Source organism: Coregonus clupeaformis, chromosome 26 (assembly GCF_020615455.1).
Source record: "Coregonus clupeaformis isolate EN_2021a chromosome 26, ASM2061545v1, whole genome shotgun sequence".
Taxonomy (NCBI): domain Eukaryota; kingdom Metazoa; phylum Chordata; class Actinopteri; order Salmoniformes; family Salmonidae; genus Coregonus; species Coregonus clupeaformis.
The window spans coordinates 43,197,816-43,322,801 of record NC_059217.1 but is presented as its reverse complement, the minus strand read 5'-3'; the positions used below and the strand labels follow the sequence as shown (position 1 = coordinate 43,322,801).

The 124,986-nt window shown below is 44.9% G+C and overlaps 2 protein-coding genes across 4 annotated transcripts; one reads left to right on the top strand and one right to left on the bottom strand.

Moving 5' to 3' along the window:
- Positions 1-24,113: 24,113 nt before the first annotated feature.
- On the bottom strand, positions 24,114-79,350 carry LOC121540808 (inositol hexakisphosphate and diphosphoinositol-pentakisphosphate kinase 2). 3 transcript variants are annotated; one of them, XM_041849917.2, is made up of 28 exons: positions 79,271-79,350; positions 66,661-67,303; positions 66,171-66,378; positions 65,676-65,766; positions 65,494-65,579; positions 64,873-65,027; positions 62,402-62,503; positions 58,821-58,982; positions 58,467-58,588; positions 56,234-56,335; positions 55,768-55,854; positions 55,043-55,118; positions 54,228-54,337; positions 50,501-50,586; positions 50,279-50,404; positions 42,181-42,302; positions 41,820-42,002; positions 41,012-41,153; positions 39,623-39,846; positions 38,936-39,063; positions 38,634-38,748; positions 38,232-38,339; positions 38,034-38,150; positions 37,810-37,947; positions 35,228-35,327; positions 26,402-26,539; positions 25,791-25,950; positions 24,114-24,561 (listed from the first exon to the last, which is right to left on the bottom strand). In XM_041849917.2, exons 2-28 carry the CDS (start codon positions 66,814-66,816, stop codon positions 24,402-24,404), a joined length of 3,504 nt encoding a protein of 1,167 aa, XP_041705851.2. In that variant the 5' UTR covers positions 66,817-67,303; positions 79,271-79,350; the 3' UTR covers positions 24,114-24,401. The 3 variants fall into 3 exon arrangements, with proteins under 3 accessions (XP_041705851.2, XP_045063810.1, XP_041705848.2); XM_045207875.1 differs by having other exon boundaries at positions 66,183-66,378; XM_041849914.2 differs by having other exon boundaries at positions 24,462-24,565.
- A 17,793-nt stretch (positions 79,351-97,143) lies between these two features.
- LOC121540011 (aggrecan core protein-like) lies at positions 97,144-122,674 on the top strand. Its single transcript, XM_041848660.2, has 19 exons — positions 97,144-97,308; positions 104,251-104,330; positions 104,901-105,284; positions 105,892-106,066; positions 106,319-106,446; positions 110,944-111,237; positions 111,517-111,816; positions 112,324-112,498; positions 112,792-112,919; positions 113,289-113,582; positions 113,886-113,987; positions 114,184-114,436; positions 114,641-115,527; positions 116,524-116,637; positions 116,897-117,055; positions 120,265-120,347; positions 120,589-120,733; positions 121,353-121,535; positions 122,344-122,674. The coding sequence occupies exons 2-19, from the start codon at positions 104,258-104,260 to the stop codon at positions 122,433-122,435; spliced, it is 3,969 nt and encodes a 1,322-aa protein (XP_041704594.2). The 5' UTR covers positions 97,144-97,308; positions 104,251-104,257; the 3' UTR covers positions 122,436-122,674.
- The last annotated feature ends 2,312 nt before the right edge of the window (positions 122,675-124,986 follow it).

Here is a 124,986-nt window from a genome sequence, read left to right as displayed (position 1 = left end):
GTTGAATAATGTGGAGGCAGGCATAGGAAGGTCAGAATAGCTGCTACGCTGAGTGAGAGCACTCAGGGGGGATAGAGATGGAGGATGTTAATCAAATAGCTGGGTACGCACAAGTACATATCCCGGGATAGAGGGCCAACACTAAGCCTATGAAGGTACAAATATATGGCCTTGGATATATTACAATGTAACGAACAAGTGTTTCTAAACTGATCATATCAATCTAAGTCTCTCTACCCCTTTTTGACACTGTACGGCAGGTACAGACCTAGTACTGAGGGGGAAATCTGAACCAGGGTCAAGGTGGGCTGTTTAACGTATACTGTATATGGTATGGGTTTTCTGAATGGGCTGATATGGTGTAAGTCTGACTCAAGCCTGAGTTTGTTTTAAGTTGTGGTGGAGCATCTTGGTGGTTTGATTCCAAATACCCAGCCTTAGGATCAAGCACCCTGGGGCCTTGGCAGATGGCTGTGAAACGCTCAATAAAAAATATATACAAAATATGACTTTGCAGAATGCACTAAACCTGAAATAATCCTATTGGTACTGTACTGAAGGCTGCTGGACAAAAAAATACAAATATATACGAAATATATCGGTGGAGGATAGCCTAAGGAAGCGACAGACTACTGTATTCAGATTGAATTTCTAGAACAACGATTGTAACTCAAAACGGATAGCACAGTTTATTCACATTGCAGTGGCTGTTGTTTCGTTTGCGGTTCTGTCCCAAGAGGAGAAAACTGTGATTTCCGACAACACAAAGACTCGGTGTCCTATACTAACAGAAACACACTTACAATAACACAAACTAACTGCAGCTGAAACTTTTCCTGAATATGACTTGAAAACACATTGGAGACAAAAAAAAACAAATTAATCAAATCAATGATACATGTACATTTATGTACTGTACACAACTATGTATATACACCTTAAGACAAAATCTAAATAGATATGTTATGAAACGTATGATCCTTCTTGTTATTTTAGCAGATTTTAATCAAGTGTATGATCAAAACTCCCAAGCCTTGAACAAAGAAACATAGCCAATGCTAACTAGGTAGCTAAAAAATAAACATCTTTCAGTTTCATTTCCATTCTCCCAACTCTCTCATCATGAAAAGATTAACTCATTTGAACATATCTCATTGTCCCATCTTATCTCTCTGCATGTGAACTATTTGGTTATAATCCTGAATGTAATTGTTTATTAACATGGAAATGAAAACAAAAAATGCTATTTTAAAAACTGTGTATTTGAAACAGCTGATTGTCTAACTGGTTCTGGGATGGCATATACTATTACTGGGCTGTTCTTTAGTGTTTGGCCCTAAGATGTTGTTATAATTAAGAAAAATGTTGTAGTTCTTACGTCTTTGTCGCTGTATTAATCCTAGTTCTGTTACTATCTTCAGTGCAATTGTAGAAAATTGTCTCTCTCTCTTTAAATCTAAAATCCAAACCTAGAACTAGGCCTACTGCAGATGTAAAAGGGAAACCGCCTGGTGACCACCAATAAACATGCATTTATTAAAATCAGACCATGAGCCTCTGTTGTCGTTTTGGGATCTTTCTCTCTCATGTGAGTCAGTGTTGTGTTGTGACTCCTATGTAAATGAGGGGGGGAGGGGCATATGCAGACTAAACTGAACACATCGTGAAAGATTTATTAGCCCGAAGGTAGCCAAAAGGAGAAATGAATGAAATAACTATGGAAAAAAAATGTACTCTGAGGTTGTCCTAATATGGACACCATACACTATATGGACACCAAACAATGGATGAATTCCTTCAGAAATCCATTCAGGTTGAAATGTTTGAGGAAGGGATAGTATATAGAGTATTGATAAGGTAGTATATAATAGTATAGAGAGTATGGTTAGGGAAGTATAGGGTAGTTTAGAGTATTGATAGAATATTATAGAGTATTGATAGGATAGTGTAGGGTATTGATAGGATAGTGTAGAGTATTGATAGGATAGTGTAGAGTATTGATATGATATTATAGAGTATTGATAGGATAGTATAGCATAGTGTATATATAGTATTGATTGGGAAGTATAGAATAGTTTAGAGTATTGATAGGATAGTATAGAGAGTATTGATAGGGAAGTATGTGATATTATAGAGATGATTGATATTATAGTATAGAGAGTATTGATAGGATAGTATAGGATAATATAGAGTATTGATAGGATAGTATAGGATATTAGAGAGCATTGATAGGGTAGTATATGATAATATAGAGTATTGATAGGGTAGTATAGGGTATTGATGTGGTAGTATAGGATATTGATATGGTAGTATAGAGTATTGATAGGGTAGTATAGGATAGTATATAGTATTGATATGGTAGTATAAGATAGTATAAAGTATTGATATGGTAGTATAGGATAGTATAAAGTATTGATATGGTAGTATATGATAGTATAAAGTATTGATATTGTAGTATAGGATAGTATAAAGTATTGATATGGTAGTATAGGATAGTATAGAGTATTGATATGGTAGTATAGGATAGTATAGAGTATTGATATGGTAGTATATGATAGTAAAAATTATTGATATGGTAGTATAGAGTATTGATATGGTAGTGTAGGATAGTATAGAGTATTGATATGGTAATATATGATAGTATATAGTATTGATATGGTAGTATATGATAGTATAGAGTATTGATATGGTAGTATAGAGTACTGATATGGTAGTATATGATAGTATAGAGTATTGATGTGATAGTATAGAGTATTGATGTGGTAGTATAAGATAGTATCTGGTATTGATATGGTCGTACAGTGGGGAAAAAAAGTATTTAGTCAGCCACCAATTGTGCAAGTTATCCCACTTAAAAAGATGAGAGAGGCCTGCAATTTTCATCATATGTACACGTCAACTATGACAGACAAAATGAGGAAAAAAAATCCAGAAAATCACATTGTAGGATTTTTTATGAATGTATTTGCAGATTATGGTGGAAAATAAGTATTTGGTCAATAACAAAAGTTTCTCAATACTTTGTTATATACCCTTTGTTGGCAATGACACAGGTCAAACGTTTTCTGTAAGTCTTCACAAGGTTTTCACACACTGTTGCTGGTATTTTGGCCCATTCCTCCATGCAGATCTCCTCTAGAGCAGTGATGTTTTGGGGCTGTCGCTGGGCAACACGGACTTTCAACTCCCCTCCAAAGATTTTCTATGGGGTTGAGATCTGGAGACTGGCGAGGCCACTCCAGGACCTTGAAATGCTTCTTACGAAGCCACTCCTTCGTTGCCCGGGCGGTGTGTTTGGGATCATTGTCATGCTGAAAGACCCAGCCACGTTTCATCTTCAATGCCCTTGCTGATGGAAGGAGGTTTTCACTCAAAATCTCACGATACATGGCCCCATTAATTATTTCCTTTACACGGATCAGTCGTCCTGGTCCCTTTGTAGAAAAACAGCCCCAAAGCATGATGTTTCCACCCCCATGCTTCACAGTAGGTATGGTGTTCTTTGGATGCAACTCAGCATTCTTTGTCCTCCAAACACGACAAGTTGACTTTCTACCAAAAAGTTCTATTTTGGTTTCATCTGACCATATGACATTCTCCCAATCCTCTTCTGGATCATCCAAATGCACTCTAGCAAACTTCAGACGGGCCTGGACATGTACTGGCTTAAGCAGGGGGACACGTCTGGCACTGCAGTATTTGAGTCCCTGGCGGCGTAGTGTGTTACTGATGGTAGGCTTTGTTACTTTGGTCCCAGCTCTCTGCAGGTCATTCACTAGGTCCCCCCGTGTGGTTCTGGGATTTTTGCTCACCGTTCTTGTGATCATTTTGACCCCACGGGGTGAGATCTTGCGTGGAGCCCCAGATCGAGGGAGATTATCAGTGGTCTTGTATGTCTTCCATTTAATAATAATTGCTCCCACAGTTGATTTCTTCAAACCAAGCTGCTTACCTATTGCAGATTCAGTCTTCCCAGCCTGGTGCAGGTCTACAGTTTTGTTTCTGGTGTCCTTTGACAGCTCTTTGGTCTTGGCCATAGTGGAGTTTGGAGTGTGACTGTTTGAGGTTGTGGACAGGTGTCTTTTATACTGATAACAAGTTCAAACAGGTGTCATTAATACAGGTAACGAGTGGAGGACAGAGGAGCCTCTTAAAGAAGAAGTTACAGGTCTGTGAGAGCCAGAAATCTTGCTTGTTTGTAGGTGACCAAATATTTATTTTCCACCATAATTTGCAAATAAATTCATTAAAAATCCTACAATGTGATTTTCTGGATTTTTTTCTCTCAATTTGTCTGTCATAGTTGACGTGTACCTATGATGAAAATTACAGGCCTCTCTCATCTTTTTAAGTGGGAGAACTTGCACAATTGGTGGCTGACTAAATACTTTTTTCCCCCACTGTATATGATAGTATAGAGTATTGATATGGTAGTATAGAGTATTGATATGGTAGTATAGGATAGTATAGAGTATTGATATGGTAGTATATGATAGTATATAGTATTGATATGGTAGTATATGATAGTATAGAGTATTGATGTGGTAGTATAGGATAGTATAGAGTATTGATATGGTAGTATAGGATAGTATAGAGTATTGGTGTGATAGTATAGAGTATTGATGTGGTAGTATATGATAGTATATAGTATTGATATGGTAGTATATGATAGTATAGAGTATTGGTGTGATAGTATAATATAGTATAGAGTATTGATATGGTAGTATAGGATAGTATATATTATTGATATGGTAGTATATAATAGTAGAGAGTATTGATAGGGAAGTATAGAATAGTTTAGAGTATTGATAAGATAGTATAAATCAAATCAAATGTTTTTTGTCACATACACGTGTTTAGCAGATGTTATAGCGGGTGTAGCGAAATGCTTGTGCTTCTAGCTCCGACAGTGCAGTAATATCTAACAATTTCACAACATATACCCAATACACACAAAAAAGTAAGGAATGGGATTTAAGAATATATACACTGCTCAAAAAAATCAAAAAGTCAATCACACTTCTGTGAAATCAAACTGTCCACTTAGGAAGCAACACTGATTGACAATACATTTCACATGCTGTTGTGCAAATGGAATAGACAACAGGTGGAAATTATAGGCAATTAGCAAGACACCCCCAATAAAGGACTGGTTTTGCAGGTGGTGACCACAGACCACTTCTCAGTTCCTATGCTTCCTGGCTGATGTTTTGGTCACTTTTGAATGCTGGCGGTGCTTTCACTCTAGTGGTAGCATGAGACGGAGTCTACAACCCACACAAGTGGCTCAGGTAGTGCAGCTCATCCAGGATGGCACATCAATGCGAGCTGTGGCAAGAAGGTTTGCTGTGTCTGTCAGCGTAGTGTCCAGAGCATGGAGACGCTACCAGGGAGACAGGCCAGTACATCAGGAGACGTGGAGGAGGCCGTGAGGAGGGCAACAACCCAGCAGCAGGACTGCTACCTCCGCCTTTGTGCAAGGAGGAGCAGGAGGAGCACTGCCAGAGCCCTGCAAAATGACCTCCAGCAGGCCACAGATGTGCATGTGTCTGCTCAAACGGTCAGAAACAGACTCCATGAGGGTGGTATGAGGGCCCGACGTCCACAGGTGGGGGTTGTGCTTACAGCCCAACACCGTGCAGGACGTTTGGCATTTGCCAGAGAACACCAAGATTGGCAAATTCGCCACTGGCGCCCTGTGCTCTTCACAGATGAAAGCAGGTTCACACTGAGCACATGTGACAGACGTGACAGAGTCTGGAGACGCCGTGGAGAACGTTCTGCTTCCTGCAACATCCTCCAGCATGACCGGTTTGGCGGTGGGTCAGTCATGGTGTGGGGTGGCATTTCTTTGGGGGGCCGCACAGCCCTCCATGTGCTCGCCAGAGGTAGCCTGACTGCCATTAGGTACCGAGATGAGCTCCTCAGACCCCTTGTGAGACCATATGCTGGTGCGGTTGGTCCTGGGTTCTTCCTAATGCAAGACAATGCTAGACCTCATGTGGCTGGAGTGTGTCAGCAGTTCCTGCAAGAGGAAGGCATTGATGCTATGGACTGGCCCGCCCGTTCCCCAGACCTGAATCCAATTGAGCACATCTGGGACATCATGTCTCGCTCCATCCACCAACGCCACGTTGCACCACAGACTGTCCAGGAGTTGGCGGATGCTTTAGTCCAGGTCTGGGAGGAGATCCCTCAGGAGACCATCCGCCACCTCATCAGGAGCATGCCCAGGCGTTGAAGGGAGGTCATACAGGCACGTGGAGGCCACACACACTACTGAGCCTCATTTTGACTTGTTTTAAGGACATTACATCAAAGTTGGATCAGCCTGTAGTGTAGTTTTCCACTTTAATTTTGAGTGTGACTCCAAATCCAGACCTCCATGGGTTGATAAATTTGATTTCCATTGATCATGTGTGATTTTGTTGTCAGCACATTCAACTATGTAAAGAAAAAAGTATTTAATAAGATTATTTAATTCATTCAGATCTAGGATGTGTTATTTTAGTGTTCCCTTTATTTTTTTGAGCAGTGTACATGGACAAGCAATGACAGAGCGGCATGGACTAAGATACAGTAGAATATTATAGAATAGAATGCAGTATATACATATGAGATGAGTAGTGCAAGATATGTAAACATTATTAAAGTGACTAGTGTTCCATTTATTAAAGTGGCCAGTGATTTCAATAGGCAGCAGCAGTCTCTAATGTGCTAGTGATGGCTATTTAACAGTCTGATGGCCTTGAGATAGACGCTGTTTTTCATTCTCTCAGTCCCAGCTTTGATGCACCTGTACTGACCTCGCCTTCTGGATGATAGTGGGGTGAACAGGCAGTGGCTCGGGTGGTTGATGTCCTTGATGATCTTTTTGGCCTTCCTGTGACATCGGGTGCTGTATGTGTCTTGGAGGGCGGGTAGTTTGCCCCCGGTAATGCGTTCGGCAGACCGCACCACCCTCTGGAGATCCCTGCTGTTGTGGGCGGTGCAGTTGCCGTACCAGGCGGTGATACAGCCCGACAGGATGCTCTCAATTGTGCATCTGTAAAAGTTTGTGAGGGTTTTAGGTGATAAGCCAAATTTCTTCAGCCTCCTGAGGTTGAAGAGGCTCTGTTGCGCCTTCTTCACCACACTGTCTGCGTGGGTGGACCATTTCAGTTTGTCGGTGATGTGTACGCCAAGGAACTTGAAGCTTTCCACCTTCTCCACTGCGGTCCCGTCGATGTGGATAGGGGGGTGCACCCTCTGCTGTTTCCAGAAGTTTTTTTTAAATGCCCAACAGTTTACCGTGTGTATCAAGAATGATCCACCACCCAAAAGGACATCCAGCCAACTTGACACAACTATGGGAAGCATTGGAGTCAACATGGACCAGCGTCCCCGTGGAACGCTTGACAGAACTGCAACGCTTCCATGCCCCGACAAATAGTCTGTTCTGAAGCTCAATATTAGGAAGTTGTTCTTAATGTTTCGTACACTCAGTGTAGATATCTGGTTTTTACTCTTTCTCTCCTTATACATTTTATCATCTACAGACGTGAAGGATTCTTCATGACTCTCTGTACCCTAGGAGAGACACACACACTTTGCAGATGCAAGGAAGGAAGGAGAGTGAGTAGAGCTCGGCTGGTCCATGTCCAGCTGGCAAACCTCTTTCTCTCTCTGAGGTGACCAGACCCACACAGCCTCTCTGCCACCCTGGATGCCATCCTGCCAAGTAAAACAGCCTCTTGCAGGCGTATCCCTAGGAACGGAACAGGGGTTGCCACGGTGACCCATTTAGCTTTAGAAAGTGTAATTAGATACCGATGGCTGCATGCCTGATGTCCCAGTAAGTCAGTGACCTGTCAGTGGACCATAACGGAGAGAGACAGGCCCCTTCATTAGAGCACACAGCGGGAAATCGTTTTGCAAAGGACATTTCTTATTAAACAAGTCCAGGTATTCCCTCCCTGTTTCTGGTTTGGTGCTTAATGAACACAACCCATTTGAAACCTAATTTGAACAAATAGGTGAATATGAATATCCTTACCTTGCGTAATATGATAAATTTAACTCGCAGTTGAAATCTCATTCTCTCTCTCTCTCTCTCTCTCACACACACACACTAGGACCTAGAAAATCTGTACAAATGTACATGTACATTTACCTATTACATCTATCAAGGCTGATGGCAAGTGGTTCTTTTCACAACCATACAAAGACCTTTACAACTCTAACGATGAGTCATCTCATCTCACAAGGCTATTTGCTGTTTGCATATCAAGTTCTGGTGACAAGGACAAAAAGGCACTGCAAGGACATCTCAGTGCAGAAAGGAACGTTCAGTAAAGGATTTACATGGTCCTTGTGGGGAACAGCCGGAGACCACTGGCATCAGTTCGATTCCCCTCTGGCTGTGAGCTCCTCATAAATCATTGAAAATAGCAATGAGCTGATTGTGCTATGTGTGTGTGCAAGAGAGATGTGTGTGAGAGAGGGAGAGAGAGAGAGGAGAGAGAGGAGAGAGGAGAGCGGTGAGAGGTGAGCGAGAGAGAGGTGTGTGTATGTGTATGGGTGCCATTGCATGTCAGTGTGTGGCTGAGTGGTTGGTATGAATGACATCAGTGTTTGGCATCCGGTGAGAAGGCAGACACAGCTTTCACCCTCTCTCTCCCTGTCGGGTAACACCGCTCTCTCCATTCACCCACCTTCTCCATTCACCCACCCTCTCTCTCCCTGTCGGGTGACACAGCTCTCTGCATTCACCCACCGTCTCTCAGGAGAAGTCAATTACGTGGGGGGTAGCTGAAATGAAGCGGTCTCCATAGCAACGCATTGGCGCTGGAGCCAAGGAATGAGTCATCATTATTGTTCGCTGGTAGGGAGGGAGAGGGGAAGAGAGGGTAGGTGAGAGGAGGAGAGAGATGGATAGGGGAGAGAGGAGAGAGAGAGGGGAGGAGAGGGACACAGAAAGGTGTCCCAGCCCAGAGCAGTGACTCAGCTGTCAGGCTCTTTCTTTATAGATCAACAACACAACCCAGCCTGTCTAGACCTTCTGCCCGATATGGACCATTAACACAACCCAGCCTGTCTAGACCTTCTGCCCGATATGGACCATTAACACAACACAGCCTGTCTAGACCTTAAGCAGAGATACTGAAGAATTCCCTGTCTCAACTTGATGGGACCAGTCTCACGCACACACACAGAGATACACTGAGTGTACAAAACACTAAGAACACCTTCCTAATATTGAGTTGCACCCCCCTTTTGCCCTCAGAACAGACTATTCGTCAGGGCATGGACTCTACAAGGTGTCGAAAGCGTTCCACAGGGATGCTGGCCCATGTTTACTCCAATGCTTCCCACAGTTGTGTCAAGTTGGCTGGATGTCCTTTGGGTGGTGGACCATTATTGATACACACGGGAAACTATTGAGCGTAAGAAACCCAGCAGCATTGCAGTTCTTGACACAAACTGGTGCACCTACTACCATACCCCGTTCGAAGGCACTTAAATATTTTGTCTTGCCCATTCACCCAATGAATTATGTCCTTGAGAGATTTACATGGTTGTCAAAACGTCACGCCAGGGTTAGTCTACACGAAACACACTCCTTATTTTAAGTGTTATGGTGGAAGAACTATTGGAACCATTTCCCTGTTTGACCGCTAGGTGTTATGGGTATTATGACTCATACTGTGGCACTCATATATATATATATATATAAAAAGAAGAGGACTGAGCCTCATGGATGCATCATTTCTGTTTCAGGATGAGAGGTGCTTTAGCTCCGCTGGTGTTGCTGTTCTGTCTGTCTGGGGCATGGGGTCAGGGGCAGAGAGAATGCCATGACTCAACACGGTCACAGGATCGGAGCTACGGAGACCACGCAACCTGACATTAGAGCGCTGAGAGACATGGTGGAGCTGAGGAACACAGAGGCAAGAGCATAGAGAAGGATAGCGGCCTCTAGTGGCCAAAAGGCAATTTTAGCATGGGCAGCGCCATTGAGGGCTTCCACCATGCTTCCGCCATTTTAAAGTAGTCATAGTAGTCAACTGGGTGGGGATTCCTATGGGTTGTAGCCTCAATGGCCCTGCCTATGCTGTCACAGACGCTATAAAGGCACCGATATAAAGATGAGTCCTCTAGAGCCAGATGGACGAGCTGGAGTGACTCTAGAGCTGGAGGTTTTTAATATGTACAGTGGGGAAAAAAAGTATTTAGTCAGCCACCAATTGTGCAAGTTCTCCCACTTAAAAAGATGAGAGAGGCCTGTAATTTTCATCATAGGTACACGTCAACTATGACAGACAAAATGAGAAGAAAAAAAATCCAGGAAATCACATTGTAGGATTTTTTATGAATTTATTTGCAAATTATGGTGGAAAATAAGTATTTGGTCAATAACAAAAGTTTCTCAATACTTTGTTATATACCCTTTGTTGGCAATGACACAGGTCAAACGTTTTCTGTAAGTCTTCACAAGGTTTTCACACACTGTTGCTGGTATTTTGGCCCATTCCTCCATGCAGATCTCCTCTAGAGCAGTGATGTTTTGGGGCTGTCGCTGGGCAACACAGACTTTCAACTCCCTCCAAAGATTTTCTATGGGGTTGAGATCTGGAGACTGGCTAGGCCACTCCAGGACCTTGAAATGCTTCTTACGAAGCCACTCCTTCGTTGCCCGGGCGGTGTGTTTGGGATCATTGTCATGCTGAAAGACCCAGCCACGTTTCATCTTCAATGCCCTTGCTGATGGAAGGAGGTTTTCACTCAAAATCTCACGATACATGGCCCCATTCATTCTTTCCTTTACACGGATCAGTCGTCCTGGTCCCTTTGCAGAAAAACAGCCCCAAAGCATGATGTTTCCACCCCCATGCTTCACAGTAGGTATGGTGTTCTTTGGATGCAACTCAGCATTCTTTGTCCTCCTAACACGACGAGTTGAGTTTTTACCAAAAAGTAATATTTTGGTTTCATCTGACCATATGACATTCTCCCAATCCTCTTCTGGATCATCCAAATGCACTCTAGCAAACTTCAGACAGGCCTGGACATGTACTGGCTTAAGCAGGGGGACACGTCTGGCACTGCAGGATTTGAGTCCCTGGCGGCGTAGTGTGTTACTGATGGTAGGCTTTGTTACTTTGGTCCCAGCTCTCTGCAGGTCATTCACTAGGCCCCCCCGTGTGGTTCTGGGATTTTTGCTCACCGTTCGTGATCATTTTGACCCCACGGGGTGAGATCTTGCGTGGAGCCCCAGATCGAGGGAGATTATCAGTGGTCATCATGTCTTCCATTTCCTAATAATTGCTCCCACAGTTGATTTCTTCAAACCAAGCTGCTTACCTATTGCAGATTCAGTCTTCCCAGCCTGGTGCAGGTCTACAATTTTGTTTGTGGTGTCCTTTGACAGCTCTTTGGTCTTGGCCATAGTGGAGTTTGGAGTGTGACTGTTTGAGGTTGTGGACAGGTGTCTTTTATACTGATAACAAGTTCAAACAGGTGCCGTTAATACAGGTAACGGGTGGAGGACAGAGGAGCCTCTTAAAGAAAAAGTTACAGGTCTGTCAGAGCCAGAATCTTGCTTGTTTGTAGGTGACCAAATACTTATTTTCCACCATAATTTGCAAATAAATTCATAAAAAATCCTACAATGTGATTTTCTGGATTTTTTTCTTCTCAATTTGTCTGTCATAGTTGACGTGTACCTATGATGAAAATTACAGGCCTCTCTCATCTTTTTAAGTGGGAGAACTTGCACAATTGGTGGCTGACTAAATACTTTTTTTCCCCACTGTATACATTGCAGTGACTCTAGAGCTGGAGGAGGATATGTGTCCAACATGGTACTCTATAGGCTTCAGGATCTTTGGTGATCAAGATAAACATAGCAACTTCAGTCCCACTCTTCCCTATGTGAGGAGGGATAACTAATAGATTAAAAGATTGAGGGAGTTTGTCTTTCTCCTGATTCTGTCGCATTAAATCTCTGTATGGACATTCCTGAATTGTACAATAAAGGCTTGGTAGAGGCCCAATGCAGACGTTTTTATATCTATATCAAATCATTTCTGGGTAACAGTTAAGTAGATACTGTAATAGATTTCCATTAAAATTGGCAAAAAAAAATGCTTTTTAGCAAAGCAATAATGAAACTGAAAACTAGCTGTTATTGGCAGAGAGGTTTGGAACTCTTCGTTATTGGTCTATTAACTCATTTACCGCATGTCACCTGGCAGGCCAAGACTCAATCCCACCAAAACAGGCTGAAATTTCAGGCATTTTTTTTTTTTCAAACAGCTCTTACACTAAAGTTTATTTATTTATCTTAAGTTTATTTCTCTCAAATTCTTTGCACAAATTTGTTTACATCTCTGTTAGTTAACATTTCTCCTTTGCCAAGATAATCCATCCACCTGACAGGTGTGACATATCAAGAAGCTGATTAAACAGCATGATCATTACACAGGTGCACCTTGTGGCATGCTGACTGCAGGAATGTCCACCAGAGCTGTTGCCAGAGAATTGAATGTACATTTTTCTACCATAAGCCACCTCCGTCATTTCAGCGAATTTGGCAGTACGTCCAACCTGTACTCTCAACCACAGACCACGTGTAACCACGCCAGCCCAGGACCTCGACATCCAGCCACCTGGACAGCTTATGAAACTGTGGGTTTGCACAACTGAAGAATTTCTGCACAAACTGTCAGAAACCGTCTCAGGGAAGCTCATCTGCGTGCTTGTCATCCTAACCAGGGTCTTGACCTGACTGCAGTTCGACGTTGTAATCGACTTCAATGGGCAAATGCTCACCTTCGATGGCCACTGGCACGCTGGAGAAGTGTGCTCTTCACGGATGAATCCAGGTTTCAACTGTACCGGGCAGATGGCAGACAGCGTGTATGGCATCCTGTGGGCGGGCGGTTTGCTGATGTCAACGTTGTGAACAGAGTGCCCCATGGTGGCGGTGGGGTAATGGTATGGGCACGCATAGACTTCGGACCACGAACACAATTGCATTTTATCAAAAGGCAATTTGAATGCACAGAGATACCGTGATGAGATCCTGAGGCCCATTGTCATGTCATTCATCCACCACCTCATGTTTCAGAATAATAATGCACGGCCCCACGTCGCAAGGATCTGTACACAATTCCTGGAAGCTGAAAATGTCCCAGTTATTCCATGACCTACATACTCACCAGACATTTCACCCATTGAGCATGTTTGGGATGCTCTGGATCGACACGTACAACAGCGTGTTCCAGTTCATGCCAATATCCAGCAACTTCGCACAGCCATTGAAGAGGAGTGGGACAACGTTCCACAGGCCACAATAAACAGCCTGATCAACTCTATGCAAAGGAGATGTGTCACGCTGCATGAGGCAAATGGTGGTCACACCAGATACGGACTGATTTTCTGATCCACACCCCTACTTTCGTTTTGAAGGTATCGGTGACCAACAGATGCATATCTGTATTCCCAGTCATGTGAAATCCATAGATTAGGGCCTAATTAATTTCAATTAACTGATTTCCTTATATGAACTGTAATTCAGTAAAATCCTTGAAATTGTTGCATGTTGCGTTTATATTTTTGTTTAGTGTGTATATATATATATACACACAGTTGAAGCCGGAAGTTTACATACACCTTAGCCAAATACATTTAAACTCAGTTTTTCACAATTCCTGACATTTAATCCTAGTACAAATTCCCTGTCTTAGGTCAGTTAGGATCACCACTTTATTTTAAGAATGTGAAATGTCAGAATAATAGTAGAGGGAATTATTTATTTCAGGTTTTATTTCTTTCATCACATTCCCAGTGGGTCACAAGTTTACATACACTCAATTAGTATTTGGTAGCATTGCCTTTAAAATTGTTTAACTTGAGTCAAACGTTTTGGGTAGCCTTCCACAAGCTTCCCACAATAAGTTGGGTGAATTTTGGCCCATTCCTCCTCAAAGAGCTGGTGTAACTGAGTCAGGTTTGTAGGGCCTCCTTGCTCGCACACGCTTTTTCAGTTCGGCCCACACATTTTCTATAGGATTGAGGTCAGGGCTTTGTGATGGCCACTCCAATACCTTGACTTTGTTGTCCTTAAGCCATTTTGCCACAACATTGGAAGTATGCTTGGGGTCGTTGTCGATTTGGAAGACCCATTTGCGACCAAGCTTTAACTTCCTGAATGATGTCTTGAGATGTTGCTTCAATATATCCACATAATTTTCCTTCCTCATGAAAACAACTATTTTGTGAAGTGCACCAGTCCCTCCTGCAGCAAAGCACCCCCACAGCATGATGCTGCCACCCCGTGCTTCACGGTTGGGATGGTGTTCTTCGGCTTGCAAGTTATCCCCTTTTTCCTCCAAACATAACGATGGTCATTATGGCTAAACAGTTCTATATTTGTTTCATCAGACCAGAGGACATTTCTCAAAAAAGTACGATCTTTGTCCCCATGTGCAGTTGCTTTTTTATGGAGGTTTTGGAGCAGTGGCTTCTTCCTTGCTGAGCGGCCTTTCAGGTTATGTCGATATAGGTCTCGTTTTACTGTGGATATAGATATTTTGTACCTGTTTCCTCCAGCATCTTCACAAGGTCCTTTGCTGTTGTTCTGGGATTGATTTGCACTTTTCGCACCAAAGTACGTTCATCTCTAGGAGACAGAACACGTCTCCTTCCTGAGCGGTATGATGGCTGCGTGGTCCCATGGTGTTTATACTTGCGTACTATTAATTGTACAGATGAATGTTGTACCTTCAGGCGTTTGGAAATTGCTCCCAAGGATGAACCAGACTTGTGGAGGTCTACAAATGTTTTTCTGAGGTCTTGGCTGATTTATTTTGATTTTCCCATGATGTCAAGCAAAGAGGCACTGCGTTTGAAGGTAGGCCTTGAAATACATCCACAGGTACACCTCCAATTGACTCAAATGATGTCAATTAGCCTATCAGAAGCTTCTAAAGCCATGACATCATTTTCTGGAATTTCCCAAGCTGTTTAAAGGCACAGTCAACTTAGTGTATGTAAACTTCTGACCCACTGGAATTGTGATACAGTGAATTATAAGTGAAATAATCTGTCTGTACACAATTGTTGGAAAAATTACTTGTGTCATGCACAAAGTAGATGTCCTAACCAACTTGCCAAAACTATAGTTTGTTAACAAGAAATTTGTGGAGTGGTTGAAAATCGAGTTTTAATGACTCCAACCTAACTTCTGACATCAACTGTATGTATACATACATACATACATACATACATACATACATACACTACCAGTCAAAAGTTTGGACACACCTACTCATTCAAGAGTTTCTTTATTTTTACTATGTTCTACATTGTAGAATAACAGTGAAGACATCAAAACTATGAAATAACACATATGGAATCATGTAGTAACCAAAAAAAGTGTTAAACAAATCAAAATACATTTTAGATTCTTCAAATAGCCACCCTTTGCCTTGATGACAGCTTTGCACACGCTTGGCATTCTCTCAACCATCTTCATGAGGTAGTCACCTGGAATGCATTTCAATTAACAGGTGTTCCTTCTTAAAAGTTAATTTGTGGAATTTATTTCCGTCTTAATGCGTTTGAGCCAATCAGTTGTGTTGTGACAAGGTAGGGGGGGTATACAGAAGATAGCCCTATTTGGTAAAAGACCAAGTCCATATTATGGCAAGAACAGCTCAAATAAGCAAAGAGAAACGACAGTCCATCATTACTTTAAGACATGAAGGTCAGTCAATATGGAACATTTCAAGAACTTTGAAGTGCAGTCGCAAAAACCATCAAGCACTATGATGAAACTGGCTCTCATGAGGACCGCCACAGGAATGGAAGACCCAGAGTTTCCTCTGCTGCAGAGGACAAGTTCATTAGAGTTACCAGCCTCAGAAATTGCAGCCCAAAGAAATGCTTCACAGAGTTCAAGTCTCAGACACATCTCAACATAAACTGTTCAGAGGGGACTGTGTGAATCAGGCCTTCATGGTCGAATTGCTGAAAAGAAACCACTACTAAAGGACACCAATAAGAAGAAGAGACCTGCTTGGACCAAGAAACACCAGCAATGGATATTAGTTCTTTGGCCTGGAGTACAAATTGGAGATCTTTGGTTCCAACCGCCGTGTCTTTGTGAGACGCGGTGTGGGTGAACGGATTCTCTCTGCATGTGTAGTTCCCACCGTAAAGCATGGAGGTGGTGGTGTTATGGTGTGGGGGTGCTTTGCTGGTGACACGGTCTGTGATTTATTTAGAATTCAAGGCACACTTAACCAGCAAGGCTACCACAGCATTCTTCCACGATACGCCATCCCATCTGTTTTGGGCTTAGTGGGACTATCACTTGTTTTTCAACAGGACAATGACCCAACACACCTCCAGGCTGTGGAAGGGCTATTTTACCAAGAAGGAGAGTGATGGAGTGCTGCATCAGATGACCTGGCCTCCACAATAATCCGACCTCAACCCAATTGAGATGGTTTGGGATGAGTCGGATGGCAGAGTGAAGGAAAAGCAGCCAACAAGTGCTCAGCATATGTGGGAACTCCTTCAAGACTGTTGGAAAAGCATTCCAGGTGAAGCTGGTTGAAATAATGCCAAGAGTGTGCAAAGCTGTCAAGGCAAAGGGTGGCTATTTGAAGACTCTCAAATATAAAATATATTTTGATTTGTTTAACACTTATTTGATAACTACATGTGAGTAGTGATCATCCTCTATAACAGGGGTATTCAACTCTTACCCTACGAGGTCCGGAGCCTGCTGGTTTTCTGTTCTACCAGATAATGACTTGCACCCACCTGGTGTCCCAGGTCTAAATCAGTCCCTGATTAGAGGGAACAATGAAATAACGCAGTGGAACTGGCTTCGAGGTCCAGAGTTGTGTTTGAGGGCTCTATAATATGGTAGTGAATCTTGCTGTACCCACAAACACACCCGCATGCCCACACACACACACCCTCGTGCACCCGTCCATACACACACACACACCCGTCCGTCCGTCCATCCACCCACCCACCCACCCACACCCGTCCGTCCACCCACACGTGCCCCGATCAGACGAGTTAAAATTATGACTTTTTTTGCCTGAGCTTAATGGAGAACCACAACCTCCAGAGATAAGATATTTTAATAAAACAACCTTGGTATTCTATTTCCAGACTTTACTAATGAAAGGAGAGGATTCTATACAGCGTCAAAAATCTTTGGCTGACATTATATGTCACATTAAGTAATCACAAATACAGCCCTAATTGCACCTACAAACACCAATCGTTAAATAAATCATTACTATCATGATAAAAACAAAAGAAAAGTCACAGAAAAATAAAGGTTTGTTCTACAGGCTGAGCAGTGCTAGGTCTACATTAGTGCAATTGAGAGCATCCTTGAAATAACACAAACCGACTCCATACAAACTACAAATACACGCATGTTCTCTTTATAATCCATTGAAACGTTCTGTTAACCCTCCCATCTAAAAAATGAATTTTTATCCATAATTACATATTCAATAGAACTTTATTTATCCTCTCAGGTGCAACACATATGACCAAATAATATTTATTACACCATTTGTTACAGAATCATTTATATTAACATTAAAAACATAACTTTGGTAAGACAGCAGATTGCAGACATTTTTTTAATAGTTTGAGGACCCGAACCAGTGCGGACTGAGGTAGCCTAAAGGCACAGTCAGCCATTTCCTCTGGAGTGGTTTACCATTGAAACACTGTAAAAATATATTTACTAACACAGATTCTTGTGTAAGGAGTTGAGGCATTTGTATTGTTTATATGTTTGGTAGGTTGAAGGAGGTATAGGAAATATATTTTACACTAACATAACCAGTATGTGTATAAAATGAGTTATTTTGTGACAAAGTGGTGTCAAAATGTTGTGTAGACAATGCCAGGAAACAGTATTCCCATTGATTTTGGGGAAAGGGTACAATACATATTAAGTACGGCCACCCAAACAGTATACAAAAAGAGGGACAACACCGATAAAGCAGTCCATATTTGATCAACTGGCTCCACTATCTGTGTTCCAATGAACATGTCTGCCATGATTCAAAACGCAGAATATTCTAAACCTGCCTCCCTTTTGAGAAATGACTGAACCTGCCTCCCTTCTGAGAAATGACTGAACCTGCCTGGACAGCACAGTCTGAATTCAGGACAGACGGCAGGACAGCACAGTCTGAATCCAGTCCAGGACAGACTTCAGGACAGCACAGTCTGAATCCAGGACAGACGGAAGGACAGCACAGTCTGAATCCAGGACAGACGGCAGGACAGCACAGTCTGAAAGCAGGACAGACGGCAGGACAGCACAGTCTGAATCCAGGAGAGACGGCAGGACAGCACAGTCTGAATCCAGTCCAGGACGGACTTCAGGAAAGCACAGTCTGAATCCAGGACAGACTTCAGGACAGCACAGTCTGAATCCAGGACAGACGGCAAGACAGCACAGTCTGAAAGCAGGACAGACGGCAGGACAGCACAGTCTGAATCCAGGACAGACGGCAGGACAGCACAGTCTGAAAGCAGGACAGACGGCAGGACAGCACAGTCTGAATCCAGGAGAGACGGCAGGACAGCACAGTCTGAATCCAGTCCAGGACGACTTAGCACAGTCTGAATCCAGGACAGACTTCAGGACAGCACAGTCGAATCCAGGACAGACGGCAAGACAGCACAGTCTGAAAGCAGGACAGACGGCAGGACAGCACAGTCTGAATCCAGGACAGACGGCAGGACAGCACAGTCTGAAAGCAGGACAGACGGCAGGACAGCACAGTGAATCCAGGACAGACGGGAGGACAGCACAGTCTGAATCCAGGACAGACGCAGGACAGCACAGTCTGAATCCAGGACAGCACAGTCTGAATCCAGGACAGACGGAAGGACAGCACAGTCTGAATCCAGGACAGCACAGTCTGAATGCAGGACAGACGGCAGGACAGCACAGTCTGAATCCAGGACAGCACAGTCTGAATCAAGGACAGCACAGTCTGAATCCAGGACAGACGGCAGGACAGCACAGTCTGAATCCAGGACAGCACAGTCTGAATACAGGACAGCACAGTCTGAATCCAGGAGAGACGGCAGGACAGCACAGTCTGAATCAAGGACAGCACAGTCTGAATCCAAGACAGACGGAAGGACAGCACAGTCTGAATCAAGGACAGCACAGTCAATTCAGGACAGACGGAAGGACAGCACAGTCTGAATCCAGGACAGCACAGTCTGAATTCAGGACAGACGGCAGGACAGCACAGTCTGAATCCAGGACAGCACAGTCTGAATCCAGTCCAGGACAGACTTCAGGACAGCACAGTCTGAATCCAGGACAGCACAGTCTGAATCAAGGACAGCACAGTCTGAATCAAGGACAGCACAGTCTGAATCCAAGACAGACGGCAGGACAGCACAGTCTGAATCCAGGACAGACGGCAGGACAGCACAGTCTGAAAGCAGGACAGACGGCAGGACAGCACAGTCTGAATCCAGGACAGACGGCAGGACAGCACAGTCTGAATCCAGGACAGACGGCAGGACAGCACAGTCTGAATCAAGGACAGACGGCAGGACAGCACAGTCTGAATCCAGGACAGCACAGTCTGAATCCAGGACAGCACAGTCTGAATCCAGGACAGACGGCAGGACAGCACAGTCTGAATCAAGGACAGACAGCAGGACAGCACAGTCTGAATCCAGGACAGCACAGTCTGAATCCAGGACAGACGGCAGGACAGCACAGTCTGAATCCAGGACAGCACAATCTGAATCCAGGACAGCACAGTCTGAATCCAGGACAGACGGAAGGACAGCACAGTCTGAATCCAGGACAGACGGCAGGACAGCACAGTCAATCCAGGACAGCACAGTCTGAATCCAGGACAGACGGCAGGACAGCACAGTCTGAATCCAGGACAGACGGCAGGACAGCACAGTCTGAATCCAGGACAGACGGCAGGACAGCACAGTCTGAATCCAGGACAGACAGCAGGACAGCACAGTCTGAATCCAGGACAGACAGCAGGACAGCACAGTCTGAATCCAGGAAAGCAGTCTGAATCCAGGACAGCACAGTCTGAATCCAGGACAGACGGCAGGACAGCACAGTCTGAATCCAGGACAGACAGCAGGGACAGCACAGTCTGTATCCAGGACAGACGGCAGGACAGCACAGTCTGAATCCAGGACAGACGGCAGGACAGCACAGTCTGAATCCAGGCCAGACGGCAAGACAGCACAGTCTGAATCCAGGCCAGACGGCAAGACAGCGCAGTCTGAATCCAGGCCAGACGGCAGGACAGCGCAGTCTGAATCCAGGACAGACGGCAAGACAGCGCAGTCTGAATCCAGGACAGACGGCAAGACAGCGCAGTCTGAATCCAGGACAGACGGCAAGACAGCACAGTCTGAATCCAGGACAGACGGCAGGACAGCACAGTCTGAATCCAGGACAGCACAGTCTGAATCCAGGATAGACGGCAGGACAGCACAGTCTGAATCCAGGACAGCACAGTCTGAATCCAGGAGAGACGGCAGGACAGCACAGTCTGAATAAAGGACAGCACAGTCTGAATCCAAGACAGACGGAAGGACAGCACAGTGTGAATCCAGGACAGCACAGTCAATTCAGGACAGACGGCAGGACAGCACAGTCTGAATCCAGGACAGCACAGTCTGAATTCAGGACAGACGGCAGGACAGCACAGTCTGAATCCAGGACAGCACAGTCTGAATCCAGTCCAGGACAGACTTCAGGACAGCACAGTCTGAATCCAGGACAGACGGCAGGACAGCACAGTCTGAAAGCAGGACAGACGGCAGGACAGCACAGTCTGAATCCAGGACAGCACAGTCTGAATGCAGGACAAACGGCAGGACAGCACAGTGAATCCAGGACAGACGGGAGGACAGCACAGTCTGAATCCAGGACAGACGCAGGACAGCACAGTCTGAATCCAGGACAGCACAGTCTGAATCCAGGACAGACGGAAGGACAGCACAGTCTGAATCCAGGACAGCACAGTCTGAATGCAGGACAGACGGCAGGACAGCACAGTCTGAATCCAGGACAGCACAGTCTGAATCAAGGACAGCACAGTCTGAATCCAGGACAGACGGCAGGACAGCACAGTCTGAATCCAGGACAGCACAGTCTGAATACAGGACAGACGGCAGGACAGCACAGTCTGAATCCAGGACAGCACAGTCTGAATCCAGTCCAGGACAGACTTCAGGACAGCACAGTCTGAATCCAGGACAGCACAGTCTGAATCAAGGACAGCACAGTCTGAATCAAGGACAGCACAGTCTGAATCCAAGACAGACGGCAGGACAGCACAGTCTGAATCCAGGACAGACGGCAGGACAGCACAGTCTGAAAGCAGGACAGACAGCAGGACAGCACAGTCTGAATCCAGGACAGACGGCAGGACAGCACAGTCTGAATCCAGGACAGACGGCAGGACAGCACAGTCTGAATCAAGGACAGACGGCAGGACAGCACAGTCTGAATCCAGGACAGCACAGTCTGAATCCAGGACAGCACAGTCTGAATCCAGGACAGACGGCAGGACAGCACAGTCTGAATCAAGGACAGACGGCAGGACAGCACAGTCTGAATCCAGGACAGCACAGTCTGAATCCAGGACAGACGGCAGGACAGCACAGTCTGAATCCAGGACAGCACAATCTGAATCCAGGACAGCATAGTCTGAATCCAGGACAGACGGAAGGACAGCACAGTCTGAATCCAGGACAGACGGCAGGACAGCACAGTCAATCCAGGACAGCACAGTCTGAATCCAGGACAGACGGCAGGACAGCACAGTCTGAATCCAGGACAGACGGCAGGACAGCACAGTCTGAATCCAGGACAGACGGCAGGACAGCACAGTCTGAATCCAGGACAGACAGCAGGACAGCACAGTCTGAATCCAGGACAGACAGCAGGACAGCACAGTCTGAATCCAGGAAAGCAGTCTGAATCCAGGACAGCACAGTCTGAATCCAGGACAGACGGCAGGACAGCACAGTCTGAATCCAGGACAGACAGCAGGACAGCACAGTCTGTATCCAGGACAGACGGCAGGACAGCACAGTCTGAATCCAGGACAGACGGCAGGACAGCACAGTCTGAATCCAGGCCAGACGGCAAGACAGCACAGTCTGAATCCAGGCCAGACGGCAAGACAGCGCAGTCTGAATCCAGGCCAGACGGCAGGACAGCGCAGTCTGAATCCAGGACAGACGGCAAGACAGCGCAGTCTGAATCCAGGACAGACGGCAAGACAGCGCAGTCTGAATCCAGGACAGACGGCAAGACAGCACAGTCTGAAAGCAGGACAGACGGCAGGACAGCACAGTCTGAATTCAGGACAGACGGCAGGACAGCACAGTCTGAATCCAGGACAGCACAGTCTGAATCCAGTCCAGGACAGACTTCAGGACAGCACAGTCTGAATCCAGGACAGCACAGTCTGAATCAAAGACAGACGGCAGGACAGCACAGTCTGAATCCAGGACAGACGGCAGGACAGCACAGTCTGAAAGCAGGACAGACGGCAGGACAGCACAGTCTGAATCCAGGACAGACGGCAGGACAGCACAGTCTGAATGCAGGACAGACGGCAGGACAGCACAGTCTGAATCCAGGACAGCACAGTCTGAATGCAGGACAAATGGCAGGACAGCACAGTGAATCCAGGACAGACGGCAGGACAGCACAGTCTGAATCCAGGACAGACGGCAGGACAGCACAGTCTGAATCCAGGACAGACGGCAGGACAGCACAGTCTGAATCCAGGACAGCACAGTCTGAAACCAGGACAGCACAATCTGAATCCAGGACAGCACAGTCTGAATCCAGGACAGACGGAAGGACAGCACAGTCTGAATCCAGGACAGACGGCAGGACAGCACAGTCAATCCAGGACAGCACAGTCTGAATCCAGGACAGACGGCAGGACAGCACAGTCTGAATCCAGGACAGACGGCAGGACAGCACAGTCTGAATCCAGGACAGACGGCAGGACAGCACAGTCTGAATCCAGGACAGACAGCAGGACAGCACAGTCTGAATCCAGGACAGACAGCAGGACAGCACAGTCTGAATCCAGGAAAGCACAGTCTGAATCCAGGACAGCACAGTCTGAATCCAGGACAGACGGCAGGACAGCACAGTCTGAATCCAGGACAGACAGGACAGCACAGTCTGTATCCAGGACAGACGGCAGGACAGCACAGTCTGAATCCAGGACAGACGGCAGGACAGCACAGTCTGAATCCAGGCCAGACGGCAAGACAGCACAGTCTGAATCCAGGCCAGACGGCAAGACAGCGCAGTCTGAATCCAGGCCAGACGGCAGGACAGCGCAGTCTGAATCCAGGACAGACGGCAAGACAGCGCAGTCTGAATCCAGGACAGACGGCAAGACAGCACAGTCTGAATCCAGGACAGACGGCAGGACAGCACAGTCTGAATCCAGGCCAGACGACAGGACAGCACAGTCTGAATCCAGGACAGCACAGTCTGAATCCAGGACAGACGGCAGGACAGCACAGTCTGAATCCAGGACAGACGGCAGGACAGCACAGTCTTAATCCAGGACAGACGGCAGGACAGCACAGTCTGAATCCAGGACAGACGGCAGGACAGCACAGTCTGAATCCAGGACAGACGGAAGGTCAGCACAGTCTGAATCCAGGACAGCACAATCTGAATCCAGGACAGACGGCAGGACAGCACAGTCTGAATCCAGGACAGACGGCAGGACAGCACAGTCTGAATCCAGGACAGACGGCAGGACACCACAATCTGAATCCAGGACAGACGGCAGGACAGCACAATCTGAATCCAGGCCAGTCTGAATCCAGGACAGACGACAGGACAGCACAGTCTGAATCCAGGCCAGACGACAGGACAGCACAGTCTGAATCCAGGCCAGACGGCAGGACAGCACAGTCTGAATCCAGGCCAGACGGCAGGACAGCACAGTACGAATCCAGGACAGACAGCAGGGATGCTTCCAGCCTCAGGCCCGTATAAACCCTGCAAAGGATCCTGGGGAAAGGCTCCCCTGGCTGTAGCTCAACTGAGGCAGAGTGTTGGTTGGACATACATCTGCCTGAGGGGAGAAGCCAGTTGGTTTTGGTTGGTTTTTGTCCACAGAATGAGATGGACGGTCCTCAGCGTCCCGCACTGTATGTGACTGTGATTACTAGCAGGCACTCACAGGCAGGTAGAACAGTGTGGACGGATGAATGGATGGGTGGGTGGATGGATGGATGGATGAATGGATGGGTGGGTGGATGGATGGATGAATGGGTGGATGGATGGATGGATGAATGGGTGGATGGATGGATTAATAGGGAGTGGATCCAGGTGTTGTGTTGTCCTCTAGTTCCTCTGTGGGATCCGGTGAAGGGGTTGCGGTGTACTCACTGAAGCTGAAATGTATGGCTGGGTTCACTGAGGTGGGGGAGGAGGGCCCTGAACTGGACACTGTGCTAGACGGGCCACTGCTGTCTTCACACACACACACACAAAAAGAAAGAGAGAGAGAGAGAGAGACCCACACAAACATGAACATAAGCAAGTAATTGAGTTGTGATAGATTTTCTATTTTTACCTCTATTTATACATGTAAGTCAATTAAGAACAAATTATTATTTACAATGTGTCAAACATTAATAAACAACACATCGAGTTTGAAATTGAATATCAGTCACTCTACCACTGGGCACAGTGCTGGGTGAAACTCTACCACTGGGCACAGCGCTGGGTGAAACTCTACCACTGGGCACAGTGCTGGGTGAAACTCTACCACTGGGCACAGTGCTGGGTTGAAACAATCCTAAAAGACTGGTGAAGGGCCAAATTAATCAACACTGGAGTTACGATGAGGCAGAGGTGGGGGGTGGGGCACCGACAACAATGGACTCCAGTGGCAAGGCAGAGATGGCTAGACAAAACTAAGGGGGGTTATTATCCTGAGTCCTATTTTACAGAAGTCTTAATTAATAGCGCCTCTATTCTTGTCAATGAAAGACAAAAAATAAAGGGCTCTCAGTTAGTCTGGCAGTTTTAGGCTTTTTATCATGTCCTACTCTAGGAAAACTGTCTCTCTTGGCCAAGGCAGAGTGTTTGCGGTCTTATTGGTGCTGGTTGGCCTGTTAACCGTGTTCATTAGGCAGTAATAGGCTCCAAACTGAAGAAAACAGACTGTTCAATAAGACACTTGTTTTGTTGTAAAACATTTGCATGCCCCGTTGAACACGACCCTGTTCTAGGACAATGGAAATGTGCATTGCCACTGTAGTGTTGGGTTCTAAAACAAACCCTTTCCCAAGCCCCTACCATCACTTTCACGTTTGCAGATCTGAAGGGACTGAGTGGGTGTAATCTCAACCTAACCTACCCATGGGGTTGGGGGGACGCTTCCGCCATATTGCTCAAACCCATTTAGGCAAGGGCTACGGGTTGTGGTCGGACGGACATGCATTTGAACCTGCGTTGATTGTAAAGGTTTGCGTACGCATCCAACTCACTACAGCAGTGCAAGAAGCAGAGGCGCCAGACTGTCAGTTAGGCCTACTGTAGCAGTACGTTACTCCGTGGTACAAGTATGGTGACGTTTAGTGCTCTGTATTTAGTTTAGCATTTACGTTTAATATTCTCGCATTTAAAAAAAGAGCTTGATATGATTGGTCGGACGGATGGAAGAACATGGACATCGGTACAGTATACTCACGCCATAGCAGACATTCGAGGGGCCGGACAGGAGTTTGAGGACAGGGCTTTCGCTGGGGGGTCGCCTGACAGGGCTTTCGCTGGGGGGCGCCTGACAGGGCTTTCGCTGGGGGGCGCCTGACCGTACCCCTGATTCGACGTGTCGAACAAGGCAGAGAGAGCTGGAGAGAAACGATGAATGGTATTTATACAAGATGTTCGCTACTAAACATCATATTAGTAGATATGTATTATATACACCACTGAGAAAGACAGTGATGACTGACACCAAATGTGTTAATTTGTCAGCCTGGTCCCAGATCTGTTTGTACCGTCTTGCCAACTCTTATGGTCGTTATCAGGCCAATGACCATAGGAGTTGGTACGACAGCATAAACAGATCTTGGATCAGGTCTGTAGCGTACAGGCTAGGTATGTCGCTCCTAGAATTAATGATGTAGTGTCATGTAAATGCTTCATAACACTCATTCTAGACATTCTATTCCCCATGTAATGTTAATGTGGAGCTAACATGGCAGCCATAAAACGTTGTAGTGTCATGTAAATGCATCATAATGCAGAAACCTCAATGGCCCAACTCTCTAAATGCATGGCTCTGGCTATAATGCCTACCTTTCATGGTCTTGGCGTGGGCATCGCTGCTGTGCTCACACACGGCATTGAGGAACTTGTCCACCTGCTTGAGGGACAGCGAGTTGTGCAGCGTCTCCAGCGGGTAGATAGAGGGCACCATGGAGCAACCTTCAAAGCCTGCAGGGGAGAGGAGACACACAAACACACGGTGACACCACCGAAAGATAGATATTGGGCGTCCCTCAGAGCACTGTGCAAGGACCATGCCAAAAAATCCTGCCCAGTCATTCACGCAAAAGTACCAAGCCATAGACCAGCTCGACCAAGGACAGGCTTTGCATCGTGAACGGCGTACAGTACACGCGTCCTGCACGGAGGCCCTGTGGTGTGTGACGACAGCCTGTGCGGCCATTCAATCCTTTGACATTCAGTGCAGCCCAAAATAACACCACAATGGAAGTTACACCACCACACGAAAACAAGGAATGAATGAGGTCAAGCAATGAGTCATCCATCCATCCATTTCTCAGAATGCATGCCGTCAGCCTTCTCCCCGAACTGTCCAACTGTTGTAAACTAAATCCCAACAGCACTTGACGGTCAGCACAAACCTTCCAAGGTCCGCATTTTACAGTCTTCTGACGTAATGTTTCGTACTTAATCTTCCCCAACCAACTGACAGTTTAATTGAGATTAATCAACGTGTTAATGTCACAAATAACAAGTCAACTTGGTCAGGATGGACTTTCACCAACCCCAAAGATTCTGTTGAGTGTTGTGATTGGTGAAGCCTTTACTGGAGCCTTTGAGCTTGCCGAGTTTCAACCAGAAGCAGTTTCAGCTTCATTATTCACCTGGGCAAGACAAGGTCAGAGTAGAACATGAGAGGGTTATTCCTGTCAAAGTCTCTGATGACAACGCTAAAGAATATCGGCCCAGACTTCTGTGGAGAAGGCCTGATCAGATCTCTAGATTTCTTTGCCTTTCCCTTCTCTCTCCGCTTGCCTCGGTCTGTCTCTACCCCTTCTCTCGCTACGTGTTGCAACCATTTCCCCTCCATATGGATATTAAATTCAGCTCACACACCAGATATAGCAGAAGACACTGATGCTACATGGGCTCCCGAGTGGCGCAGCGGTCTAAGGCACCGCATCTCCGTGTTTGAGACGTCACTACAGACCCCCTGGTTCGATTTCAGGCTGTATCACAACCAGCCGTGATTGGGAGTCCCATAGGGCGGCGCACAATTGGCACAGCGTCGTCCGGGTTTGGCCGGTGTAGGCCGTCATTGTGGTCCTCTGTAGCTCAATTGGTAGAGCATTGCGCTTGTAACCCCAGGGTAGTGGGTTCGATCCCCGGGACCACCCATACCTAAAAATATATGCACGCATAACTGTAAGTCGCTTTGGATAAAAGCGTCTGCTAAATGGCATATTATATTATATTATAGTAAATAAGAATTTGTTCTTAACTGACTTGCCTAGTTAAATAAAGGTAAGGGAGGGAGAGAGACACAGCGAATGAAGATATGGAATGAAACAAGGGAGTGGTAGGGAGGAGGGAAATGGAAGAGAGAAAAAACGTCAGGCTTTGACAACTCCAAGTGTGCCCAGTCAATTACCTATGGAAATGTAATATTCTTATCAATCTCTTCCAAGTCTACCAAGGGAATATAAATAAGTTATGAGGTATTTCTCAGTGATTTCCTGTACGGCTACAGAGTTCTGGGCTGATGTCTAGTACGCTCATGTGGGGATGCGTAGGCTTAAAAAGGGGGACCACAGCATCGATTCTTGCTCCAGAAACACCCCTAAAATCTGTAGTTTAAGGACAGACTACAGCTTACTTGGCTAATTAAAAATGAGGGATGACAAGATAACCTAAATATTATTCACAGATCTGAGATCTTAAATCTGGCCAAAATACCAAAACATAATTCATGAGAGCTAAGGGATTCTCAAATGGTAGCCAGTCAGGGCCTCCCAAAGTGCAGTCTCCCCATCACTCCAATCAAGGGTCCATATGTAAAGCAACTAACTTGACAGCCAAAAGTCCCAACTGGACTGTACAAAGGTCAAATAAGTGGGGTGCTTATATTTGTCCTGTTTCACACACATAAAAGTGAGTGGTGTGAAATGGAAATGTGTTTTTTTTGCATATCCCACTCCCCTGCGACACCCTCGGAGAGTGGGGTCACGGCCAGGGATCGGCCAGGGATCAGCCATTATTGACGGCGACCCTGGACCAATTAGGGTCAAGTGCCTTGCTCAAGGGCAGATCGCCATATTATTCACCTAGCCGTGCTCTATCCACTAGGCTACCTGCCGCCCATTTCACATTACAGTAGTTGTGTGTGCCATTTCCCATTCATTCCCACCTCTTCATAGTGTTTGCTGTGTGTTACTCCAACCTAGGGAGTAGCATGCATTGCAAACGCTTCACTCAGCAGCTGAAACCCTTCAAGAAGAAGAGGTTTGTCCATGGTCATTCAGTATTAATGCAGAAGCATTGTACTCCTTGTCGTGCAGTTTCAAGAGCAGGGACTTTTTTTTAAACATTTTTATCGTAAAGATCAAAAGATCTCGAAAATAAATTAAAACTGGCAAAGATCCTTTTGGATGAAAAGCCTCGGCAGAAAAATGAGTAAAGGATATTGATCCATCGATTGGAGAATGAACACTTATAGTTGCCACGACTGCATTCTCTGGCAGGCATGCAGACAGGTTAAGAGAACAACATGAAGGGAAATAGGCCAACAAAGGTCATGTAGACAGTGATACTGAATTAGATATCAAAAAGTCATGGAGGACATAAGGGACAGAGACAAAACAGGAAGAGGGACAGAGACAGAGACAAAACAGGAAGAGAGACAGAGACAAAACAGGAAGAGGGACAGAGACAAAAACAGGAAGAGGGACAGAGAAAGACAACGGGAGAAAAGAGAAGAGAGAGAAAGGAGTAGCCTGCAGCTGCACCACCCCAGCCCCAGCCCCAGCACGAAGGGGTGGAGGGTAGGACAGGACATGAGAGGTCTACAGGGGGCAGGCTGACCGTAGAGGCACTCAGGGAGGTCTTGGCCAGACACTAGACAGTGCCTGAGGCAGCACCGGTGGTAAGGGCACTGTTGCAGGTGGAGGGCCACGGCCCCGTCCAGAGAGGAAAAACACAGGAGGGCCGGGTCAGTGGAGAACCCCTTCACAGGAGGGCCGGGTCAGTGGAGAACCCCTTCAGCAGCTGGGCTACATGATGCTCGTCTAGGGCCTCTGAGATGGAAGAGGCGGAGCGAAGAAGAGATCACGGTGGAGGAGGCGTAGGAGGAGTGAAAGGCTGTAGGTGGACAACCATGTTCACAATAAAGAGGCTGTGACTCTCTCATTCAAAATAAAGAAGGCTGCATGTCCCAGGCTCTCTCATCCACTCAATTGACAGAGTCACCATCTTTGATGTTCATGGGGTAATGCACATTGGAAGCTTTAAAATGCAATGACCGGCATGTCAGTCAAAATGCCTCCTTGCTAGTCATGATCACCAGAGACAGAGAAGGCTTCTCAACATCAAAGAAAGGACAATGCTTTCTATCCAGACATAACACTGAACTGCAACTACAAACGAGGCATCAATGTTTTCATTTAGAATCCAAAGTGTAATCTCAAGGGGAATAGAGTTCATAGAAAGGTCAACCAGAATACCAGACAATGGGAACAGAGACTTCTGAGTAGTACCTAGTACCTTCAGAAATAAACTACTGCACAGACAGAATATCCGCCTCAGATATTAGCACAATGTCAATCTCAAAATATATCTACCTTTGATCTAAAGGCATCTTTCGTTCCAACACAGTATGGTGACACCTTGACTGTGTGATGTCTAACTTCAAAAGTCAAAACACCGTCTGCATAGAGGTCTGAACCCAAAGACAACAGTTGTTAATGGGCAGATGGAGAAGGTTCGCTACACGGATGAGGAGGTCTGTTGGGAACCGTAGGTCGTATGAACAGAAGAGTTACTGTGCCTCAGTAACACACACGGGCGCTAGCAGACACACACACGTACATTGTAATATTGTTGTATGGTGGCATCATACATTTTGTGTTGTGAATATGTGGTGGTCTGACAGTGTTATATGATGTCCTGTTTTATATTTTGTTTTACGTGTGATGTAAGTGTCTTAATGTGTTTGGACCCCAGGAAGAGTAGTAATGGGGATCCCTAATAAAATACAAACTGAGCATATCCCTGTTCTCGCTCGGTTCAGGAACATACTGTACGTTCCATTCTGAGGGTGTCCCGAAAGAGGTGGCGGCACACTATGGAGTGTGGAGACACTACACCATTTGTCCACCCCACTTTTCAGTAAGTACTGCCAGATTACACAGCTTTATTTATGCTTCATACTTGATGCAGGGCCAGACCTTACTGAATCCAACCCACCTCTCGACGTGGGCTGCACAGACCCTAGGCCTAGGGCCACCTCTCGACGTGGGCTGCACAGGGCCTAGTATAAAACCACATTGCAGTGAGTGCCAGTAGAAGTTCGTCCAAATCTGTCAACACAGACGCAGAAACCATGTATCGAATATCGCAATTAGAGGCTGTGTCTGGTCCATCTGCCAGTCTGGTCCTAGTACAGAGGCTGTGTCCAGTCTGGTCCTAGTACAGAGGCTGTGTCCAGTCTGGTCCTAGTACAGAGGCTGTGTCCAGTCTGGTCCTAGTAGCCAGATGACCCAGGCACTTGGATAACATCTAATAGTGCTTTTTTACCCTAATTCAATGCAAGACTCACTCAATCTGTTTAACTGAGTGAAAGCCAGGCCCAGGGTCGGCAGTTTGAATGTGTCCCTCTACCTCTTCATTCTCCAAGCTACAGGAAAATACCATCAGGTGTAATTCACAAAACATTTATTTATATCTCTACAGTATAACACTAAAGCCATTGTGTCGGGCAAAAATGCTGAATTCAACCACTCTTACTTTCATACCACAGCAGCTCAGCTCCTAAACATTGTCTGACATGTCAAAGGATTCATCCATGCATTACAAACTCATCCAACCGCTGCCTGGACATCTATACCGTACCAATATCTTTCATAGCACAGTGCATAGCAACACGACTCGATTCAGACCAGTAAAACAGATGGGGAAAACATTCTTGTGAACACGTTCACATAAAGCAACACGTATACTGCAACATCTCTTCTATAGCGCACGGTGTAACGTGAATACCCTTTCTCTCAGTCAGTCACTAATTGGTTCGGCCACGTTTGAACACCAACCATTCATTAAAATTAATTTGATAGATTCACCGACATGGTTATGAGTGTGAGTGATGGGACCAGGTTTCATGTTAACCCTTTCATCCTTTACCCATCGTATTAAATCAGTAGGTTTAGCATGAACTCATAGTTTTCATTGGGTCAAAATGAATGAGCTCTCATCCAAGAGTTGAACAAGAGATTTGCCAGTTATTTCAGAAAATAAAAAGGTTGTTTTTGAAAGACGATGAATTAGCTTTAAACACGTGGGTTGTGCTTATCAAAAAGTAGACTGGAATGGTGGAGGGGCTAACCATCTCTCCAGAGAATGGGTTTGGATGAACCAAAGGAGCATGTGATGATATGTACACACAGCCACACAAGGCGATGTATTCCATGTACATCCACCCTGCGGGAAAACGGCGGGTCAGAGAGACGTGTATTAACAGGTGAAATCAGTGTCAAGGCAGAACACAGATGGTGTTAAGAGTGAGGGTCCAAACCAAACAGATGGAGACAGGACGTTTTGTGAAGTAGAAACTCAAGAGAAATGGAGATCCTGATATAATGATGTAATTATGCAGCCAATGTCAAACCCAAATAGTTTCCCCTAAAATACATGCAAGATGAAGGGAAACTGAGGAGTGGCGAGGTATACTTGTGGGGGAAAAAAAAAAGCAGACATACCATTAGTCGGATGCCTGGCATACGACACAGAAAATCTCTTTATTGCCGGCGTAGAGAACAGCTCTGAGGAAATAAGAAGGGTGTTACTGTTAACACGCCCGTATCTAGTGTCTGCGTGCATGTGTACGTGTGTGTGTGTGTCTGTGTCTGTTTTCCTGACCCCATGCGTGTCTTCAAACTCTCTAAAGTAGGGCCCCTCTCGAATGCTGCAGCTACATTATGGGTGGGTGTGTGTGTCTCTGTCCGTGGTGACCATACACAGCACGGAAAGGGCTAACGGAGGAATAACAGAGAATGTGGATGGGATCACAAAGTGAACGTACAACTCAGCTGTGGTTGTTCTGAACGGTGTGCAGACAGAGGACTGACATTAGGCACTGGTGAAGTGGGCTTTTGAAGACATCACCGATTGCCTAAAAATGTCCTTTAGCTCAACTTTAATCTTTCTGGAACACTAACTGACTTTTCAGTCTATGACAAAATGATCTGGAATGATCTGGAAATTAAACATACGATGAAGGCAAGTGAAATTGAACACCAATACGCCTATATTGAAATACTGTAATCATCTGGATTTGTGTCTGTAAACACAATCATTATTGCTTATTCGTCTTTGTAACCTACCAGTGAATTGTGAGAAATAGAGGGTTGCAAAATCACACACTTTAAAACACTGGAGACACACCCCATTATACACACACACACACACCACACCAGAGAAAAGCTTTGGTGTTATTCTAAAAAAAAAAACACTTGTCAAACTCTCTAGTCTCATACAAGCAAAAGATGCCGTAACATCTCAAAACATAATATTAAAGCAACCATTTCATGAAGCGTGACATCACCTGTATGGTGGAAACAAAGTACACAGTGACGCCCAGTGGACAAAATGGGAACTTCAGTTCAACCCGCAGTGGGACAACCTATCCTCTCCACATGCATGGGGCAGGTCATACAGTAAGTATGTCCTTTAAGCCAATCCAGTGGGGTGGGAGGATGCGGGCGGGTGGATGGGGACTGAGGGGGGGGGGAATGGGTCGGGGTTATCTTTGTACGCATTTGTTTGATTGTTTTTGTACCAGTCACCCCCCGAAGAAAAAATACAAAACTAAATAAAAAAAGTTTGGCCAAAAGAATTGTGACCAATCTATGCGCTCCAACATTCCCAGTCATACCAGTTATGCCCCGATGAAAACATTGGGATAATCAGAGTTTCATGTTTATGGCTCCAATAATAGTCAACTCACTGTCTCACTCTATAGTGAGTCAGGAAATTGTGGTAAGCAACTGGGAATTATGTAATGCTGGATTAAATCGATCTCAAAACAGATTTGATCCATTTACAATCCAGGGTTTCCCCAAATTAAAGGGTTAACGATTAAAAACAGACATTTCTGTAGACAGCAGTCTGATAGCGAAAATTCCCTGTTGATTAACAAATCCTTTCCCCCCCTAGCTATGACTACCATATGACATGCACACTGACACAGAGCATATCAAAAATATAGACAAGATTTACCTAATCACACACAGGTTATGTCACGTAATCAACGAATGGCCATATTGCTTTGATTAGGAAAAGCGAGATTATTGGTCATGGGTAACGTGTTTGATTGTGTCCAATACCAATCATGCTCAGCATACACTGTGTAGTCAAACAATTCTTAGCATATAATCACGAATGCGGTCTCTGTCATGCTGTTGGGGGGAATCCCTCAAGCAGAGGATTGCTCTAAAGCAGGGGTGTCAAATGACTAAAACCACATTGAAACTGTAGAAATGATAATGGACCTACTAAATTCCTACAGTTTCTTGACCGTGTCCAGCACGCTAATAATTACCTAAATGAAAGCTAGACAGTCAGGGATCATCGAAAAATCCCCCACATTTTTTGGGGCAACTTTTGACGGCAAGGTAACAACCAATTTTCAGTGTGGCCCTCCGGACCTCGTTGAAGACCGAATGCGGCCCCTGGGGCAAAATGTGTTTGACATCCCTGTTCTAGAGACTGAAGAAAGGAGGAGGGAAAGAGGGGGGGAAAGAGGGGGGCCTTAGATCCATTCTCTATTGACCTCTGGCCTCCGCAGACTTAGATCCATTCTCTATTGACCTCTGGCCTCCGCAGACTTAGATCCATTCTCTATTGACCTCTGGCCTCCGCAGACTTAGATCCATTCTCTATTGACCTCTGGCCTCCGCAGACTTAGATCCATTCTCTATTGACCTCTGGCCTCCGCAGACTTAGATCCATTCTCTATTGACCACTGGCCTCCGCAGACTTAGATCCATTCTCTATTGACCTCTGGCCTCCGCAGACTTAGATACATTCTCTATTGACCTCTGGCCTCCACAGCCATAGATGCATTCTCTATTGTCCTCTATAGCCTTAGATACATTCTCTCCACTCTGACTCTCTATTGAACTCTGGCCCCCATAGCCCAGGCTACTCTGACCTCTGGCCTCCATAGCCCAGGCTACTCTGACCTCTGGCCTCCATAGCCCAGGCTACTCTGACCTCTGGCCTCCATAGCCCAGGCTACTCTGACCTCTGGCCTCCATAGCCCAGGCTACTCTGACCTCTGGCCTCCATAGCCCAGGCTACTCTGACCTGGGAGCTTTGGCTGCTGGACCTACCTACTGTATGCAGTGATGTCAGCTATGCAGCCATCAGAAAGGGAGAGAGAGATACAGAAAGAGAGCGAGAGACAGAAAGAGAGAGAGCGCTAGCGAGCGACAGCCACAGACAGAGGGAGAGACAGAAAGACACGCAGACCGACAGAGAGCGTGCGAGAGCGAGAGAACGAACAGATAGTGAGGTCATTCACATGACCCAGAGAGATCAGTAAGATAGTGCTGATGTCAGGGGGGCAGAAATATGACTGTGGCAGCAGTGGTTGGCACAGGGGAGCAGAAACCAGATACCCACCTAGGCCAGTCTGTTTAATCTCGGGGGACTGGCGCGAGCATGAGGGGAAGAGGCGGTAGGAGGCACCCTTGGAGGAGGTGGGCAGGGTCTCAGAGAGGGCCTGGGTGGGGACAGGGAGACATGGTCACAGTGAGACAGACAGCGACAGACAAACAGCTGACTGTCAGACAGGTAGTTAAATAACCAGGCAGACATGCAGTCTGGATTTACTTGTAAAAACACAAACATGACTTGACTAATCATCACTAATAAGGACATAGTACACAGACCACGTAGTCTACTGAGCCCAAGTTTAATAATCAGTGGTGTAAAGCACTTAAAGTAAAAATACTTTAAAGTACTACTTAAGTAGTTTTGATGGGTATCTGTACTTTACTATTTATATTTGACAACTTTCACTTTACTGCATTCCTAAAGAAAATAATGTACTTTTTACATCATACATTTTCCTTGACATCCAAAAGTGCTCGTTACATTTTGAATGCTTAGCAGGACAGGAAAATGGTACAGTTCAAGCACTGATCAAGAGAACATCCCTGGTCATCCCTACTGCCTCTGATCTGGCAGACTCACTACATACACAAGCTTTGTTTGTAAATTATGTCTGAGTGTTGGAATGTGTTTATCCCTAAATATAAACTCAAAAATAGTGACGTCTGGTTTGCGTAATATAAGTAATTTGAAATTATTTATATACTTTTACTTTTGATACTTATGTATATTTTAGCAATTACATTTACTTTTGATACTTAAAAGAAAAATCCACCCAAAACCACTCATTCCTTTAAATTTACAGTGTTAAATAACACTAATATGTGAGAACAATATTTTTTTTTGTCAACAAATCTTTCATTTTGCCGTTAGTCCCCTGTAGCTCAGTTGGTAGAGCATTGCGCTTGCAACGCCAGGGTTGTGGGTTCGTTTCCCACGGGGGGCCAGTATGAAAAATGTATGCACTCACTAACTGTATGTCGCTCTGGATAAGAGCGTCTGCTAAATTACTAAAATGTAATGGATCGTTGTGGAAATCTATTGCATCTCAAATCGACTACAAAATCCACAATGCAATGATCTCTCTATGGGCTGGCTGGCTAGCTAGCAAACATGGCTACACACAATAATACCAAAGACGATATCAGCATGTAACATAGCTAGCTAGCTGTAAAATCACCTAAAATTGCTCTATCAATTTAGGAGTCTACGATATCACCATCTTGAACCTGCAGATCGACGTGCCTCACAGAGTGGAGTCTAACATTCGCAACAGCAGATATACTTTTGAGGAGATGGGAAACGTTGCCCATGCTACGTCAGTGGGCCACGCGGTGCATTCTGGGCGATTCTGGGACAAGGAGAGCTCTCCTTCGAGGAGAGAATGGGAGTCTAATGGGCGCTAGCTCAAAAACCCAACATTAGCACAAATTTCGTCAACAAGAAGTACAACATTACAAATGTTTTCAGAGATTTGAGATAATTAACTTTCTAACTGTAGTATCATATAGCTTTGGAATCGTGACATTGCGTACTTTCGAGGAAAATAGGCACGTTTCTCGACATATACACTGACTTTGAGAAGGGATTGCTTGACGATTAGCTTAGCAGCCGCGTGACGCAGCATGACATCGTGAACGCGATTGGTCGACAGTCTACTGGGTGGGGCGTTATACGTTCCTCCATTCATTGGATTCCTGTCTCCTTTCTATAATATCTCTGGCTACGGCACCATACAATGCACCGCACCCTGGACTAAAGAGGCAGACAGATAGGAAAAATGTGCTAGACCCTCCGTTACATGACACATTTCTCGAGGTAGGAATATCGCAAAAATATGATCAATGGCTCATTCGAGAGAAGACATCCTCCTGAGTTATGACACCTGCCAGTATTGAAATCTGACATGTATGATATATGTTTTCGCACTCTAGTGTAGTGAGAGCGACTTTATCACAGTGCTATGTCATACCAGACATATTTGTTCCTGCTTGAACACCAATAACTCAGATACACATGAAAACATTAAATGACCCTGGGAATCAATAGAACATCACTCAGAGAAAAACAATATAACATTCAAAATGGCTGAACCTTTCCTTTAAGTATATTTAAAACCAAATACTTTTAGACTTTTACTCAAGTAGTATTTTACTTTTACTTGAGTCATTTCGTATTAAGGTATCTTTACTTTTACTCAAGTATGACAATTGGGTACTTTTTCCACCACTGTGAATAATCATCACTAATAGGGACAAAGAACACAGACAATGTAATCTACTGAGCCTTTGATGCAAAGCACACACAAATGCCTGGGTGTTGTTCATCAGGCTACACAACAGAAAACGTTTCAAAACGTTTAGCAACGGAAAACAGACATTTGTCCAGATAGTCACTCTCTGTTTCAAATTATTTTCTTCTATTTGGTACCTATGAACATCAGTCTTAGAAAATCAGGTCTATCCCAGAGACTCAATATCTGAACTGATTCACACTATGCCTGTGATTCAGAGGTGGATTGTACTGAATGTGGGAGAGAGGGCTAGGGTTAGAGAGGGCACACATTAATGGATGTGACCCTGGTCAGGTACCTCCATGGAGCCAGTCTTACGGTTGCGGCTCATGGGGGATCTTTTGATGCTGACTGTCTCAGAGAGAGGCAGGGCCCGGTCAGTCTCGTCCTGTGATAGGTCCTCCAGACTGCCTTGGTTGGTCTGCTTCTCCTGGTTCTGATCAGAGAAAACGATAAGGGGGGGTTGTAGACACACACGGACAACACACACACGGACAACACACACAGACAACACACACGGACCTCAGCGGAGGCTGGCCGGAAGCCAAAGCCCAGAGGGATGTTCTCCTCGTCCTCACAGCCCTTCACCCCGGGACTGAAGTGGAGCTCCACGTGGAAACGCTCCTCTGAGCCAGGGTCCTGATCAACACACACACACAGAAACACAAAACATTAAACATTATGTTAAACTTCAGAGACAGATAGACAGGCCTAACTAACCTTGTTGTTATCCTCATATAGCATGATGACTATCTGGGTCATGTAGTTGAGTTCAGAGACGGCACTGAGGTAATCCATGGCCTGTTTCCACTGCTGGTCCTTCACCTCCTGTCTCACACACACACACACACGCACACACACACACACACACGACATTACAACCAGAGATACCTGGATCCTGCCAGTACTTTGTCTGTATGAGACAACTGCAAAATAAAAAAATAGTATGGGAACCCAAGTCTGCAATATTCATGACCACGTCTAGTATCACAATTGGTACTTTCAGTGAACTATCCCTTTACATTACAACAACAAAACCTGGTCCCAGATCTGTTTGTGCCATCTTGCAAACTCCTTGACCTATGATCATTGTCATGCCAAATCTGGGACCAAGATACTTACGTCCAGCAGTCCCCCGTAGCGGAAGATGCTGAGTAGTGAGTGGACGTGGCTCTCGCTGGTGAAATAGAGGCGGGTCCTGACGTGGCGCCCCGGAGACATGACCCCCCGCGAGTACCTGGAACACCAGAGGGAATGAAAGACAAAGGGTGATCACTCACTGGGGCTCGAGAGACACCTCAAAGGAGGGTTTACTGATCCTAGCTCAGTGGCACTGAGCCTCCAACAGTGGCCACAAGCAGTGGGAGTGTATCAGACTCCAGAATCCAGACCAGCGCATTGCATACAGTGGCACCGCAACTCACAGTGGGTGCAGCTTATTGACAGCCTCGTCCTCATGGGTCCTCTGCATGTCCAGCTGGATCTTCTTCATCAGGGGCAGGCAGTAGGCCTGGGCGATGTCCATCTTCTCTGCCTTATTGATGCCATACTCCTAGAGAGAGAAACAGACAAATGCATGCTCAAAGGTATGTTATAAATACATTATTTTTGCCTTCAAATAAGACTCAGCTCAAGTTTTTACTTCTGTTGATAATTTTCTGAAAAGACAGAACAGTAATCAGGAACCAGGTTTACTGTACTCGATAAGACAGGTTCCTGGAACAGTAATCAGGAGCCAGGATTACTGTCCTCGATAAGACAGGTTCCTGGAACAGTAATCAGGAGCCAGGTTTACTGTACTTGAAGGGGTAGCAAAGTAAGCTTGGTCCGCATTAAGAATTGAAAAAGGAAATGACAAGGGAGGTAGAAAGGAGGTAGATGCAATATTGAGCCATAATCATCCACCGAGACTGAGGGGATGAGAGTTTGAAGTAACAGGCTCGTCTAGAATCCCTCCTCCTCCCTCTGTGCGTGCGGGTTCACATTTCTCCATCCAACCAGAGGCATAGAAACATCCAAGGGTCATGGGTCACCACTTAAGGTCTTCTACACTACAGCTCTCGTCCCGACTTAGTAGGTAAAAGGTGAATGTGTGTGTGTCTTCCCCTCACCTGAGGTATGACGATGTCGGCCAGGGCACGGGACAGCCTGAACAGCTCCAGCGTGTCCTCCAGGCCCAGCGTGGCGTTGTGCTGCGTGTCGTACTTCACACAGTCATAGATGTCCGGGATCTTGCTGATGTCGTAGCGGCCGCTCTTATTCCGGAAGTCCCTTTCCAGCTTGGACCAGCGCTGCAGCATCAGCTCCAGGGTCTCGCTGTGGTACAGCTGCAGGTCTGGGAACAGGAACGGACTTAGCGAACAGGTACTTCTGTGTAGAAAACCATTGCTTTCAGTGTTGTTCTTTTTACCCAAGTCTGAAAACAGAAACCGCTCTGTCACAACAGCATTCAGCAGATATCGTAGGTTACTCAAGTAAAAGTGGTTCTATGACCAGTACATTTCTGAACTAACTTGTCTAGCTAACTGTGGTGAAACAATTCACGTATTTACTGTTAGCTACCGCACCAGTCTTTGGTAGCAAATGTAACAGTGACTCCAAAGCTAGCAAAGTGTCTCCACTACAATCTCCAACCGTGTTCCTGGAGAGCTACCACCCTTTAGGTTTTTTCTCTAACTACAGTTGTGACTAACCTGATTAAGCTTATCAACCAGCCAAATATTAGAATAAGGTGCGCTAGATTAGGGTTGGAGTGAAAACCTAGAGGATGGTAGATCTCCAGGAACAGGGTTGGAGAGAACCTAGAGGACGGTATCTCTCCAGGAACAGGGTTAGAGAGAACCTAGAGGACGGTAGATCTCCAGGAACAGGGTTAGAGAGAACCTAGAGGACGGTATCTCTCCAGGAACAGGGTTGGAGAGAACCTAGAGGACGGTATCTCTCCAGGAACAGGGTTGGAGAGAACCTAGAGGACGGTAGATCTCCAGGAACAGGGTTGGAGAGAACCTAGAGGACGGTATCTCTCCAGGAACAGGGTTAGAGAGAACCTAGAGGACGGTAGATCTCCAGGAACAGGGTTAGAGAGAACCTAGAGGACGGTATCTCTCCAGGAACAGGGTTGGAGAGAACCTAGAGGACGGTATCTCTCCAGGAACAGGGTTGGAGAGAACCTAGAGGACGGTAGCTCTCCAGGAACAGGGTTGGAGAGAACCTAGAGGACGGTAGCTCTCCAGGAACAGGGTTGGAGAGAACCTAGAGGACGGTAGCTCTCCAGGAACAGGGTTGGAGAGAACCTAGAGGACGGTAGCTCTCCAGGAACAGGGTTGGAGAGAGAACCTAGATGATGGTAGCTCTCCAGGAACAGGGTTGGAGAGAACCTAGATGATGGTAGCTCTCCAGGAACAGGGTTGGAGAGAGAACCTAGATGATGGTAGCTCTCCAGGAACAGGGTTGGAGAGCCCTGGTTTACATTGCGACAGGGTGGGGGATAGAGGACAGACCTGCAGATTTGGGGTCCTCCAGCCTCCTGCGGATCTGGGAGGTGAGGCTCTGGATGAGGGCGTAGACCTGGTCACACGTCCTCACTGGGTTCCCTATGATTTTCATAGAGCCGACCAGGGAGGGGCTGCCTGTAGGGGCCAGCTGCAACACATAGTAACAGTCACACGTTATTACACAGTGGTACTAATAGTGAACGTAATAGTAATAATAGTAAACGCTGGTATCCATAACAGCTAGTGATTAAATGCTATGCGAGACTTATCTGGAGATTGACAGAGATGTCATGCTCAGTCGATGGCTGTACGGTAAGGAATGAGTAGGAAACATGGTGGTAGATTGTTTCTAATCTCAAGAACACTGAAAGACTGCTCAAGTTGATGGAATTGTCGATGGAGTGAAACAATATGTAGTGGGTAACCATTTGTCTAATAGTTTACTTAAACCCTGCAGGTACAATACATATGATGCAGTTACTAATAATATATAATAATAATATATAATATTGTATAGTATAACGTATTGTAAAAATTGTAATGGACATGTATGATGTCTTAACATCTCAACGATTCTTAGTTGAATGCCTTATGAGACATTATAAGCACATTCATGCTGATAACATCATAAAGGCATTATACCTACCTACCTGCCTGCAGTAAGTCAAGTGTCGTTAACCATTTCAAAACAGGGCTTTCCTCCTATGCTGTTTCGACCACGATTGACTGGGTACTAGCGGTCTACGGTTTGTAAGTCGCTCTGGATAAGAGCGTCTGCTAAATGATGTAACTGTAAGGGGTCTGCTGACTGTACCTTTTCGTAGTCGGCCTCAGTGAAGTCCTGGTCTTTCTGCATGATTTCATGGAGTCGCACTTTCACCCTCTGCTGGCAGTCGGTCAGAGACTCACTGTCGCTGTCCAGCATGCCGTTCATGTTGGCACTCTTCACCATCTGCACCAGGATGGGCGTCAGCTCTCCCTCCAGAGCCAGCAGGCCCTACACACACAGTTAAGAGATACACATATGTTCACACATACCGTACACAGAAAGGGTTTATATATGCAAAGGTTTGGAGATATGACACTGAACACAAATTAAAGGAACAAGGCTAGTGAGCATACTGTACACACGTATACTGAAATATCTACAGGTGCGCACACACACACACACAGACCTTGGCAAAAGCGGCAGCGGTCATCTGAACACGGCCTTCGTCTGAGGCGTAGATCTTGAGGTCGTGGCGGTAGGTGCTGTGTAAACGGAGCAGACCACAGCCAGGGAAACCGGCGTAGTCCCCTACAGAGTCACACACAGCAAGGAAATAACATCAGGCTTGCAGGACAGCAGAGCGGAAGGAACATCGGGCTTACAGGGCATCACAGAGGAAGTGACATCGGGCTTACAGGACATCACAGAGGAAGTGACATCAGGCTTACAGGGCATCACAGAGGAAGTGACATCAGGCTTACAGGGCATCACAGAGGAAGTGACATCAGGCTTACAGGGCATCACAGAGGAAGTAAGGTAGAGAGAGGAGAAAGGGTACCCACCAACAGCACAGACTCAGTGCAAAAACAAATATACACTGTAGGTGTGCATCTGCAGTTGATGAGGGAGGTAACATTGGTTATTTGGTGATTGAAAAACATGTCAACTGAATTCTGTTCACCTGAAAAGGAAACAGTCCTTCGTGCATCTCATACCTGGGATAAAAAATTGCTCAAAACACAAGGAATGAGGTTGAAATCCTAAACCACTACTCTTAAAGACCTGGGAAATTACATGATGAATACTCCTGCAGTGTGTTTAATTGTCTTCCATGATGAATACCCCACAAGACATGCCACAAGTGGTCTCTTCACAGTCCTCAAGTCCAGAACAGACTATGGGAGGAGGACCTTACTACATAGAGCCATGACTACATGGAACTCTATTCCACATCAAGTAACTCATGCAAGCATTTAAAAAAACAAAACAGAAACAAATACACCTTATGGAACAGTGGGGACTGTGAAGCAACACAAACATAGACACAGACACATGCATACACACACACGATAACATACGCACTATACACACACGTACACATGGATTTTGTACTGTAGATATGTGGTAGTGGTGGAGTAGGGGCCTGAGGGCACACAGTGTGTTGTGAAATCTGTGAATGTATTGTAATGTTTTTAAAATTGTATTAACTGCCTTAATTTTGCTGGACCCCAGGAAGAGTAGCTGCTGCCTTGGCTGATCCATAATAAATACAAATAGTCTTCCATGATGAATACTCCAGCAGGTTGTTTAATAGTCTTCCATGATGAATACTCCTGCAGGTTGTTTAATAGTCTTCCATGATGAATACTCCTGCAGGTTGTTTAATAGTCTTCCATGATGAATACTCCTGCAGGTTGTTTAATAGTCTTCCATGATGAATACTCCTGCAGTTTGCTTAATAGTCTTCCATGATGAATACTTCCATGCGGGTTGTTTAATAGTCTTCCATGATGAATACTCCTGCAGGTTGTTTAATAGTCTTCCATGATGAATACTCCTGCAGGTTGTTTAATAGTCTTCCATGATGAATACTCCTGCAGGTTGTTTAATAGTCTTCCATGATGAATACTCCTGCAGGTTGTTTAATAGTCTTCCATGCGCGTCTTCAACTATTTCTCCCACATGAACTTCAACATTTGCATTGTGTATACCCATGCAACAAAATTGCACAACTTCCGTTAGAAATTTAGTTGGATTAATGATCATCTCGGCAATACAGTGCATCTTCTAAAAATGTCCATATGATTTAGGAAGAGAGAAAAGCTTGAGTATCTGTCTCTTCCACTGAACCTAGAACAAGCGCTCCAATGACGCCCTGTATGTGAAGCTCAGTAGCAACGTGACGTCATGGTGGAGTGCCTTCGGTGGGGGAGATCGCAGATAAATCCTGCAGCGCCCGCAAGGCCCCCCTGCTCAAGAAAGCACATATACATATCCGTCTGAAGTTTGCCAATGAACATCTGAATGATTCAGAGGCGAACTGGGTGAAAGTGTTGTGGTCAGATGAGACCAAAATTGAGCTCTTTGGCATCAACTCAACTCGCCGTGTTTGGAGGAGGAGGAATGCTGCCTATGACCCCAAGAACACCATCCCCACCGTCAAACATGGAGGTGGAAACATTATGCTTTGGGGGGGGGTTTCTGCTAAGGGGACAGGACAACTTCACCACATCAAAGGGACGATGGACGGGGCCATGTACCGTCAAATCTTGGGTGAGATCCTCCTTCCCTCAGCCAGGGCATTGAAAATGGGTCGTGGATGGGTATTCCAGCATGACAATGACCCAAAACACACGGCCAAGGCAACAAAGGAGTGGCTCAAGAATAAGCACATTGAGGTCCTGGAGTGGCCTAGCCAGTCTCCAGACCTTAATCCCATAGAAAATCTGTGGAGGGAGCTGAAGGTTCGAGTTGCCAAATGTCAGCCTCAAAACCTTAATGACTTGGAGAAGATCTGCAAAGAGGAGTGGGACAAAATCCCTCCTGAGATGTGTGCAAACCTGGTGGCCAACTACAAGAAACGTCTGACCTCTGTGATTGCCAACACGGGTTTTCCCACCAAGTACTAAGTCATGTTTTGCAGAGGGGTCAAATACTTATTTCCCTCGTTAAAATGCAAATCAATTTATAACATTTTTGACATGTGTTTTTCAGGATTTTTTTTGTTGTTATTCTGTCTCTCACTGTTCAAATAAACCTACCATTAAAATTATAGACTGATCATGTCTTTGTCAGTGGGCAAACGTACAAAATCAGCAGGGGATCAAATACTTTTTTCCCTCACTGTATAGTGTAGAGGTGAGGTGTGTAACCAGAGGTAGTATATAGTGTAGAGGTGAGGAGTGTAACCAGAGGTAGCATATAGTGTAGAGGTGAGGAGTGTAACCAGAGGTAGTATATAGTGTAGAGGTGAGGAGTGTAACCAGAGGTAGTATATAGTGTAGAGGTGAGGAGTGTAACCAGAGGTAGTATATAGTGTAGAGGTGAGGAGTGTAACCAGAGGTAGTATATAGTGTAGAGGAGAGGAGTGTAACCAGAGGTAGTATATAGTGTAGAGGTGAGGAGTGTAACCAGAGGTAGTATATAGTGTAGAGGTGAGGAGTGTAACCAGAGGTAGTATATAGTGTAGAGGTGAGGAGTGTAACCAGAGGTAGTATATAGTGTAGAGGAGAGGAGTGTAACCAGAGGTAGTATATAGTGTAGAGGTGAGAAGTGTAACCAGAGGTAGTATATAGTGTAGAGGTGAGGAGTGTAACCAGAGGTAGTATATAGTGTAGAGGTGAGGAGTGTAACCAGAGGTAGTATATAGTGTAGAGGTGAGGAGTGTAACCAGAGGTAGTATATAGTGTAGAGGTGAGGAGTGTAACCAGAGGTAGTATATAGTGTAGAGGTGAGGTGTGTAACCAGAGGTAGTATACTGCTCAAAAAATTAAAGGGAACACTAAAATAACACATCCTAGATCTGAATGAATTAAATAATCTTATTAAATACTTTTTTCTTTACATAGTTGAATGTGCTGACAACAAAATCACACAAAAATGATCAATGGAAATCAAATGTATCAACCCGTGGAGGTCTGGATTTGGAGTCACCCTCAAAATTAAAGTGGAAAACCACACTACAGGCTGATCCAACTTTGATGTAATGTCCTTAAAACAAGTCAAAATGAGGCTCAGTAGTGTGTGTGGCCTCCACGTGCCTGTATGACCTCCCTACAACGCCTGGGCATGCTCCTGACGAGGTGGCGGATGGTCTCCTGAGGGATCTCCTCCCAGACCTGGACTAAAGCATCCGCCAACTCCTGGACAGTCTGTGGTGCAACGTGGCGTTGGTGGATGGAGCGAGACATGATGTCCCAGATGTGCTCAATTGGATTCAGGTCTGGGGAACGGGCGGGCCAGTCCATAGCATCAATGCCTTCCTCTTGCAGGAACTGCTGACACACTCCAGCCACATGAGGTCTAGCATTGTCTTGCATTAGGAGGAACCCAGGGCCAACCGCAACAGCATATGGTCTCACAAGGGGTCTGAGGATCTCATCTCGGTACCTAATGGCAGTCAGGCTACCTCTGGCGAGCACATGGAGGGCTGTGCGGCCCCCCAAAGAAATGCCACCCCACACAATGACTGACACACCGCCAAACCGGTCATGCTGGAGGATGTTGCAGGCAGCAGAACGTTCTCCACAGCGTCTCCAGACTCTGTCACGTCTGTCACATGTGCTCAGTGTGAAACTGCTTTCATCTGTGAAGAGCACAGGGCGCCAGTGGCGAATTTGCCAATCTTGGTGTTCTCTGGCAAATGCCAAACGTCCTGCACGGTGTTGGGCTGTAAGCACAACCCCCACCTGTGGACGTCGGGCCCTCATACCACCCTCATGGAGTCTGTTTCTGACCGTTTGAGCAGACACATGCACATCTGTGGCCTGCTGGAGGTCATTTTGCAGGGCTCTGGCAGTGCTCCTCCTGCTCCTCCTTGCACAAAGGCGGAGGTAGCAGTCCTGCTGCTGGGTGCAACGTTGTGCTACAGCCTGTCAACTATGCCTCTGCCTATCCCTGTTCTCTCCTCTCTGCACAGGCTACACAAACGCCCCACACCGCGTGGCTGCTGCCTCTCTAACCTGGTGGTACTCACTCTGCCCCTACACAGATGGTAATGCGCCACCGCAACCTTCGCTCTCTCTCTCCCACTACTCTCTCCTCTTCCATCCTATCATCTCTTCCCTCTGCTCAATCCTTCTCCCTCCAATCTCCTGATTCTGCCTCCTCAACCCTCCTCTCCTCCCTTTCTGCATCCTTTGACTCTCTGTGTCCCCTATCCTCCCGGCCGGCTCGGTCCTCCCCTCCAGCTCCGTGGCTTGATGACTCACTGCGAGCTCACAGAACAGAGCTCCGGGCAGCGGAGCGGAAATGGAAGAAAACTAAACTCCCTGCCGACCTGGCATCTTTTCACTCCCTCCTCTCTACATTTTCTTCATCTGTTTCTGCTGCTAAGGCCACTTTCTACCACTCTAAATTCCAAGCATCTGCCTCTAACCCCTAGGAAGCTCTATGCCACATTTTCCTCCCTGCTGAATCCTCCCCCCTCCTCTCTCTCTGTGGATGACTTCGTCAACCACTTTGAAAAGAAGGTTGACGACATCCGATCCTCGTTTTGTTAAGTCTAATGACACTGCTGGTCCTACTCACACTGCCCTACCCTATGCTTTGACTTCTTTCTCCCTCTCTCTCCAGATAAAATCCTGCGACTTGTGACTGCAGGCCGCCCAACAACCTGCCCGCTTGACCCCATCCCCTCCTCTCTTCTCCAGACCATCTCCGGTGACCTTCTCCCCTACCTCACCTCGCTGATCAACTCATCCTTGACCGCTGGCCATGTCCCTTCCGTCTTCAAGAGAGCGAGAGTTGCTCCCCTTCTCAAAAAACCAACACTCGATCCCACTGATGTCAACAACTACAGACCAGTATCCCTTCTTTCTTTTCTTTCCAAAACTATTGAGCGTGCCGTCTTTAGCCAACTCTCTTGCTATCTCTCTCAGAATGACCTTCTTGATCCAAACCAGTCAGGTTTCAGGACTGGTCATTCAACTGAGACTGCTCTTCTCTGTGTCACGGAGGCTCTCCGCACTGCTAAAGCTAACTCTCTCTCCTCTGCTCTTGTCCTTCTAGACCTGTCTGCTGCCTTTGATACTGTGAACCATCAGATCCTCCTCTCCACCCTCTCCGAGCTGGGCATCTCCGGCGCGGCTCACTCCTGGATTGCGTCCTACCTGACCGGTCGCTCCTACCAAGTGGCGTGGCGAGAAGCTGTCTCCGCACCACGTGCTCTCACCACTGGTGTCCCCCAGGGCTCAGTTCTAGGCCCTCTCCTTTTCTCCCTATACACCAAGTCACTTGGCTCTGTCATATCCTCACATGGCCTCTCCTATCATTGCTACGCTAAACTAATCTTCTCCTTTCCCCCTTCTGATAACCAGGTGGCGAATCGCATCTCTGCATGTCTGGCAGACATATCAGTATGGATGACGGATCACCACCTCAAGCTGAACCCTGGCAAGACGGAGCTGCTCTTCCTCCCGGGGAAGGACTGCCCGTTCCATGATCTCGCCATCACGGTTGACAACTCCGTTGTGTCCTCCTCCCAGAGTGCGAAGAGCCTTGGCGTGACCCTGGATAACACCCTGTCGTTCTCCGCTAACATCAAGGCGGTGACCCGCTCCTGCAGGTTCATGCTCTACAACATTCGGAGAGTACGACCCTGCCTTACACAGGAAGCGGCACAGGTCCTAATCCAGGCACTTGTCATCTCCCGTCTGGACTACTGCAACTCGCTGTTGGCTGGCCTCCCTGCCTGTGCCATTAAACCCCTACAACTCATCCAGAATGCCGCAGCCCGTCTGGTGTTCAACCTTCCCAAGTTCTCTCACGTCACCCCCCTCCTCCGCACACTCCACTGGCTTCCAGTTGAAGCTCGCATCCGTTACAAGACCATGGTGCTTGCCTATGGAGCAGTGAGGGGAACGGCACCTCTGTACCTTCGGGCTCTGATCAGTCCCTACACCCAAACGAGGGCATTGCGTTCATCCACCTCTGGCCTGCTGGCTCCCCTTCCTCTGCGGAAGCATAGTTCCCACTCAGCCCAGTCAAAACTGTTCGCTGCTCTGGCACCCCAATGGTGGAACAAGCTCCCTCACGACGCCAGGACAGCGGAGTCACTCACCACCTTCCGGAGACATTTGAAACCCCACCTCTTTAAGGAATACCTGGGATAGGATAAAGTAATCCTTCTACCCCCCAAAAAATTGTAAAGTGGTTATCCCACTGGCTATAGGGTGAATGCACCAATTTGTGAGTCGCTCTTGATAAGAGCGTCTGCTAAATGACGTAAATGTGCCCTTGAGCAAGGCACTTAACCCTAATTGCTCCTGTAAGTCGCTCTGGATAAGAGCATCTGCTAAATGACTAAAATGTAAATGTAAAAAATGTAACGTGGCGTTGGTGGATGGAGCGAGACATGATGTCCCAGATGTGCTCAATTGGATTCAGGTCTGGGGAACGGGCGGGCCATTCCATAGCATCAATGCCTTCCTCTTGCAGGAACTGCTGACACACTCCAGCCACATGAGGTCTAGCATTGTCTTGCATTAGGAGGAACCCAGGGCCAACCGCACCAGCATATGGTCTCACAAGGGGTCTGAGGATCTCATCTCGGTACCTAATGGCAGTCAGGCTACCTCTGGGCGAGCACATGGAGGGCTGTGCGGCCCCCCAAAGAAATGCCACCCCACACCATGACTGACCCACCGCCAAACCGGTCATGCTGGAGGATGTTGCAGGCAGCAGAACGTTCTCCACGGTGTCTCCAGACTCTGTCACGTCTGTCACATGTGCTCAGTGTGAACCTGCTTTCATCTGTGAAGAGCACAGGGCGCCAGTGGCGAATTTGCCAATCTTGGTGTTCTCTGGCAAATGCCAAACGTCCTGCACGGTGTTGGGCTGCAAGCACAACCCCCACCTGTGGACGTCGGGCCCTCATATCACCCTCACCCAGAGGTGAGGTGAGGAGTGTAACCACAGGTAGTATATAGTGTAGAGGTGAGGTGTGTAACCACAGGTAGTATCTAGTGTAGAGGTGAGGTGAGGTGTGTAACCACAGGTAGTATTTAGTGTAGAGGTGAGGTGAGGTGTGTAACCACAGGTAGTATATAGTGTAGAGGTGAGGTGTGGTGTGTAACCACAGGTAGTATCTAGTGTAGAGGTGAGGTGAGGTGTGTAACCACAGGTAGTATATAGTGTAGAGGTGAGGTGTGTAACCACAGGTAGTATATAGTGTAGAGGTGAGGAGTGTAACCAGAGGTAGTATATAGTGTAGAGGTGACGAGTGTAACCAGAGGTAGTATATAGTGTAGAGGTGAGGAGTGTAACCAGAGGTAGTATATAGTGTAGAGGTGAGGAGTGTAACCAGAGGTAGTATATAGTGTAGAGGTGAGGAGTGTAACCAGAGGTAGTATATAGTGTAGAGGTGAGGAGTGTAACCAGAGGTAGTATATAGTGTAGAGGTGAGGAGTGTAACCACAGGTAGTATATAGTGTAGAGGTGAGGAGTGTAACCAGAGGTAGTATATAGTGTAGAGGTGAGGAGTGTAACCAGAGGTAGTATATAGTGTAGAGGTGAGGAGTGTAACCAGAGGTAGTATATAGTGTAGAGGTAGTAGAATACTGTACCTTGTCCTCCAGGGTACATGCAGCGGAAGGCCCTGCCCAGCTCCTCAGCCTGTACCCTGCCTGCCGGGGTCAGCTCCCCGCCCCACTTCAACACCAGCAGCAGAGACGGACCCTCCTTTGGACCCTCTGAACCACACACACGACTGCATTAGTTCCTGCTGCAGGCCAAGAATGTGCATGTTAAACGTATGTGTAAGAGTTTGAGCATGAAGTCCTCCTTACCTTCTTCCTCACTGGAGGCTTTGGGCTGTCCGTTGGGCAGGTAGGTCAGCTGCACCTTCCTGTTGATGCCTGAGAAATGGCCGTACCTGGAAGACACACACAGGGGCAGGGATCATTACCCAGGGGCAGGGATCTACCCTTAATGATGCTCAAGTCATCATTACCCAGGGGCAGGGATCATTACCCAGGGGCAGGGATCTACCCTTAATGATGCTCAAGTCATCATTACCCAGGGGCAGGGATCTACCCTTAATGATGCTCAAGTCATCATTACCCAGGGGCAGGGATCTACCCTTAATGATGCTCAAGTCATCATTACCCAGGGGCAGGGATCTACCCTTAATGATGCTCAAGTCATCATTACACAGGGGCAGTACACACACACCTTACAGACATGTGACATATGTCAAGACCAGCGTTAAGCTCAACTCCAATCGAACTCAATTTAGGAAGTACATTTTAAATATCCGTATTTAAAACATAAATGACACTTTTCTGTGGACTGAAATCAATTAATTCTTGGACTGAATTGACAATTTTTAAATGGAACTGACTCCAACCCTGTTGGACACGACACGTTTCGTTTCAGAACCATGGTTCAGAGGTCTTCGACCAGCTTCAAAACGCTAGCTAGCAGGTGCTCAGTCAGTCAGGCTAGGCCAAGCTAGTTAGCTAGTTTAGCCTAAGTACAGTGCCTTGCAAAATTATTCATCCCCCTTTGCATTTTTCCTATTTTGTTGCATTACAACCTGTAATTTAAATGGATTTTTATTTGGATTTCATGTAATGGACATACACAAAATAGTCCAAATTGGTGAAGCGAAATGAAAAAAAGTACTTATTTCAAAAAATTCTAAAAAATAAATAACGGAAAAGTGGTGCGTGCATATGTATTCACCCCTTTGCTATGAAGCCCCTAAATAAGGTCTGGTGCAACCAATTACCTTCAGAAGTCACATAATTAGTTAAATAAAGTCCACCTGTGTGTGCAATCTAAGTGTCACATGATCTGTCACATGATCTCAGTATATATATACACCTGTTCTGAAAGGCCCCAGAGTCTGCAACACCACTAAGCAAGGGGCACCACTAAGCAAGGGGCACCACCAAGCAAGCGCCACCAAGAAGACCAAGGAGCTCTCCAAACAGGTCAGGGACAAAGTTGTGGAGAAGTACAGATGAGGGTTGGGTTATAAAAAATATCAGAAACTTTGAACATCCCACGGAGCACCATTAAATCCATTATTAAAAAATAGAAAGAATATGGCACCACAACAAACCTGCCAAGAGAGGGCCGCCCACCAAAACTCACGGACCAGGCAAGGAGGGCATTAATCAGAGAGGCAACAAAGAGACCAAAGATGACCCTGAAGGAGCTGCAAAGCTCCAGAGCGTAGATTGGAGTATCTGTCCATAGGACCACTTTAAGCCGTACACTCCACCGAGCTGGGCTTTACGGAAGAGTGGCCAGAAAAAAGCCATTGCTTAAACAAAAAAATAAGCAAACACGTTGGGTGTTCGCCAAGAGGCATGTGGGAGACTCCCCAAACATATGGAAGAAGGTACTATGGTCAGATGAGACTAAAATTGAGCTTTTTGGCCATCAAGGAAAACGCCACAATCCAATTGAGAATCTGTGGTATGACTTAAAGATTGCTGTACACCAGCAGAACCTATCCAACTTGAATGAACTGGAGCAGTTTTGCTTGAAGAATGGGCAAAAATCCCAGTGGCTAGATGTGCCAAGCTTATAGAGACATACCCCAAGAGACATGCAGCTGTAATTGCTGCAAAAGGTGGCTCTACAAAGTATTGACTTTGGGGGGGGGTGAATAGTTATGCACGCTCAAGTTCTGTTTTTTTGTCTTATTTCTATTTTGCATCTTCAGATTGTAAGGCAACAAAATAGGAAAAATGTCAAGAGGGGTGAATACTTTCGCATGCCACTGTAGCTGCCTGGTTTCTGGAAACATGTTTTGTGTTGTTGTGTGACCTTTGGAAGCCCGCTGTCACTGTGTGTTGCTGTCAATCCCTTATGTGCCATACCAGCGCTGTCCTTCAGGATGTGACAGGTCTTTGGTAAGTGCATAACACCCCACCCGGTTGGGGGAAATGATCTCTTCCTCCCCCGTGGTTTACGATACAGTGCTGTGACAGCACTAGGCTAACTTCAGCTGTTCAATGCTCCGGCTATTGTAATAATTTAGAATATCCGCCGCTAATGGAAACGTACCGTCCTGTAATAGGAAAGAGATTACGATTCCTCGGGATGAGCATCAGGTTTGACACGACGTACAGACCAAATACATGATAGCCCCGTGATGGAAAATGGGTTTGATAGGTGATACGGTCGGTGTTTTTTAAAACTGATCCTGGATTCCCCGATCCCCGACCCTCACATCAATAACCCTCGCAGATCAATAACCAGACAGGTCACAGACCTTTGTGTTTTGATCCTTGGTTATTGTCAAAGAGGTGCCATTGGTAACTGGTTAATATGGGGAGTGCGTACCGAGTGTCATTCAAGCTGGATTCCCTTTGGAAAGAGAGAGGAGGAGAGAGAAAGGAGGGAGGAAAACAGCATTAGAGACACAGGGAGGAGGGGGGTGTTCTGCTAGGGTAGAGTGCTACAGGAATACAAGGACTAGGCTAAGTCAATCTGTGTGGAGCACCGGGCTACAGACACACAGCAATACGGAGGAGGTTTCTACACCGGGCTACAGACACACAGCAATACGGAGGAGGTTTCTACACCGGCCTACAGACACACAGCAATACGGAGGAGGTTTCTACACCGGGCTACAGACACACAGCAATACGGAGGAGGTTTCTACACCGGGCTACAGACACACAGCAATACGGAGGAGGTTTCTACACCGGGCTACAGACACACAGCAATACGGAGGAGGTTTCTACACCGGGCTACAGACACACAGCAATACGGAGGAGGTTTCTACACCGGGGGTACAGACACACAGCAATACAGAGGAGGTTTCTACACTGGGCTACAAACACACATCAACACTGATGAGGTTTCTCCACCAAGCATCAAACACAGCAACATGGAGGTTTCTCCACCAAGCATCACACACAGCAACATGGAGGTTTCTCCACCAAGCATCACACACAGCAACATGGAGGTTTCTCCACCAAGCATCACACACAGCAACATGGAGGTTTCTCCACCAAGCATCACACACAGCAACATGGAGGTTTCTCCACCAAGCATCACACACAGCAACATGGAGGTTTCTCCACCAAGCATCACACACAGCAACATGGAGGTTTCTCCACCAAGCATCACACACAGCAACACGGAGGTGGTTTCTCCACCAAGCATCACACACAGCAGAGCAGATCACTACCTGATGCATGGATGTTCAAATGGACAGATCAGGGCTTGACGTGTGTGAGTGTATACTAGGATACCAGATTTTCCATGGCAGAAAATAAAACACGAAGCAGACATTTAAAAGCAGTCCTTTAAAAAAAAACATGTTTGTTTTTGGGTCAACATTAGGACTGTTTTCCATAAGAAATGAAGTCCACTTCATGTTTTGTTTTTGGGTCAACATTAGGACTGTTTTCCATAAGAAATGAAGTCCACTTCATGTTTTGTTTCCTTGCCACGATACTTCTGAGTATCGCAATACTGGTCACGTGACAAACCTGGTGTGTGTGTGTGTGTGTGTGGTGTGCACATAATCAAGCCATAAGCGTCTCTCACATCTCTAGGACCGTCTTGAGCTGCTCCAGTTTACCCTTCTTCTCCTCGATCTCATAGTCTGTGTGCTGTCCCAACTCAGCCAGTAGGAGCCGGGCAATGTCCAGCACTTCCTACACAACACACACACACACACACACACACACACAGGACTGACATCAGTCAATCGAACTGACATTTCTCACAAAGTGCTTAACATCAACCAGGGATTTAACCCCTACAAAGAGGCGACAGTGGCCAGGAAAGTTTCCAGGTGATGCAAACCTTGAAAATAATTGGATTAGAAGTAGAGGCCATCTGCAATACTATCTTATTGTCACAAATAGGCAGTCTTGGGGAGTAGTGAAGTACCTGTAGTTAAACTAGTAATTAAACTACATTTTCTAGTAGCTTGGTGGTAGTTGAACTAAATTCAAATCTACGTAGTGTTTTCAGTAGTTAATAACTTTTGTTGGCATGTAGCGATGTAGCTAACTACTGGTACGTCACACTCTTTTTTGTAAAAATATAATAAAATATGGGCAATCATTTCCTTTATTTTTCGGCATTAGACTTGCCTAATTCTCACCATTTCAGATTTTGATAATTTTTCACAAAGTACTGTAGTTTGGATGTAGTGAACTACTTTTTCAAACTTAAGTAAAATATAGTTAGTTTACTTATGGTTAGCTTTAGCGTAGCTTAACTTCTTCCAGTGTGAAGTTATTGGTAGCCTGGTGAACTATATTTTCAGAGTAGCTTCCCCAACACCGCAAATAGGCTTCCCCTCAACAGAGGGTTTTCTGTGTTATAGGCAATGAAGAGATATTTGGACTGACCTGTAGCTGTTTGGGCTTCTTCAACTTCAGTTTCCCTGACTTGTAGCCTCCATACTTTTCAAACAGCGAAAAGAATCTAAAGACAACAGATGCAACATTGAATCTAAAGACAACAGATGCAACATTGAATCTAAAGACAACCGATGCAACATTGAATCTAAAGACAACAGATGCAACATTGAATCTAAAGACAACAGATGCAACATTGAATCTAAAGACAACCGATACAACATTGAATCTAAAGACAACCGATGCAACATTGAATCTAAAGACAACCGATGCAACATTGAATCTAAAGACAACCGATACAACATTGAATCTAAAGACAACAGATGCAACATTGAATCTAAAGACAACAGATGCGACATTGAATCTAAAGACAACAGATGCAACATTGAATCTAAAGACAACAGATGCAACATTGAATCTAAAGACAACAGATGCAACATTGAATCTGAAGACAACAGATGCAACATTGAATCTAAAGACAACCGATACAACATTGAAATGGAACAGGACTGGGGAAGGTGAATTACAAGTTGTATTTGTTATATGACAAACAGAAAATGAAGTCATTAATACATCAGTGTGTCAAAATTTGCCCACTCTGAATAGGGAGAGGGGGGTATTTGAGGTATATAGATATTTAATCAAATCAAATTGTATTTGTCACATGCGTCAAATACAACAGGTGTAGACCTTACAGTGAAATGCTTAAGACTCACAGAGGGTGTCTGACTTCCATTTTCATCTTCTGTTTGGGGGTGCGGTCTCCGTGGCGGATGACGGCGATGACACAGCGCAGCTCCATCCTGCGGGACATGTGACATTATGTTTATTGTATTCATCATTTATTATTGATCATCTCAATAGGATGAGGGCTTGAAAACCAATAGGCTGATGGAGATGGAAAGCAGTTCTATACCGGGTATCAAACTAGGTAATGTGCGGGACTCAGGACTGTGTTAGCCCAATGAGATGAAGCCTAGGAGTTAGATGTGAGAGCAAACAAGTCTTCAAGTCTCAAGAGAGGTTAGTCATCACGTGAGTATAGTTCACTAAACCACCTCAGACTACCTCTGGAAGAGATGAGGGTGGGACAGGAAGAAGAGGAGAGGAGGAAGAGAGGAGGAGGAAGAGAGGAGGAAGAGAGGGGGAGAAGAAGAGCGGAGGAGAGGGAGGAGGACTCACATGGTTCCTGAGGTGGTGGGGACTATGGGTATGTCCTCAGCCTCCAAGGGGATGGACCAGGGGATGTGGAACTGAGGGGCCAGCTCTCGCATCACCATGTTCCTGTGGAGGGAACAACCAATGGAGTGAGTTATAGCAGTATTTAGGTCCTACCAACCAATCGATTGTGAGCTAGAGTAATATTTACAGTCCCTTCGGAAAGTATTCAGACCTCGACTTTCCACATTGTTACATTACAGCCTTATTCTAAAATTGATTAAATAAATGACAATCCTCAGCAATCTACACACAATACCCCATAATGACAAAGCATAAACAGGTTTGTATAAATTTTTGCAAATTTATAAAAAAAGACAGAAATAAGTATTCAGACCCTTTGTTATGAGATTCGAAATTGAGCTCAGGTGCATCCTGTTTCAATTGATCATCCTTCAGATGTTTCTACAACTTGATTGGAGTACACAGGTGGTAGATTCAATTGATTGGACATGATTTGAAAAAGGCACACACCTGTCTATATAAGGTCCCACAGTTGACAGCGCATGTCAGAGCAAAAATCAATCCATGAGGTCAAAGGAATTGTCTGTAGAGCTACGAGACAGGATTGTATCGAGGCACAGATCTGGGGAAGGGCACCAAAATTTTTTGGCAGCATTGAAGGTCCCCGAGAACACAGTGGCCTCCATCATTCTTAAATGGAAGAAGTCTGGAACCACCAAGACTCTTCCTAGAGCTGGCCGCCTGGCCAAACTGAGCAATCGGGGGAGAAGGGCCTTGGTCAGGGAGGTGACCAAGAACCCGATGGTCACTGACAGAGCTCTAGAGTTCCTCTGTAGAGATGGCAGAACCTTCCAGAAGGACAACTATCTCTGCAGCACTCCACCAATCAGGCCTTTATGGTAGAGTGGCCAGACGGAAGTTACTCCTCAGTAAACTGCACATGACAGCCCGCTTGGAGTTTGCCAAAAGGGACCTAAAGACTCTCAGACCATGAGAAACAAGATTATCTAGTCTGATGAAACCAAGATTGAACTCTTTGGCCTGAATAACAAGCATCACGTCTGGAGGAAACCTGGCACCATCTCTACGGTGAAGCATGGTGGTGGCAGCATCAAGCGGTGGTGATGTTTTTCAGCGGCAGGGACTGGGAGACTAGTCAGGATCGAGGGAAATATGAACGGAGCAAAGTACAGAGAGATCCTTGATGAAAACCTGCTCCAGAGCGCTCAGGACCTGACTGGGGGCGAAGGTTCACCTTCCAACAGGACAACGACCCAAAGCACACAGCCAAGACAACGCAGGAGTGGCTTCGGGACATGTCTCTGAATGTCCTTGAGTGGCCCAGCCAGAGCCCAGACTCGAACATCTCTGGAGAGACCTGAAAATAGCTGTGCAGCAACCCTCCCCATCCAACCTGACAGAGCTTGAGAGGATCTGCAGAGAAGAATGGGAGAAACTCCCCAAATACAGGTGTGCCAAGCTTGTAGCGTCATACCCAAGAAGACTTGATGCTGTAATCACTGCCAAAGGTGCTTCAACAAAGTACTGAGTAAAGGGTCTGAATACTTATGTAAATGTAATATTTCAATTTTTATTTATTATTGTCATTATGAGGTATTGTGTGATGAGGAAAAAAACAAGGGGTCTGAATACTTTCCGAAGGCACTGTAAGTCCTACCAACCAATGGCGTGAGCTATAGCAGTGTTTAGGTCCTACCAACCAATGGCGTGAGCTATAGCATTGTTTAGGTCCTACCAACCAATGGCGTGAGCTATAGCAGTGTTTAGGTCCTACCAACCAATGGCGTGAGCTATAGCAGTGTTTAGGTCCTACCAACCAATGGCGTGAGCTATAGCAGTGTTTAGGTCCTACCAACCAATGAAGTGAGATATAGCAGTGTTTAGGTCCTACCAACCAATGGCGTGAGTTATAGCAGAGTTTGGATTCTAGCCAGTTCAAGGAATGAGTTGTGGCTAGAGACTTTTACTCTCAGTCAATGTACAGTATGGCTCTAGTTACCCAGCTGACCCCTGGGTGTCAACGTGGAAATCAGGGGTTGAACCAGGGACTGCAGTTGACAATTAGCCGGCTGGCTAAAACTGGCACTTTTCTAGTAATGTTGATTAATGTGCACTGTCCCAGTAAAACTAAATGTACTAAAGTAAAGTTAGGAACTGAGATGTAAGGATGATCGCTAGTTGAACCTTCAGCACGACAGCCTGCCTCACCTACCCCAAGACTTTGGCACAGTCATCATAGTACTTCATGGAGTTCTTCACAAAGCTGAAGCCGTTGACGTCACAGACGAAGGAGTGGCCGTTTGCTCTCAAGAGGTCGAAGCCACACACAGTTTGCTGGGAGTGAAAGAGAGTGTCAGTCAGACATTGAAACTGAACGTAGCCAATCAAGTCGAGTGCATCCCAACAGTCTAAAGAGATTTCCTCCCTTCATCTACTTTCATTCATCTGATAAGACGAGGTTGAGGAGAGGAAGCCTCTTCAGACTATGGGGATGCTCCGCGAGTTTAAGATGGCTTCAGGTTGATAAGACACACACAGAGTGGTCTGATTGGTTGAAAAGCCTCACCTTGAAGGCCAGGCAGACCTTGCGGGCCACCAGTTTCTCCATGGCGGTGAGCATGACAGGGTAGCGGATCTCCTTCCCCTCGCTGTCCCTCTCCACCTTCCCGTCCAGGGCTGGGGACTTCCTTGCCTCAGCATGGGCATAGTCAGGGCCCACTGTATACACCTGATATCATAGACACATCGTTAGGTCCCCAGTGTTCACCTGACATCATACCATAGACACATCGTCAGGTCCCCAGTGTTCACCTGACATCATACCATAGACACATCGTCAGGTCCCCAGTGTTCACCTGACATCATACCATAGACACATCGTCAGGTCCCCAGTGTTCACCTGACATCATACCATAGACACATCGTCAGGTTCCCAGTGTTCACCTGACATCATACCATAGACACATCGTCAGGTCCCCAGTGTTCACCTGACATCATACCATAGACATCGTCAGGTCCCCAGTGTTCACCTGACATCATACCATAGACATCGTCAGGTCCCCAGTGTTCACCTGACATCATACCATAGACATCGTCAGGTCCCCAGTGTTCCACTGACGTCATACCATAGACACATCGTCAGGTCCCCAGTGTTCACCTGACATCATACCATAGACACATCGTCAGGTCCCCAGTGTTCACCTGACATCATACCATAAACACATCGTCAGGTCCCCAGTGTTCACCTGACATCATACCATAAACACATCGTCAGGTCCCCAGTGTTCACCTGACATCATACCATAAACACATCGTCAGGTCCCCAGTGTTCACCTGACATCATACCATAAACACATCGTCAGGTCCCCAGTGTTCACCTGACATCATACCATAGACACATCGTCAGGTTCCCAGTGTTCACCTGACATCATACCATAAACACATCGTCAGGTCCCCAGTGTTCACCTGACATCATACCATAAACACATCGTCAGGTCCCCAGTGTTCACCTGACATCATACCATAAACACATCGTCAGGTTCCCAGTGTTCACCTGACATCATACCATAAACACATCGTCAGGTCCCCAGTGTTCACCTGACATCATACCATAAACACATCGTCAGGTCCCCAGTGTTCACCTGACATCATACCATAGACACATCGTCAGGTCCCCAGTGTTCACCTGACATCATACACACAGTCAGGTCCCCAGTAGTGATGAGGGGGGAGGGGGGACAATACCGTGACATATCGGGATATTATTTTTGACGATATATCGTATAGTTTATTATTATTATTTAGTATTATTTCCATGACTGATCAAAACTTGGTTTTCTCATGGCATCTATCGTGACCTTCCGCAGCATACATATGGTAAGCAATATGTTTGGAACATTGAATCGCAATACAAAAAAAAAAAATCACAGTATCTAATCGCAATACATATCGTATCGGCACCAAAGTATCGTGATAATATCATATCGTGAGGTCCTTAAAAATTCCCAGCCCTAGTCCCCCCAGTGTACACCCGATACAGTATTACAAATAAATGGAATGGAGCTAAGCACAGGCAAAATCCTAGAGGAAAACCTGGTTGTCTGCTTTCCACCAGACACTGGGAGATCAATTCACCTGTCAGCAGGACAATAACCTAAAACACAAGGCCAAATCTACACTGGAGCTGCTTACCAACCAGACAGTAAATGTACCTGAGTGGCCGAGTTAAAGTTTTGACATAAATCTCCTTGAAAATCTATGGCAAGACCTGAAAATGGTTGTTTAGCAATAATCAACAACCAATTTGACAGAGCTTGAAGAACTTTGAAAAGAATCAAAATGGGCAAATGTTACGCAATCCATGTGTGGAAAGCTCTTAGAGACTTACCGAGAAAGACTCCTGTAATCGCCGCCAAAGTTGATTGTAACATGTATTGACTCAGGGGTGTGAATACTTACGTAAATGAGATATTTCTGCATTTCATTTAAGAAATTTGCAAGCATTTCTAAAAACATGTTTTCACTTTGTCATTATGGGGTATTTTGTGTGTTGATGGGTGAGAAATAAAATATATTTAATCCATTTTGAATTCAGGCTATAACAACAAAATGTGGAATAAGTCAAGGGTATGAACACTTTCTGAAGGCACTGTATATGATGGTATGTATAATTAAACAGTATGTAAACATTATTAAAGTCACCAGTGGTCAATGATATATGTCCATAATGGTCAATGATATATGTCCATAATGGTCAATGATATATGTCCATAATGGTCAATGATATATGTCCATAGGGCAGCAGTCTCTAAGGTGCAGGGTTGAGTGGTGGTAGCCGGCTAGTAAGAGTGACTAAGGTTCAGGGCAGGGTACTGGGCAGAGGAGCCGAACCCACACCACCAGTAGTACATCCCTTACTCCGCTGAGACAGAAGCGTTTCATCCACCAAGTAATCATCAGTGCACAGTGTACACACACCCTCATCCTAAAGAAATTGACATGGTAACCTGATTTGACGACAAACAACTGATCTTCTCCTTTCCCCCTTCTGATAACCAGGTGGCGAATCGCATCTCTGCATGTCTGGCAGACATATCAGTATGGATGACGGATCACCACCTCAAGCTGAACCTTGGCAAGACGGAGCTGCTCTTCCTCCCGGGGAAGGACTGCCCGTTCCATGATCTCGCCATCACGGTTGACAACTCCGTTGTGTCCTCCTCCCAGAGTGCGAAGAGCCTTGGCGTGACCCTGGACAACACCCTGTCGTTCTCCGCTAACATCAAGGCGGTGACCCGATCCTGTAGGTTCATGCTCTACAACATTCGGAGAGTACGACCCTGCCTTACACAGGAAGCGGCACAAGTCCTAATCCAGGCACTTGTCATCTCCCGTCTGGATTACTGCAACTCGCTGTTGGCTGGGCTCTCTGCCTATGCCATTAAACCCCTACAACTCATTCAGAATGCCGCAGCCCGTCTGGTGTTCAACCTTCCCAAGTTCTCTCACATCACCCCGCTCCTCCGCACACTCCACTGGCTTCCAGTTGAAGCTCGCATCTGCTACAAGACCATGGTGCTTGCCTAAGGAGCTGTGAGGGGAACGGCACCTCCGTACCTTCAGGCTCTGATCAGTCCCTACACCCAAACGAGGGCATTGCGTTCATCCACCTCTGGCCTGCTGGCTCCCCTACCTCTGCGGAAGCACAGTTCCCGCTCAGCCCAGTCAAAACTGTTCGCTGCTCTGGCACCCCAATGGTGGAACAAGCTCCCTCACGACGCCAGGACAGCGGAGTCACTCACCACCTTCCGGAGACATTTGAAACCCCAACTCTTTAAGGAATACCTGGGATAGGATAAAGTAATCCTTCTAACCCCCCCCCCCAAAAAAAAATTTACATTGTAAAGTGGTTATCCCACTGGCTATAAGGTGAATGCACCAATTTGTAAGTCGCTCTGGATAAGAGCGTCTGCTAAATGACGTAAATGTAAAATGTAAATTTGCAAAAAATTCAAAAAACCTGTTTATATATACACACACACACACTGTATACAGTCCACCAACAAATTAACCTAAACATCAACAACAAAGACACACCATAAAGCCAAACACACAACCAGGCTCACACACACCAACTTAAGATGTTACCTTGACATCAGTGCCATCCGTTGGCATGAACTCCTCGTATATGTAGGAGCCAGTCTTCCTCACACAGCTCTCCGGGGAGTACACACTGCTGCGGCTCCCTATCTACAGGAGAGAGGGAATCACAAATAAGAGAGAGGGGACAATCAGACCTGGGTTCAAATAGTATTGACAGAGCGTTTGTTTGAGCCAGCTAGATGGGACAGGTTTGCACTTTTGGGACTATTCCATTTTTTTTTATTCTGTCAGGGAAAATCAATCAAGTGCAGCTAAAATATCTGAATAAGGTGTTGAAAGTTAAAAAAGATACTCATTTTATTTAACCTTTATTTAACTAGGCAAGTCAGTTAAGAACAAATTCTTATTTACAATGACGGCCTACCAAAAGGCAAAAGGCCTCCTGCGGGGACGGGGGCTGGGATGAAAAAATATTATATATATTTTAAACAGCTTGGAAAATTCCAGAAAATGATGTCATGGCTTTAGAAGCTTCTGATAAGCTAATTTATATAATTTGAGTCAATTGGAGGTGTATTACAACGCCTACCTTCAAACTCAGTGCGTCTTTGCTTGACATCATAGGAAAATCAGCCAAGACCTCAGAAAAAAAAGGGTAGACCTCCACAAGTCTGGTTCATCCTTGGGAGCAATTTCCAAATGCCTGAAGGTACCACGTTCATCTGTACAAACAATAGTATGCAAGTATAAACACCATGGGACCACGCAGCCGTCATACCGCTCAGGAAGGAGACACGTTCTGTCTCCTAGAGATGAACGTACTTTGGTGCGAAAAGTGCAAATCAATCCCAGAACAACAGCAAAGGACCTTGTGAAGATGCTGGAGGAAACAGGCACAAAAGTATCTAAATCCACAGTAAAATGAGTCCTATATCGACATAACCTGAAAGGCCGCTCAGCAAGGAAGAAGCCACTGCTCCAAAACCGCCATAAAAAAGCCAGACTATGGTTTGCAACTGCACATGGGGACAAAGATAGTACTTTTTGGAGAATTTGGCCTCTGGTCTGATGAAACAAAAATAGAACTGTTTGGCCATAATGACCATCGTAATGTTTGGAGGAAAAGGGGGGATGCTTGCAAGCCGAAGAACACCATCCCAACCGTGAAGCACGGGGGTGGCAGCATCATGCTGTGGGGGTGCTTTGCTTCAGGAGGGACTGGTGCACTTCACAAAATAGATGGCATCATGAGGAAGGAAAGTTATGTGGATATATTGAAGCAACATCTCAAGACATCAGTCAGGAAGTTAAAGCTTGGTCGCAAATGGGTCTTCCAAATGGACAATGACCCCAAGCATACTTCCAAAGTTGTGGCAAAATGGCTTAAGGCCAACAAAGTCAAGGTATTGGAGTGGCCATCACAAAGCCCTGAACTCAATCCTATAGAAAATCTGTGGGCAGAACTGAAAAAGCATGTGCGAGCAAGGAGGCCTACAAACCTGACTCAGTTACACCAGCTCTGTCAGGAGGAATGGGCCAAAATTCACCCAACTTATTGTGGGAAGCTTGTGGAAGGCTACCCGAAACGTTTGACCGAAATTAAACAATGTAAAGGCAATGCTACCAAATACTAATTGAGTGTATGTAAACTTCTGACCCGCTGGGAATGTGATGAAAGAAATAAAACCTGAAATTAATCATTCTCTCTACTGTTATTCTGACATTTCACATTCTTTAAATAAAGTGGTGATGATAACTGGAATTTTTTACTAGGATTAAATGTCAGGAATTGTGAAAAACTGAGTTTAAATGTATTTGGCTAAGGTGTATGTAAACTTCCGACTTCAACTGTATCTATAAATAGTAAAACCAGAGAAACTGAACATTTTGCAGTGCTCTCTTACTTTTTTCCAGAGCTGTTATATATATATATATATATGACCAAACACACATCACAACAAGAGAGACAACACAACACTACATAAAGAGAGACCTAAGACAACAACATAGCATGGCAGCAACACATGACATCACAGCATGGTAGCAACCCAACATGAAAACAACATGGTAGCAACACAACATGGTAGCAGCACAAGACATGCTACAAACATTATTGGGCACAGACAACAGCACAAAGGGCAAGAAGGTAGAGACAACAATACATCATGCGAAGCAGCCACAACGGTCAGTAAGAGTGTCCATGATTTGAGTCTTTGAATGAAGAGATGGAGATAAAACTGTCCAGTTTGAGTGTTTTTTGCAGCTTGTTCCAGTCGCTAGCTGCAGCGAACTGAAAAGAGGAACGACCCAGGGGTGTGTGTGCTTTGGGGACCTTTTAACAGAATGTGACTGGCAGAAAGGGTGTTGTATTTGTTAAGCGTGTATAGTTTCAGCCCATTCTGTACAGCATGGCTCCAAAAGCCTCCACCCATCCACTAGAACTCCAACAGCAGTTCCTATACAATAAAGCGTCTGACTCGTTTCAAGCAGACTGTTCCTCCCTAGTCCCTCAGTACCTTGCGGAAGAGTCTCTGGCTGCCCCCTCCAGCTGAGGTGGGGTAGTAGATGTAGACGTTGTGGTCCTCAGCACTCACAGGCTTCTCCACAAAGGGCTTGGGGAACACCTCCCCGTTCACCTCCACATGATCCTCCCCCTCCACCAGGTTACACTCTAGAAGGACACATCACCCAGCCAATCAGAGACAGGGCCTCGAAGCACACTTGAATTATGCCCCATTCAAATATGGCCCAATTCCTATCACCCCTACTCCTAGGCACTTTTTAGATCTGAAAGTATTGGGTAGGGGTTAGTGATACAGTAACAGCCTTCATCTTCATTAGTTTAGGCAGAATCTGATGTCTACAGAAAGTCTAGAAAATGTAAAGGAAGTCACTGTGCCACCGCAACACTTCCTCCCGATCTAGCTCATACTGAGACTCAAGCACATTGAACCGCACGGCTGAAGCGTTCTAACCAATCGCGCTATGGAAAAAGGCCCAATTCAGCAGTGCAAGAGGCTACACTTGTAATCTTGGCACCCACAACCAAATCTTGGTAGCATGCATGCCATCTAGCTAGCTAATTGATTTAATAGTACCAGTCTGTCGCAAGAGACAAGTTGTGTTTTAACGCCTACCTTCAGGTCTGTCTGGGTCTCGGGTTAACACAGCGTAACGAGGAAGATCAATGCCCTCCTCCAGCAAGATACGATACACCTCCCTCCTGAAGAGACATAATACAACGTTTATGACGGAACGAGTCAGTACACTTTTACAAAGTATGAGCAGGACAGGAATGACTGAGTGTTTACCATCATACCTGTCCTGTATATAGAACTGCATGTTCAGGTCATTGATGAGAAGTGGGTTTCTGAGTTTGGCGTACTCTACCGCTTTGTCCAATGGGAAACCTACACATCCACCCCCATACATACATTCATAAACACAAGCACAACCATGTAAATAAATACAGGAAATACATTTCTTAAACATGACATTATTTGTATAGAGCTAAACACGTTTCCATTCCCCCATGTACATTTCCTTTTTACTGATCTCTGTTCTAAGACCGGGCCAATATAAACCAGGTCAGATGTACACTATGACTAAACACTGGCAAGACAGGAATGACAGTGTGTGTGTGTGTGCATTCGGTATTTCCTTCATTCGTGCATACGCATGCTTAATGTAGAGATTTGTATGCACGTCTATTATAGACATGCATATACAGTATTCATCTGTATCTGTGCAATGTACATGTGAGAAAGCCAGTGCCTGATGCACTTAATAGTGTGCGGTGGTTGCACATACGTACGTTGGTTTGTACCTTTGGAGTGGAAGGAGACGAGGCAGTCACACAGGGGCCATTTGTCAACGGGCTGGTTGAGGATGACCTCCTCGGGGAAGATGACCACCGTGATGTACTCAAACTTGCACAGCCTTTCCATGATCTGGGTCATGGGCTTGGAATTGGACTTCTTCATCATGGAGCAGATGCCCACCACAATCTGCCTCTCTGGAGGCTGGGGGACCAGAGAGAAGGGGGGAAGTGGATGTAAAGTTCACCGTTTGTCATTTAGATGTACATGATGTGTTATAAGATTACTTGTGTGAGGTGAAGGCAAAGGCAAGTTTTTCCTGTCTTGTCATCTCTCCTCGCCTCCTTCTCAAAATCTATTGGAGGAGAAGGTCCAAGGAGACGGGATCTTGGATTCTGCTCCTCAAATGCGTTTTGACAAGGAGGTGAGGAGAGAGGAATCAAGGAAAGATGAAGAGCCTCTTTCTCTCTGCTTCCTTGTACACACCGAGTCATAATCCTCGTCCTCCTCCTCTCCTTTTCGCATCTCTCCCTCGTTCTTCATTCCTCCTCCTTCTGAGCCTCGGTGGTCTTCATCGACACAGCCAACCACAAACGTGGGGTTCCCACTCCGGTCCCGCCCCTCTCCTCTAGCCTCTGACATCACAGAGTGGGGACGTCACTGGAAGTTCAGCAGCATCGTTGCGTGCCAGTACACAGGTTAGAGCATCCTACTGAGGACTCCACTCTGGGTACAAAATGGACACCTGGCACTGACAATGCTTTTTTAATTGCCCCTCAGGGGTTGATATAGGTGTATAAAATGTAATTGAATTGAGTTGGGTGAGGGAAATCCTCAGGAGGGTGGGGACAGAGCGGTTTAAGAGCAGCAGGTTTACATAGAGGAGAGTGCTGAGGTAGTAATTAGAGGGGAGGGTTTATGGGTTAGTCAGGGGTGAGGTAATGGGGGTCAGGGTTGAGGTAGGTAGGTAGAGGACAGAGTCCGGGTTGCTAAGGTTGGGGGAGGAGTACCCTCCCTGTGTCAGGAGAACGGTCTCATCCCGCAAAGTGGCATCGCTCTGGGCTTAGGGCGATGAGATGAGATGACTGGTTCACAAAGGTTCCTCCACAGTCTCACCACCAGTTACCACCTACAGAGGACAACACAGAAAGAAAGACTGAGAAACAGACCAACCCTGAGAGACAGAGTTCAGTGCCTGTGAAGAAGTCAGCATGCTGTCTAATAATGCTGCCTCATCTCTCCAACTAACTCAGCTCTACTCATCTGCTGGGTGTCGTACCACTGTTTGGAGTTGCTATGGCCACATGCCATGAAGAGCATAAATAAAAAACTGTCCTTATTGTGTCCTGTGATATACAGTCGTTTCGTTAAAGTCTTAGTCCATCCTTATTTTCCTGTGATATACAGTCGTTTCGTTAAAGTCTTAGTCCATCCTTATTTTCTAGCCGAAATCACATAGCCTCATTGCAAAGACATTGTTTTGTTAAAACCAGATGAAATCCCCAAACAGTGAGCAAATGTCAATTGACAAAAACATCATTTTATATGCAAATTAGCCATAGCAATTTCCAACTGATTATGATAGAGCGCGTCACATATGTGCAGTGCGGTGTTGCCTTGGGCCATTACGCTTCTCTATTTTACAAATGATTTGCCACTGGTCTTACACAAAGCTAGAATGACAATGTATGCGGATGACTCCACACACTACATGTCTGTACCCAAAGCCAGTGAGCTCACTGAAATTCTAAATAAGGAGTCACAGTCAGTATCAGAATGGCTGATTAATAATAAACTGGTCTTAAATACAGCTCAAAACTTAAAGCATTATATTTGGTTCAAAACATTTTGTAAGACCTAAACGTCAACTGGAGTTATGCATAAAGGTTGTGACCATTAAGCAAGTTGAGGAAGCTAAACTCAAAAAGGTATAACGTTGGATGGTTAGTTATTGAGAGTAGGACGGTATGACGATATTAAAATCTGGAAACCGCCCAACCCTACTCCACACTGCCCTTTCCCTTCTGGACAAAAGGAACATCTACGACAGAATGCTGCTCATTGACTACAGCTCAGCGTTCAACACCATAGTGCCCTCCAAGCTCATCACTAAGCTAAGGACTCTGGAATTCCTGATGGGCCGAGGGTAGGCAACACATCTGCCATGCTGACCCTCAACACGAGGGCCCCCCCATGGGTGTGTGTTCAGTCCCCTCCTGTACACCCTGTTCACCCATGACTGCATGGCTGCGCACGACTCCAACACCATCATTAAGTTTGCCGACAATGATGAGACAGCCTACAGGAAGGAGTTCAGATACTTGGCAGTGTGGTGCCAGGACAACAACCTCTCCCTCAACGTCACCAAGACAAAGGAGCTGACTACAGGAAACGGAGGGCCGAACACCCCCCCCATCCACGTCGACGGGGCTGTAATGGAGCAGGTCGAGAGCTTCAAATTTCCACATCAATAAGGAATTATCATAGTCCACACACCAACACAGCCGTGAAGAGGGCATGACAACGCCTCTTCCCCCTCAAGAGGCTGAAAGGATTTGGCATGGGCCTTCAGATCCTCAAAAAGTTCTACAGCCGCACCATTGAGAGCATCTTGACTGGCTGCATCACCACTTGGTATGGCAACTACTTGGCATCCAAACCGCAAGGCGCTACAGAGGGTAGTGCGTACGGCCCAGTACATCACTAAAAATTGTCAAAGACTACAGCCACCCAAGTCATAGACTGTTCTTTCTGCTACTGCACAGCAAGTGGTACCGATGCACCAAGTCTGGAACCAACAGGACCCTAAACAGCTTCTACCCCCAAGCCATAAGAATCTTAAATACATTGAGTATATAAAACATTAGGAACACCCCCCGTTTTATGTGTATTTATTCTTTGTGTTATTATATTTCTCTCTGTATTGTTGGGAAGGGCCCGTAAGTAAGCATTTCGCTGTTAGTCTACACGTGTTGGTTACGAAGCATGTGACAAATAAAATTTGATCTGATTTGAAACAAAACCAACTCCTTTCATGACATACTATATCATGCTATAGCATGCTAGCTAAAACCACATGCTCCTGCCCACACATAACGCGTGACCACTGGTAACCCTGGTCCCCAGAATAGCATGCCCTCCTTTCAGGGAGTTGAAAGGGGAAACCGGCATAAGAGGGGTGGGGGTGACGGGGTAGAGAAAGTATCGGGTGCGGAGGCCTACACTAGTAACGCTACCCAAACATAACTCATCGCTCTCCTCTAAGGCGTTGACACCGACAGGCCGCACTAAACCAAGTGGAAGCCCATCACGGACACCCGAGGACAGGAGATAAACAAACTCATAAATACATAGATACAACGACAGTGTGAAGACACTCGACACCGCCATTCTCTAAGACACACAGTAGTAAGGCTATCCGGCCTTGAGTGACTGGGGGAGATAGGACTACTGGGTTGAGGATGAGGAGATTAGTGAGTCCTAGGTACTGTAATGCTGGCCTCTTCCATTTCCTTTAATAATTGATGGCTAATGTATGATGGTTGAACACCTAGTGTTGATGGTTGAACAACTAGTGATGGTTGTCTTTCAATCTGGTAGATTACTGATATTACTGTTATATTCTATTATGAAGTTATACCCTTCAAGAATCAATGGGTATACATCATTAATTTAAAAAGTACAAAAATGGGATGTAGCAACTGCAGATTGCCACTTTAAAGTATTAGGAGTTTGTGTCATCGTCGGTCTGCCTGTGTCTGTCCTAAGTTTATTTAGTAAATATTTTCTTAACTCTTTCTTTAACTGAATTGTTGGTTAAGGGCTTGCAAGTACCTGTTGTATTCGACGCATGTAACAAATACATTTTGATTTGATGTCTGTGTGTCTGCCTGCCTGTGTCGGTCGTTATGTCTGTGTCTGCCTGCCTGTGTCGGTCGTTATGTCTGTGTCTGCCTGCCTGTGTCGGTCGTTATGTCTGTGTCTGCCTGCCTGTGTCGGTCGTTATGTCTGTGTCTGCCTGCCTGTGTCGGGTCGTTATGTCTGTGTCTGCCTGCCTGTGTCGGTCGTTATGTCTGTGTCTGCCTGCCTGTGTCGGTCGTTATGTCTGTGTCTGCCTGCCTGTGTCGGTCGTTATGTCTGTGTCTGCCTGCCTGTGTCGGTCGTTATGTCTGTGTCTGCCTGCCTGTGTCGGTCGTTATGTCTGTGTCTGCCTGCCTGTGTCGGTCGTTATGTCTGTGTCTGCCTGCCTGTGTCGGTCGTTATGTCTGTGTCTGCCTGCCTGTGTCGGGTCGTTATGTCTGTGTCTGCCTGCCTGTGTCGGTCGTTATGTCTGTGTCTGCCTGCCTGTGTCGGTCGTTATGTCTGTGTCTGCCTGCCTGTGTCGGTCGTTATGTCTGTGTCTGCCTGCCTGTGTCGGTCGTTATGTCTGTGTCTGCCTGCCTGTGTCGGTCGTTATGTCTGTGTCTGCCTGCCTGTGTCGGTCGTTATGTCTGTGTCTGCCTGCCTGTGTCGGTCGTTATGTCTGTGTCTGCCTGCCTGTGTCGGTCGTTATGTCTGTGTCTGCCTGCCTGTGTCGGTCGTTATGTCTGTGTCTGCCTGCCTGTGTCGGTCGTTATGTCTGTGTCTGCCTGCCTGTGTCGGTCGTTATGTCTGTGTCTGCCTGCCTGTGTCGGTCGTTATGTCTGTGTCTGCCTGCCTGTGTCGGTCGTTATGTCTGTGTCTGCCTGCCTGTGTCGGTCGTTATGTCTGTGTCTGCCTGCCTGTGTCGGTCGTTATGTCTGTGTCTGCCTGCCTGTGTCGGTCGTTATGTCTGTGTCTGCCTGCCTGTGTCGGTCGTTATGTCTGTGTCTGTCTGCCTGTGTCGGTCGTTATGTCTGTGTCTGTCTGCCTGTGTCGGTCGTTATGTCTGTGTCTGCCTGCCTGTGTCGGTCGTTATGTCTGTGTCTGCCTGCCTGTGTCGGTCGTTATGTCTGTGTCTGTCTGCCTGTGTCGGTCGTTATGTCTGTGTCTGTCTGCCTGTGTCGGTCGTTATGTCTGTGTCTGTCTGCCTGTGTCGGTCGTTATGTCTGTGTCTGTCTGCCTGTGTCGGGTCGTTATGTCTGTGTCTGTCTGCCTGTGTCGGTCGTTATGTCTGTGTCTGCCTGCCTGTGTCGGTCGTTATGTCTGTGTCTGCCTGCCTGTGTCGGTCGTTATGTCTGTGTCTGTCTGCCTGTGTCGGTCGTCATGTCTGTGTCTGCCTGCCTGTGTCGGTCGTTATGTCTGTGTCTGCCTGCCTGTGTCGGTCGTTATGTCTGTGTCTGCCTGCCTGTGTCGGTCGTCATGTCTGTGTCTGCCTGCCTGTGTCGGTCGTTATGTCTGTGTCTGCCTGCCTGTGTCGGTCGTTATGTCTGTGTCTGTCTGCCTGTGTCGGTCGTTATGTCTGTGTCTGTCTGCCTGTGTCGGTCGTTATGTCTGTGTCTGCCTGCCTGTGTCGGTCGTTATGTCTGTGTCTGCCTGCCTGTGTCGGTCGTTATGTCTGTGTCTGTCTGCCTGTGTCGGTCGTTATGTCTGTGTCTGTCTGCCTGTGTCGGTCGTTATGTCTGTTTCTGTCTGCCTGTGTCGGTCGTTATGTCTGTTTCTGTCTGCCTGTGTCGGTCGTTATGTCTGTGTCTGTCTGCCTGTGTCGGTCGTTATGTCTGTGTCTGTCTGCCTGTGTCGGTCGTTATGTCTGTGTCTGTCTGCCTGTGTCGGTCGTTATGTCTGTGTCTGTCTGCCTGTGTCGGTCGTTATGTCTGTGTCTGTCTGCCTGTGTCGGTCGTTATGTCTGTGTCTGTCTGCCTGTGTCGGTCGTTATGTCTGTGTCTGTCTGCCTGTGTCGGTCGTTATGTCTGTGTCTGTCTGCCTGTGTCGGTCGTTATGTCTGTGTCTGTCTGCCTGTGTCGGTCGTTATGTCTGTGTCTGTCTGCCTGTGTCGGTCGTTATGTCTGTGTCTGTCTGCACAACACTCCTTGTTTCTAGTCTCCAACCTTCCGTTCCTTGCTGAGCCTCATTCATCCCTTTACCTCGCCATACATTTCTCTTCTTCCTTCATTAAAAGGCACGACGTCCTCCGACGCCTACGACTAATAAACCAAAGGGCTAATAGAACAAGTCCCCATCTCCCTCTGGCATTGACCGACCCACTGGCTGTCTGGCAGTCAGTCACCTCCGCCACCCAAAGTGTGACGACCCCAATAAAGGCTTTTAACCTTTGAGACGGTATCCTGTAGAAAGGCCTTGCTTCCACCAATGTTTATGATTAGGGTGGGATCATCAATTGAGCTCTCAGAAAGGCACTCACCATCACACTCACTGATAACAGGCCCAATGACCAGTGGCGGCTGCTGATTGGCTGAATACACGGGGAGTGAGGTGGCTGGAGTTGTCAACAAAGCAGCATGAAAAAAATATGATGGCAAGTTTTCGAACTAGCTGTAATTTTTTGGAGAACATATATAAAGTGATCTGTGCATTTGAACAACAGCATAAATACACATTTCAATTTTGCATGTCAAAACCCGAATGACAAAACCCGAAAACACTGCTGCACATTCTGCCACTGATTAGATTATACTATGTAGAATGAGCTGTCAGCTCATGAATGAACGAGTGCACCAGGGAGAACGCAACAAGCACGCAGATACAATAAGTGAAAACACATTATCTAACTGGGGATAGCTAGCTAACAATGTCACAAAGCATGATGCGCTAGCCAAATTTCATTCTGAAATAACTTCATATTTCTGAGTTAGTCAGATATTAGTTTAGAAAGACTTGAAATTGGCATGGGAGCTAACTAGTTAGCAAACTACCAGCTAGCTGCTTATCAACAGAAGATAACTGGTCAATTTGACCAACAACAACAAACGTCGACCAAACTATTTCTTAATGTTTCTCAAAATTACTGCAGTTGGCTAATTCATTTGATTATGCTTTGTGATACACCTGGTTTTATGCTGTTTTAGTCCACACAACGTGTCGCCCCGTTGCCTAGCTACAGTAGAACCTGATGAACAACATTGGTGGGGAACAATAAAATTGGCCAGCCACCATCATGCTTTTTTTAACCTACCAGATCTGCGATGAGGTTCTAGCTAGTGTATCCTTCTGTCCTTCGACTCGTGTTGGATATGTATATCCGGATTATAAGGTCCCAGGCTCCCATGACTATTATGATTATTTATTTACAAGTTAATTACAATTAGCTTTTTGCTTTAGCACCATCTGTACCTGATAGAGCAGATCTAGTGTCATGTGCAGAAGTAAGCAGTCTGTTGCGAGAGACTCATTGGGAGGAAGACTAGAGCATACCCAGAAGTTCTGACTGAACGTACATTTGAGCATCCCAGGACAGTCCATTTACTTTGTGATGTTATAATTTATGCCATGAAATCCTGCCATTTCCTTGAGGCAGTTCTCCTTCCTAGCGAATAGCTGGCAAAACAGTCCAAGCAATGTCCGCACGGCCTATGCGTCCGCGGAGGTAGAGCTGCAGCTGCAGCCAGTCACTGAGGGGTAGAGTAGTAAGTAACTGCACAGCTTGTTTACAACTAAATATATATTTTTACAGGATACACATTTACCGCACTTTTATGAGCATTTAAAACATAATTCAACAATTTTTTCGGGGGCCGCCACTGCCATTGACACAGAAAACTGTCTGTGCAAATAGAGGAGCAATATGCTGTCCATTAACCTCTACGGGACGGCTGAGCTAATGTGCGCTAATGTGATTAGCATGACTGTTGTAAGTAACAGCAAACTTTCCAGGACATAGACATGTCTTATATGGGCAGAAAGCTTAGATTCGTGTTAATCTAACTGCACTGTCCAATTTACAGTAGCTATTACAGTGAAAAAAAATACCATGTTATTGTTTGAGGAGAGTGAACAACAACAAACAACTTATCATGGCAACTGGTTTGATATATTCACCACTGAAGGTAAATAATGTACTTACATTCAGTAAACTTGCTCTGATTTGTCATCCTGAGGGTCCCAGAGATAAAATGTAGCATAGTTTTGTTTGATAAAATCAATTTCTATATTCAAATATAGGAACTGGGTTCTACAGTTTGAACCCCTGCTGTCTGATGTGTGAAAGTTTGTGTATAAGCTAATGATCCATCATGTATGACATTCCTGGGAGTGTGTAAAATTACAAAAATGATATGGTAATACAGAAATGTATGTTCTCTATAGTTATGTACTTGAAAATGTATCAATTGACCAATTCGGCACATTTGGGCAGACTTTGTGGTCCTCTGTAGCTCAATTGGTAGAGCATGGCACTTGTAACGCCAGGGTAGTGGGTTCGAACCCCGGGACCACCCATACGTAAAAATGTATGCACACATGACTGTAAGTCGCTTTGGATAAAAGCGTCTGCTAAATGGCATATTATTATTATATTATTTATACAAAACAGTCCAGTATTGCAATGCTTCACTGGATCAATCTGAAACTTTGCACACATATTGTGGCCTTTCTCTTGCATTTCAAAGATGGAACAAAAATAATAATAGAAAACGCATGTTTTTTGTTTGTATTATCTTTTACCAGATCTAATGTGTTATATTCTCCTACATTAATTTCACGTCGACAAACTTCAAAGTGTTTCCTTTCAAATGGTATCAAGAATACGCATATCTTCGCTTCAGGTCCTGCGCTACAGGCAGTTAGATTTGGTATGTCATTTTAGGCGAAAATTGAAGAAAAAAAAGGGGTTAGATCCTTAAGAGGTTAAGGGTGTTTCATTTCTAAAGGGATTGAAGTAGACTGCAAAGACCGGCACAGTCAGAGTATTGTTGTCTGCCACTTGCCATTTACTTGTGCTGATTGACAGCAGCATAGATGCAAAGTAGGCCATCATATGACTAGTTAGTCATACAGACTAACAGTTATTATCAGAACACTGAGACGTCATACAGCCTAACAGTTATTATCAGAACACTGAGACGTCATACAGCCTAACTGTTATTATCAGAACACTGAGACGTCATACAGCCTAACTGTTATTATCAGAACACTGAGACGTCATACAGCCTAACTGTTATTATCAGAACACTGAGACTTCATACAGCCTAACTGTTATTATCAGAATAGACGTCATACAGCCTAACAGTTATTATCAGAACACAGACGTCATACAGCCTAACAGTTATTATCAGAACAGACTTCATACAGCCTAACAGTTATCATCAGAACACTGAGACGTCATACAGCCTAACAGTTATCATCAGAACACTGAGACGTCATACAGCCTAACTGTTATTATCGGAATAGACTTCATACAGCCTAACTGTTATTATCAGAACACTGAGACGTCATACAGCCTAACAGTTATTATCGGAACAGACTTCATACAGCCTAACAGTTATCATCAGAACACTGAGACGTCATACAGCCTAACAGTTATCATCAGAACACTGAGACGTCATACAGCCTAACAGTTATCATCAGAACACTGAGACGTCATACAGCCTAACAGTTATTATCAGAACACTGAGACGTCATACAGCCTAACAGTTATCAGAACACTGAGACTTCATACAGCCTAACAGTTATTATCAGAACACTGAGACGTCATACAGCCTAACAGTTATTATCAGAACACTGAGACTTCATACAGCCTAACAGTTATCATCAGAACACTGAGACGTCATACAGCCTAACAGTTATTATCAGAACACTGAGACGTCATACAGCCTAACAGTTATTATCAGAACACTGAGACTTCATACAGCCTAACAGTTATTATCAGAACACTGAGACGTCATACAGCCTAACAGTTATTATCAGAACACTGAGACGTCATACAGCCTAACAGTTACCATCAGAACACTGAGACTTCATACAGCCTAACAGTTATTATCAGAACACTGAGACGTCATACAGCCTAACAGTTATCATCAGAACACTGAGACTTCATACAGCCTAACAGTTATTTTCAGAACACTGAGACTGAAGCGAGACTGTCTTTACTCTGCACAGGCGATTAATTAATTAATTATTTTTATATTAAAAAATTGGAGGACCCGCCAATGCTAAATCTTTAACAAAACTGTTGATCATTATGCCAATACCTCATTCCCCCCCTGGCCACCCACCACAAAAATAGCCTAAGCCCCCTAGTCTCCATACACCAACACTCCTTGACCCAGATGATATCTACAGCACAGACAATACTCAAGGTTTTGAGGAATGCATGACAAATGCTTACAGTATGGTGAGGAATGCATGACAAATGCTTACTGTACAAGCATATAAAGATGTCCCAATCATTATCGCTACATGCCTACAAATACCAGCAATATTGAACAAGATATACCAATCTGTGCTAGTGAGTGTTGAGCGCATTCAGTGTAGCTCAGCCATACAGCCAAGGGTTAATCCACCTGCAGTGTTTTATATACCCTCTATGCCTCTCTGCCAGGGTAAAGAAGGACCAGAGCACTGCAGGAAGCAGCTGTTTAGTCGAGAGGCATGTGAATTCTGACAATGCCTTAAAATGTGAACCCTCCGTTGGTAGAGACCAAGCATGAATGTGTCAAAGGTGAGCTAGTAAAAAAGTGAGCAGAGAAAGACGTCAGAGGTGTGTCAAGATGTGGGCAGTCCTTGTCCACAGGGCCCGCATACAGTACCTTGAGCAGAAGACAAGGCAACGTATGGAAACGTCACCTCGAGTGAGCCAACTTTACCTATGCCACCCGAGACATTGTACAAGGTGGGAGGACGCCCACTGACATCCCATTTTGCACTTCTTGGAACTATGCCAGTTGAAGTGCGGTCTTCGGAACCCTCTATTAACTATTAGACATTTGTTTTCCTTGACCCTCTTACGGTTAGAGTAAATTTGACATTTTGTAACACATCTGAGTGGTTAGTTATGAAGCTCTAGGCAACCAACCTGAGAGTTGGTGACCCAGCTGCATTACACAAGGGGAAAGCAAGGCAATTGTCAAACAATGAAACAGAAGTCAAAATCATCACAACTGACTGATTGCTAACATTACCATACATCACTTTAGTTTGGGGGGGTAGCTGTCTAAACTCCACGGTGAAGGAAGTTTGATGAACTCCAGTATGTGAGTGGAGTTGAGTGGTTGTAAATCCCACTCATAGCTCATGGATCAGTGCTTGCGCATCACTCCGCTGCTCCACGTTCTTTTCCAACTGCTCTGCTAAAAATCACTCCGAGCTCACAGGGAGAAAAAAAAACTGCCGCTCCAAATTCGCTCCATTCATTAAAATCACAATTTAACCAACACCCATCTATTTTTCTGACTACCTGGACCTACTATTTGGTTTTGAAGTATTGAAACGGAATGAAAAGTCTTTGAATAAACATGAAAAGGTGAAAGTAAGAAGCGAACATAATTTCAAATAGGCTACATGTCATATTAAACAGCAAATAAACACTCTAAATAGGTCAGGAGCCAGACAGGGAGCCTAAGAAGGAAGGAAAATTAATTATTTAGGCTATATTATAGCCTACAAAGAAATGCGTTGTGAAGCGAGTGCGACACACTAGGCTGGTTGGGACATAAAGCTCTCAGCATTTAAACAACATTTCCTTGTATAGATAATATAACAAAAATGAACAAACATTTTAAGAGATCTGCTTTTTAAAAATAAATACTTTACTACAATAACACTTAAATTAGCTACCCACCTCGTTCCTTTCTTGTAGCATGTGCACGTAGTAACTACACCATCATGCTTTCGGGATACCGGTCTTTTCAGATAATGATTATTTAGTTGCGGACACTACATCCCCGCACTCCCCCCTCTTGCTCTTGGTCCTCATCTTTGTAAGTCACCTTGATTTTGCACATGTGTCTTATCAGTTTCTTTATAAAAAAAACTATTTAGCAAACCCCATGACAGTAGCTAAAGCAATAGCAGCACACAAATGCATGCTGGGCCGGCATGACCTGAGCGCTACTGGATCGGGCATGAAGGCCAATGCTTCAGCCTTTGGGAATTTCGTTCCGACCTCCAGTCAAATTGGGCATGCTCAGCTACTCGCTCCAGCTCCACTCCGATACTCCACCAATGGAGTGGAGCAAAGACCAGGCTTTTGTGGAATTCAGCTCCAACTACATGGATTCGCCCAAGGTCAACACTTCAAAAACATTTTTACCTTTGTTTTAACCTCTGTATATGTGTGCCTTTGTTTGTTGAAATCCATACTTTTTCAATAAACGTTAATCAAATACAACCACCGACTGTTTGCTCATTGCTGTTGCTTTAAGATGCCAACTCAGCGCAAGTGGCGTGTGCCAATTGAATCTCAACATGGAAACAGTTGGTGGTTGTATTTGATTAACGTTTAATGAAAAAGTGTGGATTTTAGCAAATGAAAAAAGGCACACAACTACAGAGAACAAAAGTATTGACCTTGGGCGAATTGATGTAGTATGAGCTGAATTCCACAAATCCTGTAATCATTATGCCATTCTGTTGCAAACAGTTTACTCGAAACGATCGTTTCTATTGGACAAATTCAGGTAGTTCCCTTCCCGTTTCGTTCTGTTTGCTCCTGTTTGGTTCTTAAATGGTAAACAGTTTCCGCAATGAATACACCCCTGGGGCAATTGTTGTAAAACGTTTATTAAACAGAAGCAAACGGAACGCAACAGGGAGGGACCTACCTGAATGTGTCCAATATAAACTCTCGTTTTGCTCCGTTTGGTTCATAAACGGTAAACGGTTTCCGTAATGGAAATACGCCTACTCCGCTCCACTCCGTTGGAGTTCATCAGAAACTTTCTTCACCATGGAGTTGAGTTTAGTCAGCTGTGTTTCTTTTGGGAACAAGCTTTGGAACCTGTCTGTCACGAATGGTTCGTGTGTATTCATGTCAAGAAGAGTGACAATTTTCAATGTTCTTGCTGCCGGGCGCGAACTGCGTGTACACTGTAACAACCTTGCCCCCATGCCAAGGTGTTTAGTGTGCAAATAAATAGTTACAACGTAGCCCACTTCGCTAGTCAACTTTACCTTACAGCCAACACACTGCAGTGACAATAAAGAATGGTAATGAGTGTTGCAGTGTTAAAATAAAGTTACGTACCGCTAAATATTAACCAGCTGTCAACTTCCTTGTCCCTTGGGTAGTTGTTTTGTCGTGCACGCGCGAACGGTGACCTCCGGGGGCTTCCTCTTTCCTTTGAAGTAGGATTTTGTCCTTTAAAATCAAAGGGCTTGGTCACTGCCATCTACCGTCTGGAGTGTGTGGAAACATGACATTGATTGAAAATCAATTTGTGTTTCTGATCATGAGCTGACACTGCTATCATAAGTATATAGAAACAAATGATTTACAATGTTTGAAATGATTACGTTCTTGGTATGTTTATTCTATTTAAAAGGAGAGTTCTGCTACCTATTATCCATTTGACAGGCTAGGGATATGAAATCCTGGGGAGGGTGTCTTTGACAAGCATTCGATTTACAATGTTGCCTTTGTAAATAAAAATACAAATAAATGACAAGAAAAACCTCTTAGGCTGAAAGATTGGTACAGACCACAGGTTGGTAGGACTCAATTGATTGAAAAGCCATAATCTTCTCTCATCGGTAAAAACAAAACAGCAAAATCAAATGTCACAACATACAAATTCCACTCAGTGTAAAAGAGTTCACAGAGAAACAGTATTGTTGTGTCAACCTGAAAAATAAACATTCTACCTACACTGAAAAAAATGAAGCTTTTAAGGTTCCTTGGAGAACTCTTGCCCGATAACCTTTGAGTTAAGTGGGGGGTTCTTGCCATGGCATTTACATTTTAGTAATTTAGCAGACGCTCTTATCCAGAGAGACTTACAGGAGCAATTAGGGTTAAGTGCCTTGCTCAAGGGCACATCGACAGATTCTTTCACCTAGCTCGGCTTAACCACTAAGCTACCTGCCGCCCCAATCTAGGGTTCTTTAGAATTCTGAAAGGTTATTGAAATGTATCCCTTTCATAGCACACAGCAAATTGGCCAGCATTCAGTGTCACATTTCTAGTGTTGATTCAGGAGTTAAATTAACACTAAAGAGTTTTACATTTGACATTTTAGTCATTTGCAGATGCTCTTATCCTGGGCGACTTACATTTAGTGCATTCATCTTAAGATAGCTAGGTGGAACAACCACAGATCTCAGTCATAGTAAGTACATTTTTCCTCAATAAAGTAGCCATCAGCAAAGTCAGTGCTAGTAGAAAAAAATTGTTAAATTAACATTCAGTGACGTAAAAGAACCCCAGTGTTGGTGTTATGCTGCGTTCCTGTGCTAGTCAGAACTAGGAAACTCAGAAATCTCAGACTTGCTAACTGGTTGAACGTGGCACCTGTATAACTACAACCAATTAGCAAGTCGGAAATGTCAGCGTTTCCTAGTTCCGACTAGCAAACCAGAGTTTAACCAAAACCACGGCCATCATTATCATATTTCCCAGCATGCTCTATTGCGGGTTGATTTTATTTTATTTTATGTTTTTGCATTGATTGATTGATTGATCTTATGCTACTCAAATATAAATAACATAAATTTTTCTAAACTAATCCATTCATTTATTTGGACTTACTGAAATGGTTGTTCCATTTTAGAATGCTTTACGTCCCTCTAACTCAACTCTGGACCTGGAAGCCAGTTCCACTGCCTTTTTTAATTGTTCCCTTCTAATCAGGGACTGATTTAGACCTGAGACACCAGGTGTGTGCAATTACTTATCAGGAAGAACAGAAAACCAGCAGGCTCCGGACCTCGTGGGGTAAGAGTTGAATATCCCTGCTTTGGGTAGTCTCATATCTTAGTCTTCCCAACCCTGGCAGTCTTTCTGAATGCAGGTTGCGAGTGAATAAAAATTCCAAATGTTGGATATCCCAACTCTGGCTGGATTCCAAAAGAAATTACACATCACTTTGCAAGCCAGCATAATGTGACTTGCAGGCCTGATGTGGCCTGTAAACCATGAGTTTCAGTCCACTTTATTAGGGTTAAACTAGGCCCTCAAAATAAGGCCTTATGAAATTTGTATTGTATTGTCTTAAATAATTTAATGTTAATGATAACATCACTTAGGATTTCTCTTGGTGAAGGCCACAGGACTGAAAATGAATGAATGCAACAACCATGTCTCTGTCACTATCAAACACAGTCATGGGTGGTACTGGTAACTTTAAACTTCACTCGAAAGGGACGCTGGGAAATATGCAAATAAGGCTCAACACCAGTGGAGGCTGCTGAGGGGAGGATGGCTCAGAATAATGGCTGGAATGGAGTCAATGGAATGGTATCAAACACATCACTCCATTCCGGCCATTATTATTATGAGCCGTCCTCCCCTCAGCAGCCTCCACTGTTTCACTGTTAGTCTACACCTGTTGTTTACGAAGCATGTGACGAAATACATAACATTTTTATTTCATTGTATTTCATTTGTGTGTCAAATTTACAGGGAAACATATTCCATCATTTCACATAGAAATAGGTGTATTGTATGTATATCGTGGTATTTCAAATGTGACTGATCTTGTCTATCAGTGTTATGTTACATGTGGGGGGGGGGGGTTTGGATCCCGGGAAGAATAGCTGCTGCTTCGTCAAAAGCTAACAGGGATCCGAATAAACCAAACCATAACCAAACCAAACCGGGACACGAGGCTAATCTACCTGACACAGGGACACTGAGGAGAAAGGCCCTACATAAAAACCTGGATAGAGAGCTCAGTGAATGTGGTCTCAAATGTGTGCAGGAGGGTCACTGTGTCATGGGAGATGCGGTAGAAGGACAGCATGCTGGTTTGCCAGGCCAGATACACTCCTACTATATTGGAGAAGGGGTTACTGAAGAAAGTGCCCTTATCGTTGTGCCAGCAGTGTACATGCCATTATAACACCTCAGGCTCCAAGATATGTCATTGTGGATTATTTCATATGCCACTCCTATATAAGCGGTTGGCCCACTCCACTCAACCTCCCAGTAACATTGCTCAGTCAGACCCTCTCTACACAGCACCTGTGACCATTTCTGAGTTTGACTTAATATACCTAGGAATTCCTATAGGGGCGCATGGGGCTTCCCAGCCAAAGACTGTGTTCCCAGCTGATTCATTACCAGTGACTTGAAGCCGAAGCAAGCTACATCGCCGTGTCATTTATTTCAGGGGTATGACACCTGCAGAGATGAACATCATAAAATGGCAGTAAATATCATATTTCAACTTGATAAGGCTACGACTTTTGCAGTGGCTGGTGGGAGGAGCTATAGGAGGATGGGCTCATTGTAATGGCTGGAATGGAATTGATGGAACGTATCAAACACATCAAACATATAGAAACCACATGTTTGACTCCGTTCCATTAATTCTATTCCAGCCATTACAGTGAGCCTGTCCTCCTATTGCTCCTCCCACCAGACTCCACTGGACTCTTGTCACCATAACTGTGTTACTAAAATAATCAAAATGGTCTCTAGACTCAAAACTTTTCTCAATATAATAAAGATCCAACCTGCTATGAGCCTTCCTGATAGGTCATGTAACTTTTCCTCAAACAATCAACACCTAAACAAGAAATGCACAAATAAACAAAAAGTTCACAAACAAATTCCATATAGCCAACTGACCTCCGTGTCTCCAGTTTACATTGTGGAGTCTCAGTCCAGCAGAGAGCCACTTCACTCCAGAATCCTGCAGGTCATTGTCACTCAGATCCAGCCCTCTCAGGTACAGCTGGGTACAGGTGAGTCTGGTCTCTCCATGGACACACAGCTGGGTACAGGTGAGTCTGGTATCTCCTGATGGACACACAGCTGGGTACAGGTGAGTCTGGTCTCTCTTCATTGACACACAGCTGGGTACAGGTGAGTCTGGTCTCTCTTCATTGACACACAGCTGGGTACAGGTGAGTCTGGTCTCTCTTCATTGACACACAGCTGGGTACAAGTGAGTGTGGTCTCACTTCATTGACACACAGCTGGGTACAGGTGAGTCTGGTCTCTCCTGATGGACACACAGCTGGGTTGAGGTGAGTCTGGTCTCTCTTCATGGACACACAGCTCACCTATACCTATACAGGTGAGTCTGGTCTCTCTGCATGGACACACAGCTGGGTACAGGTGAGTCTGGTCTCTCCTGATGGACACAGCTGGGTACAGGTGAGTCTGGTCTCTCTTCATTGACACACAGCTGGGTACAGGTGAGTCTGGTCTCTTCATTGACACACAGCTGGGTACAAGTGAGTGTGGTCTCTCTTCATTGACACACAGCTGGGTACAGGTGAGTCTGGTCTCTCTTCATGGACACACAGCTGGGTATAGGTGAGTCTGGTCTCTCCATGGACACACAGCTGGGTGTAGGTGAGTCTGGTCTCTCTTCATGGACACACAGCTGGGTACAGTTGAGTCTGGTCTCTCTTCATTGACACACAGCTGGGTAGAGGTGAGTCTGGTCTCTCCTGATGGACACACAGCTGGGTACAGGTAAGTCAAGTCTCTTCATTGACACACAGCTGGGTACAAGTGAGTGTGGTCTCTCTTCATTGACACACAGCTGGGTACAAGAGAGTCTGGTCTCTCTTAATGGACACGCAGCTGGTACAGGTGAGTCTGATCTCTCTTCATGGACACACAGCTGGTTACAGGTGAGTCTGGTCTCTCTTCATGGACACACAGCTGGATACAGGTGAGTCTGGTCTCTCTTCATGGACACACAGCTGGGTGGGGTGAGTCTGGTCTCTCTTCATTGACACACAGCTGGGTACAGGTGAGTCTGGTCTCTCCTGATGGATACACAGCTGGGTACAGGAGAGTCTGGTCTCTCTTCATGGACATACAGCTGGGGTACAGGTGAGTCTGATCTCTCCAGATGGACACACAGCTGGTTACAGGTGAGTCTGGTCTCTCTTCATGGACACACAGCTGGGTGCAGGTGAGTCTGGTCTCTCCTGATGGACACACAGCTGGGTACAGGTGAGTCTGGTCTCTTCATTGACACACAGCTGGGTACAGGTGAGTCTGGTCTCTCCTGAAAGACACACAGCTGGGTACAGGTGAGTCTGGTCTCTCTTCATTGACACACAGCTGGGTACAGGTGAGTCTGGTCCCTTCATTGGCACACAGCTGGGTCCAAGTGAGTGTGGTCTCTCTTCATTGACACACAGCTGGGTACAGGTGAGTCTGGTCTCTCTTCATTGACACACAGCTGGGTACAGGTGAGTCTGGTCTCTCTTCATGGACACACAGCTGGGTACAGGTGAGTCTGGTCTCTCTTCATTGACACACAGCTGGGTACAGGTGAGTCTGGTCTCTCCTGATGGACACACAGCTGGGTACAGGTGAGTCTGGTCTCACTTCATTGACACACAGCTGGGTACAGGTGAGTCTGGTCTCTCTTCATGGACACACAGCTGGGTCCAGGTGAGTCTGGTCTCTCTTCATTGACACACAGCTGGGTACAGGTGAGTCTGGTCTCTCTTCATTGACACACAGCTGGGTACAGGTGAGTCTTGTCTCTCCTGATGGACACACAGCTGGGTACAGGTGAGTCTGGTCTCTTCATTGACACAAAGCTGGGTACAGGTGAGTCTGGTCTCACTTCATTGACACACAGCTGGGTACAGGTGAGTCTGGTCTCACTTCATTGACACACAGCTGGGTACAGGTGAGTCTGGTCTCTCCTGATGGACACACAGCTGGGTCCAGGTGAGTCTGGTCTCTCTTCATTGACACACAGCTGGGTACAAGTGAGTCTGGTCTCTCTTCATTGACACACAGCTGGGTACAGGTGAGTCTTGTCTCTCCTGATGGACACACAGCTGGGTACAGGTGAGTCTGGTCTCTTCATTGACACAAAGCTGGGTACAGGTGAGTCTGGTCTCTCTTCATGGACACACAGCTAGGTACAGGTGAGTCTGGTCTCTCTTCATTGACACACAGCTGGGTGCAGGTGAGTCTGGTCTCTTCATTGACACACAGCTAGGTACAGGTGAGTCTGGTCTCTCTTCATTGACACACAACTGGGTATAGGTGAGTCTGGTCTCTTCATTGACACACAACTGGGTACAGGATTGGGCTTCAACACAACAGAGAGAACATACAGTTATTGACGCACGCACGCACGCACACACACACACACACACACACACACACAAACCCTTCTCCCCCACCTCTTAGCTTTGGTGTCGGTGTCATGTTCCTCAGAAAAACTCATTTTAGAGGCAGTGTTCCCCTCTCTCTCCCAAGAGAGACTAATTGACCCTAAACAAAGACATTAAACCTAGTGACTTCAAAAACATATATAAAGTTATATAATGGTAAGCTCAGTCTGGTTGACTATGCAGTGATATCAAAGTATGTTTCCAGTGCAGCAACAGTACAGGAGGTCTGGAAAATCCATGGATTAAAAATATTAACAGCAATATCTTCTGGACAACGTTGATCACTATAGCCATGACAATGACATATGAACAAATGTATATACTTTTAAGAATAATGTATTTTTCTTTAAAGTATTACTTTGACTACCACTGTATCAACAGCTGAATAAGGTGATGACTAAAGTAGTGTGACCAAAGTAGTGTTGGATGAAGTATAAATTAGTGTTGAATCAAGTATAATGTAGTGTTGAATCAAGTATAAAGTAGTGTTGAATCAAGTATAAAACGTTAAGAATTCAAGCTGAATACAAGTTGAATGAGCTAAATACAGTAAAATTCAAACATGGCCACATGAGGCGTGAAATTAGTAACAGCCCTTATGAATTTCCATGGTCATACAGTAGATATACTGTATAATTGAGGATGATCCATTTGCACACTGACACTCAGGGATAGACATAGACAGCCCTGGCGTGGCTGCAGACGGGTCTGTGTGGGTCTGGCTCTCTGTCAAGAAGCCGGTGTGGGGAGGCTCCCTGTCCCATCATGCAACAGGACATAAGAGGCCAGCCTGTACTGTGGCATAAGGAATCAGTGTTCCCTAAAATCCAATACTCACCACTCTCCACCTCTCAGACACCACTCTGGCTCTACAGTGTACGTTTGGATATGATTATGTAATAAAAGTGAAAGCAGTAATACCCTCTTTAGGCGCACTTTCTTCTCCCCAGAGCCTAATTGGTCGACCGGCTGCCTCTGGTGCCAGTGCACTTGGGTCAGTGGTGGCCATCTTGGTTTTCCTGGGAAGAAACCAGGGCCTTGTTCCTAGTATATGGTTTACAAGGAACGAGAACTAGAGGAAATCTGGGGTGAATAGGTTTGTGTAAAGAACGCAGCGGCATGTCATTTAGCCCCGGTTTCCATGGTGAGCAGTTTAGAACATTTAGAACCATCAGAGAGGGATGTAAGCTTCGGGAAAAAAGTTGGATAAAGTCTGTGTGTGTCGTTGTTTGTCCTGACTAAATTAGCCACATAGTCAATGGTAAAAAAGGAAACGTGTCCAGTTGGAGACTTACAGTGAGCTTCAAAAGTATTGGGACAGTGAACATTTTGTTGTTGTTTTGGCTCTGTACTCCAGCACTTTGGGTTTGAAATGATACAATCACTATAAGGTTAATGTGCAGACTGTGAGCTTTAATTTGAGGGTGTTTTCATCCATATCGGGTGAACCGTTTAGAAATTGGGACAAATTAACTTATGTGTACTAAAGTAGTCAAAAGTTTAGTATTTACATTTTACATTTTAGTCATTTAGCAGACGCTCTTATCCAGAGCGACTTACAGGAGCAATTAGGGTTAAGTGCATTGCTTAAGAGCACATCGACAGATTTTTCACCTAGTCGGCTATTTGGTCCAATATTCCTTGCATGCAAAGATTACATCAAGCTTGTGACTCTACAAACTTGTTGGATGCATTTTCTGTTTGTTTTGGTTGTGTTTCAGATTATTATTTTGTGCCCAATAGAAATGAATGGTAAATAATGTAGTGTCATTTTGGGGTCACTTTTATTGTAAATAACAATAGAAAATATATCTAAACACTTCTACATTAGTGTGGATGCTACCATGATTACGGATAATCCTGAATGAATCAAATCAAATCAGATCAAATCAAATTTTATTGGTCACATGCGCCGAATACAACAGGTGCAGACATTGCAGTGAAATGCTTACTTACAGCCCTTAACCAACAGTGCATTTATTTTAAACAAAAAAAGTAAGAATAAACAACAACAACAAAAAGTGTTGAGAAAAAAGAGCAGAAGTAAAATAAAGTGACAGTAGGGAGGCTATATATACAGTAAAATAAAGTGACAGTAGGGAGGCTATATATACAGGGGGGTACCGTTGCAGAGTCAATGTGCGGGGGCACCGGCTAGTTGAGGTAGTTGAGGTAATATGTACATGTGGGTAGAGTTAAAGTGACTATGCATAAATACTTAACAGAGTAGCAGCAGCGTAAAAAGGATGGGGTGGGGGGGCAGTGCAAATAGTCCGGGTAGCCATGATTAGTTGTTCAGGAGTCTTATGGCTTGGGGGTAGAAGCTGTTGAGAAGTCTTTTGGACCTAGACTTGGCACTCCGGTACCGCTTGCCGTGCGGTAGCAGAGAGAACAGTCTATGACTAGGGTGGCTGGAGTCTTTGACAATTTTGAGGGCCTTCCTCTGACACCGAATCGTGAATCGTGAATAATGATGAGTGAGAAAGTTAGATGCACAAATATCATACCCCTAAGACATGCTAACCCCTTCACCATTACAACAGGGGAGGTTCCGTTTTGGGGTGGGAGGGATGATATTTATGCCTCTGTAACTTTCTCACTCATTATTCATAGTGATTTACAATGTGATACAAATGTGTGTTCCTGTATAGCTAAGCTACGTGTAGCTAAACTAGCTATAACAGCTCCAACTTTCACTCTAGTCTCAGTGTATGATTAAAACATCACTTTTGATCCACTGTTTTGTCGCCTGGCAAAATATAAAAAAATATATCAATGAACTGTGCCTTTAACTGCCTACCTGTAACTCTACATATATCATTCACCAGTCTATTCCCATAATTCAGTTCAAGAGATGATTTCCAGTACGTCCAGTTTGCAGACATCCCAATAAGTTGGCATAGCAACATTATGGGGTCCATAAATTGAGGTATAAATTGCATAAACACATACAATACCGTTCAAAAGTTTGGGGTCATTTAGAAATGTCCTTGTTTTCGAAAGAAAAGCTATTTTTTATCCATTAAAATAACATCAAATTGATCAGAAATACAGTGTAGACATTGTTAATGTTGTAAATGGCTATTGTAGCTGGAAACGGCTGATTTTTTATGGAATATCTACATAGGCGTACAGAGGCCCATTATCAGCAACCATCAGTCCTGTGTTCCAATGGCACGTTGTGTTTGCTAATCCAGGTTTATCATTTTAAAAGGCTAATTGATCATTAGAAAACCCTTTTGAAATTATGTTAGCACAGCTGAAAACTGTTGTGCTGATTAAAGAAGCAATAAAACTGGCCTTCTTGAGACTAGTTGAGTATCTGGAGCATCAGCAATTGTGGGTTCGATTACAGGCTCAAAATGGCCAGAAACAAATAACTTTCTTCTGAAACTCGTCAGTCTATTCTTGTTCTGAGAAATTAAGGCTATTCCATGCGAGAAATTGCCAAGAAACTGAAGATCTGGTACAACGCTGTGTACTACTCCCTTCACAGAACAGCGCAAACTGGCTCTAACCAGAATAGAAAGAGGAGTGGGAGGCCCCGGTGCACAACTGAGCAAGAGGACCAATATATTAGAGTGTCTAGTTTGAGAAACAGACACCTCACAGGTCCTCAACTGGCAGCTTCATTAAATAGTACCCGCAAAACACCAGTCTCAACGTCAACAGTGAAGAGGCAACTCCGGGATGCTGACCTTCTAGGCAGAGTTGCAAAGAAAAAGCCATATCTCAGACTGGCCAATAAAAATAAAATATTAAGATGGGCAGTCTGAGATATGGCTTTTTCTTTGCAACTCTGCCTAGAAGGTCAGCATCCCGGAGTTGCCTCTTCACTGTTGACGTTGAGACTGGTGTTTTGCGGGTACTATTTAATGAAGCTGCCAGTTGAGGACCTGTGAGGTGTCTGTTTCTCAAACTAGACACTCTAATATATTGGTCCTCTTGCTCAGTTGTGCACCGGGGCCTCCCACTCCTCTTTCTATTCTGGTTAGAGCCAGTTTGCGCTGTTCTGTGAAGGGAGTAGTACACAGCGTTGTACCAGATCTTCAGTTTCTTGGCAATTTCTCGCATGGAATAGCATTCATTTCTCAGAACAAGAATAGACTGACGAGTTTCTGGCCATTTTGAGCCTGTAATCGAACCCACAATCGCTGATGCTCCAGATACGCAACTAGTCTCAAGAAGGCCAGTTTTATTGCTTTTTTAATCAGCACAACAGTTTTCAGCTGTGCTAACATAATTGCAAAAGGGTTTTCTAATGATCAATTAGCCTTTTAAAATGATAAACCTGGATTAGCAAACACAACGTGCCATTGGAACACAGGACTGATGGTTGCTGATAATGGGCCTCTGTACGCCTATGTAGATATTCCATAAAAAAATCAGCCGTTTCCAGCTACAATAGCCATTTACAACATTAACAATGTCTACACTGTATTTCTGATCAATTTGATGTTATTTTAATGGACAAAAAAATAGCTTTTCTTTCGAAAACAAGGACATTTCTAAGTGACCCCAAACTTTGGAATGGTAGTGTATGTAGACTATATATTTAGTGACTAGGCCCTGCCTTCCATAATACAGCCATTCATTTCTATGGAGGGCTGTAAAAAAAAAAAAGCAGTCTTTTCCCCTGACAGACAGTGAGAGGCTGTGTCAACAGAGCCCTGAGCAGAGGAGAGGAGATTGAAGGCTGAGTGAAAGGAGACATTATGTTTAGCCCTGTGGTCCCACGTCATGATGGAGGAGAGTGATGAGTAGAAGCATTAACGCCAGGGGAGGGACTATTACAGTGCAGCATACAGCTAAACCCCATATAGATGACTGGAGAGTTTGGATAATCCCCTGCGGCTCATTGCTGCCTCCAAGTGACAGCGCCATCTGTTGGTTGTGGAGATTAACTGCAGGAGTGAATGGCAGGAATCCATCAATGAGAATTCATTTATCCCACCTTCTTAAAATGAAGTCTGGAGTTTGTGTGCTTGTATTTGTGTGTTACTGTTAATGTCCGTTGGAAATATTGTAATGTTCTCTATCTCTTTATCAGACCAGGGTTCAAATTATATTTATATTGTATTTCAATTACTTTCAAATACATTTTGAAGGGTTCGATCCCAGGCTGTGTCACAACCGGCCGTGACCGGGAGTCCCATAGGGCGGCGCACAATTGGCCCAGCGTCGTCCGGGTTAGGGGAGGGTTTGGCCGGGGGGGCTTTACTTGGATCATCGCACTCTAGCGACTCCTTGTTGCGGGCTGGGCGCCTTCAGGCTGACTTCGGTCGTCAGTTGAACGGTGTTTCCGCCGACACATTGGTGCAGCTGGCTTCCAGGTTAAGCGGGCGGGTGTTAAGAAGCGCGGTTTGGCGGGTCATGTTTCGGAGGACGCATGGCTCGACCTTCACCTCTCCCGAGCATATTGGGGAGTTGCAGCGATGAGACGATCGTAATTGGATGTCACGAAATTGGGTAAAAAAATAAAAAGTACAAGAGGTTGAATATTGAATTGTATTTGGAAATACACTTGGAAAGTCTTGGCATGTATTTTAAAATACAAATATTGAAATATTGAAATATATTGAAATACTTGAACCCAGGTCTGTTTGGTCCTAGGGGTATTTGAAATGTATTTGGAAACAACTATTTCAAAAAAGTTGTAAATAGTATTCATAGGAAATTATTTGAAAATACTTTTAAGTACTTCAAATATAAGTAGTTGATTTGGCCACATTATTTAAAAATACTCAAATACACAGAAAACAAGTATTTCAAATACAAATACTTTTAACATATGTCTGCTCTTTATTAATTTATTAATATAATTTTTTTTATCAAACATTATAATGCGCTTGTAATGTAAGCATTCTGACGTAGTCAAACAGAGTAACTAATGCCAGATGACAGGACTGTAATGTATGAACCGAGCCTTGTGACAATATTTCTGGCTCAGGGAGTCTTATTTGAGAATCCCTATTTCAGGTGTGAATGCAGCCTCATTCAGAGGGGTGTTTCAAAATCATGAAGGTATTTTGGAGTGTCATAAATCAGCCTTTATAAAAGTACACCAGGGTCTGTCTGTCTGCCTGTCTGTGAGTGTGTGTGTGTGTGTGTGTGTGTGTGTGTGTGTGTGTGTGTGTGTGTGTGTGTGTAGCATGTGTGTGTGCGTGTGTGCACGTGCATGCACACGTATATGTACACAGTATAACCGTTTGTTTTAAGTTTTAATGTCACGTGCACAAGTACAGTGTAATGCCTTTCGTGCAAGCTCTAAACCCAACAATGCAGTAATCAATAACAATGTAATACTAAAAATAACAAGGTAGAACAAAAACTAGGAGAACACGAGAAAGTAAGTAAGCATATACAGGGTCAGTGCCAGTACCATATTAACAATGTGCAGGGATACTGGAGTGATGGAGGTAGAGATGCATAGGGGTAAGGTGACTAGGCATCAGGATATAACATAAACAGGGTAGCAGCAGTGTATATGATTATTGTGTGTGAGTGGGTGTGTGTAGAGTCAGTATAAATGTCTGTGCATATTATGTGTGTGTGAGAAAATGATGGAGTGAGTGTTTAAGGCCCTGTGAGTGGACCCTGTGAGTGGACCCTGTGAGTGTGCATAGAGACAGTGCTAAAATAAAATAAAATACGAGGGTCAACTCAGATAGTCCGTGTAGCCATTTTGTAGAAGGTGAGTCAACACACCTTCTGAAATGGTCACATCAGCTCTTTTCCACAGACTTCAAATGTTTCACCCTAAAGAAAAACCACTGTAAGTTATCAGAGCTTTATTCATTGGTACTCATGAGAGGGGACATGATGCTGGTCTCTCTCTCTCCATAGTAAGCTGAGAGGGGACATGATGCTGGTCTCTCTCTCTCCATAGTAAGCTGAGAGGGGACATGATGCTGGTCTCTCTCCATAGTAAGCTGAGAGGGGACATGATGCTGGTCTCTCTCCATAGTAAGCTGAGAGGGGACATGATGCTGGTCTCTCTCTCTCTCCATAGTAAGCTGAGAGGGGACATGATGCTGATCTCTCTCTCTCCATAGTAAGCTGAGAGGGGACATGATGCTGATCTCTCTCTCTCCATAGTAAGCTGAGAGGGGACATGATGCTGGTCTCTCTCTCTCCATAGTAAGCTGAGAGGGGACATGATGCTGGTCTCTCTCTCTCTCCATAGTAAGCTGAGAGTGGACATGATGCTGGTCTCTCTCCATAGTAAGCTGAGAGGGGACATGATGCTGGTCTCTCTCCATAGTAAGCTGAGAGGGGACATGATGCTGGTCTCTCTCTCTCCATAGTAAGCTGAGAGGGGACATGATGCTGAGTCTCTCTCTCTCCATAGTAAGCTGAGAGGGGACATGATGCTGATCTCTCTCCATAGTAAGCTGAGAGTGGACATGATGCTGGTCTCTCTCTCTATTGTAAGCTGAGAGGGGACATGATGCTGGTCTCTCTCTCTCCATAGTAAGCTGAGAGGGGACATGATGCTGGTCTCTCTCCATAGTAAGCTGAGAGGGGACATGATGCTGGTCTCTCTCTCTCTCCATAGTAAGCTGAGAGGGGACATGATGCTGGTCTCTCTCTCTCTCCATAGTAAGCTGAGAGGGGACATGATGCTGATCTCTCTCCATAGTAAGCTGAGAGGGGACATGATGCTGGTCTCTCTCCATAGTAAGCTGAGAGTGGACATGATGCTGGTCTCTCTCCATAGTAAGCTGAGAGGGGACATGATGCTGGTCTCTCTCCATAGTAAGCTGAGAGTGGACATGATGCTGGTCTCTCTCCATAGTAAGCTGAGAGGGGACATGATGCTGGTCTCTCTCTCTCCATAGTAAGCTGAGAGGGGACATGATGCTGATCTCTCTCTCTCCATAGTAAGCTGAGAGGGGACATGATGCTGATCTCTCTCCATAGTAAGCTGAGAGGGGACATGATGCTGGTCTCTCTCTCTATTGTAAGCTGAGAGGGGACATGATGCTGGTCTCTCTCTCTCCATAGTAAGCTGAGAGGGGACATGATGCTGGTCTCTCTCCATAGTAAGCTGAGAGGGGACATGATGCTGGTCTCTCTCTCCATAGTAAGCTGAGAGGGGACATGATGCTGGTCTCTCTCTCCATAGTAAGCTGAGAGGGGACATGATGCTGGTCTCTCTCTCCATAGTAAGCTGAGAGGGGACATGATGCTGGTCTCTCTCCATAGTAAGCTGAGAGGGGACATGATGCTGGTCTCTCTCCATAGTAAGCTGAGAGGGGACATGATGCTGGTCTCTCTCCATAGTAAGCTGAGAGGGGACATGATGCTGATCTCTCTCCATAGTAAGCTGAGAGGGGGCGTGATGCTGGTCTCTCTCTCCATAGTAAGCTTCAACAAATTGAGCTGTACCGTATATTCTGCCATGGGAAACAGCAGACTGAGAATAACACGTCGCTAGCAAAAGGGGAGTAATTTATCAACTTATAGTTGGTTTTGTCAGTCATTGCTTCAGTGTCTTCATCCATTCACGGCCCTTCCATAAAAACACTACTAAACACCATGTCTGGTTCTGAACACTTCCTCCCTAAATGAAGTGACCCAGTACAACTCTATGCCACCGCACTATATTATTGGCATCAGCCTTTTTGCCCCAGACAAGAATACTTCATTGTCCAGGGAGTGCGTGTTTCAGTTTTCTTACTCCAGAAAACACAGTCACTCGTTAGGTCTGACATGATTGTGTGTGTAATAATATTAGCAGAGCTCAACATGTCAACGGTTGTCATGGTATTAATGATTATTAATGGAGAGAACAAAATGGAGGAGGGGGGAGGGGGGTGAAAATAAGGAGAAAATGAAAATTAGAACATTTTTCTTTGGTTAAGTTTTTATAGTATTTAAAAGGCTACTGTGCAGTACATCAGAGGTAAGAACACAATCAGTAGTGCCACCTCTGTACAAACCATACAGGCAGACAGGCAGAGTAACGATTCGGGTTTGAATCCAACTAAGACACCTTTCCCTAATCTCTACCCAAAGTTAGATTTCCTTTTTTCTATTTTCCCAAACACGCCCTTTTACACACACACACACACCTTTCCTCTATCCTATTCTTTAATTATTTTACTGGAAACATGGATTCAGTATGCCCAAAGTTGGGTATTTAATGAGTAATTCATTAAGCAATAAGGCCCGAGGAGGTGTGGTATATGGCCAATATACCACGGCTAAGGGCTGTTCTTATTCACGATGCAACACGGAGTGCCTGGATACAGCCCTTAGCCGTGGTATATTGGCCATATATCACAAACCCCCGAGGTGCCTTATTGCTATTATAAACTGGTTACCAATGTAATTAGAGCAGTAAAAATAAATGTTTTGTCATACAGCCCTCCAGCCAATCAGCATTCAGAGCTCGAACCACCCAGTTAATCATTTAGAATAATATTGTGCCACATTATTTATCTTGTCCTATACGGTTAGAGTGTTTTCCACTGAGATGGGAAGGAGCCTGGGTTCTGTCTAACTGCAGATGGATTGGGAACTGTACTGTTTTGATATACCATAAACAAAAAGCAAACTGTAGCGTGACCTACATGACCCAGACACAAAAACAACTCGTTTCCTGTTCTTGACAATGAAGCACAGTTCAGTAAGTTGTCACTTTGCACATACTCAGCAGTCTGAACGCAGTGTGGGGACTGACGGCCATAACTCACTCACTTTAATACTGGAAAGAAACCAACCTACGTTGGCCCGTCAAATGGCTGAGGGCAAAAGGTGGAAAATTCCATCCTCCAATGGCAGTAGACCATGCTGATACAGAGATGACATCATCCAATGTTTGTTTAAAAAGGGCTGACCATCCATCCAGTGTTGGTTTGGAAAGGGATGACATCATCCAGTGTTTGTTTAGAAAGGGGTGACATCATCCAGTGTTGCTTTGGAAAGGGATGACATCATCCAGTGTTTGTTTAGAAAGGGGTGACATCATCCAGTGTTGCTTTGGAAAGGGATGACATCATCCAGTGTTTGTTTGGAAAGGGATGACATCAGTGTTGGTTTGGAAAGGGATGACATCATCCAATGTTGGTTTGGAAAAGGATGACATCATCCAGTGTTGGTTTGGAAAGGGATGACATCATCCAGTGTTGGTTTGGAAAGGGATGACATCATCCAGTGTTGGTTTGGAAAGGGATGACATCATCCAGTGTTGGTTTGGAAAGGGATGACATCATCCAGTGTTGGTTTGGAAAGGGATGACATCATCCAGTGTTGGTTTGGAAAGGGATGACATCATCCAGTGTTGGTTTGGAAAGGGATGAAATCATCCAGTGTTGGTTTGGAAAGGGGTGACATCATCCAGTGTTGCTTTGGAAAGGGATGACATCATCCAGTGTTTGTTTAGAAAGGGATGACATCATCCAGTGTTTGTTTGGAAAGGGATGACATCATCCAAAACCTGTTGGTTTTTGTATTTACTGTATCAGCTTGTTTTCAGTGGCTTTGTATGATCAAATCAAATCAAATGTTATTCTTCACCTGCTTCGTAAACAACAGGTGCAGACTAACAGTGAAATGCTTACTTACGGGCCCTTCCCAACAATGCAGAGAGAAAGAAAATAGAGAAATAATAAAAGTAATAATAAATACACAATGAGTAGTGTATGAGTAGATGGGATCTCTACAATGTGTACTCCTCCTTGACTCTTCTATTTTCTCTCACAGTGAGTAATCAATCTGTCTTACAGTATATACACATATATATACACACACATATATATATACATATACATATATATACACATACACATATATATATATATACATATATATATACATACATATATATATACATATATATACATATATACACATACATATATATACATATATACATATATATATATATATATATACATATATATACATTACATTCACAGTACCATAAGTACCAAACACTTTTTTGCAGTTCAATAAAGCAATGATATAGCCTACTGTAACTGACTATTGGATGAGTGCTGGATGCCATGGCCCCATTCAACATGTAAGGCATATTTCTGTTAATAGGACAGAGGAAAGGTGAATGTGTGTGTGTGTGTGCGTGCGTGTTTCAGAACGAGTAGACAGTGTTGAGAAGACGTCTCACCCGCACCCCAAACACATCTAATATGTTGCGTCAAAACTAGCTGATGTACAGTGCCATGCCGTACAAACAGTCAGCTCCTATTATGCAATATCTACTTATCGGTCCGTTCAGTCCCCTTTGACTTTCCTCACGTATAGTCAAGTCCACAAACCTGAATATGAATGTTTGAATGTTCACACTCTCCAAAGGGATACACTCTTATTGTAGAGGTAACTGGAAATGTGTCCCAAGTGTACTGGTATTGTATTAGTATATAATAATTTCGTATTATTGTAATGTTATAAAAAGCACAGCTCAACACACCAAGACAATACATCAATGTTCATTCTGAGCTGAGCTAAGCTGTCTCTGTCTCTGTCTCTGTCTCTGTCTCTGTCTCTGTCTCTGTCTCTGTCTCTGTCTCTGTCTCTGTCTCTGTCTCTCTCTCTCTCTCTCTCTCTCTCTCTCTCTCTCTCTCTCTCTCTCTCTCTCTCTCTCTCTCTCTCTCTCTCTCTCTCTCTCTCTCTCTCTCTCTCTCTCTCTCTCTCTCTCTCTCTCTCTCTCTCTCTCTCTCTCTCTCTCTCTCTCTCTCTCTCTCTCTCTCTCTCTCTCTCTCTCTCTCTCTCTCTGCTACTCTGTTTGAATAAAGCTTCTTTCTACTGCCAACACATCTGGGAGCAGCACAGAGACGGAACACATAAGGATTTGGCTGACAGGTTGGAGTCACGACGGTGCGTTACTACTTACTACAGGAGTGAATATACAGTATCAATCCAACAAGGGACAAGAATACTACTACAATTTGGTTCCTTGATAACTTGAAGTTTATCCTTGGCTTGGAGGAGAGTGGCAAGGTAAAGTCTAGTTTTCAGTATCATCGGTACTGGGCAGCTTCCTAAGTACAGTACTGCTCTAAGTACTGCTCTAAGTACAGCTCTAAATACTGCTCTAAGCACAGTTCTAAGTACTACTCTAAGTACTGCTCCAAGTACTGCTCCAAGTACTGCTCTGAGTACTGTTCTAAGTACTGCTCTAACTCTAAGTAAAATAAATATAATATATAATAATTAACAAAATAATAAAATAAGAACATAGAGAGGAATGAGACAGAACTGGTCCTCAGTAACACCTATAAAATAAGAACATACAGGCATTTTGAAAGGTTTATCCTGAGCACTTTGGAAAACATTTGTATTCCTATTGTTACTATTTTCTTAAAATCTTTAAAATCTTTTAGACAGTAAAAAAAATGCAAATAGTTGTTTTTAACTAATGTTAAAAAATAATGTGTACATAGCTTTTCAGAATCCAAAGGTTCAAACTATTTTCTGGATGATACGGCACATGGCGAGGTTTTACACCTGACTTGATTGACCCTGCTGTCACTCACATAGTCAGTGTCAGAGCCACTGGCGAAATACGATTTCTTTGGATCATTATGTACAATATCTTCTGTATTTTCAGTGTGTAAATGGATAAAACTGAGGGGGCACATGCCATGTGGACACGTGCATGACTATGGGCATGATGCCACTGGTTAGTGTGTTCTCTGGTCAGTATATCAGCTGCAGTTAGAGGACATGGTACTGTATGGATAACTGTTCTCTGGTCAGTATATCAGCTGCAGTTAGAGGACATGGTACTGTATGGATAACTGTTCTCTGGTCAGTATATCAGCTGCAGTTAGAGGACATGGTACTGTATGGATAACTGTTCTCTGGTCAGTATATCAGCTGCAGTTAGAGGACATGGTACTGTATGGATAACTGTTCTCTGGTCAGTATATCAGCTGCAGTTAAAGGACATGGTACTGTATGGATAACTGTTCTCTGGTCAGTATATCAGCTTGAGTTAGAGGACATGGTACTGTATGGATAACTGTTCTCTGGTCAGTATATCAGCTGGAGTTAGAGGACATGGTACTGTATGGATAACTGTTCTCTGGTCAGTATATCAGCTGGAGTTAGAGGACATGGTACTGTATGGATAACTGTTCTCTGGTCAGTATATCAGCTGGAGTTAGAGGACATGGTACTGTATGGATAACTGTTCTCTGGTCAGTATATCAGCTGGAGTTAGAGGACATGGTACTGTATGGATAACTGTTCTCTGGTCAGTATATCAGCTGGAGTTAGAGGACATGGTACTGTATGGATAACTGTTCTCTGGTCAGTTAATCAGCTGCAGTTAGAGGACATGGTACTGTATGGATAACTGTTCTCTGGTCAGTATATCAGCTGCAGTTAGAGGACATGGTACTGTATGGATAACTGTTCTCTGGTCAGTATATCAGCTGCAGTTAGATGACATGGTACTGTATGGATAACTGTTCTCTGGTCAGTATATCAGCTGCAGTTAGAGGACATGGTACTGTATGGATAACTGTTCTCTGGTCAGTATATCAGCTGGAGTTAGATGACATGGTACTGTATGGATAACTGTTCTCTGGTCAGTATATCAGCTGGAGTTAGATGACATGGTACTGTATGGATAACTGTTCTCTGGTCAGTATATCAGCTGGAGTTAGATGACATGGTACTGTATGGATAACTGTTCTCTGGTCAGTATATCAGCTGGAGTTAGAGGACATGGTACTGTATGGATAACTGTTCTCTGGTCAGTTAATCAGCTGCAGTTAGAGGACATGGTACTGTATGGATAACTGTTCTCTGGTCAGTATATCAGCTGGAGTTAGATGACATGGTACTGTATGGATAACTGTTCTCTGGTCAGTATATCAGCTGGCGTTAGATGACATGGTACTGTATGGATAACTGTTCTCTGGTCAGTATATCAGCTGGAGTTAGAGGACATGGTACTGTATGGATAACTGTTCTCTGGTCAGTTAATCAGCTGCAGTTAGAGGACATGGTACTGTATGGATAACTGTTCTCTGGTCAGTATATCAGCTGCAGTTAGAGGACATGGTACTGTATGGATAACTGTTCTCTGGTCAGTATATCAGCTGCAGTTAGAGGACATGGTACTGTACACTTGTAGTCCCTTTGCTATCCAACACAGTCCTATGTCATTTCTGACTGAGAGGCAGAAGGCAGCCAAATTGAAATTAGACAGAGTAATACGATAAATACAATGAAGGATTTGGATCTTACTTTGAGAGGATGTGTCACAAAGTTTTCTGTCTGATTGAATATTTTCTGCTTTGATTGAACATTGATTGGTTGAATAGAATTGTTAGCTGCAGTTTTCAGCATGTATCTGCTGTGGCCTTTACTGCATTCGGCTGTTGGCAGTTTGAGAATGCACGGTGTCATAGTTTGAACAGTTTTAGAATGCACTGTGCCATAGTTTGAACAGTTCTAGAATGCACTGTGTCATAGTTTGAACAGTTCTAGAATGCACTGTGTCATAGTTTGAACAGTTTTAGAATGCACTGTGTCATAGTTTGAACAGTTTTAGAATGCACGGTGTCATAGTTTGAACAGTTTTAGAATGCACTGTACCATAGTTTGAACAGTTCTAGAATGCACTGTGGTCAGGACTATGGACAGCGTCTTCATCCCTACCATAAGAACAGAGACACATTCCTGAAAGTGATGATTTGTTAAGACACAGCGTGAATGATCTATTGTTCCTCACCATGAAGTCAGAAAATGTAGATGCTACGGTATACTGTAAACTGAACGTGTGTGTGTGTGCCTACCGTGTACGTGTGTGTGTGCCATGCATGTATACATCTATGTACAAGTGTCCATCTGTGTGTACGTACACACCCACATACTGTGCACATCCACTTACATACCTGAATTGGGTGTGTGTTCACCCCGGCATGTGTGATTGGGCAGTGGGCATGTGCTGGCTCCCATGTTCACCAGCCCCGTGCTTGCTTACCCCTCTGAGGGGGCTCTCTTGTCAATGTCCACTCTGTTCTGAAGCCTGGGGTCTTTTGAGACCCAGGCGGGTGTAGGGGCCTCCTCAGGAATACAGCCCCCACGGCCCAGTGTTTACCTTGGCTTCCAGCACACTCCCAGGGCCCTGCATTCATCCAGACTCCCAGGGCCCTGCATTCATCCAGACTCCCAGGGCCCTGCATTCATCCAGACTCCCAGGGCCCTGCATTCATCCAGACTCCCAGGACCCTGCATTCATCCAGACTCCCAGGACCCTGCATTCATCCAGACTCCCAGGGCCCTGCATTCATCCAGACTCCCAGGACCCTGCATTCATCCAGACTCCCAGGGCCCTGCATTCATCCAGACTCCCAGGACCCTGCATTCATCCACACCCCCAGGGCCCTGCATTCATTCACACTCACAGCACAGCAGGAACAGACTAGGGCCCGGTTTCCCAAAAGCATCTTAAGGCTAAGTTCATCTTAGAACCATAGGATCCTCCATCTCAACAGGGAACTCACAGGGCTCCACCACAGCAGGAACAGTCCTGGACCTTATTGGCCTCCACTTCAATGGGGAACGGAACATACCACACTAGCTGAATGGCGATACTGTAGAAGGTTTAGAATGCCTATACGGCCACCACTCCAGGCCTGGCTCTCACAATGGGAGCTTAGATCAGGAAGGTTGGAGGATGGCCTTAAAGGCATATGGATTCATTGGTAGGCTACTCTGTAGAGAGATATAGTAGAGTTAAGTAAATCCAGGGATACGGTTTTGGTTGGCCATTCTGAGTGGTGAGGTTTTGGCTTGAAACAGCATGTGGATTAATTGGTGCACTGTAGAGAGATATAGTAGTTGGCTACAGTGAACCCAGGGATAAGGTTTTGGTTGGCGAAGGTTGTGTGTCTGTGTAAGGCAACTGTGTTAGGGAGCAGCTAGTTCTCTTCAGGGAGGGATTTTCATCACATTCTGGAAAGGCCTCCCTTTTGTGAATTTAGCATTAGGCAGTGGCAGAAAACGTACTCAATTTTCATACTTGAGTAAAAGTAAAGATACCTTAGTAAAAAATGACTCAAGTAAAAGTGAAAGTCACCCAGTAAAATACTACTTGAGTAAAAGTCTAAAAGTATTTCGTTTTAAATATACTTAAGTATAAAAAGTAAATGTAATTGCAAAAATATACTTAAGTATAAATCATTTAAAATTCCTTATATTAAGCAAACCAGACGGCACCATTTTCATGTTTATTTATTTATAGAAAGCCAGGGGCACGCTCCAACACTCAGACATAATTTACAAACTAATCGTGTGTGTTTCGTGAGTCCGCCAGATCAGAGGCAGTAGGGATGACCAGGGATGTTCTCTTGATAAGTGTGTGAATTGGACCATCTTCCTGTCCTGCTAAGCATTCAAAATATAACGAGTACTTTTGGGTGTCAGGGCAAATGTATGGAGTAAAAAGTACATAATTTTCTTTAGGAATGTAGTAAAGAAAAAGTAAAGGTTGTCAAAAATATAAATAGTAAAGTAAAGTACAGATACCCAAGAAAAACTACTTAAGTAGTACTTTAAAATATTTTTACTTAAGTACTTTACACCACTGGCGTTAGGGTTTAAGTTTCCTTGGCTTGTAGTTGTGCGGTACTTGCATTCAAATCAACAACAAAAAAATCTACTCAGACGTTCAGAACTACATCTAGATCAGTTGGAATGCTGGGATCAAATCATTGGAGGGTTGGATCCACCAATCATCATTTCAGACATCAAAACACAATTGGGATATTATGACCTAAGCATACACTTGTGGATGTTGAATCTAAATGTGTTCCTCTATATCAGGCAAACAAAGCCCCTCTCCTTCTAGGTTCTAGAGAGATAGATTTTCTCTGAGTTCCTGAGAAAGTAGCTGTCCTAAAAAAAAGTACAGTTATGAAGAATATAGCTCATTTTAGGATTCAGGTGGAGGTTTATCTCTGACCTGCGGTTCTGGTGATATGCCATGTCATGTGCCATTTAGCGTTTCCTCTCTAATAAAACCCAGTCAGATCACGAGTAAAACTTTGCGTGAGTGTGTGTGTGCGAGCTTGTCTAGGAGTGTGACTCAGTGTGGATTTATATTTGTGTGTGTGTTAACATTGTTTGCTGTTATGTCTACAGAGTCACTCCTATGTGTCATACATTTGGGTGGAATGACCTTTGAACTTGGGAGACTAACTTTACTGGGCTCTGAATTTCTCTGAACTCCCTGTAGACTTTAATTTACGTCAGGGTGGTGGTCATTACTTATATTAGTATTTATTATGGATCTGCCAAGGCAGCAGCTACTCTTCCTGGGGTCCAGCAAAATTAAGGCAGTTATATATATATATTTTTTTAAACATTACAATACATTCACAACAGATTTCACAACATATTAAGTGTGTGCCCTCAGGCCCCATATTTATAACACAAAATCCATGTGTACATGTGTGTATAGTGCGAATGTTATCGTGTGTGTGTGTGCATGTGTCTATGTTTGTGTTGCTTCACAGTCCCCGCTGTTCCATAAGGTGTATTTTTATCAGGGTCGTGGTCATTATCCCCAGGGTCGTGAGCATTATCCTTAGGGTCGTGATCATTAGGGCAGTAACGGAAAATAAAATAAAAATATTGCAAAGAAACATTTAAATGAGTGTTTCTTGTTGGACAGGTCCCTGTAGTCCCTCCATATGTCAGTCTATTTCATTTGGTACTTAACGAAGGACTGAGATGAAGGAGGACGTCATGGCAGTAAGGATACTGGACGTAACAGCAGTAAGGATACTGGACGTCACGGTAGTGGAAACCAGAGAGGAAATCAACCTGGGTTACAGTGGCTCACTCTCTCAAAGAGTTACGCAAGAGATGTATGGTGTCCAATGGTAGCACTTTAGACTTGCAACCATACTCTAATGTCGATATGGATCTGAGAGTTTGGCTGTTGATCTCTGCCTACTGTGGGTTATAACACAATGTCATTCCATAACCCCTAATATCTACAGCCTTTGATTAGACATTTCTGTCTCACCGATGAATCTAGTGCTGAATAATGTGTTGGTGATGAGGAAAAGTATGGGTACAATTAAATGGCAGAAAAGATTCATCCCAGCCCATGTGGAATACCCATGTAACCACAGCGCTTTTATCCACTATCAAAGCAGTCAGTCAGTCACTCTCTCTCTCTCTCTCAGAGACTATTGTACCCAGTATCTGAGAACCGCTGGAAAACTGCCCTGACTAATTATTAAAAAATGTGCTGTTAAAAAACACAAATGGGATGCATTGGGTTGACTGGATCAAGCTTTTCCCTCTTCTTCTATCAAGAATTCCTATGACGTATAAATTCAGCAAAAATATATAATTTTTGCACTGAGAACATTTCCTATGCCAGGAACAGAGGGGTTTTATTCATTGATGAACATGTGTGTGGTATTTGAGAATGGCAGAGTGACTTATGGCAGAGTGACTTATGGCAGAGTGACTTTTGACATCATGTTTCCACTTTGCCCAAGGGGCTGGCGTAGCACAGTACAACCAGCCTATACTGGTATACAGTAGACGTTTGCCTGAATAGGATGGGTTTAAAGGAGCTGTGGGAGAATTAAAACCTTTCCCACCAGACCTGTTGGAATCATTCAAACACAGAACAGCAAACGTTTGTTGTCTATAGTCGGATGAACACTCCAAAACAGCCTACCCGACCGCTCAGAGGCTTCCGCATGGTCCTAAAGCACACCGTTGCCGTTTTTGTATCACATTCCATTGATAAAACTGGGGGGGGAGGGGGTGACAAATATGCAATTTCAGAATGGGGGGGGGGGCGACAAATATGCAATTTCAGAATGGGGGGGGGCATGTCCCCCTCGTCCCCAGTGAAAGTTGCGCCCCTGACTTCACTGACAGTTCTTTCTTCCACAACAGGTCAACCATGATCGCCTTGCTCCTCCTGTGTGTGTCTCTTCCCTTCACCACCTCAACTATATCCTTTGAAGACTCCGGCGGTATGTCTTACATTGCTATTGTTCACTGGCCCTATTAAAATACGATAGAAAATTAGTCATTCCTTCCGCCTTTCCTTGAAATAATCACTGACATAACACAGATAGATAGGTGTAAGAAAAACGTTCCACTCCGCTGCTTTCATCCAATCAGATCCAATCAACATCGAGGAAGGACCAAGGGAAGGATGCTTTGCATTCAAATAGGGAAGGTTACAGTTCTAGCTATTCAGACAGAGCTCCTGTTATATAGTGTACTGTTATATAGTTTACTGTTATATACTGTACTGTTATATAGTGTATGTGTAGCCCACGGGCTACCGCTGACAGCAAATGTAAAAGTAGAAAGGTTTCTAGTCTCTCCGGGTAGGGTTTGGAATAATGCAGGCAGATGACATGAGTTTACTCCACTTTACTGAAAAGAAGCAGGCAGTACGTCCATCATGTTACTTCACTTAGGCAACATCTTCCTGCGTGTGCTACTCATGAGCAGTACAACAGTATAAAGTATCTTCCATCCAAATAGATGCAAACATATTGTAAAAAAACTGAATCTCATACTATCCTCCCCAGATCTCGACAGTACACTGAGTGTCAGTATTCCCGTGGAGGTGCCGCTGCGCCCTCTGATGGGCGCCAAGGTGGTGGTGCCCTGCTACTTCCAGGACAACACGGTCAACGACCCCGGTGCGCCCACTGTCACCCCCCTGTCCCACCGCATCAAGTGGACCTACGTGACCAAGGGCAAGGCCACCCAAATACTGCTGGCGTCAGAGGGAAAAGTTCACGTGGAGACGGAATACCTAGACCGGGTCACCATGGTCAACTACCCGCTGGTGCCCACCGACATCACCATGGAGATCACAGAACTGCGCACCAAGGACTCTGGCACCTATCGCTGTGAGGTCATGCATGGCATCTGGGATAACTACGACTCGGTGGACATCCAGGTTCAAGGTATGCACCTAAACCAAATATCAGGGTTATTGGTGTCAATTCTGTTTCGATTCAGTCAATTCTGGAAGTAAACTGAAATTCAAAATCCAATATTTGTCAATGCTTTGCTTAATTATTATTATTTTTTGTATTATATTATATGGGGAAGAGTATTGTATAATTAAGCAATAACGCATGAGGAGGTGTGGTATATGGCCAATATACCACGGCTAAGGGCTGTTCCACGGCTGTCAGTCAATCAGCATTCAGGGCTGGAACCACCCAGTTTATAATGTGCTATAAAGGTGTGTGAAACTCCTACACAGTAAGAACATATCTTATGTAAATCAGTAGAAAAGGATGAGGTTTTTTGACACGGTTGGGGTCAATTCCATTTTGATTCAATCAATTCAGCAAGTAACTGATTCCAATTCCAATTCCAAAGCATTGAGAAAAATGTGAATTTGAATTTCAGTTTACTTCCAGAATTGATTGAATCAAAATGGAATTGACCCCAACCGTGTCAAGAATCCTCATACTCATTCTATTATGCACAAGCCAACCCTCTGAAATGGAATAATCCTCAATATAATATGACGGTGAGGGTGATGTGTTCTCTCCTCTCCAGGTATCGTGTTCCACTACCGAGCCATCTCGTCTCGCTACACTCTGAACTTTGAAAGGGCCAAGGCTGCCTGTATCCAGAACAGCGCCACCATCGCCACCCCAGCCCAGCTACAGGCTGCCTTTGACGATGGCTTCCACCAATGTGACGCCGGGTGGCTCTCTGACCAAACAGTCAGGTAATTGTGGTATACTAAACCGTGCACCGTCATCGCTCGTGACTGTTTTAGGGAAACGATGTTTGATGTGTTGGCACCCAGTGTGGATATACAGTACAGTAAAAAGTATGAAATTAGTACAGCCCTGAAGGATTTAGTAGGGATGTGAAATGTTGTTCTAGAGCATGTTTGGCATTATGCAAAGACATGTTATAACCATTTGAGATTTTTTTTTTAATATTAATTGACGGCATCTTACGTCATCTACTCAAGGTACCCCATCCATGAGCCTCGTGAGGGTTGCTTTGGAGACAAGGACGAGTTCCCGGGAGTGCGAACCTACGGCGTGAGAGAGGTCAACGAGACCTATGACGTGTACTGCTTTGCACAGAAGATGTCAGGTATGCCACACTGCAGCTGGTCATTATACAAGCTGTTTTGTGGTTCACATAGATAAGCATCACCGTTAAAGTGGGACTGACAGCATTTCAGCAACATTACATCTTATTAAAATCTGTTCATATACACCCCCCAGGAAGAATATGACACATAAAAATAAAAAAACATTTTCTAACAAGCAAGCACTTAGTCATTTTCATGTTTTCATACTTTCATAGAATGTTTGGCAATGACATAGAGTAAGGCATTTGTGAAAATTCTATAGCAATATAGAGTGGGAAAGCGGCCGTGCATTTGGACAAATAATAGACACTGCAGGAAATAAAACCTAATAAAAACATCTGCCTCGTCCAGGACCGGAGTCTACGCAGAATGGTGTGCCATAGCCAATCAGAGATAGTAGGCATATATGCAAATTATGGATTTATTTAACCGTTATTTAACCAGGAAAAGCCCATTGAGACCAAGAGTCTCTTTTTCAAGGGAGACCTGGCCAAGAAGGCATCAACAATCAATACATTACAGAATTAAAACATACAACAATACAATACAATTTATACTCCTGAGTGGCGCAGTGGTCTAAGGCACTGCATCGCAGTGCTAACTGTGCCACTAGATCCTGGTTCGAATCCAGGCTCTGTCGCAGCCGGCCGCGACCGGGAGACTCATGGGCGGCGCACAATTGGCCCAGCGTCGTCCAGGGTAGGGGAGGGAATGGCCGGCAGGGATGTAGCTCAGTTGATAGAGCATGGCGTTTGCAACGCCAGGGTTGTGGGTTCGATTCCCACGGGGGGCCAGTATAAAAAATATATATATATATATATATATATATATGTATTCACTAACTGTAAGTCGCTCTGGATAAGAGCGTCTGCTAAATGACTAAAATGTAAAATGTAAAATGTAATTCAACAACATGATCCAGCCTAAAAAATGCATTTACACTCCTCTGTAACAGAGTCTCCCATCAACATTTTAAATTCATTCAGTGGCACTAACATATCTAACATACCATTATTAAAGGCCTACTACTAGATGTTTCTCTGTTGCAGTTATTTTATTTATTTACTAATTATTAATTAATTGTCAAGCTTTAAAAACCGAAGCCAGACTGCAACATGTTAGTAGCCTAGCTAGGACTGTGGCATGTGTCTGTACACTTTCCCTCCGCTGCGTAAACGGGATACACGAAAGCAACGCAATTTAAGTTGAATTCACAGATGCAAGCGTGTCAGGCTGCAATTTCATAAAGTGGATGACTCAACTGTTGACTCATTTATACTCCCTTGAGTGTCCTTGTTTGACACGCTAGCCTATTAGCCACATTATGACTGACTAGTGATCGTTGCTATTTCGATTGTATTGACATTCCCAGCCTTAGTTAAACAGTTTTCAGTTTTATTTTTTCTCCAAAAAAATTTAGTCGTTGAAACTGAAACGGTGCATCCCAAATGGGTTGTGGCAGCAAACAATGTACTAGGCCAGCTGTGATTTACAACCTGATCGCAATATTTTTTGGACTACGAAGAAATGTATTGGTGAATTACAGTTGAAGTCGGAAGTTTACATACACTTAGGTTGGAGTCATTAAAACTCGTTTTTCAACCACTCCACACATTTCTTGACAACAAACTATAGTTTTGGCAAGTCGGTTAGGACATCTACTTTGTGCATGACACAAGTAATTTTTCCAACAATTGTTTAACAGACAGATTATTTCACTTATAATTCATTGTATCACAATTCCAGTGGGTCAGAAGTTTACGTACACTAAATTGACTGTGCCTTTAAACAGCTTGGAAAATTCCAGAAAATGATGTCATGGCTTTAGAAGCTTCTGATAGGCTAATTGACATAATTTGAGTCATTTGGAGGTGTACCTGTGGATGTATTTCTTGGCCTACCTTCAAACTCAGTGCCTCTTTGCTTGACATCATGGGAAAATCAAAAGAAATCAGCCAAGACCTCAGAAAATAATTTGTAGACCTCCACAAGTCTGGTTCATCCTTGGGAGCAATCTCCAAACACCTGAAGGTACCACGTTCATCTGTACAAACAATAGTACGCAAGTATAAACACCATGGGACCACGCAGCCGTCATACCGCTCAGGAAGGTGATGCGTTCTGTCCCCTAGAGATACTTTGGTGCGAAAAGTGCAAATCAATCCCAGAACAACAGCAAAGGACCTTGTGAAGATGCTGGAGGAAACATGTACAAAAGTATCTATATCCACAGTAAAATGAGTCCTATATCGACATAACCTGAAAGGCCGCTCAGCAAGGAAGAAGCCACTGCTCCAAAACCGCCATAAAAAAGTCAGACTACGGTTTGCAACTGCACATGGGGACAAAGATCGTACGTTTGGCCATAATGACCATTGTTATGTTTGGAGGAAAAAGGGGGTCGCTTGCAAGCCGAGGAACACCATCCCAACCGTGAAGCACGGGGGTGGCAGCATCATGCTGTGGGGGTGCTTTGCTGCAGGAGGGACTGGTGCACTTCAAAATAGATGGCATCATGAGGAAGGAAAATTATGTGGATATATTGAAGCAAAATCTCAAGACATCAGTCAGGAAGTAAAAGCTTGGTCGCAAATAGGCCTTCCAAATGGACAATGACCCCAAGCATACTTCCAAAGTTGTGGCAAAATGGCTTAAGGACAACAAAGTCAAGCTATTGGAGTGGCCATCACAAAGCCTATAGAACATTTGTGTGCAGAACTGAAATAGCGTGTGCGAGCAAGGAGGCCTGCAAACCTGACTCAGTTACACCAGCTCTGTCAGGAGGAATGGGCCAAAATTCACCCAACTTATTGTCGGAAGCTTGTGGAAGGCTACCCGAAACGTTTGACCCAAGTTAAACAATTTAAAGGCAATGCTACCAAATACTAATTGAGTGTATGTAAACTTCTGACCCACTGGGAATGTGATGAAAGAAATAAAAGCTGAAATCAATAATTCTCTCTACTATTATTCTGACATTTCACATTCTTAAAATAAAGTGGTGATCCTAACTGACCTAAGACAGGGAATTTTTACTAGGATTAAATGTCAGGAATTGTTAAAAACTGAGTTTAAATGTATTTGGCTAAGATGTAAACTTCCGACTTCAACTGTATATTAATCATGCATTGAACTGCCTCAATCGATTCTACCAACAATGCCTTATTGTATGTCATGGAATTTTGAGTCAAATATAACCTATTTTTAAAACCTCTTAAAAGTTGGTTTTGAAGCATAAAATGGGAATTTGATATTTTTGACTGATATTATGATTGTCTGATTGTTTCATATGTGCAAAGTAGTTAAAACTCTAGTTCAACCTCTTTAAGTGATTTACAGTAGCCACATTCAATAGGTGGACCGAAGTCCGGCTCCATACCCACAACGGGGTCAATACGAGAACAAAAAAAAACAAAAAAAACAATAGGACTGTTTCTATACTGAACAACAATATAAGCACAACATGTAAAGTGTTGGTCCCATGTTTCATGAGCTGAAATAAAAGATCCCAGACATTTTCCATACGCACAAAAAGCGTATTTCTCACAAATTTGTTTACATCCCTGTTAGTGAGCATTTCTCCTTTGCCAAGATAATCCATCCACCTGACAGGTGTGGCACAGATGTCTCAAGTTTGGAGGGAGCGTGCAATTCGCATGCGGACTGCAGGAATGTCCACCAGAGGTCTTGCCAGATAATTTAATGTTAATTTCTCTACCATAAGCCGCATCCAAAGTTATTTTTTGAGAATTTGACAGTACGTCCAACCGGCCTCACAACCATGCCAGCCCAGGACCTCCATATCCGGCTCCTTCACCTGTGGGATCGTCTGAGACCAGCCACCCAGACAGCTGATGAAACTGAGGAGTATTTCTATCTGTAATAAAGCCCTTTTGTGGGGAAAAACTCATTCTACACCCTCCCATGGCTGCGCCCCTGCCCAGTCATGTGAAATCCATAGAGTATGGCCTAATTTATTTATTTCAATTGACTGAATTCCTTATATGAACAACTCAGTAAAATCGTTGAAATGTTGCGTTTATATTTTTGTTCAGTATAGTTGCTGTGTGTGCTGTGGATTACTCTACAGTTAAATGGTGATGAATAGTGCTGACCATGGCGTATCTATCTGTTCGTCTGTCCATCTGTCTGTCTGTTTGTGGTTGTGTATTTGTGTCTGCTCAGTGTCAAGACAGCTCCCTCAGCTCTGAAGAACAGAGTACATAGTCTACACTCCTCAATTAGTTGTCTGTTTCTGAAATTATCTTACATTTACATTTGATTCATGTAGCAGATGCTCTCATCCAGAGCGATTTACAGGAGCAATTAGGGTTAAGTGCTTTCCTCAAGGGTATATTGACAGATTTTAACCTCTTCCCCTAAAACAAGTATTTTTACTGGCATTAATTACTGCAAGGACATTTGCTGCACTTTCATGTCTGTCTGTTTGACTGCCTGCGTCTGTGTTTCTCTGCCTTCCCCCTCTATCATCCCAGGCAGAGTGTTCTACTCCGTGTCCGTGGAGAAGTTCACCTTCTACCAGGCAATGGACCAGTGTGCCAAACTAGGGGCCAAACTGGCCACCACAGGGCAGCTATATCTGGCCTGGAAGTCTGGCATGGACGTGTGTAATGCGGGCTGGCTGGCAGACAGAAGCGTCCGCTACCCCATCAACATCGCGAGGCCCCAGTGCGGTGGAGGATTACTAGGAGTGAGGACCGTGTATCTGTTCCCTAACCAGACAGGCTACCCCTACCCAGACTCCCACTATGACGCTATCTGCTACCAAGGTAACCCAGCCACCAGATTATATCCGAGGACTGCATATACCATAATGCACCACTGTTGCTATCAATCTCTTCAAGCTTGAACTACTGTTTTTGGTCAAGGCACCAAAAAGAGGTCGAAAAGAGGTCACAAGTAAATTGTTATAGTGTTAAAAAAGGAATCACTTCATTTTACAACAAAAAGGCACTGTGGATTACATGTGGTGTGTTAAAACCAGAATGATTTTCAGTAAGACAGAGTGTGGCTTTCACTTCACCTGCTGCCAATGATCTAATTCATAGAGGACAACGGTGCAGTCAAGACCACCCCGTTCCCAGAGGTGGCCACCATCACAGCCAGCCCCATGGTCTATCCAGGGCGTACCACCACCCCTGGAACTGAGGCACGGGGGGAGGTGCTGACCCAAGCCCCCCTGGACACCACCACCATGGCACTGACCTTACCCATCCCACCCAGTGTGACTGACACCTATGCCAAGGTTACCCCGGTCGTGGGGGAAGAGATCATTAGCAGGGTGACAGCTAAACCTGATGTGGGCTTCGAGTTCCCTCATGACAATGACACTGCCATGGCTCCTACAGGTTAGTGGACTGTGCTGATCAGCAAAATTGTTTCTTACATTTTAGTAAACTTGGTCCTGGGGCCCCGCGTCCCCGGGTGCATGTTTTGGCTTTTGCCCTAGCACTACACAGCTGATTCAAATAACCAACTCATCATCAAGCTTTCATTATTTGAATCAGCTGTGTAGTGCTAGGACAAAAAACAAAACTGGCCCCACGACCGAGTTCGGGAATCCCTGATTCAGCAGACACTCTTATCCAGAGCAATTTATAAGCACAATTAGGATTAAGTATCTTTCTCAAGGGCACATTGACAGACTTTTTCCCTAGTCAGCTCAGGGATTCAAACCAGCAACCTTTCGGTTACTGGCCCAACTCTCTTAACCACTAGGCTACCTGCCAGCAGTAGTTGCTATTTTCAGTTTCAAGTGTAATAACTTAATTTCTATCTTTGGTTCTGTCTGTCTCTTCCCTGCCTTATCTTTCCGCTCTCCCTCTCCCCCTCCCTCTCTCCGTCCCTCTCTATAGGTGTGGTGTTCCACTACCGTGCTGGATTCAGTCGCTATGCCATGTCCTTCGTGGAGGCCCAGCTGGCCTGTCAGAGTGTGGGCGCGGTCATCGCCAGCTCCCAGCAGCTACAGGCAGCCTACGAGGCAGGGCTCCACCACTGTGATGCAGGCTGGCTCAGGGACCAGACCGTCAGGTGAGATAGATAGGGTACATCTCAGTAGTCAAAAGGTGGCCACTCAGTAGGGTTGCAAAATTCTGGAAACTTTATTAATGATCCTGGGTTTTCCCAGAAATCCCTGTTGGAGGATTCCTGCATATTCCCTTTTGATTCCAGAAATCCTCTGACTGGGATATCTGAGAAATGTGGAAACTTTGGGAACATTTCTGTATTTTTTTTTCTTTTTCTTCCTAAAGAGGACAGAAGTATGACTGCTTTCTAACCACACGTTTACCATCAACCCTGACCTTGCTCTCTCCTGTGGTCAGGTACCCCATCCTGTCTCCCAGAGATAAGTGTTCAGGCAACCTGGAGCATGTCCCAGGGGTGAGATCCTACGGCCTGAGACCTGCTACTGAGCAATACGACGTCTACTGCTATATGGACCGCCTCAAGGGTGAGAGACACGGACCCTATTCGTCTTCTGCTGCTTCTTCTTCTTCTACAGACCTTAGTTTCAGATGTTAAGTGATTTCTTCTTCTTCTTCTTCTTCTTCTTCTTCTTCTTCTTCTACAGACCTTAGCTTCAGATGTTAAGTGAGTTCTTATTCTTCTTCTACAGGCCTTACTTCAGATGTTAAGTGATTTCTTCTTCTTCTACAGACCTTAGCTTCAGATGTTAAGTGATTTCATCTTCTTCTTCTACAGGCCTTAGCTTCAGATGTTAAGTGATTTCTTCTTCTTCTACAGGCCTTAGCTGCAGATGTAAAGTGAACCATCACTCCTGAGTAAAACCTCCTGCCCTCTCTTCTCCCTCACTTCCCAGGGGAGCTGTTCTACACCAGTGACTATGACAGCTTCTCCTACGAGGAGGCCGTGGCCCACTGCCAGAAGCTCAACACTACGCTAGCCACCACAGGGCAGCTCTATGCCGCCTGGAGACAGGGCTTCGACAAGTGCCGTCCAGGCTGGCTGCAGGACCGCAGCGTCCGCTACCCCATCCGCATCCCCAGGCCCCACTGTGGAGGTGGCAAGGCCGGGGTACACACCATCTACGCCTTCCCCAACCAGACAGGAGACCCCGACCAGCACTCCAGATACGATGCATACTGCTTCAGAGGTATGCGTTTGGATCTGTTCAGGGTCATGGATAGAGTTACAAAACCCACAGAAGGTTGTGAGAATTACAATCTGTGACAATTAGAGGAATTCTTACCAGATTGTGTAATTTACTTGGAACTCTTGTTACTAAAATGGTCCCTGTTAAATCTCAACTGATTAAGCATACATTTATATAAGGCTCTGTGTCAATCCATTAAGAAATAATGGAGACATCCATTGAGCCATAAGCTTTAATAATGACAAATACAGCCACTGTTAAAAGTGTAACAATTATATTGTGTTGGTTTTCTTTGTTTTGTAGCTGAACGTGTGATTATTCACACTGAAACCAGACTCAACGTTACTGTAGTTGTCGAAGAGGAAATTATCAACATGACAACCAGAACCGATCAATTGACGCCTGGTAATATATCTCTATATTAAGTGTTCTACAGTATTTCTATATCCCAGCTAGTATTTCCTGTACATTTATCCTGCCGACTACGCCAAAAGTAACAGTTTTGCCTCTGTTTCAATCAAAATGCACAAGCTGTATTCTAGTCAATGTGTTAACATTAGATGTTCTTCTTCCTCTGTTCTCTCCATCTGTGGTTTCTCAGTGAGCCCCATCAAGCCACCTGCCTCTGTGGATGTGTCTGGTTCAGCCTCAGCTGATCATTCTGCCAGTGGTAGTGGCAGTGGAACTCCTGGCCAAAGTGGAGACACATCTGGTGGGGCAAGCGGTGAGGGCTCCGGGTCTGGCTTCCAAGTCACCTTCGAGGGCAGTGGACACGTCTTGTCCAGAGAGGGCTCTGGAGATCCTCAGGAGGCGGGAGAGGGGAGCACCACTGTCACCTACCCCCCGAGAGCTGGGTCTGGGGATAGTGGATCCGGGGTGGGGGTGGGAGATTTCAGCGGGTCTGGGGATAGTGGGTCTGGGGTGGGAGAGTTCAGTGGGTCTGGGGATAGTGGGTCCGGGGTGGGAGAGTTCAGTGGGTCTGGGGATAGTGGGTCCGGGGATAGTGGGTCCGGGTTGGAAGTGTTCAGTGGGTCCGGGGTGGGAGTGGGAGAGTTCAGCGTGTCTGGGGATAGTGGGTCTGGGGTGGGGGTGGGAGAGTTCAGTGGTGGGCTACCGTCCGGTGTCCTTCCTCACTCGGGTAGTGGCAGCGGGGTATCTGGGGACCTGAGCGGTAGCGGGGACTCTGTCATCATCATGGTGGATGGAGAGATGGTGGACATCGCCAAACGGCAGCCCACCGGACAGGAGTTTGGACAAGGAGGTGTGGACATCAGTGGCTCCGGAGGAATGTCTGGATCAGGTGGCTTCTTCAGCGGGGATGTGACCAGCACTTCTGGCTCCGGAAGTCCTGACATATCTTTCACACATTCAGGTCTCATTGACCTGACCGATCAGCCCTCGGGAGAACAGGAAGTTTCCGGCTACCAGACTTTCCCCTCTGGTTTTCCAAGCGGTTTCCCCTCTGGTTATCCGTCTGGTTTTCACAGCGGCTCTGGATTCCCATCTAGTGCGGACAGATCCCACTCAGGCTACGAGGTCATCTTCCTGACAGAAGACGGGATGATGGATGTGACGGCACGTCCAGGGGAGCAGCGTCTGGAGCAGGGCCGGGGTTACGTAGAGGTCAGTGGAGACGGCAGTAGCCACCATGAAGGGAGCACCTCGGCCATTGGGCTCTCCCTGGGGGGGTCACCATTTGCAGAGGGCCTGTCTGTGGTGCTGCCGCCTGGTTCTACCATGACTTACCCAGAGTACATCGCCAGTCTTGGCAACACAGGCAATGACCTGGATCTGATGGATAAAGTCCAGGAGCAGGAAGGGCTGGGAGGGTCCACAGAGACGATCTATGTCACTGCACCATCGGCAGTCTTCTCTAGCCCGACGACAGCACCCGCCGTCTCGATGGTGACCCCTGCTGTGGTGGAGGAGCCTGCTTTAGTGGACGGTATGTTGCTTAAAGGGATAGTACCGCAATATTTGATCAATTGGTCATATCTTACCTTAGAAGTGTTCTATAGGGTCAGTAGTTACAGCATCTATACTGAACAAAAATAAAATAAACGTAACATGCGACAATTTCAAAGTTTTTACTGAGTTACAGTTCATATAAGGAAATAAGTCAATTGAAATAAATTCATTAGGCCCTAATCTATGGATTTCACATGACTGGGCAGGGGTGCAGCCATGGGTGGGCCTTGGAGGGCATAGGCCCACCCACTGGGCAGCCAGGCCCAGCCAATCAGAACGATTTTTTTCCCCACAAGACAGCTTTATTACAGACAGAAATACTCCTCAGCACCCCCCACACCCCCCTTCAGATGATCCCACAGTTGAAGAAGCCGGATGTGGAGGTCCTGGGCTGGTGTGTCTATACGTGGTCTGCTGTTGTGAGGCCGGTTGCACGTACTGCCAAATTCTCTAAAACAATGTTGGAGGTATTAAATTATCTGACAACAGCTCTGGTGGACATTCCTGCAGTGAGCATGCCAATTTCCCGCTCCCCCCTCAAAACTTGAGACATCTGTGGCATTGTGTTGTGTGAGAACATTTTAAAGTGGCTTTTATTGTCCCCAGCACAAGGTGCACCTGTGTAATGACCATGCTATTTAATCAGCTTCTTGATATGCCACACCTGTCAGGTGGATGGATTATCTTGGAAAAGGAGAAATACTCACTAACAGTGATGTAAACAAATTTGTGCACAGAATTTGAGAGAAATAAGCTTTTTGTACGTATGGAACATTTCTGGGATGTTTTTATTTCAGCTCATGAAACATAGCCCCAACACTTTACATGTTGCCTTTATATTTTTGTTCAGTGTACTATAAGACATTGTTTACTTGTCTTTATCCACCTCATGCTATCAGCTAGTGAACAACTTCCCCTGGTTAGCACATTGTCTAAATCAACCAATTCTTTGTTTGACCCTGCCTCTTTCTAGCTGCTCCTGAACCTTGTGAGCCTAACCCGTGTGGAGCAGGCACCTGCTCTGTGCAGGATGGCATCGCTTTGTGCCAATGCCCAAATGGATTCACTGGAGAGGACTGCAGCAGACGTGAGTCTCAGTGCCACCGCCATATGTTACGAGATGTATTGACATTGTCCACATATCTATTAAAGATATTTCACTCAACATTCTCGTATCTCAGTGATCTATCTGTTGTTATTTTCGTGTTTACATGCAAATTAAAGTTGCCATGTCCCACAACGTATTCTGTTAGAGAGGAGGGGGGAGTTGTATCAATAAATATCCAACATTCTACAGTAAATGTGTTCATGTGTCGATCTATCTATCTGTCTGTGTGTGTGTGCAGCGGTGCAGGGCTGTGTCGAGGGCTGGGTGGAATTCATGGGGAGCTGCTACCTGCACTTTGCTGAGAGAGACACCTGGCCTGACGCTGAGCAGCGCTGCCAAGAGCTCAACTCCCACCTGGTCAGCATCACCTCCCAACAGGAGCAGGAATTTGTCAACTGTGAGCAAAGAGATAGGATGTGTGCGGCGGTGGTGGTGGTGGTGGTGGGGGGGGCACAGCTTACTGTTGTAGTAGAATACACAAGGTGCAATTTCGAAATGTGTTTGTGCATCAGCAGTTTGCCTCTTATGTCAGTCAGTGGCTGTCACTCAATCAGCCCATGTCAGCTAACAATTATTTTACATTTGGTGAGTCTAGTAAATCTACCGACCGGGCAGGCAGGGCATGTGCCCAGGGGGCCCACATTGATTTTGTTAGTCACTCTCACTCAGATATCATATTAAACATGGTCATGGCAAAATGTGTAGATTTGCTTGAAGTTAGTTATACAACTGAAAAATGTTCTCTCCACACCCTTGGCAAAATGTGTAGAATTGCAGAAAATGTGCTTCAAAACTGCAACATTTTCTCTCCACCCATGCATGGCAAAATGTGTATAATTGCAGGAAATTAATGTCAAAACGTAAAAACTCTTCGCCGTCAAGAGCCACTAAAATGTTTTGCCTGCAAATCTCACTTAGGGTCCCAAAAAAGCCTAGGGTGGGCCCTGTATTTGCATTTGTATTTATTATGACATTAGCAAGGCAGCAGCTACTCTTCCTGGGGTCCAGCAAAATTAAGGCAGTTATAATTATATTTTTTTAAACATTACAATACATTCACAACAGATTTGCCCTCAGGCCCCTACTCTACTACCACATATCCACAACACAAAATCCATGTGTACATGTGTGTATAGTGCGTGTTATCGTGTGTTTTTATGCATGTGTCTATGCCTATGTTTGTGTTGCTTCACAGTTCCATAAGGTGTATTTATATCTGTTTTTTACATCTAATTTTACTGCTTGCATGAGTTACATGATGTGGAATAGAGTTCCATGTAGTCATGGCTCTGTGTAGTATTGTGCACCTCCCATAGTCTGTTCTGGATTTGGGGACTGTGAAGAGACCTCTGGTGGCATGTCTTGTGGGGTATGCATGGGTGTCCAAGCTGTGTGCCAGTAGTTCAAACAGACAGCTCGGTGCATTCAACATGTCAATACCTCTCACAAATACAAGTAGTGATGAAGTCAATCTCTCCTCCACTTTGAGCCAGGAGAGATTGATATGCATATTATTCATGTTAGCTCTCTGTGTACATCCAAGGGCCAGCTGCACTGCCCTGTTCTGAGCCAATTGCAATTTTCAGAGGTCCCTCTTTGTGGCACCTGACCACACGACTGAACAGTAGTCCAGGTGCGACAAAACTAGTGCCTGTAGGACCTGCTTGTTGATAGTGTTGTTAAAAAGGCAGAGAAGCACTTTATTATGGACAGACTTCTCCCCATCCTAGCTACTGTTGTATCAATATGTTTTGACCATGACAGTCAGTACTCCAAGCAGTTTAGTCTCCTCAACTTGCTCAATTACCACATTATTCATTACAAGATTTAGTTGAGGTTTAGGGTTTAGTGAATGATTTGTCCCAAATTACAATGCTTTTAGTTTTTGAAATATTTAGGTCTAACTTATTCCTTGCCACCCATTCTGAAACTAACTGCAGCTCTTTGTTAAGTGTTGCAGTCTTTTCAGTCACAGTGGTAGCTGACGTGTATAGTGTTGAGTCGTCCGCATACATAGACACACTGGCTTTACTCAAAGCCAGTGGCATGTCGTTAGTAAATATAGAAAAATGTAAGGGGCCTAGACAGCTGCCCTGGGGAATTCCTGATTCTACCTGGATTTTGTTGGAGAGGCTTCCATTAAAGAACACCCTCTGTGTTCTGTTAGACAGGTAACCCTTTATCCACAATAGAGCAGGGGGTGTAAAGCCATAACACATACGTTTTTCCAGCAACAGACTACGATGGATAATGTCAAAAGCCGCACTGAGGTCTAACAAAACAGCCCCCACAATCTTTTTATCATAAATTTCTCTCAGCCAATCATCAGTCATTTGTGTAAGTTCTGTGCTTGTTGAATGTCCTTCCCTATAAGCATGCTGAAAGTCTGTTGTCAATTTGTTTACTGTAAAATAGCATTGTATCTGGTCAAACACCATTTTCCCCAATAGTTTACTAAGGGTTGGTAACAGGCTGATTGGTCGGCTATTTGAGCCAGTAAAGGGAGCTTTACTATCCTTAGGTAGGGGAACTTTTGCTTCCCTCCAGGCCTGAGGGCACACACTTTCTAGTAGGCTTAAATTGAAGATTTAAGAAGATATGGCAAATAGGAGTGGCAATATCATCCGCTGTTATCCTCAGTAATTTTCCATCCAAGTTGTCAGACCCCGGTGGCTTGTCATTGTTGATAGACAACAATACTTTCTTCACCTCTTCCACACTTACTTTATGGAATTCAAAATTACAATGCTTGTCTTTCATAATTTGGTCAGATATACTTGGATGTGTAGCGTTTGTTGCTGGCATGTCATGCCTAAATTTGCTAATCTTGCCAATGAAAAAATCATTAAAGTAGTTGGCAATATCAGTGGGTTTTGTTATGAATGAGCCATCTGATTCAATGAATGATGGAGCGGAGTTTGCCTTTTTGCCCAAAATGTCATTTAAGGTGCTCCAAAGCTTTTTACTATCATTCTTTATGTAATTTATCTTTGTTTCATAGTGTAGTTTCTTCTTTTTATTCAGTTTAGTCACATGATTTTTTGCAGTACGTTTTTCATTTCTTCATCAATCTACGGGGATTTAACAATTTTTACAGCAATTTTCTTAATGGGGGCATGCTTATTAGTAACTGGGATAAGCAATTTCATAAATGTTTTAAGTGCAGCGTCTGGTTGCTCCTCATTACACACCACGGACCAACAAATATTTTGTACATCAACAACATAGGAATCACTACAAAACTTATTGTATGACCTCATACACTATATTAGGCCCAGCCTTTGGAACTTTGGTTTTCCTAGATATGGCTACTATATTGTGATCACTACATCCGATGGATTTGGATACTGCTTTCGAACAAAATTCTGCAGCATTAGTAAAGATGTGATCAATACATGTTGATGATTCCATTCCTGTGCTGTGTGTGTGTACGTAATATTTTTTTTGTCTCAGTTGTGAAATGTGTGTTTCTGAAGTGTGTGTGTGACGTGTGTGTGTGTGTGTGTGTGTGTGTGTGACATGCGCGTATGTGTCATTTATTTTAAGCACAGACATTAAACATATCTGATACATACATGACAGTTCACTGTTCTCTTCTCCATCTAGCTAATGCTCAGGACTATCAGTGGATTGGACTCAATGACAAGGTCGTGCAGAATGAGTTCCGCTGGACAGATGGCAGTCCATTGGTGAGTTTTTCTTTAGTCCAGTTCAGGTATCCCCTCTTATCGCCTCTCCTCTTATCACCTACTTTACTTTGATTTTATGTGCTTTGAAATGGGAAATGCTCTCTACAAATGAAATATAACAATAACAAGAAGAAGAAGACAAAGAAGCAGAAGAAGAATTTAAAATGAGCATTTGACTTGTTAATTCCATTTGGTCCACTTTTCTAATCTAACAGTTCTATTTTGATGTGTTTGCATGCAGGAATTTGAGAACTGGAGGCCCAACCAGCCGGATAACTACTTTAACTCTGGAGAGGACTGTGTGGTGATGATCTGGCACGAGAACGGCCAGTGGAACGACGTGCCCTGCAACTACCACCTGCCCTTCACCTGCAAGAGTGGACCTGGTAGGAGAAGGGTTTAGGGGTTGAGGTTCAGAGGGCACAGCACATTCATTGGGTCAGCTGTCAGTCACTGAGCCAACAGGACAGAGAAATATCGCTAGCCTTGCTTTTTTAAATATAGGGATGTCCGGAGGTGCTAGTCATGACTATGCACCAATCAGGGTTAATCAAGTGTTAAATCAAGTGTTATAGCTGCAATATGTAACTTTTTGGGCGACACTGACCAAAATCCCATAGAAATGTGAGTTATAGATATGTCATTCTCATTAAAAGCAAGTCTAAGAAGCGGTAGATCTGTTCTATGTGCTCTATTTCTATGTTTCCTATTCTTAAGTTTCGTTTTTGCGTCTTTTACTTTTGGTTTTGTACACCAGCTTCAAACAGTTGAAAATACAATATTTTGGGTTAATTGAAAATATATTTTACAGTGGTTTGGATGGTACAATGGTTATCTACACTATACATTGCTTGTTTTGTCATATAAACTGAATTTAGGAGAACTGTGTTTTAAACCTAATTGTTACCCACAAAAACCTTATTGTTGGCCCTCTCACTTTTTGTAGGAAACACATGGGCAGAAGGAGATCTTGGCTAATTCTTCTGGTTTCCCCTTTCTTCCCAGTCATGTGCCACTCGCCCCCAGAGGTGGACAACGCCAGACCGATGGGCAGCAGAAGAGACCGTTACCCCGTCAACTCTATAGTCCGCTACCAGTGTGACGCAGGCTTCACACAGCGCCACCCACCTGTTGTACGCTGCCTTCCCGACGGGCGGTGGGAGGAGCCTCAAGCGGAGTGCATAGAACGTGAGTCTGACCTGCTCCTTGTTAAGTCACTGGTGTCTCGTCCACTTCCATCCGAGATCAGCGTCTAATAACCTTGCAAATAACATCACACATACTGACAGAGTAACAACACAGGAGATATAGACATCATGAGAAATAACAGGACATCTCTAGGGAAACAAACCAATAACATTACAGTAAAGTACGCGAGATACGAGACACTATGGCAGGCAAACTCAAATCTCAACTTCGAAGCCAGTTCCATTGCTGATGTTCATTCTTCCCCTGTAATCAGGGACTGATTTAGACCTGGGACACCAGGTGGGTGCAATTCGTTATCAGGTGGGCCAGAAAATCGGCAGCCTGACTCCCGAGTGGCGCAGTGGTCTAAGGCACTGCATCGCAGTGCTAGCTGTGCCACTAGAGATCCTGGTTCGAGTCCAGGCTCTGTTGCAGCCGGCTGCGACCGGGAGACCCATGGGCGGCGCACAATTCGTCCAGCGTCGTCCAAGGTAGGGGAGGGTTTGGCCGGCAGGGATGTGGGTTCGTTTCCCACGGGGGGCCAGTATAAATGAGAACTTGTTCTCAACTGGCTTACCTGGTTAAATAAAGGTAAAAAAATAAATAAAAATAAAAAATAAAAAAACATGTACGCATTCACTAACTGTAAGTCGCTCTGGATGAGAGCGTCTGCTAAATGACTAAAATGTAAATGTAAATGTACTCCGAGTCCGAACCTCCAGGCTCAGATTTGACCCAATGGAATTTCCTTATTATTTTCCTTTGACGGTTATTCAGCAATATTTTGATGATGTCATCTCTCCCTCAGCCGGCGCCACCCCCAGCAACAGACTACGCAAGACGGCCACCAGGAGACGGTCTAAAACAGCCGACAGTCGGTCACGGAGGAAGCTCCTCTAAGCAGGACTGAAGGGACACACTAAAAGAGAACCAAATGGAGCGCTCATTGATACTCAACGCCATTTTGCCTGACCAAAAAACATAACGTTCCCATCAGGGGTGGAAATGGAAAAAAGTAACTTTGGGAACCCACCAATGTAAAATCCTTAAAATCACTTAAAGCTAATTTTTTACAAAATGATTTATTCCCCCATTTCCACCCCTGATTCCCACCATGTGTGTGTATATATATATATATATATATATATATATATATATATATATATACACACAGTGAGGGAAAAAATTATTTGATCCCCTGCTGATTTTGTACGTATGCCCACTGACAAAGAAATTATCAGTCTATAATTTTAATGGTAGGTTTATTTGAACAGTGAGAGACAGAACAACAACAAAAAAATCCAGAAAAATGCATGTCAAAAATGTTATTAATTTATTTGCATTTTAATGAGGGAAATAAGTATTTGACCCCTCTGCAAAACATGACTTAGTACTTGGTGGCAAAACCCTTGTTGGCAATCACAGAGGTCAGACGTTTCTTGTAGTTAGCCACCAGGTTTGCACACATCTCAGGAGGGATTTTGTCCCACTCCTCTTTGCAGATCTTCTCCAAGTCATTAAGGTTTCGAGGCTGACGTTTGGCAACTCGAACCTTCAGCTCCCTCCACAGATTTTCTATGGGATTAAGGTCTGGAGACTGGCTAGGCCACTCCAGGACCTTAATGTGCTTCTTCTTGAGCCACTCCTTTGTTGCCTTGGCCGTTTGTTTTGGGTCATTGTCATGCTGGAATACCCATCCACGACCCATTTTCAATGCCCTGGCTGAGGGAAGGAGGTTCTCACCCAATATTTGACGGTACATGGCCCCATTCATCGTCCCTTTGATGCGGTGAAATTGTCCTGTCCCCTTAGCAGAAAAACACCCCCAAAGCATAATGTTTCCACCTCCATGTTTGACTGTGGGGATGGTGTTCTTAGGGTCATAGGCAGCATTCCTCCTCCTCCAAACACGGCGAGTTGAGTTGATGCCAAAGAGCTCAATTTTGGTCTCATCTGACCACAACACTTTCACCCAGTTCTCCTCTGAATCATTCAGATGTTCATTGGCAAACTTCAGACGGGCATGTATATGTGCTTTCTTGAGCAGGGGGACCTTGCGGGCGCTGTAGGATTTCAGTCCTTCACGGTGTAGTGTGTTACCAATTGTTTTCTTGGTGACTATGGTCCCAGCTGCCTTGAGATCATTGACAAGATCCTCCTGTGTAGTTCTGGGCTGATTCCTCACCTTTCTCATGATCATTGCAACTCCACAAGGTGAGATCTTGCATGGAGCCCCAGGCCGAAGGAGATTGACAGTTATTTTGTGTTTCTTCCATTTGCGAATAATCGCACCAACTGTTGTCACCTTCTCACCAAGCTGCTTGCCGATGGTCTTGTAGCCCATTCTAGCCTTGTGTAGGTCTACAATCTTGTCCCTGACATCATTGGAGAGCTCTTTGGTCTTGGCCATGGTGGAGAGTTTGGAATCGGATTGATTGATTGCTTCTGTGGACAGGTGTCTTTTATACAGGTAACAAACTGAGATTAGGAGCACTCCCTTTAAGAGTGTGCTCCTAATCTCAGCTCATTACCTGTATAAAAGACACCTGGGAGCAAGAAATCTTTCTGATTGAGAGGGGGTTAAATACTTATTTCCCTCATTAAAATGCAAATCAATTTATAGCATTTTTTACATGCGTTTTTCTGGATTTTTTTGTTGTTATTCTGTCTCTCACTGTTCAAATAAACCTACCATTAAAATTATAGACTGATCATTTCTTTGTCAGTGGGCAAACGTACAAAATCAGCAGGGGATCAAATACTTTTTTCCCTCACTATATATATATATATATATATATATATATATATATATATATATATATATATATATATATATATATATATATATATATATATATATATATATATATATATATAAACACCAAAGCGCATTAGACATGATTTTGTAGTCCGACTGACAATCTCTGAGTGTCACTCTGTGCCTTTGCGAGGGATATAGGGCAGGGGTTCTCAACCTGGTGTACTGGTAATCCTTGGGGTACATGGCCTATCCACAGAGTATTTGGGAAGACTCATGTAAGTCTAATTGAGGGGATACTTTGGGCAGAGCATTATGTGATTTGGGGTTACAGTCATGAAAAAAGGTTGAGAACCACTGATACAGGGGGATATAGGGACGTTCATCTTGTGTCAGCATCATTTAGAAGGTTCATTGGTTTATGGCTGTGTTCAGCCATTGGAGTCGATGTATGGCTGTGTTCAGCCATTGGAGTCGATGTATGGCTGTGTTCAGCCATTGGAGTCGATGTATGGCTGTGTTCAGCCATTGGAGTCGGTGTATGGCTGTGTTCAGCCATTGGAGTCGATGTATGGCTGTGTTCAGCCATTGGAGTCGATGTATGGCTGTGTTCAGCCATTGGAGTCGATGTATGGCTGTGTTCAGCCATTGGAGTCGATGTATGGCTGTGCTCAGCCATTGGAGTCGATGTAT

Bases quoted from the DNA above. Each gene is read 5' to 3' on its own strand.
- LOC121540808 (XM_041849917.2), bottom strand. From the start codon at position 66,816: ATGTCAGAGGCTAGAGGAGAGGGGCGGGACCGGAGTGGGAACCCCACG. The intron at 39,064-39,622 runs GTGAGGGGAAGA...TTCTCTCTCTAG, and splicing joins CCGACATCGTCATACCTCAG to GAGTATGGCATCAATAAGGC. The intron at 26,540-35,227 runs GTGGGTATCTGG...TCTCCCCTGCAG, and splicing joins GATTAAACAGACTGGCCTAG to GCTTTGAAGGTTGCTCCATG.
- LOC121540011 (XM_041848660.2), top strand. From the start codon at position 104,258: ATGATCGCCTTGCTCCTCCTGTGTGTGTCTCTTCCCTTCACCACCTCA. The intron at 112,920-113,288 runs GTGAGAGACACG...CTCACTTCCCAG, and splicing joins CTATATGGACCGCCTCAAGG to GGGAGCTGTTCTACACCAGT. The intron at 114,437-114,640 runs GTCTGGGGATAG...GGGAGAGTTCAG, and splicing joins ACCTACCCCCCGAGAGCTGG to CGTGTCTGGGGATAGTGGGT.